The 130,992-nt window shown below is 46.0% G+C and overlaps 2 protein-coding genes across 4 annotated transcripts in view; one reads left to right on the forward strand and one right to left on the reverse strand.

The window, feature by feature from the left end:
* Nucleotides 1–13,855: 13,855 nt before the first annotated feature.
* Nucleotides 13,856–68,579, forward strand: SPOP (speckle type BTB/POZ protein). 3 transcript variants are annotated; one of them, XM_035134910.2, is made up of 10 exons: nucleotides 13,856–13,948; nucleotides 52,456–52,600; nucleotides 53,159–53,280; nucleotides 56,519–56,670; nucleotides 56,811–56,938; nucleotides 60,779–60,956; nucleotides 62,458–62,513; nucleotides 63,960–64,082; nucleotides 66,591–66,733; nucleotides 68,289–68,579. In XM_035134910.2, the coding sequence occupies exons 2-10, from the start codon at nucleotides 52,523–52,525 to the stop codon at nucleotides 68,431–68,433; spliced, it is 1,125 nt and encodes a 374-aa protein (XP_034990801.1). In that variant the 5' UTR covers nucleotides 13,856–13,948; nucleotides 52,456–52,522; the 3' UTR covers nucleotides 68,434–68,579. The 3 variants fall into 3 exon arrangements, with proteins under 3 accessions (XP_034990801.1, XP_034990802.1, XP_034990803.1); XM_035134911.2 differs by lacking the exon at nucleotides 13,856–13,948 and adding an exon at nucleotides 13,992–14,689; XM_035134912.2 differs by lacking the exon at nucleotides 13,856–13,948 and adding an exon at nucleotides 48,449–49,177.
* Nucleotides 68,580–120,687: 52,108 nt separating this feature from the next.
* Nucleotides 120,688–130,992, reverse strand: part of NXPH3 (neurexophilin 3) — a 21,272-nt gene continuing 10,967 nt past the window's right edge. Inside the window, exon 2 of the mRNA XM_035136226.2 lies at nucleotides 120,688–124,108. Within this exon, the coding sequence (XP_034992117.1) occupies nucleotides 123,365–124,108 (744 nt within the window). The 3' untranslated portion in view covers nucleotides 120,688–123,364. The remainder of the gene's footprint in view (nucleotides 124,109–130,992) is intronic.

Here is a 130,992-nt window from a genome sequence, read left to right on the forward strand (position 1 = left end):
GTATGGCCAGCACTGGATACGGCCCGTTTTTTATCATTACTATATTACTACACTTTTATCTCACTTTTCCTCCAAGAGGCTCAAGGTGACATACACGGTACATTGCAGCCTTCATCACCACAGTCCTCCTCTAACCAAGTACTGGGGGAAGTGAACAGAGTGCACTTGCGTGTCATATTTAGATTTATTTATTTTTTTAATCTCCTTTTCCCTGTCGCTGTAGATTCATGCTGTACCCTCCAGCCTACCTAGATGTGCCCAAGCCCTGCATTGCCATAGCTTTTAGGGCTTACTTTGTTTGTTGTTTTCGTCTTGCCTGTGACAATTCAATAGGCAGCCTTTCTGCAGACACGAGACTCTCTTGCAGGGTCATCCTTTACTTCCTTTATAGCTGCATGCGCAAGAGAGAAGGTACCATTGAGCCACCCAGGATGCAGGACCAGCTGAGAATGCATCCGTCGCCACTAACACAGGTGAAGTTCTGCCCTGCCAACTCTTGTGTGGTCCTTCCTGGGCATTTTCTGCGCACAAGGCCTTTTCATAAACACAACCCGGCTTGTATTTTCCTCCCTTCCTGGCACCAGCAAACCGACAGCTGTCTGTCTCTCTCTTGTGTGTGATGCCCACTTTGCTTCCTTCCTCTGTCCTCCCATTAAGGCCTACTTTTTGCTTCGCCTTTCCTTTGCTACCGTTGTTTGTTTGCCGTCACATCTTGCCACTTGTCATACTAGATAGATCACCCGCTTCTTCTGCCGTGCCCTTTGGCCAATTATCCTCCTCTGCCTACCTGCAGATTGGTGGGGGTGGGGGGGGTGGGGAGGGGAGGGGGCTTGGAGAAAACGCAGCAATAAAAAGCCCTTCCCTTCCCTTCATCAAGACAGTTCTCACTTCTCCTTTTGCAAAAGCAGATTGCGGAGATAAAGCCGAAGATTAATTTCTCTTCTGCTGGGGCTGGGGGCATCGGGGTGGTGGGTGGGCGACGTGGGGGGGGGAGGTTTTGGGCGGTAGAAGCAGATCTGAATAACCCAGAGAAGCTTTTGACAATTCCCACCCCCACCCTTCCCCCACCCCCCTCCAGTGCTCGCCAGCTAGGTGGATGCTAGCTGAATTAGTGGCGTCTTTGAGAAAGGGGGAAATAATTTCACACACCATTAGGGCTGTTGGGAAGCAGCAGGATCAGTTTTTAATGAATACAGGATCAAAAGCATCTTCAAGGCAGGCAGCCGCTGAAAACAAGAGACAGGCCTCGCCTGGGAGGAGGAGGAGAGGATGGAGAAGCTCCTAATAAGAAACAAAGAACGGACTCAAAGGCACTAGGGAGCCGGTGCCTCACAACTGAGCATTTTAAAGTATAATTACCTCCTCTCTAAGAAATTAACTTTGATATTCTTCCCCCCTCCCCCCCCCCCAAACAGGTGTATATATAAGAGCATCACACAGACGGCATGCAATTAAAATCCCCAGATCGTATTTAAAGGTGATAAGAAACCAACAAACCAAAGAGCTCTGCGGTTGACTTAACAAGACCAAGTTCCCCTCCTCGCAAGCGATGCAAAAGCTTGAAACTTTTGAATCTCTGCATCTGCGGCGCTAGGGATGGTGAAGATGTTGCCTAGTAGACTAGCCGCAGATGGAAACGCACAGCCTGGGAGCTCCACAACACACTTGCTTAGCGATCTCACCACCCTTTCCCATCAGTGTGTGTGAAACATCCATGCCTTGGCAACGTTAAGCCAACAACTTGCTGCAATCCAATCCTTGGCCTTTCTCTAGTGGGCTTAGAATAGCACCTGAGACCCAGATGTGGCTCAGGACAAGAAAAAGGGGCACAACTAGAGGGTCATTTTGAGTTCACTGCATTTAACATACTTTACATGTGTGTGTTTTTTTAAAATGCCCTGTGCCACTCCCAGCTAGCATTCACTAGTGAAAAGGACCAAGGCAAGAAAACAGACAGGTTGTTAGGTATCGGTTCCTCAAGGATCTCACCCAGTTATTCAAGCCCTACAGACAAAAACTGATGGTACAAACATGGATAAGCAGAACCTAGTGTCCATTTTAATTGTTTCCTGTCTACTTCTATGGCATTGCTATATTTTAGATCCCCATAAGTAGCTCTGAGACTTTTATAAAAACAAAATAATAATAAATGTAACGAATAATAATAATAGGTTCTATCTCAGCAGTAATAAGAGCAGCATAGCAAATCTTGGAATATCAAAAAGCAAATTGTCTAGCTAGTTGCTGTTGAAAATATCAGCATAGGAAGGAGGATCAGGGGGAAAGGGGGCAACGATCTGGAGCTGGCTTAGATCATAGAATCACACAGTTGGAAGAGATCCCAAGGAACATCTAGTCCAACCAATAAGCAACTGTTCCATATGGGGATCGAACCTGCAACCTTGGTGTTAGCAGCACCATGCTCTATCCAACTGAGCTATCCAGGCTTAGTTGTCACTGGTATAGTAAACCTGAAGTGGTACTGTCCAGATATAGGCTTACTGCTTGAGCGAGGTCCAAATTAGACGTGATATTGGGAAATCTCTTACTGGATCTCCCACAGCCTGCTTGAAACAGGGATGAGGGACGTTGCCTTTCAGCTGTTTGGTGAACTTCAACTCCCATCAGCCCCAACCAGCGGAGCCAATGGTCAGGGGTGATGGGAGGTGTAGTCCAGCAAACTCTGGAAGGCTACATGCTTCCCAGCGATCGTTTAGAAAATGAAAGCAGCTGTGTAAGGGGAAGGATCAGGGCTGCAACATTGGTTATCCTCCCTGCAGCATGCATGACATGTACCTATTGTCAACTCGCTTGGTACTGCCATTTTCCACATGGATGAAAGCTTCCCATGGCAGCTTTTACTTTTTTTAAAAAAAAATATCCAGGCGATCTATTTATGTTTTTCCTGACATCAAGCCCAGTTTGGCCACAGCAGACCTAACTAGAAGTTGCATGATGAATGTGCGTAATGCAATGGAAACCTACGCATGTCTACTCAGAAGTAATTCACTGGAACTCATACCCAATGTAAATGAGTATAAGATTGCATATGCTCCAACATTTCTCTGATGAAAATAGGGACATCCTACAGTATAATAATAATAATAATCATCATCATAGTGTTATTTATACCCAACCCATCTGATTGGGTTGCCCCAGTCACTCCGGGTGGCTTCCAACATACAGTACATAAAAACTGTATGTGTACAGGGCTGCCTTCAGATATTTTCTAAAGGTTGTATAGTTACTTATCTCCTTGGCCTGGGGGTTGCTTAACTCCATAACCACCAATTTTTCTCCAAGTAAAATAGGGACATCCTAAGGAAAGCGAGTGGCGCTGTGGGTTAAACCACTGAGCCTAGGGCTTGCCGATCAGAAGGTTGGCGGTTTGAATCCCCACGACGGGGTGAGCTCCTGTTGCTCGGTCCCAGCTCCTGCCAACCTAGCAGTTCGAAAGCACATCAAAATGCAAGTTGATAAACAGCGGGAAGGTAAACAGCGTTTCCGTGTGCTGCTCTGGTTCGCCAGAAGCGGCTTTGTCATGCTGGCCACATGACCTGGAAGCTGTACGCTGGCTCCCTCGGCCAATAATGCAAGATGAATGCCGCAACCCCAGAGTCGGTCACGACTGGACCGAATGGTCAGGGGTCCCTTTACCTTTACCTTTTAAGGGAAAGCGGGATATTCCATGATCAAATCAGAAACTGGGACGGCTTCTGTAAATCCGGGACTGTCCCTGGAATACAGGGACACTTGGTGGGTCTGGGACTGCAGCCAATCTCAGTCTCTCAGAAGATTATTGTTTTAACCAAAAAGCAGCTGGGGGAGAGCAGGATCAGGGTCGAAGCAACAGCAGGTTGACAAATTATGATCTGAAATCAGCCGGAGAGGTTAAGCAGCCCCTTCCCTCATCCGTTCTTCTGCTTGTGATTCCAACTTCCTGCAGCTGCTTTTTATTAAAATAAAATAAAATTATATGCACCTCCCATGTAACATAATGTTTGGCTCCGACATAACTAGGTACATATGGAAACAGGAAAAAGCAAAAGCTAATTGTTGATGGGGTTCACCAGATGATCAGCTGTACAGCATGGGAAGTAATAAGCGTGGTGAGAGCCTCTGGGCACATGCAGAGTGGCTTACAATGCAACTCTCTTTTTAGAAATTAAGCACTTAGGGGTGGGAAAAGGTGGGGGAAAGTAATACATTTTAAAAAATGAAAGCCCTCTGAATGTAGCTCAGCACTTCCTTTGAACACACATAAAAACATTTCTTTTTAGATTACCTTCGGAAAAAAAATCAGTTGCAAAGATTTCCCAGTGGCATAAGGAGAGGTGAATCAAATTGAGCTCCCATTGTCTGCTTTGACTGTTGCATAGATAAAAGTCCTATTAAGTCCCTCCAGTGAACAGTGGCAGGGTTTTGTTTGGAATAGTTTTTTGTTTGTTTTGCTAAGACAAAGATTAGCAAATAAGAAGAAATAATTAAATAACTGGGTTTTTGTACTGTCTTGATCGTCAGGAGCTTATATGAGTTTTTAATTAGTGCTGCATTTTCAATAAGTCTATCTGTACGTGTTACCGATTCTTTCCTGGATAACGGGGAGATAATTACCCGAATCCTGTTTGGGTTTTCTTCTTTTTATAATTTTTTTTTATTCTCTCACTAAAGGAACGGCTGATATATTTAATCATGATGTAGAAATGCTGGCAGCTTTCTCGCAGCCCAGCCTCCCTCTAATTACATTTCTAGGTTTTTAGTAAATTGAAAGGGAAAAAACGGAGGAACAAAATAATTAAAAACCGAAGAGGAAGTGAATTTTTAATATATATATATATATATAAAAGTAGATGCTGTTAAAAATCCGCACACGCAACTGCTTTCAAGGACATCGGCTTAGAAACTTGGGGATAAAAAAGGCTGTCGAAATGCCATCACCAAAGCCATGTCAACGCTCATAAGGTCTGCCGCGGCTTCTCAAAGAGTGGGCGAAATATCCCTAGCCTGTCTCAAAGTGTTCAGATGATCATTAAGAATGTCATGGTAGTAAAGTGGAGGATTCCTGTGGCTCCCCCATGGACCCCAGCATCAAAACTCATACGGCAGTGATGTGTCGTGAGGTTAAGTTCCAAATACAGGGGCACCTTGGTTTTCATACTTAATCCGTTCCGGACGTCCGTTCCAAAACCAAAGCGTTCCAAAACCAAGGCAGCGCTTTCCCATAGAAAGTAATGCCAAAATGGATCAATCCATTCCAGACTTTCGAAAACAACCCCTAAAACAGCAATTGAACATGAATTTTCCTACCTAACGAGACCATTGATCCGTAAAATGAAAGCAGTAAACAATGTACTGCAGTCACACAATCAATCAATCCGTTGCTGAACTGGGTTTCACTCTATCCCAAAAACAAAACGAAAAAGAGACGCAAAAACAAAAAAGCAAAGTAAATACCAAAAACAGACAGACCTCAGCGTAACACTCAAAACGGAAGTGTGGCCCTCAAATCGGAAGCGTAACACTTAAAACGGAGCATGTTCGACTTCGCAAACAGAACACTTACTGTTTGGGTTTGCAGTGTTTGGGTTCCAAGTTGTTTGAGTACCAAGGCGTTTGAAAACCAAAGTACCATTGTACAGTTTTCTGCATGTGGGACTGACCTCCACAATTGTCTTATGACCCAGAATGCCTCTTAATATTTTTTGAAAACATGTCATGGTTCACTTCTATCCTTTCAGCCTCTGAGGGCTATCAGTACTCCCAGATAATGCAGTTTAACACGGCACCTTTGGCCAGTTTTGTTCATTCACTGGTTTTGGGACTTTTATCTCTGCTGACTTTCATCTACACCATGAGATCCATATGAAGATCTCTGTGGTAAGAAAATAAACCGATTCACTGTAAAATGCCATCTGGCTGACTTCAGTGTAGAAGGTGGGACAGACTCATTTGTGGGCATTTTGTTTTCCATACAGATTGCATTTCCTGTATTAGGGTGACACTTGAAATTTTACATACTCAACCATCTTCTGAGCGGACCAAGGCTGAGAAAGAGTGGCTTAACTGGAATTTGAACTCCCATGCCCAGGATCTCCATCCAGCTCTGAAACTACAGGCAACCAGCAGAAGGCCCTTTCGGTAGTCCCACCCACCCTGTGGAATGCCCTCCAGTCCTGCCAGATGTCAAAGAATTAAGCATCTATATAATTTTTTGTAGGCCTCTAAAGTTTCGGGAAGCTTTTTAATGTTGATGCTGTTTCTGCAAATTATATACACAAAGTATCAAATGTGGTGAAAATAATAGTACAACAAAACAAAACAACAACACTACAAACTGGCTACTCAATATAAAACCAAATTTACTGGAATAATAGCTAGACTAGAGATAGGCTAGTAACCATTCAAACAACAAACATACCAAGGTGCCATGTGCAAGTCAAGACCTGGAAATACTGTGAACATGGAATGGATAAAAGTACAACTATATCTAAAGAAATTACATGCACAGTAAACATTATATAGACTGCATTAATGAACCGTTCAACAGGTATCGCGAGTCCAAACACGGAACAGCAACCCCGTGCCGCCACAACAGTGAAGGTAGCTTAAAGGAGAATATGAAAAATGTTCAAAGCCGCTTATCAAAGCTGAACTAGATGGAGTGTTCTTCAATAGGTCTTGAGTTGGAAACACAAAGCCGTGTACATGGATCTATCACGGGAAAGCGAATCAAAGCCACCACCCTGAAAAGAATAACGCAGGTGGGTAAAAGAAGACCTGTTTTCTGGATATATTATAGGTTTCGCTACACGCTTCATCAGTCCAAAGAGCTGCATAGTACAAATAACACTCCAATTACAATATGTGGTAAGCCAAAGAAATTATAAAACATCTATCTCATACTATATCTTACCCAATCGTACAAACAGTTTACTCAGGGTAAAGAAGATATTCACAGGCACAGCTAGTGTTCAAACTCATATCAAGCAGTTAAATAAGAAAAACGCTGTCATTTAAATCTTCCTCCTCTTGTTATTTAAACCTATCACCTGGTTGTTGTTGGTGTTTTTTGTTTTTTTGCAGATTTGCACCAAAACAGGTGATGAAGTCAGCATGCATAAAGTTTCTATGGCTTCTGTTTGTGAAGACAACTGTCCAGGAAGGAGGATTCCTGCTCCAGAGATTCAAAGGAACAGTAGAAAAGTGGCTGTATTCATGGATCAACAGTGTCTAGCGCAATACAGGACAAACTATTGGGGGATATGAATGAGGGAAACAGAAAGGGTTCCATGTACGGTATATTCCAAAGCTGTTAGATGAACTCCCTGCCTCTCCAGTTGCAACACTGGAGCATCTTGTATAGCAGATCTGCGCGAAGAAATCTGCTTCTGCACACGGATTATATTCACTTGATCAGGGTGACCGGAAATGTCTCTATTGCTGACATGTGTAGTATACCCCTCTGCAGTGCCACAAATCCAACCCAATGGGGTAACGTTGGAAAGTGTCGATCACTTCTCCTACCTGGGCAGATATCCTTCCACAAGGGCTGACACTGATGCCAAAATCCAGCATCGCCTGACCTCTGTACGTGCAGCTTTTCTCCCGATTGAAGTGCAGAGTGTTTGAGGACCGGGACATTCTCAGGGAAACCAAAATGCTTGTTTACAAAGCTATTGTACTTACCAACCTTACTGCATGCTTGTGAAACGTGGACTACTTATAAAGGCCATCTCCAACTCCTCGAAAGAGTCCATCAATCAAAATGTCTCCAAATATTTTTACACATCACTTGAGAAGTCGGTCGAACTAATGCCAGTCTTCTGGAAGAAGCAAAGATCACCAGTGTCAAAGCGATGATTCTTCAACATCAACTTCGTTAGACTGGTCATGTTGTGCGGATGCCTTATTATCATCTTCCAAAGCAACTACTCTATTCCGAACTTAAAAATGGAAAGCATAATGCTTAGTATACTGAGACGGGTAAGCTGACAGGCCAGATAAGAGATCAAATGAAACAAAAAAATTAAAAATGATTGGAATAGATTTAAACAGTATTTGAAAGAGTATTATAGAGAAGTACAATTTTTGACTAGTTTAGAATAACTCTTGTAAGGAGAAATATAAAAATGTAGTAGAAAAATACGTTACTAAGTACGGTATACAGATATGTTATGTCAGGCACTCAATTTAGAAAACTAGAGGAACCAAGTTAGAAGGGGAGGGAAGTCAGATGTAAATGGAATATAAATGAATCAAACAATTAATAATATACCTTTGTTTTCCTTGTTATGTTTTAGAATCACATGTTTAATGACAGGGAAATTTGAAATGTTATGATGTGGTTTTATGAATGTGTGTTAAAAGAAACCAATAAAGATGAACTGCCAAAATAATAATAATATGGAAAGCGTAATGCCAATGGTCAACAAAAGAGGTTTAAAGACTCTCTCAAGGCAAATCTTTAAAAATGTAGTATAAACACCAACAACTGGGAAACACTGGCCTGTGAGTGCTCCAATTGGATAACAGCCTTTACCAAAGGTGTCATGGATTTTGAAGATGCTCAAACTCAGGACGAAAGGGAGAAACATGCAAAGAGGAAGGCACATTTGGCAAACCCTCACCATGATCAACTCCCGCCTGTAAACCTATGGCCCCATTGTGGAAGGATGTGTGGATCCAGAATTGACCTCCACAGTCACTTACCGACTCACTGTTAAGATTGTCGAAACAAAATTAAAAAATTCCTTCCAGCAGCACCTTAGAGACCAACTAAGTTTGTCATTGGTATGAGCTTTCATGTGCATGCACACTTCTTCAGATATGTCCTAAAGAAAGACTGTGTTCATGTTGAGGTTTTTTCACTGTGTGATTACGTGCATCTGGTCACATAGCAATTAAGAGCTGGCAACATGCCCAGAAGAGTGATTCAGCAATCTCCAGAGCTGGATAATTTGCCTAGTGATAGAGCCTTAGCAACAGCTTGGTGATTGGTGCAGTAACCCTATTAGACTAAGGGTGAATTTGCGGGGTTTTGTGGAGAGTTGGTGGTGTGTTTCTGATGTGGTTATTGTGTTGTAGAGAGATAGAGAGAAGTACTGATCTATGTACTGTTTGTTGTTTTGTTCTTGTAAATAAAGCTGTATATACAGTACTAGTGGCAGTGAGTTCCTGTGTTCCTGCAACTTGCCTTCATCTTGCAACCAAGAAGTTTCCGCTGTGCCTGCGCTACTCTGCTGAGTTCAACTGATATAGTTGGCATTTACGCCAGGTTCAGCCTTGCCGGTCTTTAACAGTTCATGGAGGACAATCTTACTCGGCTATGGGTGATCGCCAAAGAAGAGAGAAAGAAGAGTATACACGATACAAGTAAAGACCCTCACATTTTTTCTAAAAGGATTTGTAATCTTCACACTCGTACCCACAACTCTCTTAAGCATTTTATGCTCTCTGCCCTTCCTCAGTGAATATTCTCCCACATATGAGAACTGGAGACAGATTGGTGGAATTTCTACTATGGGTTCAAGAACAAGGCAGGGGAGATTTATCCAGTCTCTCAACCTCTGTTTCCTGATCTGTAATATGAGAACAATAATAAGATTGATTCACCTATTTCGTTTTAGGAAGAAAATCAATTGTAATACAGTCATACCTCGGGTTACAGCTGCTTCAGCTTGTGTCTTTTTGGGTTGCGCTCTGCGTCGAACCCAGAAGTACCGGAATGGGCTACTTCCGGGTTTCGACACGCGCACATGCGCAAAAGTGCTAAATTGCGCTTTGTGCATGCGCAGAAGCACCGAACCGTAACCCGCGCATGCGCATACGTGGGTTGCGAACACTGCGGGTTGCGAACGTGCCTCCCACACGGATCACGTTCGCAACCCGAGTGTCCACTGTAATAAGCGCAAGGTGGAGTTAAGAAGCCTGCTATTAAAAAGAAAACCAACCACCTGCAGTACTCTACCTTAGAAGAATTAAATATTGCCTGTGGGCACCTTGAAAGTCTCCATCTTTAACCCCCTCAAAGTTTCATTCTGCGTAGGCAGTACCTTTGTGGTTTAATTTTATACAGGTTGCTCATGAGTCTCAGAGTTTAGAATCAAATGATTCCTTTTGCTCCTAAACCATCTGCTTCATGGATTAAAAGCAGGAATTCATAAACACACCATGTTGCCAGCAGCAACCATACATTTATTTCTAACAAGAGCTGCATGCCCATTGAAAGAGCACAGCTTCCTTCCCTGCAATCACAGTATGAAAAGGCCACTCAATGTTCCACACTTTGGTATGGGGGGTTCTTCTGCACACACAAAGAGGACTCTCCCTCACTGGAGATTTTTAAGCAATGATTGGATGGCCTGGCCATCTGTCATGGATGCTTTAGACGAGATTCCTGCGTTGCAAGGGGCTGTATTAGATGACTCTCAGGGTCCCTTCCAACTCCACAATTCTATGATTCAGAGGAGGATTGGAATTATGGTCTCTCCTTTTGCATCAAGTGTTAAAGGAAGTCAGAAAAAGTGGGGGGGGGGTTTCCTACCCTTTTCTGTTTCTTCAGCTACCATTGGCTCATCTGCTCTGATGTCAGACCATCCAAGTGTCCCTATTTTCCAGGGACAGTCCTGGATTTACAGAAGCCATCCAAGTTTCCGATTTGATCCCGCAATGTCCCACTTTTCTTTAGGACGTCTCTCTTTTTATCGGAGAAACGTTGGAGAAACGTTATGCGACCCCCACCCCCCAGTCAAGGAGATAAGTAACTAAAGTATACAACCTTTAGAAGACATCTGAGGGCAGCCCTGTACAGTATAGGGATTTTTTAATGCTTATTTTTAAAAATGCTTTTATATACATGTTGGAAGCTACCTAGAGTGGCTGGGGCAACCCTGTCGAATGGGCAGGGTGTAATAATAAGAAGAAAATAAAGTCCCTACCGGAGAAGAATGGCAGATTAAGTTAATGGACTATGCCGAAATGGCAAAAATGACCAGAAGAATCAGAAATCAGGAAGACCAAAATTTTAACAAGGAATGGGGAAAAATTATAATTTATCTTTAAAAAAATCATTTTAAACAGTTAGTAGGATTGGAATAACACTTGTAGTTTAATGGTGAATTTTGGATATAATGGAGATGCAAAAGATTTGGATTATTATAAAAGATGCAGGAGGAGATGACTAACAATAGGTCCCACAAAGGGTAGGAAGGAAGTTCAGGAGATTCTTTGGCATCTTCTTTTTATGTTGCATGTTGGATATGTGCCTGTAAAATTTTAATTTGAAAAACCAAACAAATAAAAATTACAGGGGCGTAGCCAGGATCAAAACTAGGGGGGGGCAAGCCATGGTCGTTCAGGGGCGGGGCCAAGGCACAGAAGGGGAGGGGCCACGAAGTGGGCAGGGCTAAAGGGCCAGCGGGCCTGATGATATCGTGGCGGCGGCAGCAGCGGCCACCTTGTGCTTCTGGGGCTGGTAGCGTTGGCGGCTACCCTGCTTGGCTGGAGAGGACGGGAGGGTCAGGCAGGCGAGAGGGGGCGGCAGGGCGGGCGAGGGCGAGGCAAGACACGGCCGCAGCCACGACGGCTCCGAGGCGTTGCTGCATATCAGCATAATATTTCAACCATGGTTCAAGCCCCACCTTAGGAAAAAAATCCTGCATTGCAGGGGGTTGGACTAGATGACCCTTGTGGTCCCTTCCGACTACAATTCTATGATTCTATTGATATATTACCATAGCATATGCATCATTCTGCTTTCTTGAATTGTCCTACTCCTAGGCATAGCATCCAACTCCTAGAGGCCTAGGTGCCCCCCCCCAATTACTGGTAAATACCGAATTTAAAGAGTCATCCCCCCATGTTGATGGGCTTTCTATGTGGGGCTTATCTGCCCCCCCGTATTTTATTAAGGATGGAAGAGGGAGGGAAGGAAGGAAGAATTAGAGAGAGAGATAACTCATATTTGTCGGTGTCTCTGGATGACGCTGTGATGCTAGAACTCTGCAGCAAGAGGACAGGAGAGTCGGGCAGGCGAGAGGGGGTGGAAGGGCGGGCGAGGGCGGGGCAAGGCATGGCCGCAGCCACGACGGCTCCGAGGCGTTGCTGCATATCAGCATAATATTTCAACCATGGTTCAAGCCCCACCTTAGGAAAAAAATCATGCATTGCAGCGGGTTGGACTAGATGACCCTTGTGGTCCCTTCCGACTACAATTCTACGATTCTATTGATATATTACCATACCATATGCATCGTTCTGCTTTCTTGAATTGTCCTACTCCTAGGCATAGCAGCCAACTCCTAGAGGCCTAGGTGCCTCTCCCCCCCCCCAATTACTGGTAAATACCGTATTTGAAAGAGTCATCCCCCCATGTTGATGGGCTTTCTATGTGGGGCTTATCTGCCTCCCCCCGTATTTTATTAAGGATGGAAGAGGGAGGGAAGGAAGGAAGAAATAGAGAGAGGGATAACTCATATTTGTGGGTGCCTCTGGGTGACGCTGTGATGCTGGAACTCTGCATGTACAGGAGCCTTGTAAGCAGCTTTCTCTCTGCTTGATTTACAGCAGGCACGTCCAACAGGTAGATTGTGATCTACCAGTAGATCACTGGATGTCTGTGGTAGATCACTGGTAGGTCACTGGCACCCCTAAAAAAAGCTCACCCAAAATTTTCCTCCTCCCTCAAAAAAGTTGAACTATGACCTGAAGCCCTAAACAAAAATGGGCCTCCCTCCCTCCTAAAAGAAGCTCAACAAGTTTGACCTAAACCCCAAAAAACAGGGCTTCCCTTCCTTTAAAAAAACTCAACAGCTTTGACCTGAACCCCCCAAAAGGGGGTAGATCACCCCCAGTTTTAAACTCTGAGTAGATCAGAGTCTCTTGGGAGGTGGCCACCCCTGATTTACAGTATACAGATGCAGGAGGAGGGGCAGACTGGAACACCAATGCTTTTTATAAACATCACTGTGTCTGTCAAAGCTACAGCCTCCCCCCTTTCTTATTCACTTCTTTTTAGCCTTGCAGAGCCACCTTAGTCAAATTGAATCCTCTGAGTCTGCACCCTCATTAAATCGCCAATAGAACTCTTAATGCTCCTGAATGCTCATTAACAACTCCCACTTAAGAACAATAGGGTGAAATGGTCAGCTATCGAATCTTGCCTGGGGATATATGCTCCATTGTTTTAACTGCTTAACTACTGGTAGCCACTTTGTTTTATTTGATGTGTTTTTGTTACTGCTGTGTCCCCCCCCCCCCCAAGCAAGCGGAGACTTAGCTGCTCTTGCTAAAGCAAAGCCCTTTCCACTTCAGTTTCTGGAGGGGGAAAGTGCTGGTTATGGTCTGTAAAATACATTAATTTTTTTGCTTCTAGGGGGGGGCAGCTGCCCCCTCCTGCCTACGCCCATGAAAAATTATTATTATTAGAAGAAATAGAATAGGACGATCCTATTTTCATCAGAGAAATGATGGAGGGTCTGCACTTAGAGTTGTGCTGTTGACATATGTAACTCGTACACAGTTCCTGTAAGAATCCTGTAAAAACTTAGTTGGTCTTTAAGGTGCTACTGAAGGAATGTTTTTATTTTGCTTCGACTCAGACCATCACGTCTACCTACCTGTAACAATTCCTGTAGTCACTCAGAATAGGAAGCCAAGGGTTTTAAACGCATCTGAGGGACAACTGTGCACCGTCTACCTGCCGCACCCCCCCCCTTTATGCTTCCCCACCCCGTTAATCTAAAATCAGCATTTCGACGAATTGCTGTTTTTCCCGCCGATTTTTCTTTCCAGGGAAGGTCCCTTGCGGCGCATGCGCAATACCTCCCCTCCTCCTGTTGAGTGAATGAAGCGTCGTGGCGACGTCACGGGAGAGTCCCGGATGTGTCAGGTCAGGGCGCTATGAGGAGACCACAAGGGGACGGTCGCAGCTACCGCGTATCGCTATCAGGTGAGGTGGAAAGGGCGACGGATGTGGCTCGCCGTGCCGTAGGGACAAAGGGAGACGTATATTAAAGGCCGCGGGCGATCGGCCGCAAGATAATGAGCTGGGAAGGCCTGACGCAGGGAGAAGGGGCGGGGCAGAGAGAAAGAAGCCTCGGGAAAGAGGTGCGCATGCGCGCGCCGTGTGGTTTCTGTGCCGCTGGACCTGCAGGCGCATGCGCCTCAGGTTCAAACGATTGCCGGGGAACTGCGCAGGCGCCTTACTGTGCACTCGCGTCGCGCGGGTGAAGGCGGCGCAGGTGAGGTCCAGGGCACGCATGCGGCGCTAAAGTTTTGTAGCAACCCGCCCCACTGCGCCTGCGCAAAGGGGAGTGGAAGGGCAGCATCCACATCCTGCAGCTTCCTGGCTTCCCTTCTCTCATCTCCTTCCCTCCCTCCTATCCCTTTCCTGTTGCGCTTGCGCATAATGTTGCTGCAGGGGCCTTGCGGAATAATGATCCTCTGCAGCTGCGCAAGGGGGAAAGAATTGCAAGAGGAGACATGCTGCCAAATAGTGAGCCTCGAGTGCTGTTGCTAAGCTTTCACAAGGGGAAAGGAAGAAGGGGGCCAGGAATGATGGTGAAGTAGAGCGGGAGGGGGTTGCCTTTTTTTGCCTACGTTAATATCCCACTCACCTTACCTGCCTGGCCTACCCCTGAATATTCTGATAGCGAACAAAGTGGCAGAAGTTACTTACTGAGGCCAACAGGTAAGAGCTCCATCCTTCTGATACACCCCCCTCCTTCCTGAATGATGGAAAAAGTGGTTGGGAGAAATAGATCTGTACTTCTTACGTTAATAAAGGAATTGTTAGGTGAGGTGGCGTTTGATCCTTGAAACCTTGACTGGGATCTTGTATGGTCCAATGAGTTTTTGGTTTTGGATTTGGGAGACATGGTGTGAAATCACTGGTAAAACCCTGGACTCGGTGGGGAAGAACAAGACCAGGTAGTCTGTGGGTAAGGGCTTCTACTTCCCACACCTGTTAAAATGGTAATGATAGCATCAAGTTTTTTAAAAAGTTTTTTGTTTTGGTAGGGATAGGATACTTTAGGATCAGAGATCGTGCCAATGAATGGGTGGGTGTGCCCTCTGACAAGTTTACATTAGTTGGCTTTTGAGTTCCCTCTCTTGTTCTAAAATCTCCTCCACTACACAAGCCAGTTGGAGTTGTGGAATGTGTAAGTTTACTTTTGAAAACTTAGAGCCTTTGAGGTGGAGAGGGATAGAAATCAAAATAGAGGCCCTTTTTGTATACTTTGCCGCCCCATTCATTGATCCAGTAAAGAGTGATAATTTTCATGATGAATGTGATGCAGTGAGTTCGATTCTGAAAGGAAGAAAAAGAAGAGAGGCATAATAGTTATTTCGCAGTTTAACTTAGCCATTACTCCCCGAGGTCTGAGAGAGCAGATAAATGGACTAACTAGATCAGGCATAGGCAACCTTGGTTTCAGTTGTTTTGAAACTACAACTTCCATGATCCCTGACCACTGGCCCTGTTAGCTAGGGATAATGGGAGTTGTAGTTCCAAAACATCTGGAGAGCCAAGGTTGCCTTTCCTGTGCCTGAACTAGATCAAGAATCAAAAGTGGCTCGTGTGTTGTGTGGTACTTGCAAATGAGGGAGAATTTTTTTGCAGCTTCAGCAGTCACAGTATTGTAGTAATGGGTAAAGCTGCATCTGCTGAAAGTTTTTCCACTCTGCAGCTGCTGAAGACATAGGAATCTCTTCTCCTGTATTGAAACTGACCATTGTAATGTCTGGACAAACCGTCAAATACAGAAGTGGTCAGCACTTCCAGTCTTTCTTGTTGCTGTGCCTTTTTTTTACTTACAAAAGTGCTGTCTTGCTTATGTTGTCGTAGCACCTGTGTAACTCATCAAAAACTGTTTTCAAACCATCTGGAGGCACAACCAAAATAAGCAACTGAGTGTACTTAATAAAGGGTTGTGTGTAAAGCAAACTGATAATCAAGAGATTTAGACTTTTAAGCCTCCCAGTCCCCAAAAGTTCTGAATGTAGCACAGCATTTAATATTTAAAAGGTGCCATTTGGACATACCCTCCATGAAAAAAATCCAAACTCACACCTGTTAAAAGCACATTCGTTACTCATTCATATGACCACTTGGCTAAACGAAGATCGTCCATCACTTGCTAAGTATTTTGAGACTTAGGCTCTGATGGTACTTCTGGGAAGAGTACCATAACTAAGATGTGAGTGTGAAATCTCTCAGCATGCCTTACCATGGTATTTTGGCATAGTTCTTTGGAGAAAGCTTAGCTCAGTCAGTTATGTTTGGAAGTGGGTGAGAGTAGAGAGAAACCTAGGGGCAAAGTTTTACTGGAACAAGGAGTTGATGGAAGAGAGGATGATATGCTAGCATCACACCAAATCACTCTTGTCAGCATTTCTCACCAAGCTGCGAGGGGATTTATGAGCAAGTTACCAACTGCATGGCATGCAGAGAGGGTGGGAGTGATAAGTTAAAAGCAGGGTTTTTTTAAAAAAAAAATAGCCACTCAACTAACTGGGCACCCATGATGGGTATGAATTGCTTCCCAAGTGATCAGGCAGGGAAGCTTTTGTAAAATGGTTCTTATTTTCTTTTTAACCAAACATCATTAACATTGACATGTGTGGGCAGCAAAGCTAGTGGAAAAAATAGCGTGAACTAGTAATTTGCTAAAGTTATTTGGAGGACTGTCTTAAAAGATCTGGAATAATGGCTGCTGTACAGGAGGAGTAGGTTGCCTGTTCTGCGGACCGCTAATGAGTCAAGCTAAAAGCTTGCAACTACCAAAGCATAATTCAAAAATCTATTCAAAGTGGGAAGCCAGTTGGCCTAGAGAATGTACCGGTAGAATTCCCTTTGGCATTTTAGAAAAAAGAGCAGTGTCGGTTGCCTGAACATTCTGAGGCGTGTAACAGACCAAACGGAAGGTGCCTGACTTGCTGGGTGGCACTTCTCGCCCTTCTCCAAACATACTGTAAGAAAAGGATGGGGTACGGGGTTAAGAGGATCTTGGGATTCGTGTTAGAAACTCCCCAGGCACGTTTTGTGACTGGAGCTGGTCCAGTTGCGACCACGTGGAGATCTCTGGATGCCCGGTTGGCGATTGACATCTCCATCTGGTTGGCCTCTCCAGCTTTCTTAAGCAGAAGACGTCATTTATTGCATTAATATCCTACCTTTTCCTCCAGGGAGTACATGGTTCACCCCTCTCCTCAGTTAATCCCTACCTACAATGACCCTGTGAGGTTCGTTAGGAGGTTATGACTGGCCCAAGGTCACCCAGTGATTTTCATGACTGAGTAGGGATTATCCCAGGTCCTAGTCCAGCCACTATATCACACCGGCTTCCTAGGGTACTTCTGCTATGGGGCAATCAAAATGTCACTTAGAGAAGGATGCGAAATATTTTACCTTGAATCTTGAATTTGTTTTTGCTGGATTGTTTTATTTGATGTGTTAATGTGCTGTATGTAAACTGCTTTGAGATTTTTTTCTTTAAAATATCAAACGGTATAGAAATGAAAAGTAAAGAAGAATAAATTTCATGGGGGGGGGCAAGGGGGCTTAGACATTCTGTTGTGGTGACCGTAACCTAGGTTTAAGGTGCCATTTGGCGATTAGCTTATATATCTGAGTTTCTAACACTGCTTGGAACAGAAACTCCCCTGAAATGCTTTCCTTTTAACATCTGATGCAGAGAGCTATCTATTGTAGAAGTTTCGCATGCTTTATCTGCTTCTGAGCTGTACCATTTGAGACTGTACAGTATGTGGAGTCAAATGTTTGAATACTCTCCCACTAAAAAATAGGCCCTTCCCATTCAATGCAAGCGTGTTAGGGAGAAGACTAGCTTATAATCTCTTCCCTGATGTAATAGTTCTGAATGTGTTGTAGAGTATTTTCTGTGGGGAAGGATTCAGGCATTTAATCCTCATCTGCAGTCTGAAATGATACAGCCCAGCAACATAGACAGGTTAGACACCTGTCCACATGTGTAATCTCTAACAATTGCCCTAGGCAGTTGAACAAGCTGCTTTAATGGAGAATTGGTCATTGAATGCCAGTGATGTAAGTCAGGAGGCATTGGGGAAGAACGTGTCTCCTCTGAGGAAGGTTTGCCTTATACTTTGAGAACCACCACCGTTTCATGTGGTTGTTGAGTCCTGTTTGAGGGAACGGTATAATCCAGATTGTCCCTTCCACTGATCTATTAGACCCTAGCTTGCCAAAATTGACGGGATGATCCTTCCCCGCCAATCCCGAACTTCAGAACAAAATATTTTTGAATGTTTTATGTACCATAGTAACTCAGCCAGCGGCTAAAGGCAAGTGATTGGGCAAGGAAGCGTTTGTGAAATCTAAAACAGTACAGTGGTACCTTGGTTTGCGACCGCAATCCGTTCCGCGGAGGCGGTCGCTCGCCAAAGCGGCCACTCGCCAAAGGCACACTACTGTGCGTGCGCGAAGCGCGATAGAGCACTTCTGTACACACACACGCTGCGCAGATCGCTTCTGTGCATGCAACGCCGTGGAAGCCGGATGTAAACATTTCCGGGTCTGCAGCGGTCGCTCGCCGAGGTAGGCGTAAACCGAGGTTTGACTGTAGTTTATCTAGCCATTGATATGATAGATATAACTAACTTACATATATGAAAAGACAGACTACTAATATATATATTTTTAGGAGCTGCCATCTAATTTGCAGGAACTTATGCTAAGCCATGCGAATACAATTTTGCTAAGATGGTTCTTGTAACTGAAATTCAAGCAAATTTGCCATGAGAGCTACGGTTTTGAAAAATAAGGTCTGCCCTGCTGCTAGTACTTCCTGCTATTTATCAATCTGAGAATGCTTCAAATAATTCAAACTGCTCCATAGCCTTTGCACTTCCAAGAGACCTGGGAGGGGCGGTTGTTGCTGCTTGCCTCTTCTAGATAGGAAATGGAGGTTGAGAGATAAGTGACTTTACTCAAGACCACAAAGTTGCTGTGTTCAGACACAGTGCTAGGCCGCATAGGATGGTTTGTTTAAAATACTATGCACAAGCTGTGTGCTGGTGCCTTCAGCTTGAGCTCCCCACTTTACTCCTCCCTTATCCAAGCAGGGAGCCATACCACAGATCAGCTGGCTTATAGCATTGCATCCAAACCAGCACTTGGAAGTTTCTCTCCAGATAAGCTATGATTGAGAAGCCATAGTTTTCCCCTTGGCTTCCCAGTTGTGGTTTGTTTGGGAGAAACACCTGCTGGTTCAGGTGCAATGCTGAACTATCCGTTCTGTGGTTTGCTTGACTGAAGGAGGTGCAAAACTGGAGCACTCTGACCTGCATGCATCGCCACACAGATTGCGCCCGGTGTGCTTAAGCATATGCCATTTTGTGGCTTAGTATTGCACCCAAATGTAGCTGAGGTGAGCTTTAATCTACAGGTGAAACTCGGAAAATTAGAATATCGTCGAAAAGTGCATTTATTTCAGTAATGCAACTTAAAAGGTGAAACCAATATATGAGATAGATGCATGACATGCAAAGCAAGATATTTCAAGCCTTTATTTGTTGTGATTGTAATTATTTGTCATTAGGCGGGTCAATTATAAATGGAATGAAATCTAATAGCAATGTTTATTTTTGTATTATTGTAACTATTTGTTTTATTACTGTGGAATTTCCAAAAGAAAGCATTTGTAAAAATTAAAAGAAAAATTAAAAATACCGTATATTCCGGCGTATAAGACGACTGGGCTTATAAGACGACCCCCAACTTTTCCAGTTAAAATATTGAGTTTGGGATATACTCGCCGTATAAGAAATATGACCCAGCGTATAAGACGACCTCCGACTTTTGAGAAGATTTTCCTGGGTTAAAAAGTAGTATTATACACAGGAATATACAGTAATAAGTTGCATTACTGAAATAAATGCACTTTTCGACAATATTCTAATTTTCCGAGTTTCACCTGTATATCTGACTGCTTTGTTCACTTGATTATACATCCACCCCCCCCCCACCCTAAATACAATAAATGGATTGGATCAAATCCTATAGTTCTGCTTATGGCTAACTTAACAGATGTGTATAGTTTGGTTCTTTCTGTGTCTGTAATTAGGGCTCCCCTTGGATATACAAGCAGCAAACCATAGTAAGTAGATATGGCATAAATCAAAGATGGGGAAGTGGATTCTGTTGGTGGGCTGGATCCTTATGACCCCTGCTCTCTACTGGCCAAGTTTGACAAGAGGGCAGGGCTGCCCACATGCCAGTCACCTGATGTCACAATGGCATTAGATGACCCGTTTCCCCCAATGCAGTTAGAAGTCAAACCGTGTGTTGGCATAGGCACTGCATTTTGCACACAGTGATAAACAGCTGATTTTCAGGTCTTGCAAAGTGCTGTGCATGGGACTTTGCACAAAACTTTGATAGTGGTGGTGCTACTACCAATCAGTGGTTGCAGACCCCCTTTCGGCCCTTCTGTGTCTATACCTGCCCCATACCTGACAGGTGTTAAATATGTTTGGTCCCCTTGTGGGCCCAGTGGAGAAGCCTGCAGGCCAGAGGTCCTCCGCCCCTGGGTATTTGCTTAGCAAATGGATTTGCTAAGTTACTACGGTAGCAGCAGTTCATGTTTTGGATTTGCTTAGTAACTAGAAGCAGTTCATGTTTTGGATTTGCTAAGTAAGTAGCATCAGTTCATGTTTCAGAGCATGGCTTTGGTGGTGTGACTTGTCTGATGGATCTAAAATAGTACAGTACTGTAGTAAGATCCCATGCCGTCCCTCCGAAGTTCTGCATTTTGTGGCACTGTTCTTAAGGAGTCTGTGCTACAGAAACATCAATAGTGTTTTGTTGCTTGCCTCTTATTGTGAGATCAAGGACTAATTAAATTGCTTTAGGCAGTAGAGTGCTACATTGTGGCCTGCAAATGAGACAACACCAGAGGCTCTTAAAAGTTTGCTAACATTTATTTCCCAAAAAAGCCTTTCATGCTAAACTTCCTTTTCTCCTGCTCATTACTACTGGCCTAACATAATGCTGACTTCTAAGTACTGCCCTCTCTCTGACTACTGTGAGTTATGATGGCAACCCTCACCACTAGTTGCATGCTATTATAGCGCTTACACTGGGTATGAAACATGCATGGGCAGGAATTGTTGGTCAGAGGAAAAATAATGGTGGTTACTAAGGCCTGTTGTAGCGTCCCTGCAGTGAGCTCCGCCTACATGGTGTGATCCCACCCAAACATATTAGCCTGTTGTTGGGGGCTACCATTACCCATAGCTACTCATCCACTGCCTGGGACCAGTAGAGGGATAAGATTGAGGGATAAGTAGCATGACAGATTAAGCACTCAAGCCATGCTGTTTCATACAAGTGGCTGTATTGGCAAGGGGGAGGGAGTGCTTTTCTATACCTTCCAGGACCTCCTTTTTAGAGAAAGACAGGGTGATTTAGACATGCCTGCATTAAAACAAGTAGACAGGTCAAACAAACAAACAACCCCCAAAAGCCCCAACCCTGACTGGGAAGGATTTCTGTCGTGACTCATACATATTTCAGAAAGGCTAGAAAGCTATTTGCCAAGGATGCATTCTTCTTGAGTTTCTACTTGCCTTCTGCACTGCATTTAGATTTGGAAATGCTCCTAGTGGACATGTGCAAATTCTCAAGGAGCATTGCAAGTATTTTCGCTAGTGTAGGATAGGCCTGGGCGATGTGTCAATACATTGCCTGGAACCGGTTTAAGGTTAAAATCGTGAGACCGATTTCGGAATTTCTGATCAGGCAGTGTATCGCGAATCCCCCCCAGCCCTGCTCACATCCAACACCACACACATCAATCAGGCACCCGCCTGCTGCTAACCCACTCCCTCCCTCTGCAGCCCAGCCACCAGCCTCAAAAGTGGGGCTTGTCTGCCAGCCTTCATTTCTTTCACTGGCTGAACAAGCACTGGCAGGCTGCCTCCTCCCTCTGTTCCTCCTTGCGCCTCCAGTAGCCGCTGCTTGAGCAGCGAGACTATCGTAGGAGTGAGCCATGGCTGGCAGTTCTGGGGAGGCTGGTGGCTCCTTGGTGCCATGCCATGCAGTGCCCCAGCTGCTGCACTGGGGCTGCCTGGGGCACCGCAGCCCACCTGGCCTCGCCAGGAAGAGGCAGAAGCTGTTGCATGGTGATGCCAATCATCTCTGACCAGCAACTGCCTTCTTCCTCCCCGCCTCCTTTCTGACGTCGTAATATACCGCCGTACCGCGAAGTTTAGCTAGCAACATACTGTATTGTGATGTTGGAAAGCAGATATCGCCAGCCCTAGTGTAGGGGAAATCTAGTGGTAGCTAACTTGTTTTAGCTTTATAGTCTGGCCCATCGCAAGGCTTTGGGGAAGGGGCAGCTTTTCATACTATTAAACGAGAGTCATGTTCTGGGAGCCCACATTCTAAACGAGGGAAAGCCAAGATATCCAAGTTCTTGTCTGTGGCTCTACTATAAATAACTCACAACTTGTCAGCTCGCCCCAGTTCCAGCCTCCTCCTGCTACAATATAGAAAGAGATAAATGCCCATTTAGTTATCTATTAATTGTGATAACTCTTCTCCCTCTCGCTTCAAATACTTCTGTATTGGGAAGGCAAAGTTGATATAGACCCTCCGCTGGGACCAGTTAGTTCAGCCAGCCAGAACAAACATTATTTAGTTTAGATTAACTTGCCCAGTCGAGAGGGCTCTGTACAGGTATCAGCGCTTGAAATAAAACCAATACATAAAATAAAATTGCCTCCTTGCTTGCCTCCCCTCCTGCTGTCTCTCCTTTTCTCTAGTCAGCCTGAAATGCCTCTGCTAAATCCATCTTTTTCCAATTGCTGTGATCTCAATATCCTTTTCCGTCAGCTCCCTATACTTTGGCTACTCCTCACAGATCTGCTTCAATCCTTCCACGTATCTCCCTGAACCTGGAAGTTCTTGCTGCCAAGTGAATTGTGGCGGGTAACCACCAGCGAGAGGTTGTGAAATAACCTTACCTGGGAGACTTGCCTGGTGTCATGGTCTTTTCTGGGCCAGGTGAAGACCTCTTTGTTCATCCAGACCTTTAAACACCTTAGCCTCAGGTTCTTTTTCAAACACAGTTTTAATTTGGGATGTGTCTGCTGTGCTTTCTGTGTGGTATTTATGTAGTTCCTCCTACTTAATTGTTTTATTTTCCTTTATATTTCTTTACTTGGAATGCCAGTTGATTTTTACTTATTTATTGTAAAGTGCCCAGAGTACTTTTTATGTTATAGAGTGGCATGGCATAGAGAAAGAGGCCTTTCTCCACCTCTTTCGCTTTCTCTACGTAGTCTACTAGTTACTCCAGGGGTTGGCAAGGTTTACCTCACCTGGGCTGGTTCACGCCAGCAGAGATCCCTCCGTGGGCCGGATCGCCCGCCTGCAATTTCCGGTGCTGCGGAAGCGAGTCCCTGCGCGGTGCTGCACTGGTTTAGCGCAGCGGGCATGGACTCGCCGAGCGGGCAGCTTGGTTCGGGGGCGGCTGTGGAGCCATTTAAGCAACCCCCATGGGCCGCTTGTGGCCCATGGTCCTTAGGTTGCCGACCCATGAGTTACTCTTTGCTTTTTCCTCTCTGTTCCTTCTTCCATTCTGTTCCCTATGCCTCCTGCGCCTCCTTCAAGCAACTCCTTCATCTCCCTTCATTGACTGCTCTAGCAAACCTCTTTCTCAATCACAGTTTCTCCATCCGTAACCTCTCCCTTCCACCTCTGTCTTGTCTAACACATAATAAGATTGTAAGGTCTTTTGTCAAGCACAGAAGCACCGACTCTGAATCAATGTGCAGTGGTAGTAATAGGTCATAGCTCTTCTGCAGATGGAAAAGAAGTAGAAATACTCATTTGTAGCTTGCAAAAAGTGAGTCGGCTAAACGCTGCAAAATAAGTTAGCACGGCTTAAGGGAAAGAACTTGTGTCAAAGTCTGAACACAAGTAGGCACTAGAGAGTTGCTGTTCTTAGTTCAGAAGGAGAGCAGCAGGTTGTCCTGAATCAAGACATTTTGGGAAACAGCTGAAATACTGGAGCCTTGCAGGAGAACACTTGGAGTTCTCATCTGAGGGTATAAATTAAATATCCATTAGGCTGCATTCTTTTTTAGTCTGGTTTAATGATGGCTGATGAAAACCCTGCAAAATGGGAGGGCTTGCAAATAATGTTTGATTTCTTAAGCTGGAACAACATGCGGCTGTTATAATATTTTGCTAATTAGTTATAAAAATATACAAAAGAAGAAGGGGGGGGACCTACGCATTGCCGCCAGGTCGTGTTTCCAAGCCCCAGCTGCCTCTATTTCTCGTTTTCAGAGTAATATTGAGAGAGTGTGTGTGATTTGTACAGAAGTAGTTGTAGACAGGAGTGGGAGTGCTTACCCCTTTCCCATGCCCACCACTTTTGCAATTTCCCTGACTCCAGTGATGAGTGTGGGAAGGCTTGAGCCCATCTTTCCCCTTTTATTCCCTGCAAGCTGATCACGACCTGCCAGCATTTTTCAGTGGAGAAGTAGCGCTGACGCTGACAGTTTGGGAAGATGCCGTATTCACATCTAGGTATTGGAGGCAGGTGCCCAATTTCTCCATGCTCACACGTTTTAAAGGGAAAAGCTGTGATTTATATATGCGTGTACCTGTATCTAGCACATGGTATCACCTGCACATCTGAATTGTACATGAGCATCATTAACCAAGTACCAAAACAGTTGCTTAAGAGGAATGCCTCGGATTTTCACCATCTTTGTGAATTCTCTCAAAATGTTCCTGAATTTGGTCCATTGCCTTCTATCTTTACATATGATTAATATTACAAGTCTTTGACATGATTCTTTGTACTTGCTAACAGTGTTCGAAATTTGCCAGGCGCATTTTGCACCTGACTATTGACCACTTGCGACCAAGTGAAGATGCTAGGGTTGCCAGACTCAATAGTGGACAGGACTTCTGTGCCTTTAATTGCCCTGCTCTCTTTATAGTCTGGAAACCTGAAAGAGAAACCAGCAGACCCTTTGTTTAATTTCCAAGCAAAGGGTCTGCTGGTTTCTCTTTAAGGTTTCCAGACTCAAAAGAGAGCAGGGCAATTAAAGGCACAGAAGTCCTGTCCACTATTGAGTCTGGCAACCCTAGTAGATGCCCAGGTACCAGAATGATGCCTGATGTCTCCACCATCTGGAGGTGCATGCCTGGGGATCCTTGGATCCTGACTGCTTTTACATACACTAGCAACACATCCTGTAGAATTCTGTCCATTATATTCTATCTGCACAATCAGAATGAATTTCGGAAACCAAAATGTTGTATTGAAAATAAGACTTTCAAGCTGTCTGACCCCAAAACGGCAACTAGGCATTCTGTTTTGGTGACTGCAACCCTGGTTTAAGGAGCCATTTGGCGCCTAGCTTATATATCTGAGTTCCTAACACTGCTTGCTAAGTTGAGTGGCCAGCTCATACAGGGAACTTTCTTGAATATATGGCTCATTTGGTTTAGACTTAATCTTTTATCTGGAAGCTCTCCTTTTCTAGCTGATTTGAACTACTAGAAACCACTTTGGCAAGTTAATGAGGGGAAGGGAGGGCCCAAGTCCCATTACTCCCCCCCCCCAATTTAAATGCTTAGAAGCCATTTTATCAATCAATCAATCAATCAACATCCTCCTACAAGATTTCAGTGTCACAAATGTTGATCATTCACCTGCCTGATATTGGCAACTGAAAGGACTGTGTGTTAGCTGCCAAGAAATCAGTTGCTAGCATAAAGGTTTAGTTGAGTTTCTATATCACTGAAAGATTAATATAGTTGCCTCCTCATCCTACCCAGTTTTCCCAGTAAGTACTTTAAGAACCTGGTGTAGGCTAGTAATTAAAGGCACACTGTCAAAAATGAGTGCTTCCTAGGAAACTGTTAACTTTGGAACTGATTATCACTGAACTCGCAGATTACTTAAATCAGGGTTTCCCACACTGTGGTCCACGAGTTTTATTCAGGTGGTTTGTGGCTTGTGAAAAAACAATTAAAGATCATATGGCATCTGGAAGTACACCACAATTGCTACAAAAGGCCGAAAAATTATGTGGTCCACCCACACCCTCAGCAATTTTCAAGTGGTTCATGGGAGGAAGGTTTGGGAACCACTGACTTAAATGGTGCACGTGCAGCTGTTATATAGATCTTAATCCCACGTGATTCCCCAACTGTAGCCTGCAACCTCAGCAACTTTTAACTCCAGATACTTGATGTATTGCAACTGAGCAGCTAATTAACACCCTTTTTGTTGGCCAGGTCCTGAGGAATGTGTGTGCACATGCAGCGTCAAATATGTGGATCACTTTATTACCTTCCAAGACAGCTCTGTGATGCTGAAGTTAATGTGGCAATCCCCCCATAAGAGCTTTTCTTATGTTTGCTGGAGCCAGGCCAGCTTCTCGCTCTGAGTCTTGTGTGTTTAATTTTGGACCCTGCAATCTCTTTCTTGCCAGATAGCCGTGTTCCTTAGGGCATTTGAGCACTTGCTGCTTACCGTATGTTTTACTGCCTTTTCTCTTGAACTGCAGCTTGCCCTGATAGAGCCGTCGGGTTTTTATTTCATAATAAGAAATAAGATGGATACTGCAAGTAGTCTTTCTGTGCATCTGTAAAGATCCTTATTGGGTGTGGAATGTTAAAATGATGCACTTCTATGGTCCTACTGGAGGTTTTTGTGTAACTTCACTTTGCCAAAGGGTACGCTTCTGGTAAGAGGCTGTGGAAAGAATAACCTATTTGCTGATGCATTGAAGAGAGGAATGAATGTCTCTCTCCTGCTTTGTTTGAAGGCATCTGCTTCTTTACTCAGTCAGGTAATGAATTCTGAAAACAAAAATACAGTGTTGGGGCACCCTAAAGATGAAGCTGATCTTTAAGGGGCCCTAAGACTTAGTCTGTTGCAGATAACACAACAACAAACAGGACCAGTGTTGGAATTAGCCAAGTACGTTTTGCGACTGGCACAAGTCCAATTGGGAGCATGTGGAGATCTCTGGATGCCAGGCTGGCAACTGGGGAAAGCAAAATGTCAGTTAGAGAAGGATCTGAAATATTTTTCTTGAAGCTGGAATTTGTTTTATTCTAGATTGTTTTATTTGATGTTTCAATGTGTTGTGAACTGCTTTGAGATTTCTTCTATAAAATATAAAGCGGTATGGAAATGATGATAAATAATTCCACTGCAAACAAAAAACGGCACCGAGACATTCCATTGTGGCAATCACAACCTAGGTATAAGGTGCCATTTGGCAATTAGATTATATATCTGAGTTTCTAACAGTAAACATGACTATCATTCCAGAAGTTCAATTGATTGTATTTCTTCCCATTCAAATGACTTAGCTTACAAACCATAAATAACAACAATATAATGGAACATCACTAATATAGCATAAATCATATAATTAACAAATCATCAAAGCAACTGCAATCTATGAAACACTATTAACAAACCAGCAATTAAAAAATAAGCTAAACATCACAATTACAGCCTAAGTCATGTTATATGATTAACAGATAAATAAGGCCTTTACAAATCTAATAAAACGATATTAACAAAATAGCAACTAGAAATAAGTTCATACATGCACACTCCCCCCAATGATTCATAATCTTTTACTCTATTCAGTTTATTCTACTAAATATACACATCCATCATACAGGAGGATCCTGATCTAATAGATATACCCCAGCTGTGTTTCTGCAGGAGACCCCCCTCTGTAAATAGTAGGTGTGGGGCCCCGATCCATTTCAGGGCTGTAGTGAAGCCAAAAAGCGTTGAAAGTTCAAACGCACGCACACATCAAATTCCCAATCCACTTTGGGGAGATCACACTGGAAACTGCTATTGAAAGATGCACAAAGTTCTTTGCATGAAGTCTGAAAATATGTTGGCAAGGCATGCATGTTTAGAGTCAAATGTGCTCCATGCTGTTACCTTCCATCTGTCCTATTGGTTTGGTTCTTTCCCCTTTGCAACTACATTTGGTTGAGCTGTATTCCCTGCTGCTCCAAGAAGGGTGAACCATGTGGGCATCTTTTAGCCATCAAGAGCAGCCAAAAGCATTGCCACCGAACAGCATAGGTTGCTGCTTCCATAGGGATACAGCTAGGTGCCATTTCACCTTTACCTCTTCTCCCCATCCCCTCTCTTTTTGGTGCATTTGTCTCTCATTCTCTTGTAGCAACAGCTTTATACCAAATTATATAGCTCTGGCAACGCTGAAGAACAGCATTAACAGCAATTTTCCTTTCCGGCCTGCTAAGTAATCCTCCTTATAAATGGAGCAGTGTTTATTCTTTGGTTTCTTTTACAGCTTGACGTTCAAACTCCTTTCCCTATTTCATCAGTGTGCATCCGTCTCCTAATTATACATCAAATCTCTTGCTTTTGCCTTACTGGTTCTATTGTGTCTTTCACATTAGTGCCTTTGCACCTTCCCATTATCTATGGAATATGCTACTTCTCATTTTTCTGTGATATTTTTTTTTCCTTCCTGAGTCCCTAACACCTATCTCTTTTATTAAAGGTTTCACATTAAGAGTGATTTCACTGTCTTTGGTGTGGGCGGTCCCCAGATCCATTTGTCTCTGCTAATGTTGTTTGGGTCCAGCCAACCGTGTTCTCTAGATATCAGTTCTTGTTTATTTGTTTCTGCTCCATTTCAAAAGCTTTGTCTAAAAAGCCAGCTCTGAAATGGAAACGGTAACCAATTAAAATCATGCTCTAATGTTTAGGTGGTAATTGCATCTCCTACACCCCCACCATGGTAAATGTATGACATTTAAGTTAGGAGATTTATCATACCTTAGAAAATGAGGGTTTCTTAAACTTGTTCAGAACATGACATACCTGTAGTCATTTTACAAGGGTGAACATTGAGGATGAGAAATGTCCTCTGTATTAAAAATTGTGACTTTCCCACATCAGAAATGAAAATGAAACTCTATTCTAGGGGTGGGGAAACTCTGGCCTTCCAGACATTGTTGGATTATATCTGACCACTGACCATACTGGTGGGAATTGGAGTTTAGCACCACTATCTGGGGAGGCCACAGTTTCCCCATTCCTGCTCTTGCAGAACATATTCTGTTTTGAACTCTGGCAAGCCTCCACAGTGTTAGAAATGGCATTGCCAACTGTGTTTTAAACTTCATAGTTTGGGGAAGGGCCACAGCTCAGTGGTAGTGCATGTGTTTTGCGTGTAGAAGGTCCCATGTTCAATCTCAACCGTGTTTCTCATATTATAAGACATGTCTTATATTTATTTTTTCCTGAAAAAAACACACCATGGCTTATTTTCAAGGGATGTCTTATTTTTTAATTAAGTACCTGTATCTGTACAGACCACAGACCTGCTCCCACCGGGTCTTCGCGCGCGGCAGGCAAAGGCTGCAGCCGGGTCCTGGGGCTGCGCGCGCGGCAAGCAAAGGCTGCAGCCGGGTCCTGGGGCTGCGCGCGCGGCAAGCAAAGGCTGCAGCCGGGTCCTGGGGCTGCGCGCGCGGCAAGCAAAGGCTGCAGCCAGGTCCTGGGGCTGCGCGCGCGGCAAGCAAAGGCTGCAGCCGGGTCCTGGGGGTTAACGCGGCAGCAGCAACCCTTCTTTGCCACAGACCTGCTCCCACCACCCGGCACGGCTTATTTTCGAGGTATGCCTTATATTTTTCCACCTCAGGAAAATCCTGCCATGCCTTATTTTGTAGGGATGCCTTAAAATATGAGAAACACGGAAGGTAAGGCTGGGAGTGTGTTCTGCGTGAAATGCTGAAGAGCATCTGCCAGGTAGTGTAAAAAAAAGGTAAAAGACCCCTGGATGGTACAGTCCAGTCAAAGGCGACTATGGGGTTGTGGCATTCATCTTGCTTTCAGGCCAAGGAAGCTGGCATTTCTCCACAGACAGCTTTCTGGGTCGTGTGGCCAGCGGGACTAAACCGCTTCTGGCACAATGGAGCACCATGACAGAAACCAGAGCGCACGGAAACACCCTTTACCTTCCCGCTGCAGCAGTACCTATTTATCTACTTGCACTGGCATGCTTTCGAACTGCTAGGTTGGCAGGAGCTGGGGATTCGTACCGCTGACCTTCTGATTGGCAAGCCCAAGAGGCTCAGGGGTTTAGACCACAGCGGCACCTGCGTCCCTTGCCAGTAAGTGTAGACAGTACTGAGCTACATGGGCCAACTTTGTTTAAGGCAGTTTTCCATATTCATTTGTAGAAAATATAGCAAATAGTATAGAGCGGCAGAACGATCTCTTTAAAGACTGGTTTTTAGGATCTCTTGGAGAACTTGATTGGCGATAAGTTTAGGAGAACTAAAATATTACTTCCATCAATACATAATAAATCTATGGAAGCAAGCTTAGAAGATACGATGACACATATAAGTGTGGAGTTCACATTGGCCGTCTCCTAAAAATCCAGAATGTGCATCTAACGCCAGGTAAAGATAAAACAGGCTTCTCACCTGGATATAGATTTCAGTAGCTTGGCCCATAAGATGTCCTGTCCTTAGGGGGCAGCAGCCATTGGGGGCAGAGTCTGCTCTGCCATAGTCCCAGTGCTGTAGAATGTGTGCCCAGAAAATTCATTCTGAAGATTCAGGCTTTTAAAGTCCGAGTTGTAATTGTACAGTTTGTTTTAAGCAGCCCCGTTCAGTCAGTACTCACATGATGGGACAACAAGGGCACAAAGGGACTGCTGGGCTTTGCCTTTATTTAGCCCCCTGCCAGCAGCTTCTTCCAGCTTTTGTAAGTCCACTGCAACATGCCCCGCTGCAGACATTTACCCTGAACATTTGGAAGGATTTCTTAAAGGTTTGCTCTGAATTTGTGGGAAGTTGGAAGGCACCACATGACAGCAGATGTGGGGCTAAAAGTGTAGCCCTGCTTGTCTTGCCTGTTTCTGTGAGTAATGACTAAATAGGGCTGCTGGCTCTGCTAGTTTTAGAATTGTGGATTACACTGCTGGTGCTTTTTTTAAGTTTGTAAATAGTTTTGAAGAGGTGTGGGAGCTAAATGTGTCGGAGGAATTAAAACCAGGACTTGGAAAGGTATGCCATTGCTTCTGAGCACCCTGTGTTGAAGGATGACAGACAGTGTTCGAAATTAGCCAGGCGTCAGGTGCGTTTTGCAACTGGCGCAGGTCCAGTTGCGACCATGTGGAGATCTCTGGATGCCAGGTTGGCAACTGGGGAAAGCAAAAACTTAGAGAAGGATCTGAAATACTTTCCTTGAAGCTTGAGTTTGTTTTATTCTGGATTGCTTTATTTCAGGGGTGGCCAACTTCCAAGAGACTGCGATCTACTCACAGTTAAAAACTGGGAGTGATCTCCCCCCTTTTGGTCAGGTTCAGGTCAAAGTTGTTGTGTGTTTTTTTTAGGAAAGAGGAAGGCCCATGTTGGGGGGGGGGGTCATGTAAAAGTTGTTGAGCTTCTTTAGGAAAGAAACATTGAACGTTCTTTTAGGAAGGAAAGCCCTGTTTTTGGTGGTTCAGGTCATTTTAGGGATGCAGGGCAAAGATGTGCTTTTTTAGGGGAGCCAAAGTTTTTTTAGCTTCTTTGGGGGGAGCCACTGATCTACCGGTGATCTACCACAGACGTCCAGTGATCTACCGGTAGATCACGATCTACCTGTTGGACATGCCTGCTTTATTTGATGTTTTAATGTGTGGTACACCTCTTTGAAATTTTGTTCTTTATAATATAAAGCAGTATAGAAATGGAAATAATAACCACCACCACCCAGGGGAAACAGTGCCTAGACATTCATTCCATTGTGGCGACCACAGCCTAGGTTTAAGGTGCCATTTGGTAATTAGATTATAGATCTGAGTTTATAACATCGGTGACAAAGTACTGTAGTTAGCCACAAACTACTGATTACGCTGCAGTTCCAACCCCACTTGATGAGGTTAAGCCGCATTGAATTCATTAGAATTTATTTCTGAATAGACATGGTTAGGATTGTGCTGATAGTCGTCCTCCTTCTAGCATAAACTGTTTTACTTTAGGGGAGAAGGGACTGTGCTGCTGAAATGGCTTCACCCCATCTCTGATATGCCTCGGCAGCGTAGCGAACAGTGCTCTTGGCAATTCAAATGTTGTGTTGCCGCATGTTCTCGAGAGAAAAAATGGAATCTGAGGCATGCAGGAGTAGAGAGAATTGGTTTTATCTGCTCTTTTTCATTTTATTGGTGATTCACTTTTACAGAAATTGTTATTGACTTCAAAAATTGTTTTTTATATTTTTATTACTGAGAGCTGCCTTGAGTGCTATGTGCAGAAAGGCAGGATCTAAATTGAAATAATAAACAACCGCAGGGAGAGGGAGAACTTACCTCTGTCCCAGTCTTCTCTCCCTGCTAGAAGTTGGCCAGAGAAACTTTGACCTCTGCTTAGGATTCATTTGTTGAGGTGTTTTCGTCCCCCTTCTCCTTAGCTATGCTGACATCTACTCTCGGGGAACAAGCTGTAAATTTTGGACAGGGCTTGCAATGCACAGAGGCTTTAAGGCAGGTATTTGATAAACAATTTGGACACCAGATGTTTGTTTAAAAAGAAGAAGAAGAAGCCAGGGGGACAGGCCGGAAGGTATGTGGTTGCCTGCCAAGCCACAGAAGTTAAGAGTAGAAAGTCAAGCTGCCTCACCACCCCCTTGTGTAAGCTGCCTTGTCCCATGTTCTGTCAGTATTCTGGACTCCGAGATGCAAAACAACAGCCCTCGCCTCTGGAGAAATCCAGAGTTGGCTCAGAGTTAAAGCAGAGTCACCAGCACTTTGTGCGCAACTGTCAAACTTGTTTCCCCACCAAATAAAACAGAGTGCTCAGTAAAAACCTGGAGAGAGAACTTGGTGGATCTGGTTGCCCTGCTGGTTCTATCTTAGACATATATTAGCCCCCCTCTCTCTTCCTGAAACCTGTGATTATGACTGTCTAGCCATTAAAAGCCAAGAATAAAAAAGGCCCCATGACTACTGGGGAGCGGGGAAATAAGACAGATACAGTGGTACCTCGGTTTTCGAATGTCTCGGGAGTCAAACGTTTCGGTTTTCGAACGCTGGAAACCCAAAAGTAAATGCTTCAGTTTTCAAACAAGCCTCAGAAGTCAAACATAGTACAGTGGTACCTCGGTTTATGAACACAATTGGTTCCGGAAGTCTGTTCATAAACTGAAGCGTTCATAAACTGAAGCGAACTTTTCCATTGAAAGTAATGGAAAGTGGATTAATCCGTTCCAGAGTACTTAAACTGAAGCGTTCATAAACTGAAGCGAACTTTCCCATTGAAAGTAATGGAAAGTGGATTAATCCGTTCCAGACGGGTCCGCGGAGTACTTAAACTGAAGCGTTCATAAACCGAGGTGTTCATAAACCGAGGTTCCACTGTACGTGGCTTCCGCTGAGTGCAAGATCCAGAGGCCTAGCTGCCAGCTATTGAGGTTTCGGTTTTCGAATGTTTTGGAAGTCGAACAGTCTTCCAGAATGAATTACGTTCGAAAACCGAGGTATCACTGTATTCTGAGACCCATCTAGAATTTAACTCTCTGTTTTTCTTTGTGTACACCACCTCAACATTGTAGTCATACTCTTTGATTTCATTCATTACGTTTTGGTTTTAACTGAGATTTTGTTTACCGCATAGACACACTTACTGTTTTAGTTTTCAGTTTAGAAATGAATAGAATAAAAATGCTCCCTAATCCAGAATTCCAGCCACTCCACCAGTCTTCTGTGGCTACTCAGTACCAAAGAAAAGGTACTCTACACATATTCGTACAAACTCTTATTTTCATCAATCCTGTGTTGCAAAGGAAATAAAAATCCTAGCAAACTGATCTGTCTGTGATCAGACTGATCATTCAGAATGTGACCGGTCTCTCTGTGCTTGAGAATGAAAGCGAAGGATCACATGTTTGTTTTTAACCCCCTTCCCCTCCCCCAAAAAATTGCTCGTGGAAATACAGTACTTCACGGATTGCTCTGATATGTAGATAGGCTTCAGAATAGTAGGATCTGAAAGAAATACGACAAGGAAAACTATTCAGAGAGAAGCATGCTTCCAGCATACAAAACTGCCCATATGAGCTCTAGATAAAATCACTGACACCACCAATTAAAGGATCATGGGTAGGAAGTGGACGAGGAGAGTTTGACTGAGCTTTTAAGGAACAGCTCACAGCAGAACATTCAGGGCAAAATGAAGCATCAAAGTTTGTTTTTCCTGGTGTCGGAGCAGATCACTACTGTATAAATAAACCTAGGAGTACACGGCTAACGCTCGCAACTAGCTTAAGTGTAAGGACATAAAATACTACGCTTCTGGATCTGACCTAAGGATCCCTGTTTCTACGTGCGGCAGCTAGGTGCCCTTAGGAAGTTACCGGTAACAAGCAGGGCATGGTGGACATTACTATGCTTACTCCCATCTCCAGCCTCTGGTTGTTGGATGTATAACGCCTTTGAACATCACAGTTCTATGTAGCTTTCGAGACGCCTGTTGTCTGTTAATCTGTTTTAAAGCCACCTTATCTCGTGGTCATCACTGGATTTTGTGGCACTAAATTCCATACATTAATTCAGGATGAAGTAGGACTTCCATTTATTGTGAACCTTCATTGGAAGGATCCAGAGTTTGGGTATTTTGGAAAAGAGGAATTTCTGTTCTTTATGGTTTTATATACTTCTTTCATGTGCTCCCAGGGTCACGTTTTCTGGATTTAAAAAAACCTCTTTTTTGTACATTTTCTAGTTTCAGGATACTATTTTTATGACTCAGCTGCCAGCATAGTGCACATAATGGACTAATTTGGACAATAATATCTTAATGAGCCAAGATATGAACAAGCATTATGGGGGTGCATGCTTCCTTTCAGAGCTTCCTTTCATTGCGGGGAAGCAAGCAAACCAGGAAACCTTCTGTGATCTGTAGTTTCCCGTTTCATCTAAACTGGGAAACAGTTGAAATAAATAAAAAAAATTGTCCAGTAGCACCTTGGAGACCAACTAAGTTTGTTCTGGGTATAAGCTTTTGTATAAAAAGGGTAAAGGTAAAGGGACCCCTGACCATTAGGTCCAGTCGTGACCAACTCTGGGGTTGCGCGCTCATCTCGCATTATTGGCCGAGGGAGCCAGCATATAGCTTCCAGGTCATGTGGCCAGCATGACAAAGCCACTTCTGGCGAACCAGAGCAGCACATGGAAACGCCGTTTACCTTCCCGCTGTAGCGGTTCCTATTTATCTACTTGCATTTTGACGTGCTTTCGAACTGCTAGGTTGGCAGGAGCTGGGACCAAGCAACGGGAGCTCTCCCCGTCACAGGGATTCGAACCGCCGACCTTCTGATCAGCAAGCCCTAGGCTCAGTGGTTTAACCACAGCACCACCTGCACACAAAAGCTTATACCCAGAACAAACTTAGTTGGTCTCTAAGGTGCTACTGGACAATTTTTTATTTTTTATTTCGACTGCGACAGACCAACACGGCTATCTACCTGAATCTGGGAAACAGTTGTTAGCTGTTGAAGAACAAGCCAGCCTATGAAGGCACAGTTTCAAAGTTGGCTTCATATTCTGGCCATTAACCATCTTTTCCCAGTTTGGATGAACGGCGAAACTATGTATAATGGAAGACTTTCTGGTTTCCTTGCACAAAGAGGGAAGCGAAGGGGCCAACGGCATGGCCAAAAAGCTCGTTCATATCTCCCCTTTATGAGTCAAATAAATGATTGTCTGAATATAGCCCATGGCTCTGTACACACACCTGTTTACTCTGCATGCAGTACGTTTCTGCTGCTGATTTGGGAATTGGTGTGCGCATAACATTAGTTGCAATTCATACCTGCAGTTTCTTATGAAATAATGCATTGTGATGCATTCACCCCCCAACCCAGCTTCAGCCTGAGTTGAGAAAAGGGGACTGTGTACCTATCACTGGTTTAAAAGGCAAGTAGGTGATTCTTTTTTCAATTCGGAACCAAGGTGATTTGTGGGGGAACATCAAAACTCAGTATTTCATAAGAAACAATGAAATAGATACAGGATGGATTGTGGTTAACATCGTGCGGACACTGCTTCGAAACCAACGGTGGGAGCATAATACAGGGTGAGACCTTTAAAAGAGGCCCCGTGGATACAGAGTACACACGTTCTACGGGGCCTCTTTTAAAAGACTCACCCTGTATATGCAAACAGCAGTATGTACACAGCCTAAATATCCTCATCTTCCTTTATTTTTCCCTTTCACACTTTTTCTCATTTAACACTTTTGCTGCCTCTGACTGGTTTCCTGCTTTTCAAGAATTTAAAGGGTTTTTTTGTTTTTGCTTTTTAGTGTTTTATATAGCTTTGCCCCATTTACACCTTCGATAACTTCCTTATTATCAATTCTCATCTGGTTTGCCAGAAGTTCTACTTGAAAAAATTCTTTTAAAAAAATTCTTCATATATACCAGGGGTGGCCAACTCCCAAGAGACTGTGATCTACTCACAAAGTTAAAAACTGGCAGTGATCTACCCCCTTTTGGGGTTCAGGTCAAAGTTGCTGAGTTTTTTCAGGGTGGAGGTAAAATGTTGAGCTTTTTTTAGGGGAGCCACAGTTGTTCAACTTTGGGGGGAGCCAATGATCTACCAGTGATCTACCGCAAACGTCCAGTGATCTACCGGTAGATCATGATCTACCTGTTGGACATGCCTGATATATACAATAAAGCAACCTTCTATCCATTCATCTACGGTACTTAACTGGCATACTTTTGGGCTTGTTTGTGTATTTTCTTTTCTATGCCGTTTAAGTCTTGATTAGGGTTGTTTGTAAATAACCTCTAAGCTTCCTGCAGAGATTCGATCCTCTTAATTATACCTTTCAGCTTCCTTTTACCTTAACACGTCTTCTCCTTGTCGGTTTCTTGACTTTGTTCCAAGGCACGGTTGTTTGTTTTGCCTGGACATTTTTGTGTCTCTTTTCATGATCCAGAATTGCATTTACCCAACTAATTTGAGCGTTGTTGAAGTCCTCCAGTATTATTAATAGTCGTTTCTGTGTTTTATATCGATCAGAGTTTGTCAGTAGGGCAATACTATACCCTTACCTTTTTTACTGTACCCTAAGTATTATATGCTCTCTTTTTTGCTCAGTATAAGGTTTGCATTGAAGGTAGTTTATAAATTGCAGTGAAACAGAAAACCAAAATTTGTGGTTGCTGTCAATTCTGTCTGCCCTTGCTCAGGGGAGGCATGGAGGTTGCTCCCTGCAGTTCTGCTGGCCTTTGAAAGCGTTTGGACCAGCTAGAAATTTTGCTACTTCCAGTTGTCTCTGAAGACCACTGTGAGATTCGAGATGAGCTTCTGCTGCTCATCGCTCAGTTTGCTCTCATCACAGACTTTGTCTCCGCAACAGGTAGGTAGCCGTGTTGGTCTGGGTCGAGGTAAAATAAAAAAAATTCCTTCAGTAGCACCTTAAAGACCAACTAAGTTTTTATTTTGGTATGAGCTTTCGTGTGCATGCACACTTCTTCAGATACAGTGAAATAGAAGTCCCCAGGCACTTATGTAGAGAAGGGGTGGGGAGGGGGTGGGGATGGGGAGGGGAGGGGGGATCACTCAGAAGGGTGGTGGAAGTGGGTGATTGACTGACTGATAGCTGTTGATGACCGAAAACGACTGCAAATGGTTTTGCATGAAAAAGCAAGGGTTGAGATGGCTGAAGATCGCTTATCATGTATAATGAGATAAGAATCCGATATCTCTGTTCAAACCAGGTCCCTCCATGGTTTTGAGCTTGGTGATAAGTTGTAATTCAGCAACTTCTCTTTCCAGTCTATTTCTGAAATTCTTTTGTAGTAAGACAGCTACTTTGAGATCTTGTATAGAATGTCCTGGGAGATTGAAGTGTTCTCCTACTGGTTTTTCTGTCTTCTGGTTCCTGATGTCAGATTTATGTCCATTTATCCTTTGGCGTAGGGTTTGGCCTGTTTGTCCAATATAGAGAGCTGAAGGGCACTGTTGGCATTTGATGGCATACACAATGTTAGAAGATGAGCAATTAAATAGTCCTGAGATGGTATGTTGGATGTTGCTGGGGCCAGTAATGATGTTGTCCGGGTGTATGTGGCAGCAAAGTTGGCATCTGGGTTTATTGCAGGCTCTGGTACCAGTGTCCATGTTAAGTCTGGTGGTTGTATTATTGTGGGTGAGGAGTTGTTTAAGATTGGGTGGCTGTCTGTAGGCAATGAAAGGTCTTCCTCCCAGAGCTTGAGAAAGGGAGCTGTCATTGTCCAGGAGAGGCTGTAGATCTCTGATGATGCGTTGTACTGTTTTAACTTGGGAGCTGTATGTGATGACTAGTGGTGTTCTGTTATTTTCTTTTTGGGGTCTGTCTTGCAGCAGGTTCTCTCTAGGTATCAGTCTGGCTCTGTTGATCTGTTGTTTAACTTCATCAGGTGGATATTTTAGTTCTAAAAAGGTTTGCTGTAGATCTCTTAGGTGAGATTCTCTGTCTGTAGAGTTGGAACAGATGCGGTTGTAACGTAGGGCCTGGCTGTATACGATGGATTGTTTGGTATGTTTGGGATGGTAGCTAGAAGCATGTAGATATGTTTGTCGGTCAGTTGGTCAGTTCTCTCCGCAAGTAAAAGAGATGCTTGCTGCTTACAAGTGCATTTGTGGACCCTGATTAGAAACTGAAAAAATGTATAAGCATTTTTTGGGGTGTGGGTGGAGAAATTCAGCTTTTCCTTTGAATTTTCATTTGTTCAAATTTCTAGGCATTCTAGTGAGCAAGGGCTTTTCTTTCCCTCTGCCTTTGGGAATTTAGGAATCACTTTTAATAAAAAAAATTCTTCTAAGCAATAAAACAACCAGAACCTGAAGCAATAGTCCAAATTCCTGGATGTCAGCAACACATTCTTGGGAACCTAGCGATCAAACATCTCTGTTGTTGTTTTCAGCCTTGCCATATTGCGATCTTCAGCCTGAAATAGGTGACCACGTAATTGAAGAAGGGAAATGAACCACCAGGGGGAAATTCATTGGAGAGCTTCTGTGAAATAGTTAGGATATAAGTCATGGCTGTGATCTGTGTGCAGCACTGAGGGCCGTGTCAGAAATATTAGCAGGAGGCCAGCTCTCAATTTGCAAAGGAAGCAAAGCAAAGCAAACGTCTGCCAGAAGTGTCCACCCACATAGTGCAACAGCAGTTTGGTCGGGATGGTGAAATTCCCCTAGCCACTAGATGCTGGTTGGTGCCCAGGGTTTGGACATATTTTTCCCCCCAGTTCTGCTTACTTGGATAGTGGAGTCAGTCTAATGCTTCCTTCTGCCTGGGAGAGCCACAGTGTCCTCCTAACAAGTGCTTGCACATCTTAATGGAAGCCTGACTTAGACACCTTGAGAATTTCTTTCTCTCTTTTTTACATCATGGGCTTCAGTTAAAAAAGAAACTCCAAAAGCCAGGCAAGTCTTTAATAACATTGCGATCAAATGCAAAAATCTTACAGACTTTTAGATATACCGGTAACTCTCTCTTAGTGGTGGTTGGTTCCAGTTGGGGCTGGTAGGCCAGAAGACAACAGTAAGTGGAGCCAGAACGGATGGCAACAGATCCAACTAATTCATTGGGTTGCCATCCTCTTCCTTGCCAAGTTCTACAAGGCCAGTACTGAAACTAAAGTGGAAGAAGCTTAGGCTGATGGTAAGTAAGCAGACTGGCTGAGAGTAGACTTCCATTTGTCCTAATGGGCCATCTTCCACTGCTCCCTCCTCTGTTCAGATTGTTAGCCTTCTCATACAACCTGTTGCTAGTCCCTAAAACCACATCTCCCTTCCAGCTTCCTAGTGCATCTCACCCACCCAAATTTGACAAAAGTGCTAATGGAACAGATGAGGGGGGCTTATTCCTTCCAGGGTCGTCTCTACTGTACAGTCCTCTAGAGCCATGGTATTCACACTGGCCTGGGAGTGGGAGTGTTCACCACTGACATAATCAGTGCTTTTCCTGAGATCATGCAAAGCAAGCCACGCCATAGCCCCTTCTGTAATCCGGAGGAATTCTGGACATTTGCACGAGATTTTTTTATTATCCTGCTGGCAGCAGGTCTTAATTTGAGTCCCAGAACTAGTTTCAACGTTAGGCTTTGCTTTGTACTTTTGTGTCTGCAATTGTTATCTTATGCAAGTTTAGGGAGTAGCAAGGACCCTGCCAGAAATTTCTGAGAGCAGTCACAATTCCTGTTCTACAGGATCTATCCTTTATGTCAGGCACAGGCAACCTTGGCTCTCCAGATGTTTTGGAACTACAACTCCCATGATCCCTGACCACTGGCCCTGTTAGCTAGGGATCATGGGAGTTGTAGTTCCAAAACATCTGGAGAGCCAAGGTTGCCTATGCCTGATTTATGTATTACATTTGTGTCTCTAGCAAGGAGCTCCAGTTGGCATGCTTAGTTCTCCCTACTCCTGTTTTCTCCTGTTTGGCTGAGAGAGTGTGTGTGTGTGGCCCAAGGCCGCCAAGTGGGCTTCCTAGCCGAGTGGGAATTTGAACCCTTGTCTCCCAGATCCTAGTCTGGCATTCAATCCGCTCCCCAACACCGCTTCTCGATATAATCAAATCCAGGAAGAATCCACCTGCTTTGCATTTTGGCCTCACTCAGGCGAATGTCAGCATCTCAAATTGGCTTTGTGTGTCTACCATAAGTTCACACATTAGTTCTTGGTTGGTCCTGCCTAGCGGGTCGTTAGGAGTTGAAATTGGAGTCCGAATCCCTATTATTGTTGGGACTTGGGGGAAATTTCAGGAGCCTGTAAGCTTGATTTCAGCTGCCCATTTCCAACCCCTGTTGGGTTCTTGCTGCTCTTGCCACCCCCCACCAGGCAGTTAGTGGGAGTGGGAGGTATGCCTGAGCCTGCACAGGCTTCCCTTCCCTCATCTCAGAGTCTCAGCAAGCTTCCATGGATCTTGTGGTGTCCTAAGGGTGTGTAAAAGCCTAGGAAGTTTCTGCTTATGGAGAGTCCTGCACAGCAGGATTCAAATTAATGGCTCATTCCAAGTAGTAATTTGATGCCCTGGCATGGTAGTGTGTGAAATCTTCTTTTCAGAGAGTGAAGCAGCATGGCGGGTAATCTCTCTGTGCCAGGCTAATCTCGATATCTGCTGTGTTTCTGAAAGCTTTGTTGCCTTTTGAAAAATCTATTTAATTTTCTCTTGGTGATTCAGAACTGTGTTGATAATGCTCTTATCAGCTTGCTTTAAGCCAGATGTGTATGGTATGTGCAGATTTTCGGTTTTGTGATGGATTTTTTTTAACACCTTCTGTTGGTTACTTCTTACTTTTCTTTGCACATTGCTGGGATTCACTACCCCCCCCCTTTTCTGTTTTAACAGTGTGGGTGGGTGTCTCTGTGTGGTTTGCAATGGGGGTACGCAGTTGACAATTCTCGGTTTTTAGCAAATCTTTGTTTTATATGATATAATGGAAACTCGTCCTGAGTCTCCTCCTTAGTTTTCCTTCCCCAGACACTCGGGATAGCCCAGCTTCCTCTTTGGGACAAGTATCCTTAGTGTAGGATGTAATTTGGGGCAAGAAGCTGGATTGGTAGATGGAGCAGCAGCTTAGGAAAGAAGATGAGAGTTGGTTAGTTCAGGGTGGTTATATGGAATACAGTTCTACCTTGGAAGTCGAACGGAATCCGTTCTGGAAGTATGTTCGACTTCCAAAACATTTGGAAACCAAAGCACAGCTTCTGATTGGCTGCAGGAAGCTCCTGCTCTTCCCGGCTCGCTTTTATTAGCCAGGATGGGCAAGGGTCAAGGAGACAGGTGGTTGGTTTCACTCGTCCAAGCAGCCTGTCCACATCCTCGGAGGTAACAGATTGAAATTGATCCCATGAAACATGACTAGACAGGGCTCCAGCATTCTCCCGCCCCGGCCCTGCTCCCACAGTGGAGTCTACCTCCCTACGAATCTGAGCGACTTTATCCGTAAAAAACTTTGCAAAACCATTTTGTTGGCTGGGACCCACTCCTAGGCAGCCCTGACCCCTCCCTTTAAAAACAAAATAAAACCTATATATAAAAAAATACAATAAGAAAATACAAACCAAAAACAACAAATTACAAAGTAAAATTAAACAAACCCAAATTAAACACATTCAAACATATAAGACATTTAAAAACATTTCTTGCTGCTGAGAATATATGCAGCAACAGCAGCAGTGTCCCAGGCCTCTCCGCAGGCAGGCAGGCTTTATAGCTGTGATGGTGGGTGCAGGCCCCGCCCCCAGGCCAGGTGGAATTGGCAAGAAGGGAGCGGTCCCCCAGGCACTCACAGGCAGCAGCAGCACTTCAGACTTCCTGACTCAAGCATCTGAATTCCTTGCTCTCAGAATTTCCCATTATTTGCGAAAATGCAGTAAGCCTGCAATTTGCATTGGGGGGGGGGGGTTGTTACATTCTGGGGATTGCCTCTAAAGCCCAAATCGCATATAATCTTGGCTAAGTTGCATATATTAATTTCAGTGGGTCTACTTTGAGTAAAACTTAGTTTAATACTACCAACTGTATTGTTTAGTACTTATTACACTTTATGTTATAAATATGCATCTATAATCGTAGCTGTATTGTGAGTCGCTTTATGAATGCTTTTCTGCTTTAGAAGTGGGGTGTAAAAACTACTAGCAGTAACAAAAAATAATGACATCAAGAGGGATTATTCCCTGTGCATCTTCAGTCTTTACCTGTTGTTGTTGTTTAGTCGTGTCCGACTCTTCGTGACCCCATGGACCATAGCACGCCAGGCACTCCTGTCTTGCACTGCCTCCCGCAGTTTGGTCAAACTCATGTTCGTAGCTCTTTACCTATAGAGCTATTACTACTGCTACTACTACTACTACCCCATTCATCTGGCAGGGTTTCCCCAGCTACTCTGGGGGATATTTGTATAAAATATATACCATTTTTCAACCTTAGCATGTTCTCGGAACAGTTCACACTAATCCAGTCAGATTTATAGGCTAGTGGTGTTACCTTCATAGCCACAGTAGGCACATAACACATGACAAACTTAGTAGCCCTCACTATTAAACATGCAGGCAGATGTATGGAAATGTGGGAGAGACTTCAGAAAGCCACACACTTGAAATCTGAGCCTTCGGCATTCTTTCTATTTCAGCTTTGTCTCTGCACTTCTCTGAGCTGGGATTCCACGTTACATGTAAGCTGGTATTTTTAGGAAACTACAGTGGCCTGGTTTCTAGGCCCTTTTAAAATGTGAAGGTCTTTTTTTTGGAGGGGGGGGAAACATTATTGGGTTGTTGTTTTTATTTTGATTACATATTTTGTGGTTTTATATTTTGATTTTATTCTGTGAACCACCCCGAGACCTCGGGGTATAGGGCGGTATATAAATAATAATGCCAAGGGAAGCCAAACTGTGGATTACCACGAGTAAGCAAGCAAGAGGGGGTTTGCTTGGACAGACACAAGCTGCAGGTTGTGGTTTGCACATAATTAAACCAGGACTTATTTACACAGTTGTTTATTGCACCAACCAGACGTCATTCTCTGCAGGCAAAAGTAACTACTGATAACAACACAAGCAACGTAATAGGCTGTATGTAACTATATAAATTCTTTTTAAATGCAATTCAACATATCGTATCAAAATAGATGGTTCTATAGACCAATTTATCATATTAAAAAACATATTATGAGAAATTAAAAGTCCAGCAGACTGATCAGGAACTACAATCTAGTCAGTTCTTATATTGGCAATATCCACGGTGTGGAATTCTTATATCAATCTTCTAGTGTTCCACGTGAAGATGCTTTTAAGAATTCTAGCATTCCTTGTATGCAGGTATCAGGCGAAAAACTTGGAAGAATGGCACATGCAGAAAATAAGACAAGGATTCCAGGATAATTCCTTGTTTTGCCCAACCGGGCTTTGTCAGCCATGCATACTCTGGATTATATAAACGAACATAATGTGATGTGAAATGCGAAAGTAACTATGGCTTGTTTTGTCATACTCTGCCCACCCTCAGCTGCCTCTCTGCTTTACATCCCTTAGTTCTGTTGTGCTCACCGACTGGCATCGCCTCACAGTGTCACCATTTCCCTTCCTATTAGTTGGCTGTGAGAGCGAGGGTGTGGAAATCTCTGCGATCTTCAGTGCAGCTGCCATTAAGCAGCTGCTCTCCCCTTCCATTCTTCCAATAAACAAATGCCCCTACTCCTTTGTAGCTTTTAGTTTTTCAAACCCCTTTCTTCCCCTGTACAACCATGCTTCCCCCCCCCCTTTCCCCAACCAACAATTGGGTGCCATAAGGAATTTATGCTTTGCACTTAGTAAGCACTCTGCTGCTGAAAGATGCAAACTTTAAGTAGTTTCACCTGTTAGTTGGCTTGAATTTCAGGATCCAAACCTGAGGTTTTGAACCCTACTCCCCCCCCTTACTCAACAGACTCTCTTCTGTACTTTGCTATCAAACCGTAAAGTTGCTGGGAACCTTAAGCTACCTGGGGGAAGTGCATTTGTTTCAAAACAGAAATTCGCCGCCCCTCTGTATCTTAACCCTACGACCCGTACAATTTCTGTTACTGCCTGTTAAAATGCACACCTTTTCCAGCTGCTAAAATGTCTGGTAAAACCCCAACCCTGTTAAGCTGCCCAATTCTGCAGAGGTGTGAACACCGGCCTGTTTGAAGCGCACAAACGCGATGCTCCAAAGGTCTTTTGCGCAAGAACGTTACTTGGAAATCGGATGAGACACATGCGGCTTAAAAAACTTTAGCAGCAGATGTTGTGGGGGGGAGTGCAGGTGTGGTTGTCAAGGGTGTGTGTGTTGCAGAGTTAGCAGCAATGTTGGCTTCAGGGAAAGTGCCAGTGAAGAGGATCTGAGCACGGAGAGAGGCTTTCTTTTCCAGCCACTCTTGCCTAATGTCTCTGTCACTTGGTGTGCTGTTTGGGCAGGGTGATGAAACAGACCACATGCTATGGGTTGAGCCTGTGTTAGCATGTGCTAAGCCAGGGGTCGGCAACCTAAGGCCCATGGGCCACAAGTGACCCATGGGGGTCGTTTAACTGGCCCATGGACCGCCGCCACCCGCTTGGGGACCCCCACCGCCCGCTCAGTCGGCTCCCGTGCGCTGCGCTAAACTGGTGCGGAGCAAAGCGTGGACCACCTTCCACGGATGCTGACCTGCTTCTCATTGGCTGCAGGAAGCCCCTGCAGCCAATGGGAAGCTGCACACTCCTGCTCCATGCTGGAAGGAGCGCCATAAATAGTGTTTGCGCATGCATTCGCGCGCACACACACTTCGGCCCACTACGGCATCTGCGGGACCGTGAACCGGCCCAAGCCACAAAAACTTTGCCAACCCCTGTGCTAAGCCATGTGCTAAGCCGACCCCAAGTTCAGTAAAGCCAGCAACAAATAATAGTTCACAGTGGTACCTCGGGTTACAAACACTTCAGGTTACAAACTCCGCTAACCCAGAAATAGTACCTTAGGTCAATAACTTTGCTTCAGGATGAGAACAGAAATTGTGTTCCAGCGGCGTGGCAGCAGCAGGAGCCCCCATTAGCCCCCTGGTCCTGAATGGGGTCACTATGCCCGTGAAGGACCAGGTGCGCAGCCTGGGAGTCATTTTGGACTCACAGCTGTCCATGGAGGCGCAGGTTAATTCTGTATCCAGGGCAGCTGTTTATCAGCTCCATCTGGTACCCAGGCTGGGACCCTACCTGCCCGCGGACTGTCTCGCCAGAGTGGTGCATGCTCTAGTTATCTCTCGCTTGGATTACTGCAATGCGCTCTATGTGGGCCTACCTTTGAAGGTGACCTGGAAACTAAAACTAATCCAGAATGCGGCAGCTAGACTGGTGACTGGGAGCGGCCGCCGAGACCACATAACACCGGTCCTGAAAAACCTACATTGGCTCCCAGTACGTTTCCAAGCACAATTCAAAGTGTTGGTGCTGACCTTTAAAGCCTTAAACAGCCTCGGTCCAGTATACCTGAAGGAGCGTCTCCACCTCCATCGCTCTGCCCGGACACTGAGGTCCAATGCCGAGGGCCTTCTGGCGGTTCCCTCGCTGTGAGAAGCCAAGTTACAGGGAACCAGGCAGAGGGCTTTCTCGGTGGTGGCACCCGCCCTGTGGAACGCCCTCCCACCAGATGTCAAAAAGAAAAATAACTACAGTACCAGACTTTTAGAGGACATCTGTTTAGGGAAACTTTTAATCTTTAAGAAATTAATGTATTTTAATATTTCTGTTGGAAGCCGCCCAGAGTGGCTGGGAAAACCCAGCCAGATGGGTGGGGTATAAATAATAAAAGGGGGTGTTTCAGGTTAAGAACGGACCTCCGGAATGAATTAAGTTCTTAACCAGAGGTACCACTGTATTTTCCTGAACAAACCGTAGTTAAGGTACTGTGCTGGGTTCAGACATAAGCCTTGGTTAATGTTTATTTAAACCGTGGTTTCATTTCACCTGAGAATCAGGTCATAGGTTGCCTGTCACGCAAGCCCCAGGCATTCCAACTAAGGATGCTTGAGAAATTAGAAATTTGCCTGTTCCAGTATGACCTGACCTGCATCTCTTGGACCAATGTGTTGAACTTAGTTATCCACTGGCGCTTGCAGTTCTCATATGTTCTGAAACAGTTTTTGACTTCTTTTTTTAAAGTATTTTTAAAAGTTTAAAATGTTTATTTGAGAGAAAATTTAGAAATGTGTAGTTTAAATGTATTATTTCGTGGATTTCAAAACATGCAGCTTTACTTTACTTTACTTTACTTTACAAAAAGAAGGGATCCATTTACAATTAAGCACTATAAGACCAGCAGCCTGTTCCCCTGCTTGGAAAAAGAGTTACAGTATTAGGCAGATACATGGCAGGTAGGTCTATGAATAGCTTTTAGGTGTTGCTCTTTAAAAAATGGAAACCTCATGGCCTCCGCTCACCAGATTCTGGAGTAACCATTGCTCCACGTCTTCTAAGACATATGGGGGGAACCATTGGTGTACCACTGTTACTGAACTACAACTCCCATCAACCCCAGCAAGCATGGCCAGTTTTGAGGGATGGTGGGAGTTGTAGTTCAGCAGCTTCTGGAAGGCTACAAGTTTCCCACACTGGTTCCAGAGGCAAATTGAAACTTCAATTTGACCCACCACAGTCATTTCTTAGCAGTGGTTTTTAATAAATAATTTTTTAATTTTTTTTTATTTTGACTGTGTCAGACCAACACGGCTACCTACCTGAATTTTTAATCTTTCATCCTTAGTTCAAGTTGCCTGATTTCTGTGTGTAGGGAGTGCCCACCTGTGGCATTATTGCATTTTTGTCCCACCCTGTCAGCCGGGATAGCTCAGTTGGTAGAGCAGGAGACTCTTAATCAGGCATAGGCAAACTCGGCCCTCCAGATGTTTTGGGACTACAACTCCCACCCCCCCTAGCTAACAGGACCAGTGATCAGGGATGATGGGAGTTGTAGTCCCAAAACATCTGAAGGGCTGAGTTTGCCTGTGCCTGCTCTTAATCTTAGGGTCGTGGGTTTGAGCCCCACGATGGGCGAAAGTTTCCTGCATTGCAGGGGGTTGGGTTGGACTAGATGACCCTCATCGTCCCTTCCAGCGCTCTATGATTCTGCGATTCTTTCATCAGGTTGCTCAGAGTTGTACTTCTCTGCCTACCCCCCCCCCCCATTTTCATCTCATATCAATGCTTTTAGATGAGATGGAAGGGGAAGTGGCGGAGGTTTGAGGGCACCCAGTGAGCCTCGCGGATTATTCTTGAGAGGGGATTTGAACTCGGCTCACCCGAAACCTTGTTCAACACTCCGACCACTGCCCAGCACTGCCCAAACATTGCAGCTAAAGCAACTGCTGCTGACATGAGTGAATAAAAGTGGGGCTCCAGTAGTGCTGGGGCTTGTTGGCATGACTATTGAGAACTACATGGCGGTGGGAAAAGTGCTTGGATTAAAGACCTGCCAGTGGTAGCTCCCAGCAGAAGGGAAAATGACACTCTGATGTTCAGGTTTGCGGGATGGTGTGAACAGATTGTGTGCATGAGGCCTGATACACCCAAACTAGGGTGCTATATCAAAACACTGTTGTTGCAGTAGGAAAACAGGCTTATTCCTTACTTAGCATGAAGATTTTTTGTAGAGGTAGCATTCATCTTATTACCAGCCTTCTGGAGAGTGCAGAGTGTACAGGAAGGCAATTGTCTTGGATAGCTGATGGTTGTACATCTGTTATTTAAGGAGTTTGTGTCAGTTTTTCTACTTAGAATAGATAAAGAATGTGTTTATATCTTGGGAACCCTGGAAGGTAGAAAGCATCTGAAAATTGTATCAGAGCTTGGAACTAACGTGCCAATTTTAAATATATATATATGAGAAAGGTTTGTTGTTTTTGGAACGTGGACAAAAAACAGCAGTTCTGTTCATTTCTCCTCTTTCCTTCCACTGCAAATTCTATGAGAACATCTGTTTTATTTTCTTTAGCTTATCTCTTGCACCTCTGCTGTTTGTGGCAGTTTTGATTGTTTTGGTTGTTGTTGTTGTTTTAATTTTAGATTTTGTCGGGCTGGTGGATACACACATTTTGCCAGCTGTTAGCAGTCAAGTGTGTTAGGGAGCCCCAAGGGATGAGGAGAGAGAGCCTTGTGCTGCTCCCAGAGGACCCAGATTGCTAGCTGTCTTTGGATGGGCAGGTAGCTCATAGTTCTGCAAGTATGAGAAAGGGATGGTGCTGGCTGTAGAGGGAACCAGTAAGTCACAGTGCGCAAAGAAAAGGACCTGTAATTCTTCTTTATGTGAGCTACTCCACCAAAGCATGTGAGCAAGGCTTTGAGGAGCAAATCTAAGGTACAGTGGTACCTCGGTTTTCAAACGTAATCCATTCTGGAAGTCCGTTCGACTTCTGAAACATTCAGAAACCGAAGCATTTACTTATGGAAGCATTTACTTACAGTAAACTCAATACGGAAGCTGCATGGTACGTTCGACTTCCAAAAAGCGTTTGAAAACCGAAGCAGTACTTCTGGGTTTTTCGGCGTTCGAAAACCGAAACGTTCAACTTCCGAGACGTTCGAAAACCGAGGTACCACTGTATAATCTTCCCAACGTAAGCGAGCCACTTACTTATTTATTTATTGACAGTTTTTATGCTAGCCACTTTCATATACCGGTACAATATCTCAAGGCGGTGCACAGCCTAAAAACATAACCTACAACAATCATTCATTCATTCATTCATTCCACTCTTCATCTGTAGATCTCAGGCGGGTTCACAACATAAAATTACAATGCAAACAAACACAAAACACATAACAAAAACCACAAAATGTATAATAAAAATAAAAACAAAAACAAGTCAATAATCCCTCCCCTTCCCACGACACATTTAAAAGGCCATCAGATGTCAATCAGCCAAAGGCCTGTTTGAAGAGGAACGATTTTGCCTGAAGGAGTATAATGAAGGCGCCAGCCAAACCTCTCTGGGTAGAGCATGCCAGAAACGGAGCCACTGCAGAAAAGGCCCATCCTCATGTTGTCACCCTCTGGACCTCTTGTGGAGGAGGCACACGTAGAAGGGCTTCATATTATGATTGCAGGGTCCAGGTCCGTTAATATGGAAAGAGGCAGTCCTCGAAGTATTGCAGTCCTGGACCGTTTAAGGCTTTATAGGCTGTTACCAGCACTTTGAATTGGGCCCGGAAACTAATTGGCAGCCAGTGCAATCAAACCAGGATTGATGTAATATGTTCAAAGCATCTTGCCTCACTGGGCCACCTGGCTGCTGGATTCTGCACTAGCTGAAGTTTCTGAACTATCTTCAGAGGCAGCCCCCCATATAACGCATTGCACTAATCTAACCCAGGGGTCAAAAACATCCGTAAAAGCTGACTGGCAAAGAAAGGCCTGTGTGAATAATGGTTTTCCAAAGACAATTAAAAATGAGCAGCCAGCCTCTCATTTGCAAGAGTTCGCTAATTTTACAGTATTTGTAATTGAACATACCTCTCAACTTGGTTCATAGACTCATATAATTGTACATCACGTCGCAGCTTTTGTTGTTCTTGCCAGTCTCTTCAATCCCCATAATCTGGTGCCTCACATACTGGCAAAATTCAGATTGTAAGCTCCTTGGGGCAAGGACTGCCATCTCTAAAGTAATGTACAGTGTGCCTTTATTTCGAATGTTAATGATGCAAAGTTTGGAGCTAGTGAAGCACCTGTGTTAGCTAGCTAGAGTGAGTCTGAAGAGGGTTTATATTGTTTCAGTGTACAAGTGCTACGAAAGGTGCAGTAGTTGACTTTGGAGGGGAGCCTTGAGAAATACCTTACTTTTAGGTTTAGGGTGTGTGAAAGAATAAGAATGCATCTCATGTCTCCAGGTCTGTATTGTTTGGATGCAGGCCAACACTTCACAGGGCTGCTACTGAAAGTCTTTGAATTCTTTGTGATGGTAGTTTGGCCCCAGGTTCCTATTGTTCAAACACTGCTAAATGTCAGCTTGTGTTTGAAAAAGCGCAAGTAGAGCGTGGGATAAAACAATTATAGTTGTCTATGTATATAGAGTGGTGGAAGACCTTGTACCTGTCCCATGACTCTTACCTTGTTTCTTGCTCGTCCCCTTTTATTCCTGTGGATCAAAAACGAGGTCCATATTTTTCACTAGGCTCGTGATTCTTGTTTGGCTAGGTGGTTCTCTTGAAGTTGCAAACCTATCCTTGGTGCATGATTTGACAGCCACTTTGTTCAACTAGCTAAAAGGTTTGCTTTGATTCAGATCAGATCCCATCTCTGCTTTTGTAATTCCCTATTTCTCAATTTCTCATACATAAAAGAGGAGTCCTGACCTACGCTCAGGAAAACCCCCGCTATATATAAGTCGTAAAAGAAATCGTTATAGCAAGGGGGGGGGAAACCCTATGTAAAATCACATAGAAATGTTTAGTGCTCTATAGCACAATCTGGTGTTGCATGTTTATAATGCATTTAAAACACTCTTATTTGACTAGTGTAGCTGAGTCCCTAGTGACCCACAGTGGGGCATTAAGGTAAATAGTAAATATTGCGAGGCATTATCTTCCTTCTGCAAATTAAACTTGGTGTATATACAAGCCTTACAATATAGTAAGGTAACAGAGCTGGGGAAATTACAGGTGGAGATGAATCAGCGTATTGGGGGGGGGGGGTTCAAAAAGTATCTACATGGTGCCTAGAGAATAAAAGGTAAAGGGACCCCTGACCATTAGGTCCAGTCGTGACCGACTCTGGGGTTGCGGCGCTCATCTTGAGTTATTGGCCGAGGGAGCCGGCGTACAGCTTCCGGTTCATGTGGCCAGCATGACAAAGCTGCTTCTGGCGAACCAGAGCAGCACACGGAAACACTGTTTACCTTCCCGCTGTAGTGGTACCTATTTATCTACTTTCGAACTACAGTGCTTTCGAACTGCTAGGCTGGCAGGAGCTGGGACTCGAACTGCTGGGATCCCCGTCTAGGGGATTTGAACTGCTGACCTGATCGGCAAGCCCTAGGCTCTGTGGTTTAACCCACAGAATAACTTGCACCTAAATATTAGCAAGACAAAGGAGATAGTGTTGGACTTTCAGAGGAAGAGAGGGGAAGTAGCCCCATTGTCTGTTGGGTGTGTGTGTGTGGAGAGAGAGTCTCTTCCTTTAAATTCCTGGGAGTTTACCTTACCTCACTTGGAAAAACAATATAAGTCAGGTGGTTAGGAAGGCCCAAAAGAGACTCCCATTTCCTCAGGGTCTTGCGAAAGGACAATGTTAAACAACAATTTATGACCCCCTCCTACGGGTCCACAATAGAAAGTGTCCTCTCATATTGTATCACAGTGTAGTACGTTGGCTTGACAACCACGGACAGAAAGTCTTTACAGAGGGTGTTGAACACAGCACATGATATCATGGGCTGTCCCCTGAGCCCGCTAGATGACATCGCAAGGGATCGTTGCCTTAGGAGAGCGAGAAAAATTCTCAGGGACGATTCACACCCCGGCCAGCACCTCTTTAATCTTCTACCCTCGGGCAGGAGATATAGATGTATAATCAGTCGTACCAACAGGCTAAAAAACAGTTTCTATCCGTGGGCTGTTAGGGTGCTGAACGGAAAATAATATAGTGCAACTGACTTTCAGGGTTGGTGTGTTGTGCGACAAGCACACAGAGTGCAGTGAGATTGATTGATTGGGGGGGACAATAAAGGTATTATTATTATTATTATTATTATTATTATTATTAATCCGCTGTGCCTAACCTTTTCCAGTAATAAGACGAATTTTTAAAAACGAAGCACTGGAAAACTAGCCAGAACCCATGCTATTCTGAGGGAAGTTTTAACTAACCTTTATATCCCTCTTCCTCTTTAATCAGGGTGAAGTTTGTACACACAGATTTCTTTAACTAACCTGTGGAATCCTGTCTGACCTCCAAACTGGCGATGTCAAGGGTACCGAGTCCTCCTCCTCCGGCAGAGATGTCAAGTGGGCCTGTTGCTGAGAGCTGGTGTTACACTCAAGTAAGTCTGCATTTTGGAATCCTTTCGTTTGCCCCAGGGAGGGGCAAAGAATATCTTAGCGGAAAGCAATACTGGCTGGCATCTTTGGTGCCTTGTTCAAATTGTTCAAATTGTCATGGTCCCGAGCCAGTGTTTTGGGCAGCGTGTGATGCTTTCTAAAATGTAAAAGTCGAGTTCTGCCCACTTTAACAGTGATGAATCTGATGTGTAAAAGCAGGGAATCCCATGACCCGTGTGATGCTAGTGTCAGGTTTCCCAGGAATGGCTGCCCTGCTTTCCATGTTCTGGATACCCTGCTAAGGTCTGCTTGAGCCATCTAATGGTCTAACGCAGGCATCCCCAAACTTCAGCCCTCCAAATGTTTTGGACTACAATTCCCATCTTCCCCGGCCACTGGTCCTGTTAGCTAGGGATCATGGGAGTTGTAGGCCAAAACATCTGGAGGGCCATAGTTTGGAGATGCCTGGTCTAACGTATCATCATTGGGAATAAGGTATGTTGTCTTTCCATCATCTTGCTATTTGTAACTGTGTTTCTGCTGTTCTTTTTCCCCTTCAGATCAAAGTGGTCAAATTTTCCTACATGTGGACCATCAACAACTTCAGCTTTTGCCGGGAGGAAATGGGAGAGGTTATCAAAAGTTCAACATTTTCATCAGGAGCTAATGATAAATTGAAGTGGTAAGGATCATTACACAGTGCACAGTGGGGACCAGCAAGGAACACAGCATTTGGTAGCTTGTGGTGCTTAGAATTGGGTTCAAAACCCCTGCTTAGCTGCACACTCACTGGGAGGCCTTGGGGAGGTTGCTAATGCTTAGCCTCAATTCTACCTTCTGTAAAATGGCACAATAATGACGACGCATGAGATTGTCTTCATAATGACTTAGGCAATGAACTGCCCTGACCTTCAGGGGAAAGGAGAAATGGTATAGAAGCATGTTTCATATCAGTATCCCTGTGGTTTATCCCTGTGACTCTCAATACCATTCATCCATATTGAAAATGCAGCTAAGACCAAGGTGTTAGAAAAGATGGAAGTGGGTAATACCTTCTTAACAGGAATTAGAGCAAACTATATGGAAAAATCCCCCAAAATAATTGTAATTAATAATCTCTCAGATAACTGTAAAATAATGAAAGGCACTAGAGAAGGCTGCCCATTATCCCCACTGTTGTTTATATTGATGCTGGAAGTAATGTTACAGGGTATAAGAAAGAACGGGGAAGTTAAAGGAATTTTGGTGGTACAACAATCCTATAAACTAAAGCCTTTTGCTGGTGATGTGGTATTAACAGTAGAACAGCCACTTGAAAGGGTTCCTAAGGTATTAGAGAATATAAGAAAGTTTGGGAAGGTGGCGGGCCTTAAAATAAATACAGAAAAACTAAGATGTTGGTAAAAACATGGATGACCATTCAAAAAAGAACTGGAAATGGTGAGCGGATTAAGAATATGTAAAAAGGTGAAGTACTTAGGGATATGGCTGACTGTGAGGAATCTCAACTTATTTTAAGATAATTACGTAAAGGTGTGGAAGGAGATTAAAAGAGTTGGAAATATGGGGAAGAATGAAACTTTCCCTACTGGGTAGAATATCAGCCATTAAAATGAATGAATATATTACCTAAAAAGTTTTTATTTCAGTCCATCCCAGTGGTCAACATTTTACGCTGCTTCAAAGAATGGCAAAAGCTATCTCTAGATTTTTCTGGCAGGGGAAGAAACCAAGAATTAAACATAACATGTTGATAGATAGTGAAGAAAGAGGAGGCTTCGCCCTGCCAGATTTAATTGTTTTATGAGGCAGCGTGTCAGTGTTGGCTAAAGGAATGGATTATATTGAAAAAAACACCCATCTATTGCATTTGGAAGGTTGTGATCCTAAATTCGGCTGGCATGCATATCTGTGCTATGGGAAAGCTAAAATACATAAAAGGTTTTCAAACCATGTGGTTAGAAAGAAGGTATATAAAGTTTGGGAGAAGTATGAGAACTTGCTGGAAAGGAAAACACCTTTGTGGTTATCGCCAATAGACGCAATCATTTTGAAGAGCAGTAATATGGATAGACAAGGCGACATAAGAGACTTATTGGATTTTTCAGAAAGGGAACCTAGACTGAAGACTATGGAGGAAATAAGTAGCTAGGTAACAGACTGGTTACAATATTATCAGTTAAATGAGTGATTCAAAATGGATAAGAAAAACAGATTTTCAGACCAAAGCTCACAATTTAAAAGAAATTTATTAGAAAATAATCAAAAGTTATTATCTTGAATGTTTAAGATGTTATTGGAATGGGAAACAAAAGTCAAGTTGTTAAAATCATCAATTATTCATTGGGCAACAGACATAGGGCATAATATAGAATTTGACCACTGGGAGAAATTATGGAAGCAATATTTAAAATTTACTGCATGTTATGCATTGAAACAGAACTGTTTGAAAATGAAACAGTTGGTATCTGAAGAAGTGTGCATGCACACGAAAGCTTAGTTGGTCTCTAAGGTGCTACTGGACAATTTTTTTATTTATTTTGACTGCATCAGACCAACATGGCTACCAACCTGAATCTGTTTGGAAATGGTTAACAATTGGTATTTAACCCCAAGTAGACCAGCTAAGATGTGCAAATCAAAATCAATGTATGTTGGAAATGTAAAGAAGTAAAAGGAACATTCTTCCATACATGATGGACATGCAAAATAGTTAAAGAGTATTGGGAAATGATATACAATGAGATAAAAAAAAAAGTTTGAAACCACCACCACCACCACCCCCCCCAAACCCAGAGGCATTCCTTTTGGGAATGGTACAGACAGAAATACCCAGATGTCAGGGAAACCTATTTATGTATGTCAATACTGCAGCTCTGATTTTGTTGCTGCAGAAATGGAGGGTGAGTGAGGTCCCTAACAGGGAGGATTGGCAACTAAGAATGCTAGAATATGCAGGGCTAGCAGGTTTAACTAGTAGAATAAAAGAGAAAAAGGAGTGGAAATTTTTTGCGGAGTATATGGAAAATAACACTAAATATGGCGTGCTATGGTCCATGGGGTCACGAAGAGTCGGACACGACTAAACAACAACAACATGTGGGAAAAAAATTAGCAGGATTAAGGTAAATCCAACAATATAACATAAATTAAAGGCATAATGAAAGGAAAAGAGAATGAAATGGATATATAAGAATTTGCAGAAATGATGGGGAAATCAAAGAAACCAGAAAAGGGCAAGAAGTCGTAAATGATTGTTTTATTATAAAGTAAGATATGAATGAAGGAAATGTTGATTTCAATGTAAATGTGGTTCTGGAAACTGTAATAATGAAAAATAGAAATAAAATTTATTTTTAAAAAAATGAAAATGCAGCTAAGAAATTTTCTAGAATCATCTGCAAGGGGCCAAAATGTGTTGTCTTACAGATTGCAGCAAGGCAAGACCATGCCATCTAAGCCAGAGGCACACCACAAGATCAATATCTCCAGATGGCTCAAGCAAGTGAGCCAAGCCATACTTGCAACCCATGGGCATTGGCCATGTTTAAACTGGGATCCTTACAAGATAAATCCAACCTAGTGAGGAATCCAAAGGAAGAGCACTTGGGTGCATCTCCATCCTATTTAATATCTAGTTCTGGTTATCCTTGCTCCTCCAGAAGAAAGCTAGGGATGTGGGAGCACAAATCCCACGCAAGGGAGAAAATAATGTCCAAACCATCCTTGTCCTCTTTTGGGATTTCTACGGAGTAACCGCAAGCACCGCCTTATCACAGGTTGTGCCTCCCTTGTCCCCTACATTGCATTTTCTTTTGTGCACCCAGTGCAGACAGATCTGTGTGTGGAAACTTGTTTCTGCCAGCAGGTTAAGACCATACAGTATCAAGAAGATGAAGATTATCTTTCTGCTTCTGCAGGTGTTTGCGCGTGAATCCAAAGGGCTTGGACGAAGAGAGTAAAGATTACCTTTCCCTCTACCTGCTACTGGTCAGCTGTCCAAAGAGCGAAGTCCGAGCCAAATTCAAGTTCTCCATCCTGAACGCAAAAGGAGAAGAAACGAAAGCAATGGGTAGGCATAGTTGGCGGCCGGATCCTTCCGTTTCAGCTGCCGTTTAAGCACAGGCAGCGAGCGCGAATTAGAGCCCTGCTTGTGTGTCTCTTGGCTTTCCTTTTTCAAAAAAGAGCCCCCACTTGTTTATATATTTCCAGAGAGTCAGCGAGCCTACCGGTTTGTGCAAGGCAAAGACTGGGGATTCAAGAAGTTTATTAGAAGAGATTTTCTCTTGGATGAGGCCAACGGACTCCTCCCAGATGACAAGCTCACTCTCTTCTGTGAGGTAAGGAGGGGAAACGACGCGAAACCCTTTGTTTCATTTGGAAGAAAACCACAGAAGGGGCTGCAAAGACGCTTCTCAGCTCCCATCACATGTCCAGTCCCTTTGTCCATCATTCCTTCTGAACTGAGCACAGTAGTTGGAGTTGAATGGTGACCCTGAGTGTTTTGGTTGGCAGAGGGGCATTTTGTAACTCCCTCCATAAGGTGTGGCTTGGCTCGCTTGCTTGAGTTGTCTGGAGCTATTTCTCTGCAAGCACCTTTTCTCGCTTGTGGCATGCTGTCATGTGAATTACGTGGATTAACCTGTGGAGGGGAGGATCAGGAAATGTATAATTCTATAAATTCTGGGGAGGGGGAATAATACCTTTTTTACCTTTATGAAATTTATAAAACGGTCTTGTACATCTTTATTCGGAAGACCCACTCTTGTTTAGTGGAGCTTAGTCCCAGGTAAGCATGCATAGGATTGCAGCCTCAAAAAGTATCAGTGCGTTATAGTGAAATCTAAAACCTTGGCTCCTAGTTTTGTACATGTCCAAAGGGCAGTAGATGCCAGGTTATTAGCTTCTAGTATCTCCACACTGGGTCAAGATTTCCCAGAGGAAAGGAAGTAGCAATTTACAATGGTATCTTGGTTGCCGAATGGCTTGGCTCCCGAACAAATCGGCTCCCGAATGGTGCAAAAGTAAGTGTTCCAGTTTGCAAACATTTTTTGGAAGCTGGGCATCTGGCGCGGCTTCCGATTGAGTGCAGGAAGCTCCTGCAGCCAATCGGAAGCCAATCGGAAGCCGCACCTTGGTTTTCGAGTAAGTTTGACAACCAAGGAACAGATTAAGTTTGACAACCAAGGTACCACTGTACAAGAAAACAAAGGCCCCAAATGGTCCTCTGATGAAGAGGGCAGCCCCTCTAGGAGTTGAAATGCATCTTGGATTTGAGTGTCACATACCTACACTTTTGCCATTATTTAATGGGGTCACGAAGAGTCGGACACGACTAAACGACTAAACAACAATGTTCTTTAGGGAGCCTTAACATCAAAACCTTCATGTTTCACATTTTGAGTGAGTAAAAAACCTTGCCTTAAAAAGCATTTGACTTGTGCCAAAAGAGAAAGCAACTTTTTTATTGGAGTGTTTTCAGTGATCTCCAAAATTTTCAGTTTTTCTGTAGGACAGATTGAGGGGGAAAGGGTTCTAGTAGAGCACAATAGAGAAAATGTGTTTCTTCCAGGCCTTTGCATCTCTCTGTGTGGGGCTTTTTTGTCAATAGACAAGGTGGCCTGTCTTTCCCCACACAGCATGAGATTAATTCTTGGGAAAGTATTAGGCTTTTTGTCAGAGAGAAGCTTTTGAATCTGGGAAGCCAGAAGTTATGCGTAGAAATGAAAACTTGTGCTAGTTTTTGCTGATGCTAGGACGTTTTCCTGCAATTTAGTGCCATATGCTCAGCAAATTCCCCCCCCCCCCCGTTCCTTGCCACAGGTGTTTTCAGCTGTGTTTCTATTTGGCAGGAATGGCGTGTGTGTGTGTGTGTGTGTGTGTGTGTGTGTGTGTGTGTTCCCCTCTGTTGAGGCTCTCTAAGGATTTGATAACATTTGGTGAGCTGGGAGACTGTTGCCAGGGTTTTTATTTAAAACTTGGAATACTGCTGAGGAAGAGGGTTTGTCTGTCTTAAAATTGCTTTAGTTCTGCTGGGTCTTGCCTCTGTCAACGTGCAGCAACATGGCCTGATCACATGAGACACTGGTACACCTGCTCTTGCACAGCCCCTGTTTTTCTGGCTAGTACCTGTGGAGCTAGTACAAGGGATGCGGGTGGCGCTGTAGTCTAAACCACAGAGCCTAGGGCTTGCCGATCAGAAGGTCAGCGGTTCGAATCCCCGCGACGGGGTGAGCTCCCGTTGCTCGGTCCCAGCTCCTGCCAACCTAGCAGTTCAAAAGCACGTCAAGGTGCAAGTAGATAAATAGGTACCGCTCCGGCGGGAAGGTAAATTGCATTTTTGTGCGCTGCTCTGGTTTCACCAGAAGCGGCTTAGTCATGCTGGCCACATGACCCGGAAAAACTGTCTGCGGACAAACACCGGCTCCCTCGGCCAGTAAAGCGAGATGAGCGCCGCAACCCCAGAGTCGTTCGCGACTGGACTTAACTGTCAGGGGTTCTTTACCTTTACCTTACCTGTGGAGCTGCCAGTTAGCTTACATTGAGGTCCTTGCAGCATCCGTTTCCAGTTTGAAGTGGCTGCTGTCTCAAAGAGGCAGGCGCCCGATTCTTTGTTTTCCATGACTGCACTGCCAGATTCAGAGCAACTTGCAGCATTCTCAGGATCTCGGTTTTTGTTCAGTAAAAAGAAACAGGGTTTGTTTTAAATTTAATGGCTTCCATGACTGCAGGGGTACCAGGCACAACCCACCCAACATCTCACAACAATTAAGTCCTGTTAATTGTGATGGGCGAGATGTTAAAGCTTCCATTGAAATTGCTGATTCTTGAACAGTTCACTTTGGCATTGTTTATAAGGGCAAGTAACATTTCAAAAGCAGTAGTTTCAGAGGTGGGGGTTCAGAGCAGGCTTGCAAATTGTATTTTTGATTTTATTTGAACTTTTGCTGCCTGTCTCCCATTGGAAAGCAGCGTCGGCGTGGGGCACACAACATTTTAAATGTGTATATTGTCATCCAACAGGGATGATAACAAACCTCCAATTGGTGCTGGAGTTTTGGGCTGTGGAAATTTTCAGCATGCCCTCAAGGCCCTGTAAGGGCAGGGATGGGGAAGCTACTACTATTTCTGGCTGTTGGCCATGCCAATGAGAGTTGGGAGCCCGTCAACAGAATCAGCTTCCCCATCTTTCCCGTAATGTCCATGTGCTTGAAGTCTTTTAAAAATGGGCAATAGGCTCATTCATGGAGGATAAGTCACTTCAGAGGCAACCAGTCGTGATGGATATATGGTACCTCCATGCTCAGAGTCCAGGGATATTCTTATATCTCTTGATTTTAATTTTTGAAATCACCTCCGAAATATAGCTCCAGGTGAGGAAGTTTGTAAACCTCTGAACTAGTTAACTTGAGCCTTCATTTTTTAAATACTTGGAGCTTGGGTTGTGCTCAGGTTAGGGACTGATAAAACAGATGTTGGTGCAGTCAGGAAGGAATATGGCTAGTGACTCTGACTGAATCGAAATGACTTCATACAGTGGTAATCTGCAGTAGTATGTCTATAATTGCTTGGGAAGCTGGCCTGTGACACTCTGCCAAGCGGTGGTGATAATTTTACTACACCTGCATATACCTGACATGAAATCAGGAGGATCAAGGAGGTTCAGGAACAGTGTACAGAAGACTGGGCTCTCTGGCATTTGTCTGTACCCCATTGTAAATTGCCATATAGTAAGTGTTCATTGGTATTCATCTATAGAGAGGTTTTTGTCGCTTGTGGCCTGATAACTTTGTCTTCTGGAGCCATGTGGAGCTCGGCAGATTTGTTTTCTTTGACATCTCTGCTCCTTGCCTGCGGCACGTAGTGCCTTGGATTGCGTGGACCAGTCTGTAGAAATGGACGACCCTGTCTTTTATCCCAAAGGAAAGAACTTGGATGAACTTCTAATTCCATTAAAATCTGTGGGAATCCTTAGGCAGCCATGCCGTTGGGTGGGTGGGAGCACGGTTTCTTTTCAGTGCATTGCTGTTTCTTTCTTAAACATCGCTACCCAAGAGCATCTGTGGGGGTTTTGGGTTTTGTTTCCCTCCACCCTACCGACCCTCTGTGCTTAAAAAATAATAATAAAATCACTGCTGCTGCTGCTTCTTCTTTTGTTGATCCCCTGTACTTCCTTGCAGGTGAGTGTAGTACAGGACTCTGTCAATATCTCCGGCCAGAACTCCATGAACATGGTGAAGGTACCTGAATGCCGCTTGGCTGATGAGTTGGGAGGCCTCTGGGAAAACTCTCGCTTCACAGACTGCTGCCTGTGTGTAGCAGGCCAGGAGTTCCAGGCTCACAAAGCCATATTAGCAGGTCGGTATCGACATGGGCGCGAGGCTTAGCAGGATGGCGGATGGACTGATCAGGGACAAGCCGACTGCCTTGATGAGTGTTTTGGAGGTTGATTCCCTCCTTTTCCAGAAAGGGGCTCCAAATAGCGGGTCCTATAAGATGGGAACAATTGAATGAATGAGGGGCAATGGGAATGTATCATATCGAAACCTCAGATTAAAAAACCCATTTAATGCTATTGGGAGGGCGGGGAAGGTGCAAATTGTAGAAACTGCTTTGCCAGAGGTCTTCTAGGACTTAGTGTATGCTGTAAATCAGGCATGTCCAACTCCCAAGAAGACTGTGATCTACTCCCACTATTTAAAAAAAACCAAAAAAACTGGCAGCGATCTACCCATTAGATCGACCAAAGTTGTTCAGCTTTTTTTTCTGGGAAGCCAAAATTGTTGGATATGCCTGCTGTATATAATGCAGTTCCGTGGGAGCCCAGGATACACTATTCAGCTTTCTTCCCTCCTTTTAGAAAGGCAAGTTTCGGTGTCTTAGGACTGCAGAGATATACCTTGGTTCTCAAACAGAATGCATTCCGGGAGTCCGTTTGGCTCCCAAAACTGTTCGAAGACCAAAGCGCGGCATCCTGCCGCCAATCAGAAGCCATTGAAGCCACGCCAGATGTACAGCTTCCGAAAATTGTTTGAAAACCGGAACACTCCCTTCCGGTTTTCTATCATTCGGCAGCCAAAACATACAAGTTCCAAGGTGTTCAGCAACCAAGGTACGACTGTACTTGAAAGTGTGGCAGTTCCTGCTGAAATCCCAGACGGATTGCTCAATGCGATTTGCGAGTAGTTTAGGGGTACGCACTCCCGTGTTTTCCCCTCAGCTAGGCCCCTGCGTAGATTTTTCACTTTTGTGCGGCTAGCAAAACCAGAATGAATTGTGGCAAGCTTGTAACATTTGTTCAACTTGCATAATTCATGCGTGTTGCAGAACCTAGCTTTTCTCGGGGCAGAAAGATGTCTGCCTGGGAGCACAACGTTTTTTTGCCCCTTTTGTTAAGCACAGGGTGCACACAGCCCCATATATATTCTGCTCCAAGCCAGTTTAACCACCATGGCTCCTTGGAGGAGAACCCTCCGAACTGTAGTGGGAGGGAATGGAGCCGAGAATGTCTGTGAGTGAGTGGTCTTCACCATCACAAAACTGCAATTTCCAGAGCTGCTCTTGGGTGTGGGTGGGCTGGGCTGATGGAAAAGCTAGTTTTAAGCTGGTCTCCTTTCTCTAATGTGCATATGCCCTTAGGAAGACATTTGATAACATTTCTTTCATGAACGTTTTGTTTATTTTTTACGCCCTGTTATATTGGTACCTTTATTTGCAGGTACTGATTGCATGTGTCAGTTCCTCTCTGGAGAGGAAGGTTATCTCTTCACATAGTTTTAATTGCATTTTGTGGTGTTCTTTTCCCTCCTCCCCAATCTCTCTCTCTCTCATATTCCCCACCCCACCCCTCTGGCCGCAGCACGTTCTCCGGTTTTCAGCGCTATGTTTGAACATGAGATGGAAGAGAGTAAAAAGGTAAGTGAGCAGAGCAGCTTTCTGGTCGTGAGGAAGAGCCATTTGCTGATCTGCAGACTGGGAGAGATAATTCAGGAGCCGGAACAATTCTTGGTTCCTCCCCGCAAGTAGCTGAAAAATACTGCAGACGTCTGACCTCCACTTGCAAAGGTCTTGCTCGGCACAGAGGCTCAAAGCGGAAATAAAATACATTGCTGTCATGTGTTCAGGTTGGCAAGGCCTCTTGCTATGGGAAAGAATACTAGAGAGCTGACATTGTGAACTGTATTTTAGATAGATAGGTCTTGACCAGAGGAATGGCTGGGGAACAAGCGCTGCCAATGGAAACAGAAACCATGTCGGGGGAATACCTTTATTAGGCCAACCAAAATATCACACAATATAATGTGCAAGCTTGCGAGTTCTCCAGAAACCTTCATCAATCTTGCAGCATTTTGCTGGACCTAATAAAGGCATTGCCCTAATACTGTATGTATTTTGGCATTTACTCTTTCCAGTTTTTGCATGAAAAAAGAATCACTGTAGGTCGACATTTGCCTTCCAGTTTTTTATATTTCAAGGAGCCAGAGCTAGAGCCCTGGGTGCAAGTCTGAGGCTTGTTCAGTCGAGAAGCTCACTAGCTGATGCCTTTTGTTCCAAGATACACTGTCCCCACCATTCCTACCTTGCAGCCTTGTTGTGAAATGAAGCTTTGAGAGATGGGCATATTGTAAACCACCAGGAACCTTCAAGGCAGGCCAGAAAAGAAAATTTGGAAAGCACCGTAGGAGGGAGTTAATTCTCTTGCGCTGCCAGCATTTTACAGTTGGGGTGGCATTCATGTAACAGTAAATGCTGACTTCTTGCCGCTGCCTGAGACAGTGGCAGAGCGAAGCTGTAAGGAAAAGTCTCAGCACATTCTCTTCTGATAGTAAAAAGGTAAAGGGACCCCTGACCATTAGGTCCAGTCGTGACCGACTCTGGGGTTGCGCGCTCATCTCGCATTATTGGCCGAGGGAGCCGGCGTATAGCTTCCAGGTCATGTGGCCAGCATGACAAAGCCACTTCTGGCAAACCAGAGCAGCACATGGAAACGCCGTTTACCTTCCCGCTGTAGCGGTTCCTATTTATCTACTTGCATTTTGACGTGCTTTCGAACTGCTAGGTTGGCAGAAGCTGGGACCAAGCAACGGGAGCTCACCCCGTCACAGGGATTCGAACCGCCGACCTTCTGATCAGCAAGCCCTAGGCTCAGTGGTTTAACCACAGCGCCACCTGGGTCCCTTCTTCTGATAGTAGGAAGAGGCAAAAGGAGACTGGAACATTTCTGTTCCTCCTGCACGTGTTCTCTCCAAATAGTTCCACTTTGCCCCCCCCCAAAAAAAGAGAGATCTGGGGGAGGAGACCAACAGTTGGGTCTGTTGCCTGAGTGTCAGAAGAATAACCCTAATTTTCCCCCTGGTGCAGAATCGAGTTGAAATCAACGATGTGGAACCTGAAGTTTTTAAAGAAATGATGTGCTTCATTTACACGGGGAAGGCACCTAACCTCGATAAAATGGCTGACGATTTGCTTGCAGCTGCTGATAAGGTACACAGGATGTTCGGGTGGCTGGCTGGCCGTTGCCTTTTTTTCCCTCTTGCAAAAAGGGAGAGGGGGACTAGCACAGAAATCGCAGCTTCAACATCATTGTGTTTATACTTGATACCTAGGCCTTTGGTTTTGTGGGTTTTTTAAAAACCAGAGTAGTTTTCGTCTCCTGGTGACGAAATTGTGGGGGACTTACTGGCATGAACATGCCATTGGTGTCTTACCAAATTCACTCCTGGGTCTTTGGGCACAGTTCAAAGAGATTTCCTTGGCCCACCTAGCCCATTATGTAAGCTGTGAGTGGCTGTGTATTTAGAATCATAGAATCATAAGAGTTGGAAGAGACCACAAGGGCCATCCAGTCCAACCCCCTGCCAAGCAGGAAACACCATCAAAGCATTCCTGACAGATGTCTGTCAAGCCTCTGCTTAAAGGCTTCCAAAGAAGGAGGCTCCACCACACTCCTTGGCAGCAAGTTCCACTGTCGACCGGCTCTTACTGTCAGGAAGTTCTTCCTAGTGTTTAGGTGGAATCTTCTTTCTTGTAGCTTGAATCCATTGCTCCGTGTCCGCTTCTCTGGAGCAGCAGAAAACAACCCTCTTTGATATGACATCCTTTTATTTTTTTTAAACATGGCTATCATATCACCCCTTAACCTTCTATTCTCCAGGCGGGCCACACCCCACTGCTGTCAAGAGGCTCAGGGCCTGGCCAGCCATGAGGCATTGCTAACCTCTGTCCTCCTAGCAGTCTGTCCCATCCTCGAGGTGTTGACTGCGAGAGGAGAAGCAGGCCCAATAGAGACGAACTCTTGCTTCCTGATCTTTGCAGGAATGCACTGAAAGATGAACAGTCTGCTGTAGAAGCTTCTAGGATGAGACAGCAATCTTTAGGTACACCCCTCATTGCGCAGAGAGAGGGGTGCCCTGCTCTGTTGCGAGCAGCATGTGCCTCTCTTGTACACTGCCATTTAAATCGCCATCACCCCCTGGGCCAGCACGGACTTCATTAAAAGGGATGTGAAATGAGGCATCACTGCCTCAGTGAAAAAGCCTCAGGATCAGCCTCTCACACCTGCAAGAATATGGGGTACCTGCAAGTTAAGGACGCTATGCTGATGCTTCGAGGTCACATCTTACACCACTGAATTGAGAGGTTTTGTGCTGTTCCTTACCTGTGTGTGGCAGGTTGGGGCAAAAGGGCAGAGGTGAAGAAGCTGGGTTTCTTGGAATTGGAATTTCCAAGCCTTGATATTCAAGTCATTAATAGAATAGCAGTGAAAAAGCCCCTGCCGTATGTTTGCAGGGAATAAAAGTAGTATGGCAAATTTAGGGTGGAATATCGCAGTTTTAATTGTGGGTGGGTGGGGTAGAAACCTGTGCCCCCTTCACAAAATCAAAATATACTACCATGCAGCAGATGCCAAGTGAGTCTTGCACACTTGCCTAGCAGAAGCCCATATTGGCCTCTGGGAATGGTTTAGTGGCAAGTTAATTTTCAGCCCTGCCTAGCAACAGCAGTTGCCCAACCCATTGAGCAAACAGTAAGGTTAAGGGGTCTTTAATTGTTGTGACTTTTTATATAGCTCTTCCTCCCCCCCCCCCAAAAAAAACCTCTTCTTGGGTGTCTGTATAAGAACAGAAAGCAAAACCTTTTATGGCAGAACATGAAGCCTCTTAATATTTGCCCGAGAGGCTTGGGAACAGCTTGTTCTGTCTTCCTCCAGTCTCTTGGGGAAAATACGCAATTATACTATAAACAAAACACAGTGCATATCCTAAACCCTGGAGACCTGCCATTGGGCTCTTGGGTGAAGATGCGATTAGAGAGTTAGGCTTTGTCTTTCAGAAGTGTTTATTGAGGAAGATGGGAAAGGATGTTGTTGTACCTAAAGATCCAGACTCCATTGACTTTCCATCCAGCTGCTTGGGCTTGTATGTTCTCTTTGTCCAGCGCTCCAAAGCTCTGCGAGCAGAATTAAGTTATGCAGATAACCTACTACAATTTTGCATAATTCTGCTTCTGCAGTTAGGTTTGGCACTCGTTATGTGTGTTTTTGGCAAAAGAACTTAAGATATCGCCTCATTTCTCTCTCTCTCCAGCCAGAAGGCTTCAGACATTTGTGAGGAATGCTGACAATTGCCCAGAATATGCATCTCTCTTCCTCCTGAATATTGTGCTTCCAAACATTACTATTGAATAATTGGGGGGAAAGTACAGTACACTTTGCATGTATCAGTGCTATGCTATAGTTACAGAAGCACTGCACAAGACTTGGAACGCTTGTTCCAACAAGGAGACGACCGCTAGCACAGAGACTTTATAGGATTAAAGGAAGCGAGGTGCCGCATCTACAAAAGCCATTCAAAATAGCAGTGCTAAAACCCACCTGTAAGGAGTTTGGCCACCACAGCACCACAGCCTCTTTTGGGTCTTCCTCTTTCGGGGCAACCTCATTTCAGTACCTCTCTGTACCTTCCTCCCCCTGCCTTTATGTTTTATTTTTAGTATGCTTTGGAACGCTTGAAGGTGATGTGCGAGGATGCTCTGTGCAGCAACCTGTCCGTAGAAAATGCAGCGGAGATCCTCATCTTGGCTGATCTACACAGCGCTGACCAGCTAAAAACTCAGGCGGTTGACTTCATCAACTAGTAAGCAGGTTTTATCTTTTCTCCCCCTCGCCTCAGAATGTGGGGAAATTGACAAGTAAGAACCCTAGAGAACGAAACCCCATTGCACTTCTTGTACTGCAGTTTTTGTTCAAGCACTCTCATAACCAGCTAAAGTTGGTGCACCAAAAAAACAATTCCACTTCCTCTGTTTTGGTTTCTCTCGCTGGCTCATCCGCAGCTTCTTTTTTATCAAACATAATTCCTTCCCCTTTTGCCCTTGCGCTGGAGAATCAAGTAGTGGCTGTTGCGTGCGGAAGACACTTTTCCGAAAGGACACTCTGCCCCACTGATTTCTGCCAAGGGGGACAGTGGCAGCTGCATTCATATTCTTTCTCTTTTAAGCATCCCAAGAGAAACAAACAAGCAAGTCCTGTAAGAGATTTGCAAATCCTGTAAGAGAAGAGAAGACAGGTGTGTCCTGCGGTGGACAACCAGTGCAAAATACCCTCTCTCTTTCTCTTTCTTGGATGAATTGGATGTTACTTTTAGAACTGCCTATTGCAGGGGTCCCCAGACTTACCGCGCGGCGGGCCGGTGCCCGCCGCGCCGACCGCGCAGTGGGCCGGAGGGCAGGGGAGTGCGCGCGCAGCGGGCCGGAGGGCGGGGGAGTGTGCGCCCGTGCGCATGCGCACACGCACACTCGCAGGGAAAAAATCGCCGAAAATCGCTTGTGCGCATGCGTATGGGCCTCCCCCGACCCGGAAGTGCACCAGAAATGACCTCTTCCGGGTCGGGAGAGGCCCATATGCATGCGCACAAAGGATTTTCGGCGATTTTTTGCCGGTTTTTTAGATCGTCGCTGCGTCGCGCGCCGTGAGAGCGGGCGGCGGCAGCGGGCGGCGGGGGTCGTCGCGGGCCGGATTGGAAGGCCGATTGGGCCGCATCCGGCCCGGGGGCCATAGTTTGGGGACCCCTGGCCTATTGTGTCTGAATGGTGAGTTGCTCAATGCAAAATGGAGTGCAAGTGGGGCCAGCAAACTTTTTCAGCAGGGGGCTGGTCCAATGTCCCTCAGACCTTGTGGGGGGCCGGACTATATTTTGGAGGGGGGGGAAATGAACGAATTCCTATGCCCCCCAAATAACCCAGAGGTGCATTTTAAATAAAAGGACACATTCTACTCATGTAAAAACACCAGGCAGGCCCCACAAATAACCCAGAGGTGCATTTTAAATAAAAGGACACATTCTACTCATGTAAAAACACACTGATTCCTGGACTGTCTGCAGGCTGGATTTAGAAGGCGATTGGGCCGGGTCCGGCTCCCGGGCCTTAGTTTGCCTTCCCATGTTTCAGGCCAAGGTAGTGTCATCTTGCTTACATCGCACCGCAGAGTATCTATAGCAGATGATGATGCATTTAAACAAGACATAAAAAGCAGCTGCTGAAACCCCAAAGTGGAAGTATTGATAGCCTGAGAACTTCCCCTTCCCTTCTGTGTGTTTTGCCTTTCACTGTTAACTTTTGTGTGCGTGCATTCCCCCCCCCCCCAAAGCAACAGCTGGTAACCTTGGCTCCTTCGTTGTTTGTTTCCAGCCACGCTTCCGACGTCATGGAGACTTCAGGATGGAAGTCGATGGTCGTGTCTCACCCCCATTTGGTGGCCGAGGCATATCGCTCGTTGGCCTCTGCGCAGTGCCCTTTTCTGGGACCCCCACGCAAGCGGCTGAAGCAATCCTAAGGCCGGACCCCATCGCACAACCCCGCGTGTGTATGTGTGGCTTTTTAAACAAAGGAAAAAAAATGGAAGTAGCAACAGAAGCAAGTTGCTTTTCCAACCTTGGCCACCAGGTAGACGATGCAACCTGTGGAGCTTTTAACTCTGTTGTGGGGGTGGGTGGGTGGGGGGGGAAAAGACTGCTTTGAGACGTGCAGACTTTTAAAACAAACAAAATCAGCAGCAAGTAAACTTTGGGGCGAATGGGGAGGGGTGGACTTTGGGTTAAAGGGGGACTGTTCAACCTAATATATCCCTGTTGCTGCAATGTCTGTGTGTTTCCCTTTTGACTTGGCCAAGTCAAGAACTTAAAGGAGTTGGCCAGCTGCTGGCCTGACACAACAGATCCCAACAGCGCTAAATGGAATTTAAGGCGAGAGGAAAAGGGACAACGTTATGGCCTCTGCACCTGACCGCACAGAACAAGAAGTCGGGCCTGATCAGAGCAAGGAGTACGCTCTCTTTCCTTCCGGAAATGACAAGAGGGGAATGCGGGGGTGGGGTGGGGAATGATTCTGCCTTGATGAGATGAAGCCCACTCACGGGAGCATCCGTGGGATTTGTATCAGGACTTTTGGGAGAGGGAGAGACTCCCAGCCGCCGTGAAACCCCTGCATCCGCCTTCCAGCCACGAGGCGGCGACGGTCTCTCTCGGCAGCACTTGTGTACATGGACGGCAGAAGCGAAAAGCGAGCCCCTCTACAAACTGGCAACTTTTAAAAAGTGATGAGGGGGCTGGTGTGAGGATACGCTCCCTGGATACGCTCCCTGGACGATTTGGATAGGATGGAGACAGCCATGACCGGCTTTCAGGAACTGTTGGCGATACTCTGGACTTGGAATTGGCTGTCCAAGAACAATGGTTACCTGTTTAGATATTGTGGGAATTCTTGTTCTTTTGGTATCTCTCTTGCCCTGTTTTAGTTTACTTCCCCTTAACTCCTGTGATTTCTTCACATCCTTTTCTGTTTTGTTTGGTTTTTTAAAGAAATTTTATTGTTCATGAACACTGTGTCAAAGGTTTCTTGTCCTGCGTTGCAAAAATGATTCTTATCGAGTGTTTGTACCCAATCCGCTGGTTTGTAGAAGATTCTGGTCCTGCTCCGTTCTAAGCCAGTTTCCTTTTACAGGCAAGAAGTTCCAAAATAACTGGTAAAGCTTTTTTTTCCCCTTTTCTTTTTGAAAATATAATTACTCTTTTGTACTGTGTGTTGTTCTGTCTTGTCTTTATGGCTTTCTTTCACCTTTTTTTATATATATAAAAAAGAGAAAAACCTTTCCCCTCAAGTTCATATTTGGTTTATGTGTGTTATTTACGCTCATGTTATTTGCAGTCCAGGAATTGGCGCAGCTGCCACCGAGATACTTTGTTTTCCTGTTTCAGTAAGAGCTAGTTCTGGGAGCCGACCTGTCCCACCAACGCTCCTGGGCTTAGCAGAGGAGCTCAATGCTTCTGATTGGCTTGTCCCTCTTCGGTTTTGCATAAAGTGATTGGACCAAGCAGAGGTGTACCTACCTAGGCTCCCTTGCATCCTTGCCAAGGAGATGCATTGGCGCCACTGAAGCCATGGGCAAGAATCTCAAAAGTTTACTTTTAGTTGCCTTTTGCGCTGTGCCAATGACTTCCTCCATGGCCACCGGGGTCGGGTCTGCTCTGTTCCACCTCCTCTCCTCCTCCGTCAGTCCGTCCGTCCGTCTGTCTCCTTCCTTCCTGCTTTCCTTTTTCCTCGGAAGAGTGGCCTGGGGAGCACATGGATGGCCAGAGTGGAGACAGGAGATTTTTGCGTCCCCCTCCCTGGGCCTGCTCTGTTGGCAGGGGCCAACTTGGCCAACCATTCAGTACACCCCCTGGGACCAAGAATCAGGGGTCCAGCCTCTTCCAGTCCCTACACGTTGCCTAAAGCAGAAAGCTTTAGGTTGCTAGGTGAGCTCACAACCATCTTCACTTCAGCTTGAGGAGAAGTTCCCTGGAAACAACGGCACAGTATGACCAATATCTCGGTATGAATTATTTGGATAACAGCCGCATTTGTCTCAATTTGCCATTTGAATAAGTAGAAGAACGTAAGTTTAGGCGGGATGGAAAAGATGGCGATGAATGAATTCGGTGGGTGGGTCTCCTCCACCCCAAAGTTTTATGTTGCAGGGCATCCCTGATACCTGCAGAGCATTCTACCCTTCTCCATCCTTTTACCACCAGCGGCAATTTTTAGTTTTTCTTCTCACACCGATAGTCAACGTTCGACAGTGTTTGTTCCTCATAGGGCTGTTTCATGTTTTGAAGATGGCTTTTGCTTTCCCGAACCTTGGAGTTTGGATATGTTTTGACTCTTGGCAATCACTTGTGGTGGAGATTGCTCTCTGTGAAAGATTTCCCTGTAAATAGGTGCCCACATTCTCAATTGAGGTGAGTTGAGAGGAGACCGTAAGAGTTACGCAAGTCCTGAAGCTGTTCTCTTAGTGTTCAGGCCGTGCAGCGTACCTGCTGTCAAATTCAATAAGCTCTTCCTGGGGTTACACTTTTTAGGGGCCTCCACTGTGACACTAGAGCAGAATATCGGGGTCACATGCAGACTGTTTCACACCCTAGTTTCTGTATTTGGGCCCCTTGTGAAGTAAGTTTTCTGCTACTCACTTTCTATAGATGGGGAGCAGAGGCCAGGGACTACAGCATACTTTCTTTTTGAAATGTATATTTGGTGTCTTGCCGTTTCCCTGAAGAATTTTGCTGTCAGACGGCAGTGAGTAATATTATACATACAACAACATTGTGCCAGGTTTGGTGCAAATTCCAAGCAAGTCCATGGCAACAGCTTTATGGTCTTAACAAAACAAGGCACAGTGGAGAGAGGGGAAAGGAATAAGTTGAAACAGGAAATTTAAAAGTGTCATGAACATAAACAAGATTTCTTGCTGATTTCCAGACATACTGGTTGCTTCTAGGAGGGGAAAGGGTCGGTTTTGAGAAAGGTCTTGGGGAAAGGAGAGTATGCCAACAAGACACGAGATGAGGAGAGAGGAAAATCCCAAATGATAAAAAGAAGAAATAATAATAATAATAATAATAATAATAATAATAATTTATTTATACCCCACACATCTGGCTGAGTTTCCCCAGCCACTCTAGGCAGCTTCCAACCGAATATTAAAAACACAATACAGCATCAAACATTAAAAACTTCCCTAAACAGAACCGCCTTCAGATGTCTTTTAAAAGTCAGATAGTTGTTTATTTCCTTGACATCTGATGGGAGGGTGTTCCACAGGGTGGGCACCACCACCAAGAAGGCCCTCTGCCTGGTTCCCTGTAACCTCACTTCTCTCAGGGAGGGAACCACCAGAAGGCCCTCGGAGCTGGACCTCAGTGTCCAGGCTGAACGACGGGGGTGGAGACGCTCCTTCAGGTATACAGGACCGAGGAGGCAAATGAGCAAGAGAAGTAGAAATTAACAAGTAGAACAGTATCAGAAGAACAGAGAGACCAAGCTGGAGAATTTAAAAAAGATCAGAGGAGAAAAGGAGAGGAGAAGCCGGAATAGGTAATTAGATGTAAGAAGCCGCAACTTGTTTTGGGTGTGGGTGGAACAGCTGGCAGCTGATGCAAAGAACTGTAAATTGGGAGTAAGGTAACTGAGTGGGACAGTATAATTGGGAACGATTTGGGCCGCTGCCTCTCTTCTCTCTCTCAGCCTCTTCCCTTCACCATCTCCAGTACACAGATAATACTGACCCACCCTGCAGGGTTGGTGGTAAGGGTTACTGAGCTAATAATGTCATGTTGTTGTTGTTTGTATACCACACTTCAGCCGTAGATCTCAGGGCGGTTCACAGCATAAAGGGCCAAATGTAGCCCCAATGGACTCTTGCCAGGCCATACTCCCTCCTGAGCCACACCCCCTCACTATTCCTGCTTTGCCTCTCCTTGAATGTTTTTCCCTGGCTGACCTGCGTCCTTGAGCTTTGCTGATGCCTTTTTGCACGTGGAACGTTTTGCACAGTCGAAAAACACAGTAAAAAAACACACACGCTAGCAACACGATGTCGTGCTATGCTGCCTTGCAAGAGAAGTTAAAAGAGAGTTGCTTGTGAGGACTTTTAAGATGCTCCTGGGTGAAGCAATGATGATAGCCCTGAAGCAGCCCTGACAGTTCACAACCAGGTAGTCTACAGCCCAGGTAACTTTTTAATCCAGGCTGCATTTGCCAGTGGAAATACAGCGCACTCTGGCTTCCCTCCAAGCACACGTTATTAGAATTGTAGCCTGACTTTCCTCCAGGGATGTCAAGGTGATGTTCGGGACTTTGAACCTGAGTCTTGCCAGTCCTAGTCTTGGCACTCAAACCCCTACCCTGTGCTGTCTCCAGCAGCCTGTTCTCCTGCTTGGAAAAAAAGAGTATTAGGCAGATACATGGCAGGTAGTGTGGCTGTTTACTCCACTTGCACAGAATCCCCAGACGTTTGACAGTCTGTTGGTACCTGCACCAGCAACCGATCAATTACCCGCTGCCACCAACTACTATATGCCTGGTAATCTCTTCATTCACTCCAGTCAGGGATAATGTTGGAACAAACTCTGTTTATTGAAGTTCAGTACATAACAGTTCCTATACCAGCCTGTACCTACAGCTTTTAATCAATCACAGTTCCAAACTATCTCTCCCTTCCTCTTTCCTCACTACCTCTCTCTCACCATAGCTGCCAAGTACCCCGTTTTCCCCGGGAAACCCCCGTTTTTACTTACCTTTTCCCGGTGGTCCCCCGTATCACTTCGTCTCCCGTTTTTCTCCGTTATTTTCTCCTGCCGGCTGCCATTTTTTTTCTTTCCAATTTGCCCTTCTATGGGCACCAAAAATGGCCGCCGCCGGCTTCAAAAGTCGCATCTACGCATGTCCGGAAGTGCATAGACGCGGCTTCCGGTGTCGGCGACGGCCATTTTTGGTGCCCATAGATGGGCGGAGCGACACCGGAAGTTGCGTCGACGCACTTCCTGACATGCGTACAAGCGACTTTCGAAGCCCGCGGTGGTCATTTTTAGTGCCCATAGAAGGGCAAAGCGACGGCGGAAGTTACGTCGACGCAACTTCCGGTGTCACACGGCTGCCGGTCCCGGATTCTGCAGTCCGGGACTTGGAAGGTAAGTCTCTCACCCTCAGGCTCTCTCTCCCCTGCCCCTCTCAGAACTCCCCACCACCCTTCCTCAAACCTCCAAAAATCAACCCACTCCTCTTCCCAGGGTGGGTTTATATAGTCCTCCTAACTCCGCCCCCTAAGGTTCTAACTGACTAATCCCTTTAACTCCTATGCTGTCCCTAAATTTGGGTGATCGTCACAGGTAGGTCTATGAATAGCTTTTAGGTGTCAAAACACTAAAAAAATGGAAACCTCATGGCCTCCACTCACCAGATTCTGGAGTAACCATTGCTCCACATCTTCTAATCTAAGACACATCGGGGAACCGTTGGTGCTCCACATGTTACTGAACTACAACTCCCATCAACCCCAGTGAGCATGGCCAGCGTTGAGGGATGAGGGATGATGGGAGTTGTAGTTCATCAGCTTCTGGAGGGCCACAGGTTTCCCACACCGGTTTCAGAGGCAAAGTGAGACTTCCCTTTGACCCACCACAGTCATTTCTTAGCAGTGGTTTTTAAGTCAGCCCAAAAAAACATGGCGTGTCCTTTGGCAAACTGGTACTCTCTTCCCGCTTCATCCCCCCTCTGCCTCTTCTTAATGCCTTGCTTGGTGTGAATGCAAGACACACCTAGACACAGTCTGAAACAGCGTTTCAAGTGTTTTTCAATAGCAGGAATGTTTTCTCGTGTCGGATCGCGTAGCCTCTCTGTCTCTAGGTATGAGCAAGAAAGCTGGCTACATTTTTCCAAGGGAAGGAGCCGTGTTGTTTACTGAAAGGTTCACTGCTACATGACAGAGACTTCATCCCCATTGGGTTTGCAGGAGCAGCTATAACTGCTCAGGGAGTCTCTCGCCTCGGCTTCTAGCTGCAAGGATGCAAGACACACTTGCAACAAGTTAAACGGGCCTTGACATCACCAGCCTTGCCTTTCCTTCAGGGAGGTGCTTGACTGGAAAGCGAGGCTGGTTTTGGCAATTGCCTTCCCCGGGGAGCCAGAGACACACAGGCAGAAAAGGTAATCTGTTCAGGGACTTGTGTAGCCTTTTCTTGCCTCCGAGGGAAGAAGAGACCCAGAATGGATGTCCTCGGCGCCTTTGGGAGATTTCCCCCAAGCAAGCGGATTGATTGCATTTAGATTTATAGCCTGCTTCATTTCTTAAATGGGACGCGGGTGGCGCTGTGGGTTAAACCACAGAGCCTAGGGCTTGCCGATCAGAAGGTCGGCGGTTCGAATCCCCGCGACGGGGTGAGCTCCCGTTGCTCAGCCCCAGCTCCTGTCAACCTAGCAGTTCAACAGCACGTCAAAGTGCAAGTAGATAAATAGGTACCACTACAGCGGGAAGGTAAATGGCGTTTCTGTGTGCTGCTTTGGTTCGCCACATGCTGGCCACATGACTTGGAAGCTGTACGCTGGCTCCCTCGGCCAATAACGCGAGATGAGCGCCGCAACCCCAGAGTCGGTCACGACTGGACCTAATGGTCAGGGGTCCCTTTACCTTTACCTTTTGTTTCTTAAAAGAGTTAGGAAAGCGAGAACAAAAACCAGTGGCACAGATGGGGCGCTTACGAATGGGAATGTGGGCACAGTTTTAAAGCTGCACACACAGGAAAACCATGCATGCAGGAGCTTTCCCTTTCAGTGGCAGGAAGTGATCTAGCATCTACAGGAGGTCGAGAATGGGCTCTCGATACTGCACCTCTGGGAAGCACCACCTCCTTGTTGACAGACAAGGGATCAAGGAAGATGGGCAGCAATGGGACGGCCTCTTCACACACATACACCTCAGACCAGTTGTTTCTGGTCAGCAAGCAGGTTTCTGGCTTTGCACGCATCCAGTCCACTGCAGCACCATTTGAGTGTTACTTAAGCAGCTGTTTGTTTATTTCTTTTGTGGGGTGGGGAAAAGGGCTCAGTCGGTAGAGCATGAGACTCTCAATCTCAGGGTCATGGCTTCGAGCCCCACGTTGGGCAAAAGGTTCCTGCATTGCAGGGGGTTGGACTCGATGACCCCTGTGGTGCCTTCCAACTCCTAAAGTTCTGTTGATTCTATAGAGGCACCACCTCAAACAGGGACTGGTGAGTGAGGGGGGGGGTCTCCATTCATAGGAGAAAATGGGGTGCATTGAATTCTTGTGGAGTTCTCCCTCAGTGTATGGGAGCTGCTAATTTCACAGCGGTTCATGAACCATAGAAGAGGCAGTTACAGGTAGGTAGCCGTGTTGGTCTGGCGTAGTCAAAAAATATATATCTATTCCAATAGCACCTTAGAGACCAACTAAGTTTGTCATTGGTATGAGCTTTCGTGTGCATGCACACTTCTTCAGATACACTGAAACAGAAGTCCCCAGACCCTTATATATAGTGGGTGGGTGGGGAGGGGTATTCTCAGGAGGGTGGTGGGAATGGGTGTTTGACTGATAGGTGTGGAAACTCGTTGATGACTGTTAACAACTGCAATTTGTCTTACAGGAAACAGCAAGGGGTGAGATGGCTAAAGAAAGCTTTATCATGTATAATGAGATAAGAATCCAATGTCTTTGTTCAGGCCAGGTCTCTCCATGGTTCCAAGTTTGGTAATGAGTCGCAGTTCAGCAACTTCTCTTTCCAGTCTACTTCTGAAATTCTTTTGTAATAAGACAGCTACTTTGAGATCTTGTATAGAATGTCCTGGGAGATTGAAGAGGCAATATAAGTTTAATTACTGGGTGGCTAATGGTCAAGAGAAAAAACCCTCCATTTTGCCCAAGCAGTTTCTTGCTACCCTCTGTCCACAACACACACACACACACATTTCCACAGGCTTCAGGGCTGCTTACTCAAGTCTGAACCTGGCTTTTGTACAGGTGGAATTGACTGTAATTTGTATCCGGGCAGGTTTTTAGTTATGCCACTAATACCCTTTGCTCGGCCAGTAAAATAATTGAAACTATGCTGCTTTTTGGTGTACACAATACACTTTTAAGACTTGGCTTTGTTTACAACTCTGTGAAGCCGAAAGGATAATTGGGATTTGAACCTGTGTTTACCACATCCAACCCTTTCACCTTTCACCTCAAATGTTTTGCTGTCTCCGGGCTTCTTACAGAAGCTCTTTTCTCTCAGATGCTTGAAGGTACAAGCTTAAAAAGCAGTCTTTGTGTTGTTTGAAGGGTCAGGTGTTAATTCTGGGTACATGAAAGGCTGATAGGGCTCTGGGATGTTTTTGTGTGGCGCTTCCCTTCACCAATGCTGGGTAAAGATGCACTTGGGTGGCGTCCGAAGGGAGAAAACAAGATACAGTCTGTTCCAGGTGCGCAGGGCCTTGGTAGTTCATGTTGCGGATATTCATAGAATCATAGAAATGTTGAGTTGGAAGGGACCCTGAGAATCATCTAGCCCACCCCTGCAATGCAGGAATATACAGCTGTCCCTTACGGGGATCGAACCTTGGCATTATGAGCACCACACTAACCAGCTGAGCTATCCAGGCTCCTGCTCAAGCTCACCTGTAAATACTTAGCCACATGTCCTCATATATTTCCTGCCTGTTTCCCTGCAAGTACGAGGCAGCTGATCTCACGGGCGTGGGTTCGAACCCCATGTCGGGTAAAAGATTCCTGCATTGCAGGGGGTTGGACTAGATGACCCTCGTGGACCCTTTCGGCTCTAGGATTTTCAGAATGCAGCGAGGCCTGTCAAATGAACCCAGTGGAAGGAAAGGTGTCAAGTGTTCATTATTTCAAAAGGCATTGCTTCTGCACAGCGCATAGGCCCTTTTAAATGTGTGCCAGGTTTCTCGACCTGTCTCAAAGCCTTAAGGTGCCTAGCCCCTGTCTAAACAAACCGGACACTGAAAGTACTCCCTCATCATCATCCATGTCCACGAAACATCTCTCATTGCTGCTGCCCCATATCTTGGCCTTTTTCAGACTTTTGGTGGACAGTAGGTCCAAGGTTGGTGAACCGGCACTGGAAAAGTCACCCTGGACACCCTCACGTCTGATAGAATGCTGATGTCCTCGACAAACTATAGGGATTGAGATGGAACACAAGGAAGAAGGCAGCTTCTGAATTGTCCCCATACTACGGTAAAGGTAAAGGTAAAGGGACCCCTGACAGTTAAGTCCAGTCTTGAACGACCCTGGGGTTGCAGCGCTAATCTCGCTTTACAGGCTGAGGGAGCCGGCGTTTGTCCGCTCCGCAGTTTTTCCGGGTCATGTGGCCAGCATGACTAAGCCGCTTCTGGCACAGCGGAACACCGACACCAGAGCAGCGCACGGAAACGCCGTTTACCTTTCCATTGCAGCGGTACCTATTTACTTGCACTGGCATGCTTTCGAACTGCTAGGTTGGCAGGAGCTGGGACAGAGCAACAGGAGCTCACCCCGTTGCGGGGATTCGAACCGCCGACCTTTTGATCGGCAAGCCCAAAGCTCAGGGTGGCGCTGTGGTCTAAACCACTGAGCCTCTTGGGCTTGCCGATCGGAAGGTTGGCACTTTGAATCCCTGCGACAGGGTGAGCTCCCGTTGCTCTGTCCCAGCTCCTGCCAACCTGGAATTCAAAAGCACACCAGTGCAAGGAGTTAAATAGGTACCGCTGCGAATAGGTAAACGATGTTTCTGTGCGCTCTGGTTTCCATCAGGGTGTTCCATTGCGCCAGAAGCGGTTTAGTCATGCTGGCCACATGACCTTACCCAGCTGAAAGATAGGGAGTGTCTTACCCAGCTGAAAGATAGGGAGTGGCTGAAGGTCACCCGGTGAGCTTCACGGCAGAGTTGGAAACTGCTCTCCCACGCCCTAGTCTGACACTCTGACCAGTGTCCCCCACGCTGGTTTTCTCCGTCCAAGCTATGCACATTTATTTCATGTATTAATTGCTCACGGCAAAAGGCTCTCTAAGTGACTCACAAACAACAATTGAGGGCATGGTTGCCACCTGTCTTGTATCGTACAAGATTGTCCCTTTTTTCAGTGTAAAATGCTCCGTCCTGTATTGGTACAGTTTAGTCCTGTATTTCAGGTCTTTTCTCTTTCTCTCTCTGCCAAGTTGGGGATGCTCTCCCAATGCATGTATTTGAAAGGGTGTGTGTAAGGTCATGTATTTGAGCTCTGGGTAGCCAAGCACAGACAGATTTACGAATTCATGTGTGCGTCCATGTGTATGTGTGTGAGACAACTTCCAGAGGGGCCATCCTGGATAGGCCGCAGTAGATTGTAATAAAGGCAAAGCTAAATGGCATTTCCGTGTGCTCTGGTTTCCGTCACGGTGTCCCCGTTCGCCAGAAGCGATTTACTCATGCTGACTACGGCCTGGAAAGCTGTCTGTGGACAAACGCCAACTCTCTCGGCCTGAAAGTGAGATGAGCGCCGCAACCCCATAGTGGCCTTTGACTGGACTTAACCGTCCAGGGGTCATTTACCTACTTCGAATTATGTCTAAGGTCATAGAAAGCCGTTGCAAACATCAGCTCTGATCCAGCAAGAGAGATCCATGTCTGGGAGTAGATTCACATCTTCATGTACATCTGCATCATGCTCTTCAGAGGTGGGCAGATGCGCATGGTTTGCATCTTTCTCCTGTTGTTACGTGGGGACTAGTAGAACTCAAGCGGGTTCACTGCAGTGCCGTTTTTTAATGTTTTAAATTTGTTAAAGACCTCGGAGAGGAGCAACCTGTTGTTCTTGCTTCCCTGCAAGCTGATGCTTCATTTATCAATTTTGTGTTATGTGTGGGTTTCTCTTGGCTTCCCCCCCCCTTTTTAATAAACGGTAATTGATACAGCCAGAGTCATCTGGCGATGGTAGGATCAGAGCTGCAGCATGCTGTTCATAAACCTCCCACTAACATCGCTCCCTGCATCTTTCTAGTCTGTGCTGAGCTGCTGCAGAGAGTTTTGAGCCAGATGAGCAGCTGGGAGCGCCAAACTCCACAAGGGAAGGGTATATTTATCTAAACAATATTCCAGATAAACATTATTATTATTTGTTTCGAAAAGCCATTTCTGCTGATGTGCTGTGCAATCTAAACATGGCATTCTCTGTTGTAGGATGTTCCCCTAAGGCATCTCTCCAGCCACAAGCTTCTCTTGTGTATATGGTGCCATAACTTTAATCTGTTACGTTCCGCCCAGAAATGTAGCTCCCGACAAGACAGTTTCGACAACGAGGATGAAAACTTAAGGTTTTCCTCTTTTTTAAAAAAAGTACGGAAGAATTCCAAAACAGCATCCCACCCCCCACCCCCCACCCCCAATTTGTATTTGCAAGGTATGACGAATCAAAAATGTAAAATTTCAGGAGCTATGGAGTGGAGAGAGAGTTCAAATCTGAACATTGACAATTCGGGAACAGATCTGAGTACAGGTGAAACCTGAGTTCCAGTTTTGAGTGGCTGGCTTTGTTTTGTTGCAACAGCTCCTTTCATATTTCCTCTACTGTATTTAAAAGGAATTATATGGGAGCCCTGTTGGTTGAACAGCAGGGTAGTTTCATATAAATAAGCTAGGATTTTATTGTGAACCTGTGCTATGGGTACTGTAGAATTGGGAAAAGGTTCAGGAAAGAGCAATCCTACATGACTCTGCTTTGAGGAAGGTTGTGACATGTGTGGCTTTTAGAGTAGATAAAATGTGAGAAAGAGGTGATTTGACACACGTATACAAAAGTATGCATGGTTTTTTTAAAAAAATGGAAACTTTTGGGTTTTTTGGGCGGGAACACTACAGTATGAAGAATCTGCGAGCAGGTTTTGAACTACGAGCAGCAGAAATAATTAAAGGTGGTTGTGTTACGAAGGTCTTTTTTTAAAAAGGGGGAAGATGGGGTCCAGCAAATTGGGGGATAAGAAAAACATCATGGAAAATGGGATGGGAAGTCGGCAATATAATTTTTTTTATTAGAAAAAAAATGCATTTTAATCTTATGTGGATTTTATTGGGGGGATTTAATAATACTTTAAGAATAAAACTATGCATGGTATGAAGAAAGTTGATAAGAGGAAAGAACTCAGGGGCAGCCAATTATTTAATTAATTGTTTCACAAAATGTATACGCCGCTTGATTGTCAGAAAGAAAAAAAGAAAAGCCCCTCAAAGTGGTTTACAATAATAATAATAATAATAATAATAATAATAATAATAATTAAATGAAATTATCAATAAGGAAGATCGACAGCGAAAATTTAAAACGCTCTAAAAGTTAAAATATCAATAGGCTATAATATAAATAAGGGCACAAGTTCCCTGCTGGATCAGAAGGAAGGTCACTCCTGTTTCAACCAGTGGCCAGCCAGGCAGTGCACAACTGGACCATGAAGGCAACAAGCCTTGTTTGTTACATTTGTATTTTGTCTTCCCCCAAAGTCAATGTACGTGGCTGGCTTACACTTCTCTCACTATCTTCACAACAACCCTGTAGTAATGGTTAGATCCAATAACGAGATTAAGACAAGGCTGAGTTCCAAAAAGACCAACCCCAGGCAAAGCTCGGGGGTCTGTATTTATTAGCAGCAGCTTTGGCAGGTAAACATTAACTCACGATGTAACTTCCAGCCAATCACAGAGCAAACCTCATGCATAAACATGTACAGGTACAGGTCACTTCCTGCCAACACCCCAAACTCTCCGCCATAGAGGAAGTGGTGGACTGCACATCCCTCACATCATGTACCTGTCACATGCCTTGCTCTTTAAACATCCCCCTCCTCTCAATCTTGTGACTTTCCAGTACTTTTCCAAGCACTCTGCCTGTTTCCATTGTTTCTACCTAACCCTAGTTTGACCCATCCTGGTCTTCTCCTGTAAAACCTGTTTCAGCCAGATCTGTCCCAATCTTTCCAGACCCACCAAGCCTCACCCAGTACAGCAGAACCCATACCTTCACTTCCTGACCTGTCACTGTACTGGCTTGCCAGTATTACTCTTCCTAACCTAGAGGATTGGCGGGTATGCCACGCCATGTTTCTAAATCAACCCCACACAACCCTCTGGTGGAAGTCAAGCTGAGGTGTGTTGAGTAGCCAAAGGTCCCCCAGTGTCTGAGTGGGGATTTGAACCTGGATGTCCCTGGGCCTGGCCCAGCACTCTTAAGGCACAATTCCACACTGGCTCCCTGCCCTGTCACTCACCAGCAACCAGTATGAAGAGGCCTTTAGCCTCTGAAACCGGAAGGTTCCATATAGCCACCATGAAGAATAGCAGATCTTCCAAGTGTCCTTGTTTTCCAGGGACAGCCCCAGATTTACAGAAGCCGTCCCGGTTTCTGATTTGATCCTGGAATGTCCCGCTTTTCCTTAGGACGTCCCTGTTTTCATCAGAGAAATGCTGGGGGCACGGAATAACTCTTGATAGACTTTTCCTCTGCAACTTGGTCTAATCCCCCTCGAAGGCTGCCTGAGCTGGGGCCTATTGCCGCCTCTTGCGACTGTGAATTTCATAAATGAATTACGAACTGCGTAAAGTACTTCTATTTCCTCCACCTTGTCCTGAAGAAATCCTTTGCCAGCCCATGTCTTCGGGGGATCCTGAGTTCTAGTGCTACGCGCTAGAGAAAGGGAGAAGAGAGATGACCGGTTTCTTCTTCTGAACCCAGGCACTCATTTTACTTTTTAAAAATCGTACCTACGCAAGTGAATTCCTCACTCGGAGGGTTTTGGTTTTCTGTGTGCTGGTGAAATGAAAAACTCGCCGGTGAATCCATTGTCTCCTCCAGGCAAACAATAAATGCAGACAGCAAACTTCAAGCCCCAGAAGCTTTGCGGAGCGTTTCCAACGATCGGTCTAACGGCGAACCAACCATTATTGGCTAAAGAGATCTTTCACTGCCGGCTCCCTTGGGCTTTAAATTATTATTGGCGGATTCTGCTGAGGTATTTCTCTTGTTTATTGTGAGAGTTTATTTTACTTTCTCCGACCTTCAGTTCTTTCTCCCCTTATGAAAGACAACAGCTTGTCCATTTACCAGAAAAAAAAACATCCAACCAAGCAGAGGGAACGGCTGTGCTTTTGAAAACTCTCTTTAAAGCTTTTGTTCTGCGGTTTAGACAGCCCTCCTTATATGCCTATATGAATCTGAATATGGGAGAAATCTGTTGTCTCCTTTTGTTTCCCTTTTCTTTCAGAAGAGCATTTGTAGTCTTTTTTGACAAAGACTCTCATGCTAAACTAATTACCTTGGCTTTTTTTATATACAAGGAGAAGAAGAAAGGAATGCATTTTGGATACAGCGTTGCATTATTACACAGCTTAGCTCAGTTGGTTAGAGCATGGTGCTGATAATACCAAGGTTGCAGGTTCGATCCCTGTGTGGGATAGTTGTATATTCCTGCATTGCAGAGGGCTGGACTAGATGATCCTCGGGATCCCTTCCAACTCTACAATTCTATGATTCTATGTCTTTCCCCACTAAAAAGGTGACTAGAGGTAAGGTAAAGGACCCCTGGAGGGTTAAAAGGTAAAGGTAAAGGGACCCCTGACCATTAGGTCCAGTCGTGACCGACTCTGGGGTTGCGCGCTCATCTCGCATTATTGGCCGGGTTACGTCCCATCAAAGGCGACTATGGGGTTGCAGCGCTCATCTTGCTTGCAGGCCGAGGGAGCCAGCGTTTGTCCACAGACAGCTTTCCGGGTCATGTAGCCAGCATGACTAAACCACTTCTGGCACAACGGGACACCGTGACGGAAACCAGAGCACACAGAAACACTGTTTACCTTCCCGCTGCAGCAGTACCTATTTATCTACTTGACTGGTGTGCTTTCGAACTGCTAGGTTGGCAGGAGCTGGGACAGAGCAGCAGGAGCTCACCCCATCACGTGGATTTGAACCACCGACCTTCTGATTGGCAAGCCCAAGAGGCTCAGTGGTTTAGACCACAGCGCCACCCGTGTAAATTCTGCACCAGAACTGCTAAATTTAATGACAGTTATTGGATCTTCAACATCACCCGAACCCCAAAGAAGCTTAGAGGAATTCTTCAAATGTAGAATCTCTACTGAACCCTAAAACAAGGCCTCATCTGCACCTTAAATTTAAAGAATATACAGTACTTTAATAGGCATGGCTTCTCCCAAAGAATCCTGGGAGCTGTAGTTTGTTCAGGGTACTGAGAGTATTTGGAGACTCCTTATTTTCACAGAGCTATGATTCCCAGAGCAAAGAGGGACGGGTTATTTAAACCACTTTGAAACTTGTAGCTGTGTGACGGGAATTGGAGTCTCCTAACAACTCTCAGCGCCTTTAACAAATTATAGTTCCTAGGATTCTTTGGGGAAACCGTTACTATTAAAGTGGTATAATACTGCTTTAAATCTACTGTGTGTGTGCACTCTCTCCTCAAATCAAGCATGCACAGATGGGCTCCAAACTGTCTTTCGTCTTTATGTCCAGTTTGGCATAAATCTAAATTCAACCCTTCAGTAGCCCTTCTCAGAGATTTACAGGCCCTGGTATATGACCTGCTGACTCTCTCTCACTGGGCATCAGAGACTGGTGCCAAAGTGATGTGCTGGCTTTGTGCCATTTTGTGCCACAAACCGTGCTTTCTGTGCCGCCGCCCCCCCCCCAAACTGAGTACAGTTGTACCTTGGATCCCGAACGCCTTGCAAGTCTAACGTTTTGGCTCCCGAATGCTGCAAACCTGGAAGTCAGTGTTCCAGTTTCCGAAGGTTCTTTGGAACCCGAACGTCCGATGTTACTTCCGAGGCTTCTGATTGGCTGCAGGAGCTTCCTGGAGCCAATCGAAAGTCGCGCCTTGGTTTCCGAAAGTTTTGGAAGTCAAACGGACTTCCAGAACGGATTCTATTCGACTTTCTGTGGGATAAAACACTGGGGCAGACAAGTCACAACAGTTCCTAGAGTGTCCACTAACAGGAACTTACCTGGAGGGACACCTGATTAAGTTCCTGTTCCTAAAGACATGCAGATGAGATGGACTAGCTGGGACAAAGCCTCTAACCAGCAGCCATTCTCTCTCTTAGCCTTCTATCCTCCGATGGGAACACATCTCCAGAGAATCTCCAGTTAGGATGGTTCTCCATCTTGGCCTGCTGCCAAGAGTGAGACCTAATGGAGCCTTATCTTACTAAGTAGTCTCCACATGTATATATTTGTAACTTTTCTAAGCAAGACTGCCTTTCTGAGATTATGCTGTTAACTCAGGATGAAACTGTAAGTAAACTCTATCTTATTTTATAAACACTGTGTTGTGTATTTCTTTTAAGAGGGACAAAGGGGACTTTGCCAGGAAGTGTAATACTGAAGTATAAAGTATAATATTGTTGTAGAGGTTCTAGCGAACCTAACGCACACGCTTTGCTGCACACAAAAGGGGAATGTCACTCTGCTGATATTGGAAGCTTGCTAACACAAGCTTGGATAGGATCTATCTAATAATATATGCTAATCCACATCCCTAACATTCCCACACTTTCGAGGTACAACTGTAATTGGCACTCAAACTAGGGACACCCCAAAACCCAAGTCATCTGATTGACTCCAAACCAGTGCCAAAGAGGCGTCAGGCTCCCAGAGCCTTCTAAAAAAAGGGGGGGGCATATAGCAATGAATGGAGAGCCCGTTGGGTGCAGCGGTCAAAGTGTCAGACTAGGACTGAGGAAACCCAGTTTTTGAGTTCCGACACCTCTCAGGTGAGCGCCATTGCTATTACAAGAGAACAAGGGAGGTGTTCATGGTGAAAAATAGCACTGGAGGGCTGGGCAGACCAAATGATCTGACAACATATAAGACTATGTTCCTGATGGTTCTGAAACGACATTGAAAGAGGAGGGAGGGCATCTAAATGCCAGGAAAAATATGGCAGAAACAAAGAGGAAGGAAGAACTCTTATTATATTTGGATCCCGCCCTTCATCTATAGCTCTCAGCACGGTTCACATCATAAAAATACAATATAAAAAGACAAAGTGCGTGATAGAAACAAGAACAAAAGAAATACAAACCGATTGGATAGGAAGTTTGAGGCAGCTTCAGAGGGTTTCATGCTGGGCCACAGGTCGCCCGCTTGTGTGCTATGGCATGGCATTGATTTTATTTATTCATTAAATTTGTTGGTCGTCTTCCCTTGCTCAGGGCAACCCAAAGCAACCGACAGCCAAACAAATAGACAAGAATGTGCGAAGCAGGCTCTCCATCCTTCAGCCTAACAGCTCGGAAGTTTATTGGGCCAGTTAAAGCTGAAGGGAACATTGAGCTATGCTGCCTTGAGCTCTATCAGAATGGCAGGATGTAAATGTGTTTTCAAAAACAGAAGTCCTCTTCCTCTAATCAGTAATATGAAATTGCGGTGGGAAGGTTGTGAGGAGCAGAATAGTTTACAAGCAGGTTTGAGACCCCTGGTGTGCCCTAATCTCATGTCATTGCTTCGCTCTGGGGTCTATATAAGGATTTCTGGCCAGTATTGCTGAGGGACGCAATCCAGGCTTCAAATTATTTCTTCCAGACCTCCAGCTGACTTCTGGGAAATTAACCCAGTTACTTCAGATTTGTTTCCAGAGCGGATTACGGCGAAGCCTGCCCTATCCCCAGTTTATTTTTTGTGCCTTCTTTCTCCCCGATCCCCAGATTGGTTGGCCCATTAACAGGATCTGACCCAAGCCCCACGCACACCTCCCGGTAGAATTGCTATGGGCTGCTTCCGCTTTGTCAGGAAACTAAACTAATTTGGCTACAGGTAGAGCAGGCGGCAAATTTCTTATCAGCCCTTTTGATTTTAGCTTGTCTGTTGTGCTGGTTCATTAGAAAGCTGAACTTTGAACGTACTTAGCTCCTGTGCAAGTCAGGTGTGAGATGTTAAACACAGGTGTCCTTGTACGAATAGATTTTCAGTTTCTCGGGTTTGCCAGGGCTGGAAATGGCAGGAGCCCCTATTGTGACTGTTTGGGGAGAGGTGTGGGGTACAGATGAGGCTACTGCCTGCTTCCTATCTGGGCTGCCAAATGTATGCAAACTGATCTGTTTAGCTTCTGGTAAGTCCAGATTCTCTGAATAATCTGGCTGTTTACAAAAAGGCAGCAGAGCTGATGTCAGCTTGGCAGAGAGAATTAGGAAGCATGGATATGGAGAATTTGGAATCATGGATGTGGAGAATTTGGAAACACGGATATCAAAGTGTTTCATCAATCTATGTGTATATATGTCTGTAAGGCACAGAGAGATGTAGTGGAAGGAAGGAAGGAAAGAAAGCTCAGCTGTTTCAGAGGGTGTTTTTCCTGCCCTTTGTCTCTCCCGGGGCAGCTGATAGGGTTGCCAGATAGAGGACAGGACTTCTGTGCCTTTGATTGCCCTGCTCTCTTCTGAGTCTGGAAACCTTAAAGAGAAACCAGCAGACCCTTTGTTTAATTTCCAAGCAAAGGGTCTGCTGGTTTCTCTTTAAGGTTTCCAGACTCAAAGAGAGAGCAGGGCAATTAAAGGCACAGAAGTCCTGTCCTCTGTTGAGTCTGGTAACCCTAGCAGCTGATAATAATAATAATTAATTTTTGCTATAGCTCATGCAGGGGTCTAAACTGCCTCAAAGTCTTGTCTTCCTAATTGCAGATCTGAGATGCGTTTGCAGTGAGACAGTCTTGGTTTGTGGTTTTCCATGGACAAGCGAAATGTGCTCCAACTATCCCCCAGACCTACTCTTTATTTACCCTTTCTTCCTAGGTTTCTGAGTAGATTTATTTATTTATTTGATTGAATGAATGGGGGGTGGTATACTGCCCTTCATACGATCTCAGGGTGGTTCACCAAATAAAATACAGGATAAAAACAAGTAAACAATTAAAAACAAAACAGCAAAACAACATCCCCCCAGACACATTTAAAAAGGCTATAGAATATTAATCAGCCCTAGGCCTGGTCAAAGAGAAACGTTTTTGCCTGGCGCCCAAAATATATATAATTGATGGCGCCAGGTGAACCTCCCAGCAGGGGCGTAGGAAGATAGGGGCGGTAGGGGCGGGCCGCCCCGAGCGGCAGGCTCCAAGGGGCGCCATCGCGGTGCGCCCGCCCTGCTCCCAAAATCCGTGCCCCGCCCCCGGAACGCGTGTCACGCCCCCGGGAGGTGCACCAAGGCCCTACAGGAGGCGTGCCTCACCCCCAGAACGGGCACCAGCTCTGCCCCAATGCCAGAGCATGAAGCTCCGCCACTGCCTCCCTGGGGAGAGCATCCCGCAAATGGGGAGCCACTGCAGAAAAGGCCCCGTTCTCATGTTGCCACTCTCCAGACCTCCTGCAGTGACCCCTTGCTTGTGGAGCCTGGTGCCTTGATTACATATCTTTAGGTGCTGGGCAAAAATATTCCTCTTAGAATCATAGAGTTGGAAGGGGCCACAAGGGCCATCCAGTCCAACCCCCTGCCAAGCAGGAAACACCACCAAAGCATTCTTCTCCGAGGCCTTTGGCTAATTGATGGCCTTTTAACCCATGTGTTTGTGTGGGAGGTTGTTTTTGTTTGTTTTTATTACGGCGTGCGTTTTTGTGTTTTTATATTGTAAACCACCCTGTGATCTTTGAACGAGGGGTTGTATAGAAATGATGATGATGATGATGATGATGATGATGATGATGATGATGATGCAACTGGGCTCGCTTGCTTAAGTTCACCTGAACCTATTGGCTCCTAAAACACCCTCCTGCAATGTATGTCCAGGTTGCCAGCTTAGCAGATAACAGACCATGCACTGGATTGCTGGGTCCCATATGGTGTTTGGAGAGGGGGTGGCAGGGTGGCGGCTGATGGCGACTTTTTGCGGCAGATGGGCCGGTGCTTCTCCCCTGGATGCGCTCCTCAGGCCAGCCTCGAATTGATCCGTTCCCTGAGCGCTTGGTAGCCAGAGAGCACAGGAGAGTAGCCAAAGTTCTATTTGCCGAACGGCTGTGAAAGGCATTGTGCGTGTGTGTGTGTTTGGAACGCCAGCCATTCATTTGTATGCGGCTTGGTATTTCGTACAGTCGCAATCCCCCGGTGGCGGCACAAAGCCCCGGCCATCTGTTGGGCTGCCGAGTGACTTCTGGAAGAACAACTTGGTGGTCTTTGCTGCCGACAGATCTATCTGCATCCCCCTCCCTCCCCGAGAGGATCGCCGCAGCTGCCACTGAGTGTCTCCTTTTGTCGGCGCTTTTCGGGGGGCGCCTTCGCACAAGCACAAGTTGAAATGATTCTTAATAAGCTCTAGCCTGTCGGATTCTGTGGTTTTATGTACAGCTAAAAAAAGCCGCGCTTCTCCAGGACGGAGTCGGCGAGCGAAGCTTTAATTATAGCGAGCTCAAAAACAAAGCGAGCAACTCAGCCATCCTACCCCTGCCTTCCTCACTGCCACCTCTCTCACCGCCCATCCCTGCATGGAGAGAGGACCCCCCTCCCCTTTTCACAGGGGTTCCTAAGGGGCAGGTGCCTGAACTCAACATCCAGTTATCTGATTGCTGGAAGGGAAAATAATTGTGCCTGCTGAGCCATTCTGCAAACCACAGCGTGACACTCAACGGAATGGGTTGTATGCCCCTTCAAACTACCGGGGGGGGGGGGAGATAACCGTCTCTGAGCCTCACTGCTGTTAACATTGGTATCTCGCCTTTCCTCTTAAAGCTCTCGAGGCAGCAATGTGCTGCAATGCTCGAGCCAAGGGGGGACAACCCACCCTGGCACCCGAGGAGACTTCCGGTGTTGCCCTTCAGCAGTTGACCCAGGCTCTGAACTTGCTTTCTTTTTTTTCTTTTTTAAAGTATGGTAGGTCTCTAGTCCTCCTAGAAAGAAAGTTGTGGGGCGAAATGTGCAGGTACCTTCTAAGCCAGGCATACATAGGCAAGCTCGGCCCGCCAGATGTTTTGGGACTACAACTCCCATGACCCCTAGCTAGCAGGACCAGTGGTCAGGGATGATGGGAATTGTAGTCCCAAAAAACATCTGGAGGGCCGAGTTTGCCTATGCCTGTTCTAAGCGATCTTTGTGAAATGAGAGGGGTGTGCAGGGGAGAAACTAGGCTTTATTTCACCCGGGTCAACAACCCAGTTTGGCACACACATGCACACATATTTGTGTGTACACACACACACACACACACACACACACACATCAGGCTGGGAGCCTCAGTGACGCCCCTCTGGAGGTTTCACCCAGGGCAAAAATCCCAGCTGGCTCCCCTGTAGCTACAGTTCGGGGGGGGGGGTGCCTATCTTTTTCTTAAACTAGTTTTTATTGAGGATTTTTTGTGTTACAAAACCAGGTAAACAGGTACACCTATCGTCTCCACTTTCAGTTCTTGGAGTCTTTTACAGTTGGTTTACATTTAGCAAGAGACACTTATGACATCGACATCTTGCTGTTGGGGGAAAGTAGATGGAAGAGAGATGAGGGGGGGGTGTTGTTCTTTCGTTCTGTGGCCTAATGTTAGTGTAGGGGTTTATCTGGCTTGTGTCTTTTTCCTGATGCTGTGGGAGGCTCAGACAGCAACAACACCAGTCCATACCTGCCAAGTTGCTGTCAGAGAAATAAGGGACCTGGCCGGACATAGCAGACCAGAAATAGCGCTGCCGCCATTTTGGAACTGGGCGGAGCATGCTCAGAAGTGACTTTTGATGCTGCTTTGCCCAGTTCCAAAATGGCCGCCGTGCCAGAAGTCGCACTGCAGCCATTTTGGAACTGGGCAGAGCAGCATCAAAAGTCGCTTCTGAGCATGCTCCGCTCAGTTCCAAAATGGCGCCGCGCCAGAATAAACCGGGGGAAAAAAATCATTTTTTCAGCTAGGAACAGCTGGAAAAACGGGGATTTCCCGGGGAAAACGGGAGACTTGGCAGCTATGCACCAGTCAGTATGTGTGTGTGACCTCTATAATCAGGAATACCAGGACTTGGCAGGCTCCCCATGGTAAGCATAGGTTACGGTTGCTGGCTGTGGTTGTGTCTCTGATTTTATGCCACGTCCTCACAGCGGCCAGTGTTCTGTCGTGCTTTCTCCATGGCAGCCATTTTGTGACTGGCATTTCATCCTTCCCCCCAGCACTCTCCCAACATTTGAAATGAGCCCACTATACCAGAAAGGTTGGTGATCCCAACTGTACCTGCAGCATAGGAAGAGGAAGTGAAGCTTTAAATACTCCACTGCTCCACATCAGATCTCTAGGTAGACAGCCAAGGTGCTTGCAGAGCACAAACTCAATCCGCAATCCCCTCTTCTTCATTTCCAAACTGTAGTTCTTCTTCACATGCAGATACAGTGGTCCCTCGACTTACAAACTGAATCCATTCTGAATGCACATTCGTAGGTCAAAAATTTCGTAAGTCGAAAAGCAGATTCCCATAGGAAAAAAATATTCGGAAAAATTTGTAAGTCGAGGAAACCGCATTTAAAAATTTGTAAGTCGAGGAAACCGCATTTAAAACCGCCAACGGTTTCTGTTCAGATGTAGAAAAAATCGTAAGCATGCAGCCATTTGTCCCGTTCGTAAGTCGAAAACTTCAGATGTTGAGTAATTCGTAAATTGAGGGACCACTGTACTTGGATCACATCATTCAGAAATTTTGTAGCCATTCGCCCAATCTTCTTAACAAAGCGAAGGCCACTTGGATTACTCAGTCAATATCCTGGCTCCATTCATCTGTCCAACCTCCAAGCCTAACAATAATCTTGTAGTGGGGCCCTTCCTTTTTAAACATGGTTATCAGAAGCTGTATTTCTCATTTCCTAGCAGACTTCTAAAAGCCATTGGATATCATCATTGGGTGTATGTTTTGAAAAATTTGTTGTGTCTTAAGCTATCGGAAACAAAATTTCCATGACAATTGCTGAGACCAAGGAGCAGGTTTGCATCTCTGTTTGGATCCACAGTTGGACACCATTTTGAAACAAGGTTGAACCTTTCAAAACTGTACTGATCTTAACTACTTGGACTACTGCAATGCACTCTACGTGGGGCTACCTTTGAAGGTGACTGGGAAACTACAACTAAACCAGAATGAGGCAGCCAGACTGGTGACTGGGAGTGGCTGCTGGGACCATATAACACCGGTCCTACAGGATCTACACAGGCTCCCAGTACACTCCAAGCCAATTCAAAGTGTTGGTGCCGACCCTTTAAAGCCCTAAATGGTCTCGGCCCAGTATACCTGAAGGAGCGTTTCCACTCCCATCGTTCAGCCCAGACACTGAAATCCAGTTCTGAGGGCTTTCTGGCAGTTCCCTCACAGTAAGGTTACAGGGAACCAGACAGAGGGCCTTCTCGGTAGTGGCGCCCACCCTGTGGAACGCCATGCCACCAGATGTCAAAGAGAAAAACAACTATCTGACTTTTAGAAGACCCCTGAAGGCAATCCTCTACAGGCAAGTTTGCAATGATTGATGTTTTCTTGTGTTTTTAATATTTTGTTGGTAGCCACCTAGAGTGGCTGGGGCAACCCAGTCAGATGGGTGGAATAATAATAATAATAATAATAACAACAACAACAACAACAACAACAACAACAACAGAGTAAAGATAGGAAAATGGAATGGGTGTGGGGGCTAAATATTTGTACTGAGAGAGCAGGCAAGAAAGAACACTATTATTATTATTATTATTATTATTATTATTATTATTATTATTATTATTATGCAGCACTGATATTTTGGTTTCTTAGAATGGCCAAGCAATGCTGGGAACAAGGTTCTTCTCTGTGGTGGCGCCCGCCCTGTGGAACGCCCTCCCATCAAATGTCAAAGAGAAAAACAGCTACCAGATTTTTAGAAGACATCTGAAGGCAGCCATGTTTAGGGAGGCTTTTAATGTTTAATAGATTATTTTATTTCATTTTTCTGTTGGAAGCCGCCCAGAGTGGGTGGGGAAACCCAGCCAGATGGGCGGGGTATAAATAATAAATAAATTATTTTTATGTGCCACAAGCATAGGACCTCAGGGGGCTGTCTTATATGCACTCAGACCTATTGGGCCATCTACCTCAATATGGCCTATACTCACTGAAGTATGCAGTTGGTGCTGTGGTCTAAACCACTGAGCCTCTTGGGCTTGCTGATCGGAAGGTTGGTGGTTCGAATCCCCACAGCGGGGTGAGCTCCTGTTGCTCTGTCCCAGCTCCTGTTAGCTTAGCAGTTCGAAAGCACATCAGTGCAAGTAGATAAATAGGTACCGCTGCGGTGGGAAGGTAAATGGCGTTTCTGCGCTCTCTGGCTTCAGTCATGGTGTCCTGTTGCGCCAGGAGCAGTTTAGCCATGCTGGCCACATTACTTGGAAAGCTGTCTGTGGACAAACGCCGGCTCCGTCAGCCTGAAAGCGAGATGAGCGCCGCAACCCCATCGTCGCCTTAGTCCAGGGGACCCCATAGTCCAGGGGTCCTTTACCTATACTAACTGACCATGGGTTTTCAGTGGTCTCCGCCAGGCCTACCTGGAGATGCCGGGGTTTGAACCTGGGAAATGCAGGTGCTGAACAACGGCCACTGTCTCAATGCCGTATGTGTTCAGATTCCCTCCTTGTTGCCTTTGCCTCTCCCAATTGTTGGTGCCTCAGGTTGGAATTTAAATGGTAAACCCCGTGGGGGGGGGCAGAAGCCTTCCTTTTGCATAGGTGACTACAATGTGCCGCGAACGGCGCGTTGTTCATAACAACAGGAATGTGTTGCGCAGGTATCCTTCTCACCACAGGCCAACCGTTAAAATTAACAACTGCTTTGCAGCTTATTACTGGCGAGGGCTGTGCTCTTGCTGATAGCCGGTATTCAGGAAGGTGAGGTGGCACGGGGGGGGGGGGAGGGGAGAACTGGACACAGGTGGAGGTCTTATTATCATAGGTAATTAAAGTATACTAATTAAATTAAGACTCCATCTGTCGGAGCTGAGCAAGCCAGCAGAGTCCTTTAATTAAGATACCGTGTTTACCATAATGGAGGCTGGGAGCAGGAGGCTTGACTGCAGAAGGGATAAGCAAAGAACACGCAGCCAATGAGAACATGCCAAGAACAGATCCCTGGAAGCTGCTGAAATGACTTAACAGGGGGGAAAGAACCGGCGGGAAAAGGAGGAAGACTTTGCTCATGAAGGTTCCGGGGGAAGAGTCATCCGCCATGCCTTTTGAAGTTGACTTCATGATGGGGTGGGACTCAGGCCCACCCACCCTTGATATTTTACTCCAGCAGCTTCTGCTAGGACACAACCAAGAGCTGGAGCATTTTTTATTATTATTTCCATTTATAAATTGCTTCTCATAGATATCTCAACACAATTTCTCAAGGAAAACACTGAGAAAACGGTTGCTCAGTTTCATTTATAAAGATGGCCATAGCCGTTAAAAAAAAAGAGGAAGGTTAAATACAATTTTGTATGTAAAAAATAAATAAATTTCTTTTATTTTTGGTAATACAGTCATACCTGAGAAGTCGGACACCTTGTGAGACGAACGTTTTGGCCCCTGAGCACCGCAAACCCGGAAGTGAGTGTTCCGGTTTGCAAACGTTCTTTGGAACCTGAACGTCCAACGCGGCTCCCAATTGGCTGCAGGAGCTTCCTGCAGCGAATTGGAAGCCGCGCCTTGGTTCCTGAATGTTTTGGAAGTCGAACGGACTTCCGGAATGGATTCTGTTTGACTTCTGAGGTACGACTGTAATATTTTATTACTTTCTCCATATAGATGCTTACATTTGTTACTCAACAATTACATTCCAATTCCACAAAACTAGGGACTTCCCACTCAACCCAGCATCAATGTTTATAACTCATATTTCGTTTCCCCCCGGCAGAACTCACCAGAAGACAGTTCTGGTACCTCTTTAGGTGGGTGCCATTGTTGTTCTAAGAGGTGTTCATGGTGAGTTCCAGCACCTCTTTTCCTAGAAAAATAGCACTGAATTTCACCCTCTTTAACACATTTCTTAATATATTCTGCTGTTCCCTTACACTCTGGTCTTTGCTTATGGGAAATATGTAGACTAGAAATGGTTTCTAGTTTTCTTTAAAAGATTGTAAATTGGTATTTTTTATCAGTGCTGTCAATTTTGCCATCTCGTGCATATTCCGAGATTTTCATTAACCATTCTTCCTTTAAGGTGGTTCTCTCCTCCTCCCATTTCTGAGCATAGAGAACCCTTTCTGCTGCAGTCACATACATAAATACTGTACAGTGGTGCCTCGGTTTAAGTACACAATTGGTTCCAGAAGTCTGTACTTAACCTGAAGCATACTTAACCTGAAGCGAACTTTCCCATTGAAAGTAATGGAAAGTGGATTAATCTGTTCCAGACGGGTCTGTGGAGTACTTAAACTGAAAGTACTCAAACCGAAGTGTACTTAAACCGAGGTATGACTGTACGTATGTATGTAAAAAAAAGGGATGGAGTCATGGGAAGAGATATTTCTGTTTCATCTTTCACCAGTCAAAGCATCTAGAATACTGTGTCTGCTCTTAGGTGCTGCGATTGAAGAAGGGGTGTTACCTGGCAGGTGGAGGACCTCAGGGCCGGTTGTCAGGAGTATGGGCAGGAGTCAGACTCTGGGGCCTGTAGTGCTTTGCAGGACTGGGGCCTGCCTCAGCTTGTGCTGGAGAATCAAGGAGTGGCCACTCAGGTGAGACCACTTGATACCTCACTGCACCTGGTGGCAGGAGCTGGGAAGGATAAAAGCTCGGCATTTGCCTTCAGCTCTTTGCCACAGCAACGCTATCCCTGCCTGGTTGCCTCTGGCCTCTTGCTCCTTGCTCCTTGGACCCTTGCCTTGCCGCCTTGTTCCTTGGACCCTCGCCTTGCCGACGCCTTGATCCTCGACCCTTGGACCTCTGCCTTGCCGACGCCTTGCTCCTCGACCCTTGGACCTTTGCCTTGCCGATGCCTTGCTCCTTGACTCCCAGACCTTCGCCTCTGCCTTGCTCCTTGACCCTGCGACTGCCTGCTGCTGGACCCTCAGCCCTGCACCTGCTCCTGCTTCTACACCACCATATTGCCTCTGGTCCTGACGTCCTCAGCCAGGGCTTCAACCGCCCGCCGACCAGACCGTGACACCGGTGGCCAAATGTGACCTCTCTTGTCAGCCTTCGGGATTCTTCCCTGTCCCTGTTCCGTGCCCCCTCTGAGTGTTTTTGTGTAGCTGAAATGTGTCTTTGACCTGTGATGTTGCCTCATTCACCTGGGGTGTAGGAAGGGGGGGCAGTGGGGGTGGACCGCCCCGGGTGCCCTCACTGAAGGGGGTGACATTTGGTGCGTGCCTGCCCGCAACTCCCAAACCTACCCCGAGCCGTCCGGCATTCCCCCCTTCCCCCTTCACTTTGACAGCTTGGGGGAGGTTTGGAAGTCGCGGGAGGGCAGCACGCCGAATGTCGCACCCGAGCGGCTATCCCGCACCTGTGAGGGCGCCCTCCGCACCACACCCCCCTCGGGAGCATTACGCTTCCCATTTTCAACTTCGGAATAGAGTAGTTGCTTTGGAAGACGAGAATCAGGCACCTGCAGCTTCCTATTCTTTCTACGAAGAAGGGTCCAACAGGACCCACTCCGACGATGCTCTGACTTTCCTAAGAAACTTCAGTGAGATGTCTGGCCGAGCTGACCCCAAATCGATCTGGCCGTTGAGGTCAAAGCTAGAAGATGAGCAGGAATGAGAGCAGAAGCTGGAGCAATGGTAAAAAAATGTGTTCCTGGCAACTTGCCCATGGCAGGATGTCTCTGTGCGGATGTAGTTGTATCAGTGGAAACTTTGCCATCGATTTGGAGGATGCAGCAGGGGGGGGGGGAGTGTTGCATGGCTTGGCCCTTTTTTTGATAAAAATAAAAATAAATAAAACTCAGCGATTCAACCTTCATATAAACACCGATGTTGCATATTAAAATCCGCAATCGATATTTACAGCTGCCTGAGTCTTTTCCAGTAATTAATAACTGGTTGCCAATTTTCTTTATTTCTTTCTTGGTTTGTTTTTAAGGCAATAAAAGGTTATCTTCCTCTCTTTGATTCAAACACAAATTCAGCAAGGACAACCAAGTTTGTAAATATTTGCTTTCTTGATTTCTTCCATCTTGGCAGTTTCCTAATCTCTGGTATTGGATAGATAGATAGATAGATAGAGGGGAGGGGATGCAGGGGGGGGCGCATTTTGTGAATCTAACAAGAGAAGAAACTAGCATTTTTTTTATTTAAAATATTCCTTCTCTTCGTCAGTTCCATTGCTACTCCCGATGTCCATTTGCAGTATTTATTTTTCCTGATTTGAACTATAAAATGGTGATTTTCTTGAGTCAAAATGAGAGTCCCCCTAAACATTTTTAAAGAAAAAAAGCACTGGATAGAAAGATAGATAGATAGATAGATAGATAGATAGATAGATAGATAGATAGATAGATAGATAGATGGATTATAGGAAAATTTGCAGTTAAGAGCATCTCTTGATAAGGCCTTGACAAATTATTTATACATGTTAAACAGATAAAGCTTGTTCCTTTTTTGCTTCAGGGCATATGGAGGTGGGCAGGGGAAGCTCTATATACAGGCCTCTCTTTTTTAAAACCCCCGAAAAAACACAACCGTATCCAGGCTTCCTTCCCTCCTCCTTGGTCCCAGGAGAGAGGCAGAAGCTGGTAGCAGAGCAGATGGGTGATCACAGAGAAATCTATCAAGTGGGGAAAGCTCGTCCTTCTCTGCCCGCTGAGGTTTGCAGGTTTATCTTTGGGACACTGTGTTACGAACACAGCACCCCTGTGGGACTGAAGCCTCCCCTCTCCCTTGGCATCGAATGGGACTTTTGGACCAGGTTTAGTCAGTGCAGCATCTGTAGGGGCTGAAAACATTTCAATTGCTGATTTATCTCCTTCTCCCTCTCCTGCTTTTAAGCTTGCTTTGCATTCTCCCTAATTCCTACCCCACCCCCTCCCACAAATTCCCTCACTGTGGCGCTTCCAGACAGTTGTTGCTTTTGGGTGGGATTCAATCACACGCTGGCGAAGCTGAAGTGACGGCAGTGAAGGTCCTGTGTGAGTGCCTGGAGGCGGTTGGAGGATGGATGGCGGCTAACAGATTGAGGTTGAATCCTGACAAGACAGAAGTACAGTTTTGGGAGAACAGGGGATGGGCAGTTGTGGGGGACTCCCTAGTCCTGAATGGGGCAACTGTGCCCCTGAAGGAGCAGATGCGCAGCCTGGGAGTCATTTTGGACTCACAGCTGTCCATAGAGGCGCAGGTCAATTCTGTGTCCAGGGCAGCTGTCTACCAGCTCCATGTGATACAGAGGCTGAGACCCTACCTGCCCACGGTCTGTCTCGCCAGAGTGGTGCATGCTCTGGTTATCTCCCACTTGGACTACTACAATGCGCTATACATGGGGCTACCTTTGAAGGTGACCTGGAAACTGCAACTAGTCCAGAGTGTGGCAACTAGACTGGTGATGGAGTGGCCACTGAGACCATATAACACCAGTCCTGAAAGACCTACATTGGCTCCCAGTACATTTCTGAGCACAATTCAAAGTGTTGGTGCTGACCTTTAAAGCCCTAAGCAGCCTTGGCCCAGTATACCTGAAGGAGCATCTCCACCCCCATCGTTCAGCCCAGACACTGAGGTCCAGCTCTGAGGCGGTTCCCTCACTGCGAGAAGTGAAGCTACAGGGAACCAGGCAGAGGGCCTTCTTGGTTGTGGCGCCCGCCCTGTGGAATGCCCTCCCATTAGATGTCAAGGAAATAAACTACTATTTATTATTTATAGAAATGCTATTTTTCTAGAAAAAGAGGTGCCAGAACTCAGCATGAACGATTACCTTGTTCTCTTATAATGGCAGTGATGCCCATCTGAGAGGTACCGGAACCGAGTATCAACGAGTTGGTTTAAAAAGCCCTGAATATTTCTCTGCCTTTGCCATTGCCCACTTCCACCTTTGATCTTGCCCACCATTGGAATGTGGCCCTCGGAATGTTAACTACATCTGAATTTGGCCCTCAGGCCAAAAGAGGTTCCTCAGTAATGAGTTAGATATAGTAGCAACATCTCTCGGTCGGGAGTCCCTCACTAGAATTCAAAATGGCCGTTCCCCCGTTTAACATGCTGCACGAATTTGTAATATGTTACAAAAGTGCGAGAGAGTAATAAAGAAAGAAAGCAAAAAACAAACAAACCCCACAACCGTCTCTGTCAGAGGGAAAGAAGGATTCTTAGCATTTTATTTGGGGGAATTGACCTTTCAGGGTCAGTTTGCACAAGCCAGAATAGGTGCAGGCAAACTGGCACAAGGTAAGAGACGGCGGCTAACCAATTCCACCCTCTGAGAAGTGAGATTGGTCTCGTCAATTTTGAGGCACGCAGAGGCGGACCCACCAGTGCCCTGTTCTTCCTTGCCCTTTCCGCAGAAATGGGGGAAAAAAAGTTCCAGATGTGGAGGCGGATAATATTTTTCTTCTCCTCTGCAAATGTGACATATCGCTTTGGCAACAGTTTCTTATTCAGGGAGTAGCTCAAACAAGGTTTTTTTTTTTAATTAGATCCAGACTCCATATATTCCAGCGCTGCCTCAGAACAGCGGACAGCCAGATGGCCCTGGATCGCTCACAAGCAGGGCATGATGGGAGAATTATCCCTTGTCTTGCCCCAGTATAATCAAAGATTGGCTTACTCTGAGATGTGCATGTTCCTTTACGTTCCAGCTGTCCCTCTCCCGGGGTGGACAGAAGGTGGCTTGGGATGCCCTGGTAGACCTCCAGACAAATGGCAGTAGCAAAGGCTTTCAACTCCGAATGGTGTAGCAGTAGCACCAACCACAAACAGGAAACCCACCCTTTCCCTCACCTAAATTAGGCTGCTGAAATTAAGAAATGTTGGGGTTAAATAGGAGTGGATTGAGCTTGAGTTCTGGTGCTGAAAACAAGTTCCTGGGCTGAGCATAAGCTTTCAGGCATCATGTTCCGCAATCCGACGTTTGCATTCCTGTTTTGTTCCTGGCTCTGGTTGGGGTCAGTGAAAAACAAAATAGATCCTGCCAACCCAAAGTTTGCCCACCTGTTGCTTTCTGCACCAAGGGCGGTTCCTGCTTTATGCTACCTGCATTTTGGATAATTGTTTTCAAGATTGTGAGTGTGCACTTAGGGATGTAAGAGGCAAGGCTTTCCACCCTGTCCCCTGTTCATCACAACCAGCATTGTTTGCTTTCCACTACAGTTCAGCTTCTGCTAAAACCGACATTGTTCACCTCACTATCGGCTATGGCTGAAATTAATTGTGTGATTCATTTGGCTGCATTTCGATGACAAGGAAGTGTCAAAAACACTCCAGGATCCATTGGAGTGAAGGCCTGGCCTCCCCGAAGGTATTGGACGCTCAGTAGGCCTCGGGCACCTTGGTTTACTAACTTCCGGGTTAGGAGTGTTCGTAAACCGAAAATTCGTAAACCGAGGTGTTCGTAAACTGAGGTACCACTGTATCTGACTTTTAGAAGACATCTGAAGGCAGCCCTGTATAGGGAGGTTTTTAAGTTTGATGTTATCATATTTTTAATACTCTGCTGGAAGCCTCCCAGAGTGGCTGGGGAAACCCAGCCAGATGGGCCGGGTATGTATGAATGAATGAATGAATGAATAAATAAATAAATAAATGAAAAAAATAAATAAATATCCTCTCACTTTTGATGCATCCCTGGTATCAGAAAATCTGGATTGCGGGATGGAGAAAGTGTTTGAAGGCAATGATTTGGAGGAGACCACCATATGGACAGAGGAGAATTAATGGAGGTTCAGGAATCTTACAGTCCATGCTCAACAACAATATGGTTGAGCCCTAAGATGATTAGAACTTGTGAGCTTGAATTGGCTACTACTGATTTATCAACTGAATAAATCAAGCTGTAGTTGATTTATTTATTGGCACAAAATAAAAAAATTCCTTCCAGCAGCACCTTATATATATAAAAAATATATATATATAAAATATATATTCCAATAGCACCTTAGAGACCAACTAAGTTTTTATTTTGGTATGAGCTTTCGTGTGCATGCACACTTCTTCAGATACCAAATGCCATTCTTCAGATAGCATGCACATGAAAGCTCATACCAAAATGAAAACTTAGTTGGTCTTTAAGGTGCTGCTGGAAGGAATTTTTTTTTATTTTGTTTCGACTACATCAGACCAACACGGCTACCTACCTGTATTTATTGGCAGTTAATCACTGGGGATGGTGAATTTAAGATATCATGGGTTATTAGTCCTGGTTAACCAAAAAGAAAGCTTCTTACCACCTGCCAATTGCAGGCTGTGATGTTGCACAGCCCTTATCTTTTTTGGGCGTGTTATAGTAGGAAGGGGGGGGAATTAAAGGTGGCTGTTTTCCTTCTCTCTAGCAGGGAGTGGAAACAATCCTGCTTGTTAAACTTTTGAGTTATCTCTCCCAATTCAGTATCTCATAAATCCACCTATATTAAGTTTTTGGTAACATGCACATCTATTTGCATTTAATTAACTTCAATCAGTTAACAGGAGGAGGATTGATCCGGGGAAAATTGTTTGTTCTGTAGCTCAGAGGTGGAGCATCTGTTTTGCGTTCAAAAGGTCTTAGATTCAATCCCTAACATCTCACCCTTAACGGATCAGTCAACCAGTGATGGGAGAGCAGAGGCGCCGACTTGCACCCAAGATTGAAGGGGTCCAGCATGCATTGCACGTGTGTGACATCATGCAGGCAACGTGTATCACATGTGTGTGATGTCATGCTCCCAGCTTGCACTGTATATGGGACGTTCCATCATCAGGAGGCAGAGCCCAGTGTTACATGGTTTCCTTGACCAGCGTCTCCTCTCTCACACTCAGGAAGAACTGGACATTGGAGCTACATTGTGCCCGGCTCCACACTCGGGCTCCTCCACCCCCTCAATATTGAGGGGGCCCGGTCCCCTCCCAACAGATACCGAGGGGGGTAAAGGCACCTCAGCCACGTAGAGGTAAAAGCTAAAGGACCCCTGGACGGTTAAGTCCAGTCTAAGGCAGCTATGGAATTGGGGCGCTCATCTCGCTTTTAGGCCGAGCGAGTCAGCGTTTGTCCACAGACAGCTTTCCGGGTCATATGGCCAGCATGGCTAAACCGCTTCTGGCACAACAGAGCACCTTGACGGAAGTCAGAGCGCACGGAAACGCTGTTTACCTTCCCGCCGCAGCGGTACCTATTTATCTACTTGCACTGGTGTGCTTTCAAGCTGCTAGGTTGGCAGGAGCTGGGACAGAGCAATGGGAGCTCACTCCGTCGCGGGGATTCAAACCGCCGACCTTCTGATTGGCAAGCCCAAGAGGCTCAGTGGTTTAGACCACAGTGCCACCCGCGTCCCATGCAGGCTCCATAGAACTGATGCCCCTGCCTAAGAGAGCTGCTGCCACTCAGTGCAGAAATCGGGGCTTCCCAAACTATGGTCTGCATTTAAATATCCATGTTGATTTTTTAATTGTGTTTCATTGCTCCCTTTATTTCTTGTAGGGCAACGAAGCACAATGTGCAGGAGATAGAAGGAGCAATACAAATGCAAATAAAGATCATGCAGCATTTAGCACAGTGCATTGCAACTTCTGCAACAGGCAGGGAAACGTCTGAAGTGGTCCAGCAAGATCATTCGTGATTTTTGAGTGGACCATCGGAGTGCGGGAACCACTGGACTAGAGACAGACAAATTGCCTGACTCGGTATAAGGCAGCTTTCTCTGTACTTAATTTTGCATTGCTTTAGTTCTGAGGTCCACGGACATGTGCTTGCAACTGACCCATTGGCATGACTAGCCATTAACTTCAATGCTTCTTCTCCTAAGTCAGTTGAAGGCAACCCACAGTTCACCCCCCAAGTGTGCCAAGGCTCGATGATCCACTCTGAAACTGCTGTTGAACCACCCACTGGCTCTGAGATTTGATTGGACGTGATCTACACGTTCTCGGTCTCCTGTCAGTAGCTATGAGGACTAGTGCCTTCGCTAGCCCCTTTCTTTAAAGGAAGGACAACTGAGCCCTGCACCAGATCCCAAAACATGCCCCACCAGACCACCCCCTTCCTGTGAGTATAGGATATAAGATCTGGTCTAATAGAAATGATTTTTATTTTTTGCATTCGGCGTTAATTATATTTATTTTCCTGCCCACACAAAAAAAGTCATCTGTTGTACACAAGCATCTTTCTCTTTGGTCTCTTGGCTGTTTCTGATTCCTGTTCCTTCTCCTCGTCCTTTATGTGGAGTTCAGCCAGGCAGATGGTTGCAGCGTGGGCAGATGTGCCCGTTCCCTTTCGCTGTTAACAGCTAAGCATGGTAGATTTGACTTGGGTGTTTGTTCTAAGTGGCTGGTTTTCTGGATGTGCGGGAGCAAAGGTTATTGGAGGCTCAAGCTTTTGAGGCTCATTAAATTTAAATTAGAGGAGGAAATCCCCCCCTCTTTTTCCTAGTGAGGCGAGGGAATCTATTTATTAGCAAAACTGGCAAGCATCATATTCTGTAGATGGAAGTAAATTCGCCCCCTGCTTATGGTGTGATCAGAGCAGCAGCAGAGGCAATCAAGCCCTGACATTTTCAATTTTGGAGACCAAATTCTCTTGTCTCTTCTTCTCGCCCCTCTTGGGCAGCAGGTCAGTTTTCTCTCTCTCTCTAATGAGCTGCGAATCCCAAACCCTAATATACCTCTCAGTCTTTGCAATGTGGTTTTTTTTTTGCTGCATTTAGCTTTACTGTTCTTTTTCATCCCGGGAAGGCTGCTGCCTTTGTACTTTGCATCTCACTCTCAGCAACCCTGCAGGCATGACGGTTGTGTCCCGTCCCGCCCTTTTAGAGAAGGCAGCGGTAAGGTGCCAAAAAATAAATAAATGGTTTGCCCCTGTGAGATGCAATTAGGTTTCTATATGTCTAGGACAGGCATCCCCAACCTGCGGCCCTCCAGATGGTTTGGCCTACAACTCCCATGATCCCTAGCTAACAGGACTAGTGGTCAGGGATGATGGGAATTGTGGTCCAAAACATCTGGAGGGCCGAAGGTTGGGGATGCCTGGTCTAGGAGTTGGGGGCATCTATAGTAGGAGCCCTTTATTCCAGATGTGTAAACAAATAACTCTCCTACCCTGTGTCCATCCTGTTTTGTTTTTTGGGTGTTCAGTACAAATGGAAGTTGGTGACACCGTTAAAGGTGACAAGCCATTCTCCTCACAGATGCCTGGTCCAGGGCCGGATTTAGGTTTGATGAGGCCCTAAGCTATTGAAGGTAATGGGGCCCTTTATATGTCCAGCTGTCCTTTGCCAACAACAAATTGCTGCTGTTTGTTTTTTTGTGTGGTGAATATATGCTATATGGTAATTTATGGCCCTAATAGGTATCTAAAGCCATTGGCACATAACAAAATATGTATTGTTGAACTGAAATACAATTAAGAATAAGTGTATTATTAGTCAAATACAATTACAGTGGAACCTCGGTTTACGAACACCTCGGTTTACGAATTTTCGGTTTACGAACGCCGCGGACCTGTCTGGAACGGATTAATTCACTTTCAATTACTTTCAATGGGAAATTTCGCTTCAGTTTATGAACGCTTCAGTTTATGAACAGACTTTCGGAACCAATTGTGTTCATAAACCGAGGTACCACTGTAATTATTAAGCTTAAAATGATTGGGGGCCCATTATTTACATCATAGGAGCCTACACAACACAAAACACTGTTGCTGTATGTAGGTTTTATTTGATTTGTTTTTTATCTTATATTTTGGAAATGTACATCCAGGGTTTTTTCCATTTAATTTTTTTGGGGGGGCCAAGAGAGTGGGGCCCTAAGCTATAGCTTGTTTAGCTTATACATAAATCCGTCACTGGCCCAGTCACATCACCTTGGGGGATTGAATTCTCTAAACGGAACTGCTCTGCTTTTCACGCTGATTGCCTTCCCTAACAGTGGGAGAAATGGGACTCTGTTTGAACAAATGCTAAAATTGTAGAATTACTCACGAGAGCAGCTGTTCAAAGTCCAACCAATAAATCACTCATGTCCTGCCTACGATACGGTAGCAATTTCTGTCCCTTCTTGGTGAACCGCCAGAAGACACTCCAACATCCCTGGGCAACTAGTTCTGTAGGCCAAGTGCTATGTCGGAGGCTAGGTGGCTCTGAATACCAGTTTCTGAGAATTGCAAGTAGAGTAGGCTTGCCATATGTGAAAAAGTGAAAATCCGGACGGAAAAGTTGCTGAGCTTTTTTCAAAAAGACAAAAATTGAAGTCTTTGAGCTATTTTTAAGGGAAATTGCCAAAATGACACCGTGCGACATGGGTTGCCATACGTCCAGATTTTCCCAGACATTTGTTTCCTTTTTTATTATTTTATTTTATTTTATTGCTTGTCACATAACCAAGAAAAATAATACAAAAAACAATACTGAAAAAGAGTATAACTTAAGAGGCGAAGGGGAGAAAAACTTACACAATCTGTTAATAAGATAAAAAGTATGACATAAATTTGTGATTACAATTTCATGTTACAATAAAAATAAAAATCTCATTTTCTTTTTGCATATCTTTTCTGCCATACCAAGATACTATTTTTTGTGTAAATATTTTCACAATTTATAAATATTTATGTTTATATAAGCAAGTGCTAAAAACTGCTGGGATCACTCGAAAGCTGCTACAGATCTTAACATGGTATAATTTAAAAAATTCCTTCAGTAGCACCTTAAAGACCAACTAAGTTTTTATTTTGGTATGAGCTTTCGTGTGCATGCACACTTTGTCAGATAGAAAGCCTGTTTGTCAAACCCTACGCCAAAGGATAAATGGACATAAATCTGGCATCAGGAACCACAAGACAGAAAAACCAGTAGGAGAACACTTCAATCTCCCAGGTAATTCTATACAAGATCTCAAAGCAGCTGTTTTATTACAGAAAAATTTCAGGAACAGACTGGAAAGAGAAGTTGCTGAATTGGAACTCATTACCAAGCTTAAAACCATGGAGCCACCTGGGATGAATAAAGACATCGGATTCTTATCTCATTATGCATGATCAAGCTTTCTTTAGCGCCTCAGCCCTTGCTTTCCCCCCCCAGGACCAATTGCAGTCATCAACAGTCATTAACAGCCATCTACAGGTTTACCACTCCCATCAGCCCATCACCCATTCCCATCACCCCACCCCCACCCTCTGAATATACATAAGGGTTTGGTGGATTCTGTTTCAGTGTATCTGACGAAGTGTGTATGCACACGAAAGCTCATACCAAAATAAAAGCTTAGTTGGTCTTTAAGGTGCTACTGAAGGAATTTTTTTTTTTGCTTCGACTCAGACCAACATGGCTACCTACCTGTAACTAGAACTATGATATAATTTTGTTTAATATATGTTCTGAAGGCCTCCTATTTTGATACAAATTCTGTTCTCGATTTATTTTTTTATTTCTCCCCCCCCCCAATAAATGGTCTAATTCAGCGTATTCAGTCAATTTTTGAATCCACTCTTGTCTAGATTTCCCCAGACATTTCAGCGATTGCCGGCTGTGTCTGGGAAATTCCGGATGCATGGCAACCCTAAAGTTGAGAGACTGCTGGTGCACTTGGGTCCCGCTTTGAAGCTTCCAATATAGGCATCTGCTTAGCACACCTGCCAAGTGTGCTGCCTCTACTAGGGCCAGGGCCTTTTCAGTATTGGCCCCAACTTGGTGGAACGCTCTTTCACAGGAGACCAGGGCCCTGCGGGATTTGACATCTTTCCACAGGGCCTGCAAGACAGAGCTGTTCTGCCTGGCCTTTGGGCTGGACTTAGTCTGACCCCTGTGTTTTCCCTCCCTCATGGTTTGGATTTATGGACTACTTAAAATGAGGCTGCATTTTAAATTTTAATATTGTATTTTAATCTGTATTTCAATTAATTGCTTTTTATGTTTTATTGTAATTTTATTGGTGTTAGCAGCCCTGAGCCTGGTTTTGACAGGGGAGGGCGGGATATAAATAAATTATTATTATTATTGTTATTGTTATTGTTATTATTATTATTAAGTGTCCTGAAAAAAGGACATATGTTCCCCCCATGCGGTGGCCATTTTGGGTGCTGTTAAAGAACCTTTTAATGAGGGTGAAAGAGGAGAGTGCAAAATATTGGTCTGAAGCTCAACATCAAAAAACCCAAGATCATGGCCACTGGTCCCATCACCACCTGGCAAATAGGAGGGGAAGAAATGGAGGCAGTGAGAGATTTTACTTTCTTGGGTTCCATGATCACTGCAGATGGTGACAGCAGTCACAAAATTAAAAGACGCCTGCTTCTTGGGAGAAAAGCAATGACAAACCTAGACAGCATCTTAAAAAGCAGAGACATCACCTTGCCGACAAAGGTCCGTATAGTTAAAGCTATGGTTTTCCCAGTAGTGATGTATGGAAGTGAGAGCTGGACCATAAAGAAGGCTGATCGCCGAAGAATTTATGCTTTTGAATTATGGTGCTGGAGGAGACTCTTGAGAGTCCCATGGACTGCATGAAGATCAAACCTATCCATTCTGAAGGAAATCAGACCTGAGTGCTCACTGGAAGGACAGATCCTGAAGCTGAGGCACCAATTCTTTGGCCACCTCATGAGAAGAGAAGAATCCTTGGAAAAGACCTTGATGTTGGGAAAGATGGAGGGCACTAGGAGAAGAGGACGACAGAGGACGAGATGGTTAGACAGTGTTCTCGAAGCTACGAACATGAGTTTGGCCAAACTGCGGGAGGCAGTGGAAGACAGGAGTGCCTGGCGTGCTATGGTCCATGGAGTCAGACACGACTAAACAACTAAACAACAACAACTCTCACTTTGTGCTGGGTGAGTGTGAAGCATAGGTCATGTGACTCACCTGGGAGCATGTCCCAGTTCGGGGTATGAAAAAAAATTAGACGATATGGGTTAGCTGAAATAGTTGGGCCTCTGGCCTGACCCGGCCTGATATTGGGGGCTGCTCCCAGACTTTGGAACTCCCTCTCTGGAGAATAATAATAATCCAATGGTGTTAACCTTACCCTTTTTATGCTTTTTGCGTTAAGTCTTCTGCATTGCAAAGTTCATTAGATGGCCCAGTTTCTTGTTTTTAGAGAGCGAATGATTTCTCCTGACCCCCCCCCCCCTTGCACTTTTCATGCACCATGATGTAACACAAGGGCCTGCTGTTCCAGGCTCCCCACAACTTGCTTGCAGTGTGTGTGTGTGTGTGTGTGTGTGTACACACACAACAGACTGCATTCAGCAATGGCATAATGCACATCAAATCCGAAAGCGAATACATTTCCCGTGCAGTTGCTTTTGCACAATTGAGAGCTAGCCACGGTGTCCGAGCATCTGTGCAGCCTTCTGCCGCTCTCTGGAATTGGATTGCGACAACGATCTTATAAATCATTGCCTCCCCTCACCAGTTGTCTCCTCCTGCCCACCCCCTTCTGCCATATATATTATGTTTATAAACCGAAATGCCTTGGCGGTATGCAAATCCTTGGACAGCAGCAGACATTCTCCCCTTAAAGGGACTCAAATGCAGGCTTTGCTTCAGGTTTAAGGGTCCCCCCCCCCCGGGCTAACTTTACACTTACGGACCACCTTTGTCCAACCTAAAGAGACTTACCTGATGGCGGAAGGGTTCTGAACCATACTAGCTGGGCTGCGTTTGGCCACCATGTTAATGTCCCAATGGCAGGGTGGATAAAAATCAATGATTTTTTTAAAAATTTAAATCAGATTATTTTTTTCCAATCGGATTTTTTAAATAAAATGCTTTTGGAGGAAAAATCATTCTAAAGATAGTTTTCTATTTAAGTTACATTATAGCCCAAAGGCTATTCATTGGGAAATAAGGATTTGTTTTAAGTTTTTCATGTGTGCTAAAACTCAGTCTAAGTTGTTTGTTTGTTTTTAAATCGTTTAACCACATCAGTTAACAAACATGGATACATATGCTATAATGTTGTTTTAGTTAAATAAACTGTTTAAATTGTTATTAAGGAAATGATTATTTTTCTCCTTCCATTAAAGTACAGCAGAAAAGTTGTCCAAATATAAACAGTTAACTTATTAAACCTCACAGTAATTTCATAATTATCTATGTATTTTGAATAGTATAACCGCATCTTTAATTTTTACTCTGAAAATGTATTATTCCAAAAATGAAACCTTCATCTGGTTGTAAATATGAAGATTATACCATCAAGAATGAGTCTTTCTGTAAAAGAAGATTTAAATCAAGTCTTAATGACTAGTGATTTAAATCATGATTTGAATCGATTTGATTTAAATCAAACCCACCTTGCCCAATGGAAGTGCTGACGGCCACCAACTTAGATGACTTTGAGAGGATTGGACAAATTCGTGGAGAAGTGGGCTAACAATGGTTGCTGACTCCTCAACAGGAGGCAAGAATGCTTCCGAATACCAGTTGCTGGAAGCCACAGCATACCAACGCGGAGAGCCATCTGCTTGGCTGCTGTGAGAACAGGATGCTGGACTAGATGGGCCATTGGCCTGATCCAGCAGGCTCTCCTTATCTTCTCATGTGTCATGGCTAGTAGCTATTGACAGCGATACCCTCCACAAAATGGTCTGATCCTCTTCGGAAGCCATCCAAGTCGGTGGCCAAGAGCAGTGCTATGCTAAAAGGGCGTTGAAGCCCAGCTAGAATTTTTCTTCAGAAGGTAGCCATTGTCAGTGCTTTTTTTCTGGGGGCACGCAGGGGCACGCATACCCCTAAACATTTCGTGAATCTAACGGGAGGAGAAACTAATTTTTTTTTTAAAAAAAATAGTTTCTTCTCTAGCACGGTGAATCGTCAGTTCCGTTGCTACCCCCGAAGGCAGCCTCATTTCCTGTCATGGTGTTTCCTGAGTCTCAGGCGGAAGTGAGCGTTTAATGTGTGAAGCAGTGTGGATTTTTTTTTATATATAGAAAAAAAGCACTGGGCATTGTTAAGCAGGAACAGTAAGCTTGGGTTTCTTTTTAATCTCTGGCTGTTTCCACTCTTGCTCTTTGGACCTTTTGCAAGTTGTAAATGGCTTTTCCTTAATTGCAAAGAAATTATTATTATTATTATTATTACCCTGCCCCAGTGGCGGAGCTTCATGCTCCAGTACTGGGGGGCGGAGAGCAGGCGGCGGCAAGGCAGGCGCGTGTCCCGGAGGCATGGCGTGCCACCCGCAGGGGCGTGATGCGTGTCCTGGGGGCGTGGTGCCCAGTGGTGGGGGGCAGCCGTGATGGCACCCCACCGGGATCGCGTTGCCGGGGGACCGTGCGCTCCCCCCCGCACTCCTTTTCCTCTGCCAGTGCCCTGCCCATCTGGCTGGGTTTCCCACTTGCAATAAGTTTATTTGGTCTGGTTGTTCACCCTTCAGCAAACCCATTTGTCTTTTAATTGGTAAAGGAACTGAACTCGTCAGGATACTCTCTGATCAGCTTCCTCTGAAAACTCTAGGGTCTGAGTTTTAGGAAATATTGGGGAGGAAATACCCATTTCAGAAAGGCTTGGGTTCGATGGATTTGTCCATTTCGGTTTCTTTCAGTTTCATATTTTTCCAATCCTCAGTTTTCCACGTCATTTCACTTTTTAAAAAGCAGTCATGAATATTCATCTGCTGTCTGGGACTGGCTGGACGATGAGGAGTGATGTGAGTCTCCAGCAGGAGAACCCCCTAGGGAAGCCTAAGAAGAGGAAGGCCTTGAGCCCAGGGGACTAGTGGTGGGACACTGAAGACAGGTAAGAGGATGAAGGTGGGGCAGAATGGTTGGATGCAGAACAAGCAACAGGCTTGAATGAGTGAGAGGAAGAAGAGGCAGAAAGCTCTGCAGACTCAGGACAGGCAGCTGAGGATGCAACATATTCACAGGAGTCTGCCTGTCCTTCTGCATTCAGCTCCCCTCCCCCCTTGTCTCCAAGGGCTTGGAGAGTTTTGCATGTAGCATACAAGACTTAGGAGAAAGTGGGGGCCCCAGATCAGTTCTGGCAACTGCTTTACAACTGCCAGTCTCACCATAGTTTTCTGAGTTTATACCGTGGATGCTCGGGTTGCGAAACGTGATCTGTGCAGGAGGCACATTTGCAACCCGCAGCACTGTGTCTGCACACGCACAGGTCGCAATTTGGCACTTCTGTGCATGCGCAAAGTGCCGAAACCCGGAAGTAACCCATTCCAGTACTTCCGGGTTCAGCGCTGTGCACAACCCAAAAACACGCAACCTGAAGTGTCTGTAACTCGAGGTATAACTGTACAGTATTCTGTTTCCTTGAATAAAGAATAAACTTTGCTGCTCGCCTCTTGAGTCTCTGTGCTGACCTGAGGCTGAACCAGCCTTGACATCTGCTAAACTTTCAGTGTGAATTTCCCCTAATAAATGCATGCTTCTTTGCAATTCTGCCTCTTGTGCACATTTTTTTTGGCCAAGCCTTGTATACTAGTACAATTTTGTATGCTGCTTTCACTGATATATGCATTTTTATGTGCACTTTACACCAACGTATGCATTCTTGTACATGTTATTTAGTTGGAGGACTGCACTGGAAAAATCAGAAGTGCAAATTTCAAGGGGGGATTGTGTTTCAGTTCACCTATTGTTTCAGACAGCATGAATGATGTAGATTCACCTCTAAAAGTGAACTGAATCCAATTTCTCCTCCATCCTTACTTCAGACACACCTGAGCCAAACTGAAAGTAAACCAAAGGGAGACGTGTGTGTAAACGATCCTAGCACCTCTTTGTAACCGTCAACCATCATTTTGGGGAGCTTTCAAATGCAGGGGGTGGTAACTGGATTTGCAAGCATGCCTGTCACCAATTCGCCATTGGGATTGTTAATTCATGGAAGCATTTGAGAGGCTGAGTATGTTTTTCCAAGCACAATTGAAAGTGTCGGTGCTGACCTTTAAAGCCCTAAACGGCCTCAGCCCAGTATACCTAAAGGAGCGTCTCCACCCCCAGGGCCGGCTCTACATAGACCCCCGGTGGCGCAGTGCACCACAGCGGGGGGCTGGTAAGCTGGGTGCCGGCTTGGTAAGGAGGGCGTCGTGCGGAAACCAATTGCACCCTGCGAGGGCGGGGCGGGCGGCGGAGCGATCTCCGCCCCTCAGCACCAGGGCGCGCGATCTGCTCAAGACGGCCCTGTCCACCCCCATCGTTCAGCCCAGACACTGAGTTCCAGCTCCGAGGGCCTTCTGGCGGTTCCCTCACTGCAAGGTTACAGGGAACCAGGCAGAGGGCCTCCTCGGTAATGGTGCCCACCCTTTGGAATGCTCTCCCATCTGATGTCAAGGAAATAAACAACTCTCTGATTTTTAGAAGACATCTGACGGTAGCCCTCTTTAGGGAAGTTATTGTGTTATGTACTGAGCTGAATCCTAGAACAATAGGATTCAGAAACAGCGGGAGCTACCCAATCCAACTCCAGGTGGAAGTGAATCCGCAACCTGATTGGCCTGCTGGAGCAGCCAATCAGGCGGCTGGCAGAAGTGAATCTGCTACCTGATTGGCCTGTAGGAGCAGCCAATCAGGCTGCAGGCAGAAGTCAATCCACAATATAATTGGCCCACAGGTGTAGCCCTGAAGTAGCCAATCACGCAAGGCCCATTGTGTAAATAATGTATATAAGCAGATGGTTTTGGGAAAAGAGCCATTCGTCTTCTCTTCTTCTCCTTGATGAATATGAGCTGAATAAAGAGCATGAAATTCACTCTCGACTCCGAGTATATTTCACTGGCGACGAAGGTGGGATTCTGATGAGCTGACCGCCACCACGCACTGCACCGCAGCACCGCCACCTGCTGCACCGCTGCATCGCACCGTGCATCCAGGCTTCAGCTCCAGGACCCAAGGAACCCAGAATGGCAACCGACAGCAGCTTCTTGCCATTCAAACCATCATCAGGAGACTGGGAAGGGTACGCCGCCCGTTTCAACTTCCTCCTGCAAGCGAAAGAAGTCACCAACGATGCCATGAAGAGGGCGACATTCTTCAGCGTCTGTGGAGAGGAGACGTTTGAAATCGCCCGGGCTCTCCTTGCACCTAGAGATGTCGCTACCGTCTCTTACAAAACAATAATGGAACGGCTGAAGGAGCACTTTTCACCACAGCCCTCGGTGGTAGCTTGCCGAAATGCCTTCTACGCAAAGCGGCAAGCCCCGGGGGAAACCATAACTGGGTTTGTGACCTCCCTCCGCCAAGCCGCCCGGTTATGCAACTTCTCAGAGTTGGAGAACATGCTTCGTGACCGCCTCGTCGGTGGCCTGAGGGACGAGATGTTGCAACGACGCCTCTACGCCAAAAAAGACCTCACGTTCCAGATTGCTCTGGAGGAAGCCCTGGCAACCGAAGCCGCCGAGAGGTCAACGCAAGAGGCACGACCGGCCCCGCCATCCCAACCGAGGGTCTACCACGAAGACCTCACCGACGAATCCGAATCTGACAGGGAGGAAGTACACCGAGTACAGCGGCGCACTCAAGCAGCACACACACCACAGCAGCCTCGACGAGAAGGAGGGAACTGTGCAAGCTGCGGGGAGAACCACGAGAGGAGGACCTGTCGTTTCCGCAACGCAGAGTGCAGGCAGTGCAGAAAATTGGGACACATCGCCCGGGTGTGTCGGGCTCGACTCACCCGTCGACAAGCACCAGATGACCGACCCAGGAGCCCCAGGTCACACGGCACCATGCACCAAGGCAACTCGACGGAGATCACGGACTACCAGGTATTCCAGTTGCCCCATCCCAGCACAGAGAAAATTTATATAGAGGTACAGATAGAGGGAGCCCCATGCCGCATGGAGCTGGACACGGGTTCAACTCTATCCATAATCTCGGCCCGAACATTAAGGGAACTGTGCCCTAATGGGGGTCCCAAACTAAGGCCGGCCCCATTCACCCTCCGGGACTTCCAGAAACGTAAGGTCCCTACAATGGGGGTGGGGACCTTCAGGGAGCAATATCGAGGGCGAAAGCAACAATTGGACTTGCTGGTAGTTAAGGGCCCCTACGTTAGCTTACTGGGACTGGCATGGTTTGGACCTCTGGGGCTAGCCGTTACCGGGGTGAACCGCACTAGCTTACAAGTGGACGTGGACGCCATATGCAAAGAGTTTCCAGGGGTTTTCGATGGGGCATTGGGACGATATACAGGACCCCCCATTGCCCTACAGCTAGACCCCGCTGTACGACCCGCCGGGTCCCGTTCGCCCTGAAACCCCGCATAGACGAGGAATTGGACCGGCTCGTGGAGCAAGGAGTGCTGGAGCCGGTGCCCAACGCCCCCTGGGAAACTCCAATTGTCACACCCGTCAAGCCTAACGGTTCGGTCCGCATCTGTGCAGACTACAAATGCACCATAAACAAGGCTCTCACGGCTCATGCATACCCAGTGCCAGTGGTCAGCCATGTCCTCGCCACCCTGGCTGGGTCAAAAATCTTTGGCAAACTGGACTTGGCCCAAGCGTATCAACAGTTGCCTGTGGACGAAGCCACAGCAGAGGCTCAGACGATTGTGACGCACAGAGGGGCATTCAGAGTAAAGCGGCTGCAATTTGGCGTTAGCGTGGCACCAGGCATATTCCAGAATCTAATGGACTCTCTCCTTAAAGGGATTCCTGGCGTCACCCCCTTCTTCGATGATGTACTGATCGCCGGGCCCACACGAGAGGAATTTGAGGACCGCCTCCGCTCCGTCCTGCACCGTTTCCAGACGGCGGGCCTCAAGGTGAAGCGGGAAAAGTGTTTACTGGGAGTGCCGCAGGTGGACTTTCTGGGATTTAAGGTGGACGCAGAAGGGGTCCATCCAACTGGTGACAAGGTACGGGCCATTTGTGAGGCCCCAGCGCCCAAGAGCAAGCCCGAACTTCAGTCATTCTTGGGACTATTGAACTTTTACCATGCCTTCCTTCCCCATAAGGCAGCGGTAGCGGAGCCCCTACACAGACTCCTAGATAAAAGGGCCCCTTGGGTGTGGGGCCAGCGACAAAGGGCCGCATTCCAGGCAGTCAAGGACTTGCTCGTCTCGAACTCGGTCTTGGCACACTTCGACGAGAGGCTGCCAGTGGTGCTGGCATGCAACGCCTCTCCCTATGGCATCGGCGCTGTCCTGGGACACCAACTCCCGGATGGAAGAGAGGTGCCGGTGGCATACTTCTCCCAGACGCTTGCTGCAGCCGAACGAAACTACTCACAGATTGACAAGGAGGGTCTGGCAATCGTGAAGGGCGTAAAAAAATTCCATGATTTCTTGTACGGGCGGCCCTTTACCATAGTGACTGACCACAAGCCGTTGCTTGGCCTGTTTGCCCCCGAGAAGCAGACCCCCCAAGTGTTGTCTCCACGTGTCCTCAGGTGGTCAATTTTCCTTGCCGGCTACCAGTATGCACTAATCCACCGCCCTGGGAAGGCGATGGGCCACGCAGACGCACTCAGCAGGCTACCACTACCAGAAACAGGCCCCGACCCAGCGCCTGCGCAAGAGGTTATGACCCTGGAGCTGCTTCCCGACCAACCCATTCAGGCACAAGAAGTTGCGCACCATTCCACAAAAGATAGGGTCATCTCCCGGGTCCTGGACTGGGTGTGGCGAGGATGGCCCAGCAGCAGCCCCGGGCCAGAATTCGCTGGCTACACAAACCGCAAACATGAACTGTTGGCCCACAAGGGGTGCCTGTTATGGGGAAGCAGGGTTGTTGTTCCCCAGCCCCTCCGCAAAAGGGTCCTCACAGCCCTACACGAGACACACCCAGGGGTAGTGAGGATGAAGGCCCTTGCCAGGAGTTATGTGTGGTGGCCGGGGATTGACAGAGAGATAGAGGCCTGGGTCCAACACTGCCAGACCTGCCAAGAATCCCGCCCGGATCCCCCAAGGGCCCCAGTCCAGCCCTGGGAGTCCGCCCGACATCCATGGTCACGCTTGCACGTGGACTTCGCTGGCCCCTTCCAGGGAAAAACATTCTTCATAGTGGTGGATTCCTACACCAAATGGCTGGAGGTCGCACTGGTACCGTCCACTTCTACGGCGGCAGCCATCCGGGTACTACGTAAGCTGTTTGCAACCCACGGGCTCCCTGACACCCTCGTCTCGGACAATGGAACCGCATTCACGTCAGAGGAGTTCCAGACCTTCACAGCGCAGAACGCCATCCGCCACATCCGCTCAGCACCATTCCACCCTGCCACCAATGGCCAAGCGGAGCGCATGGTGCGGACCACCAAGGACAGCCTCCGCCGCATAACACAAGGGGACTGGGAATACCGTCTTGCCGCATTTCTTCTAGCACAGCACAGCACCCCAAGCACAACGACGGGCCGGAGCCCAGCTGAACTACTCATGGGCCGGCGCCTTGCAACTAGACTGGACCGACTTCACCCCGACAGAGCTCAGGATGAGGTAGTGGTGGGGAAAGGCAGGAACCCCCGGACATTTGTGGCCCAGGACCCAGTGTATGCAAAGAATTTTGGGGCAGGCCCAGCATGGGTACCCGCCACAGTCACCAAGGTGACCGGTCCCGTGTCGTACGAGGTACTAACGGAAGGGGGGCAATGTTGGCGCCGCCACTGCGACCAGCTACGGCGACGATTCCCAGGAGGAACCCGGGAGGAGAGCGGGACAGAGGGGTCCCAAGGGGACAGCAGGGCAGTGAGGCCTGTAGAGCGAGAGGGGTGGGCAGGGGAAGCAGAAGCAGTAGGCACAGAGGGGCGCCCCGAGGCTGGAAGGACACCGGAACCAGAGTCACAACCTAGTGGTTCAGTGGCGCCAGACCAGACAGCCCCGGCACAGCCAGCAGCCTCGGAACACGAGCCAGAACCAGAACCCCTGACCAAGGAACACCCCAGGCCACAACGCACACGGAGGCGGCCAGCAGACCTTGGGGACTACGAATGCAACTTCCCGGGCAGGACTGGAACTTAGAGGGGAGGGGTGTTATGTACTGAGCTGAATCCTAGAACAATAGGGTTCAGAATCAGCGGGAGCTACCCAATCCAACTCCAGGTGGAAGTGAATCCGCAACCTGATTGGCCTGCTGGAGCAGCCAATCAGGCGGCTGGCAGAAGTGAATCTGCTACCTGATTGGCCTGTAGGAGCAGCCAATCAGGCTGCAGGCAGAAGTCAATCCACAATATAATTGGCCCACAGGTGTAGCCCTGAAGTAGCCAATCACGCAAGGCCCATTGTGTAAATAATGTATATAAGCAGATGGTTTTGGGAAAAGAGCCATTCGTCTTCTCTTCTTCTCCTTGATGAATATGAGCTGAATAAAGAGCATGAAATTCACTCTCGACTCCGAGTATATTTCATATTGTGTTTTTAATATTCTGTTGGGAGCCACTCAGAGTGGCTGGGGAGACCCAGCCAGATGGGTGGGGTGTAAAGATAGAAATATTGTTGTTATCGACACTCCTCCCATTCAAGAGTTATTAGTGGAGAGGAAAAAGACATTCTTCTGAAATCTAACAACAAAATCAGAAGCCACTCAGCATTCTGCCCCTCCACAATGCAGAGGGATTCTTTATTCTCCATTTCAAGGACAGTATTAAAAATAAATACATGATGCAAAGAGACGTGGCAATCCTTGAATCCGAAAGAGGAAAGTGTGGAGCAAAGTGGAGGCAGTAGAGAGAGATAAGAGATCTGGCACAAGAGAAAGCAAAAGGTGGTGAGGCAACGAGACAAGCAGAGAAACTTGGGAAAGGCGGGAGAGAAGGAACCCTTGTGAAACATTTATATACTATATATCTATAGCACCGAATGCTTTATAATCCTTCTCTCATCCATCATCACAACAATCCTCTGAGGTAGGTCCTTAATGTTTGCAGGGGAGAGGGTGAATTGCTTGTAGCAACCCAGTGGGTTCGGAGAGGGAAGCTAGGATTTAAACCCTGCTTTTCTGCATTGAAGTCCATTGTTCCAATCCTGAAACCACAAAACCCATCTGGCTTCCATGTGAGGATCTGCTGTGCTGTGTATGGACTTCCCACTCATCCAGCATGTGTGAATGACAGAGAACCACAACCAACATTCTGGTAATGCGCACACAACTCCCTGTAGGGACCCTCATGCGCTCAGATTCCAGGGCACAACAGTGACATCAGTGAATGTCAGGAGAGCGTCACAATGCTGGCTAAAAAATGTCAACCAATTTTTTTTGGCAACTTTCCCCCAATGTGTGTTTCAAATTTTAAATTATTTGAGGAGCAGAAACACTTCTCTTTTTGGATTGGCTGGAACCCTGACTCTTGCCACGGAATGTGAGCCGGTGCTATCCAAAGTAGGAATCCACATAAGAATTTACCCAGCCGAACTTCCAGCACAGGCATTCACACTTGAAATTTCATATTCCCCCCCTCTCTTACAAATTTCACATTCAGCGTAAACAGCTGGTTTTGGACTGCAATTCCCATCACGCCTGGCCACTGGTCCTGCTAGCTAGGGATGATGGGAGTTGTAGTCCAAAAACAGCTGGAGGTCCCAGGTTTGGGAAACCCTGCTCTAGATTGACCAAAGAGCCACTTCCTGGCAGAGCCATCGGGGCAAGTCCTTCCCCCTCACCTCCCTTTTTTTCTCCATGTTGGTTGCAGCTACTGGCAGGTAAATGAATCTGGCAACCCACAAAGCAGCCTTGCTAGCTTCCAAAGATGCCTAAATGAGTGGCTGACCCACCGGTGGTTGCTTACGGTGGCCTGGACAGAGCAATTCAAAAGAGAAAGCTGCTACTGGAAATAATGGGAGAGGGTCCTCGGTACGTCATGTTCCATTGAGCTTCCTTTGGACTACAAATTTTAGAGACTTCGGTGATCGTCCTGGGCAGACACTGTGCTGCACCCATTGCCTGCGATCCGGTTCAGTCGTGGAGTGCCTGCTTCCCTTGTGGTCCCTCCCAATCCGTCCGCAAGAAAGAGGAGGTGCTCTTAGGGGATGCTCTGAGCCAAGTCTAAGAGCATGCAGAGGAGCCCATTCGTAGGGGTTGTGCTGCCACTTCCTTCTGCCAGGGACTTCACCAAATCTTTGAGCCTGAGCTACCCGGTCGCGCTCAAAGGCAACGGTGTTTGGGTTTTGCTGGCATTAAATCAAGTTGATCTAACTCTCGGGTGTTGAGATCACAGAGAAGGCCCTCTTGCTTCCTCTGCCCTTAAAGACTCGGAGTGTTGAGCTTTTCTTGGGGAGTCAGACCCAAAGTTGTTGAGCTTTTTTTGGGGGGGGGGAGTAAATCCATCACTATCACACGATTGACCAGGAACGCCCCGTGATCAACCGTTGGACATCCCTGATCTACAGCAACCCCTAAGTGGTGGAGCTCCCTCTTGCCCCACAGAGGTGCATCTGTTGCCTTCATAGAATCATAGAATCGTAGAGTTGGAAGAGACCACAAGGGCCATCCAGTCCAACCCCCTGCCGAGCAGGAAACACCATCAAAGCATTCTTGACATATGCCTGTCAAGCCTCTGCTTAAAGACCTCCAAAGAAGGAGACTCCATCACACTCCTTGGTAGCAAATTCCACTGCCGAACAGCTCTTACTGTCAGGAAGTTCTTCCTAATGTTTAGGTGGAATCTTCTTTCTTGTAGTTTGAATCCATTGCTCCGTGTCCGCTTCTCTGGAGCAGCAGAAAACAACCTTTCTCCCTCCTCTATATGACATCCTTTCATATATTTGAACATGGCTATCATATCACCCCTTAACCTTCTCTTCTCCAGGCTAAACATACCCAGCTCCCTAAGGCCTTTGACCATTTTCGTTGCCCTCTTCTGGACATGTTCCAGCTTGTCAGTATCCTTCTTGAACTGTGGTGCCCAGAACTGGACACAGTACTACAGGTGAGGTCTGACCAGAGCAGAATACAGTGGTACTATTACTTCCCTTGATCTAGATGCTATACTCCTATTGATGCAGCCCAGAATTGCATTGGCTTTTTTAGCTGCTGCATCACACTGCTGACTCATGTCAAGTTTGTGGTCTACCAAGACTCCTAGATCCTTTTCACATGTACTGCTCTCAAGCCAGGTCATTATACAGCTTTCAGAGAATGCTGAAGACGTACCTCTTTCTCCTGGCTTTTAACACTTGAGGCGTATCTTTGTAGGGCCCACCTTCTTTTTATGGTTCTAAGTTGTTTCTGATATTGTTTTTAATGCTGTAACCCACCCTGGGACCTTAGGGTGAAGGATGAGTAATAATAATAATAATAATAATAATAATAATAATAATAATAATAGGTCTTTTATAGAGCTGTGGCACCCAGTCCGTTAATTATTTTAATAGAATCAGGGCGGTTTTAAAATTAAATACATGTAGTTAAAAGATGAGGGCAGCAGACAGTGTGAGCTCCCGTGGGTTGGCATGGCATCTTCAGTTTGCCTTCCTAACCTGGTAGAGTTGAGTTGTGCAAACCGAGTTCTTGTAGGCAGCTGCTCTTTTGAATACTCTGTGTCAGCTAGAAATGGTAGCACTGTGAGGGCGGAGGGCCTTCTGCTTGTCTTTGGGGAGGGGGTATCAAACATACAACAAGAACCCAGGTGACGAATGGCAAATTCAGAAATGCAACAGCGTAACCAGCCGATATTCTCAGCCACCAATTTATAGACACCTAACACCAAATGACAAAATCATACACACAAGAATATGTAACATTCAAACATTATAGGAAAACGTATGACAAGATTCAGTCCAAATATCAGTCCAAAAAGTATCAAGTCTTAAATACATCTCATATAGGGCATCCGTACGGCATGTGAAAAGGTTCCAAGATCTTTTCAAGTAGTAGATGAATGAGGATCTAGGTAACAACGGAGCATCCAAATGTGGTAACAAATGACGGTGGCAATGGAGTATCCAAACGAAAATGAGAAGCAACAATGGAGGGTGACAAAAAAGATGAGACAAGGTTACCCAGGTTATATACCTTGTTTTGCCGGAAGTGGCTTCTTCAGTGAGTAGAATGTTAACACTTGGAGTCAACACTTGGAGTTCCAGTTAGTATCTTATCTATGAATGCGATACATTATTATTACCTAGATCCTCATTCATCTTCTTGAAAGCATCTTGGAACCTTTTCACATGCCCTATATGAGATGTATTTAAGACGTGATACTTTTTGGACTGATATTTGGACTGAACCTTGTCATACGTTTTTCTATAATGTTTGAATGTTACATATTCTTGTGTGTATGATTTTGTCATTTGGGGTTAGATGTCTATAAATTGGTGGCTGAGAATATCGGCCGGTTACACTGTTGTATTTCTGTCTTGGGGGGTGGGGCTGGCAAATGCCCCACCTTGCCACTTTTTCTGGAGGCAACCCTGACTCCAGGCACCACATTAGAAGAGGAAGACCGAAGCATTTCCTCATTTCTTCTCCGAGAAGGAGGGACGCCTCTTCGAATACAGCTGCCTCGTGCCTTACACCAGGAATGGGGTCCCTGTGGCACCTCCAGCTGTTGACCATGGGCTATTGCTGACTGGGGCCAATGGGAATTGCAGTCCCTCAACATCTGGAGAGCCACAGGTGATCCCCTGCTTTTGGATGGTGTTTAAAGGTAAAGGACCCCTGGATGGCTAAGTCTGACCTAAATTTGAACCGCCGACCTTCGGATCAGCAAGCCCAAGAGGCTCAGTGGTTTAGACCACAGCGCCACCCGCGCCCCTCTTTCCCTCCAATGTGGGTGGCACTGTGGTCTAAACCACTGAGCCTCTTTGAATCCCGATGGGGTGAGCTCCCGTTGCTCCATCCCAGCTCCTGCCAACCTAGCAGTTCGAAACCACGCCAGTGCAAGTAGATAAATAGGTACCGCTGCGGCGGGAAGTTAAACAGCATTTTTGTGCACTCTGGTTTCCGTCACCGTGTTATGTTGTGCCAGAAGCGGTTTAGTCATGCTGGCCACATGACCCAGAAAGCTGTCTGTGGACAAACGCCGGCTCCCTCGTTGCTGCAACCCCATAGTCGCCTTTAACTGGACTTAACCGTCCAGGGGTCCTTTACATTTACCCTTTACCATAGATGGTGTTTGCTGTGGTCTGTGGAACATCACCCAGAAGCAATGGAGGAGGGTGGCAAAATCTTGAAAAGGCATACTCTCTGGTAGGCATAAGAGAGGAGGAAGCATATGCTTTCCTTTAAGTGGAAATTGCGAACTTGCCGGCACAGCATGAGGGTGCAGAACTAGGAGCTGCCTTCTTCCTTGCTTTTTTCCTCATCACAACAGAAATTAGATTTGGGGTTTTCTGGGCCCCCGGGGGTGATAGATCTGAGTTGGAGCGCTGAGATCCCTGCCCCACCTCTCAATGCCTCTGTCCCACTTGGCTTTATGCAGGTGCCGACCATTTGTTTTAAGTTCTGTGTACTAAACAAACTGAGATTTCTTCTAAATGGAGTGACAGCGCTACTAATTTATTTGGGTCGCATTTGTTTCCTGTGCTGCTCCTTGCCCCCAAGCTCTTGGTTGCTTGATGGATATTCTCTGGAAGCAGATAAATTATATTCAGAGGCCTCTGCTAGGAAACCTTGCCTGCCAAGGTGGCTAAGACTTGGCCATAACAAGGTCAGGGAGAGGGGAGGAATTAGGGACAATTGAATGGGGAAAGAAGGAAGCCAGGCTCTCCCATCTATATACCAGGGAACCGAATGGGCAGTGTATGATTCAGCAAGGGCCCTTTTGGAACCCGAAATGTTCTAGTAATTCAATCCACTTTTCCTGTTTCCAATCCAGTGGGTGGAGGGACATGAAGCCCGAAGTGAGGTCTTTTGGGAGCCGTTATGGTCAGCAGACTAGGAAACTAAGTGATCTGACCCATCCTTTATTCCAGGGGTGATGAACCTCTGACCGTAAGGGCCAATTGTGGCTCACCGGGAATCCCAATTTGGCCTGCAAGTCCATTCCCCTTGAAACCACGCCCATCCACCCTGCATCTGATATCATATGTGATTTCAGGTGTGGGGTGGATTAATCTTTGAAGGAGCTTAAAGTGAGTTCCTACGTGTCCCCTTTGCTGGAGCTGGGCGTCCTCCCACTGACCAGTATCCTGGGCCAGGAGCCAGCTTCACCTGCTGAACGGCAGCCTGAAGGGGGAGAAGGCAGAGTGACTCCACCTGCAGCTGACCAGCCTTCCAGGACACAGGAGAAGGCGCTGACGAGAACCAGCGGGTTTCAGCCTTCTTCAGCAGAGCTTCCAGCAGCAGTCATATGCCGGAAACAAGGCTTGTAGTTCCTGGCCTTTCCTTGCTGCTCATCTTGTCCCTTGATCATTGGGTTCCCTGATCCCTGGACTGTCTGACCACATGGATTGCTGTTCCCCCAACCCTAGGACTGGACCTGACTTTGGACGCTGACTCTGCCTCCTGGCAAATTCCCCCTAAGAGACTCTTCTGGTTGGCTCGTCTCCCACTCCCCTAAGCTCTGCACAAGACCACAACACCCATCGGCTGAGGAACGGAGAGGCTATGCTTTACTCTGGGGCCAGGGAGCGGTTTCCTCCTGCGCAAGCCCCATTTGAGGCTCGCACAGCAGAATCCCTTGCTGGGAGGAAATATCCCACTTGTTAAACAGCAGGGACAGGGGCAGGAGCGCAACTTGAGTTTTCCACTTGGAGCACTTGCATGTTTTGGGCTAGCCCTGAATGCATGAAAGCTGGCAGACAAGTGAGCGGGTGGGAAAGGTGTTTCCAGGATGGTATGCTTGCTTGGGTGCTCTCAAACTCCCCCCCCCAAAACTCCCCTGCCTTTCAGCAGAAGCTGGGTCCTTGCCACAGTGTCTGATGCTGCAGAGGTCCTCCTCCCTGCTTGCAGCCCCACCCCCTTCCTTCCTTGCCCAACCCCAAATCAAAGTTGTACTTGGGATACAGGACGCTTCTGAGATGGGAAAGGTGCGTGGTCACCCGGAGGGGTAATAAGGAACATTGTGGTGGTAGTTGTAGTCGGGACACACTTTCTGCACGAGCCTGTAGTCTATGCTGTAGAAGGTGATATAGATACAGATGACCTTGAAGGGCTTGGAGCAAACCCAGGAGACCTGGCTCTGCGTGTGGTTCAGGAAGCAGGTTTTGGAAGGGTCATAAGTGCACAGGGTGGTCTTCTTGGCTTTGTCCACTTTCTCGTACTCCACCCGGCAGTTGAAGATCTTGGATTCTTTGGCCTCGATGAAGATCTGCTGTTCGAGGTCAAACTCCACAGCTTTGTTGGGGGGCACCAGGCTGACGGAGATGTTCCCCTGCCCGGTAGAGTTGTGCCGGAAGAAGACGTTGACCGTGCCGTTCCCGTGGTCGACCACTTTCCCTGTGATCAAGAGGTTCAGCTTTACCGTCTTAATGTTGGAGTAGAAATCACCCCAGCCAAATATTTTCTTGAGCCGGCCTGGGTTGCCAACGGAGTCCCTCCGCCCGCGGGGTTGCACACCCTGGCTGTGCTTGGACAAGCTCTCTAAGACGTCCCAAAACTCTTCTGCGTTGTTGGAGGCCAACTCCAGGAGACTGGTGTTCTGGAAGTGAGATTGGGCTGCAGAAGGTTTTAAGGAGAGCTGGCCTTTTTTCTTTTGTACCCGGGATCTTGGTTGCTCTTTGGGCGACTTCCCACTTTCCTCCTCCTCTTCCTCTGTTGCCTCGTCTTGGCCACAAATCACCTGCATGGAACAAGATGAGATCATGATCTCCCAAAGCACTGCATTTTCTTCTGGTTGTTGTTGTTTTACTTACCCCCCCTCCTCTGCCTTCCTTTATAGGCTCGTGGGCACCTTTGGCTATTTGAAAATCTGTTGTGGGCATCACCGCAATCTGCTGCAGGGGCCTGGCTAGTTGCTGTGGGATGTAACATCACTGAAGAAGCAGTCAAGTACAACATTTCCTGTTTGCCCAGAGTGGACACGCAGAGGAAGGTTGCTCCAGCCAGGAGGACTTCCTGTCACACCTGGTCTGGAACATCCTCCCCCTGCGTGTGACCAGGTAGATGGGCGTGACCCTGGAAGACCCTATAAAAGGGGCTAGTCACACAGCCCTCTCCCTCTTGACTCTCTTGACTCTCTTGATGCCTTTTGCTGTCTGCTGGCTCTCAGCCAGCAGCACATGGGCTCATCCCTCACAGAAGATGATCCTACACTTGTCTCTGAAACTGTTACTACAAGCTAAAGCCTGCCTTCAGGACCATACTGTGAACCGGATGTAAGTAACATTCATTACTTTTAAAAGAAGGCTGTTGTGTCGTTCTTGTTTTTAAGAGGGAACTAAAGGGGATTTACTATGACAAGCCAGGCTGGATTGCTTAACTCAAATGATTCTCACGGATCCATCCACTAGCTTCCTGCAATGTACAAGGGAATGTGCTCTGCTACAAGCTCACTAGGGTGAGTGAGGAAGGATAACATTTAATCAATATATCCTCTCCTCCTATCCACAACATTCCCACAGTTGCAAAACACTTGCCTGAGTACAAAGAGGCCTGCGGTCTCATTTGAAGTGACAATTTTCTGTCCACCAGAACACCCAGAAGGCAAAAATTAATTTCTCCAAATCAGCTCTAAGTAAATTCACTCCCCTGGTTTCTCTCTCTCAATTGGCTAGAATGACCCTCAGAATACTTGTGCACTCTCTGGCACATGCTCATGCTTTCACATGCACCCCCACACCTGTCCAATCACAAGTATGCACCCAAAATATCCAACAAATAACGCGACCCTCTTTCCTGCTCCTCCTTCCTCCCACTGCCCCACCCACTGTCTTTTCGCTCCCCAAAATCCCCACTCACCCTGTTCTCTGCTCTCCTCCCATGACTTCACTCTTTCCCTCTCCGCCATGTTGCTTTCACATCCACCCTGCACCACCCACCCAGTTTCGGCCCCTCCTTGCTCCAGAATTCCCACCTTCCCTCTTCCAATCCACAAACACGCAGCCACAACCAGCCTTCTCTCTCTCTGCCCTCCAGCCAGTCAAAAGGTCTGCTACTGTCCAGTCAGAATGGAAGTGAGCATGATGTGCAACAGAAACCTTTGAGCAGCCCAAGGAAACCGTCGTGCATGGCATTTCCCTTGGTTATCTGATGTGGAGGGGAGCAGGTGGCCAAGTGGGCATTACGGCAGCCCTCTGGGGTAAAAGCTGGTTCTCATGGGCACTTCCTTGGGGAATGCAGATACAGTCATACCTTGGTTTAAGTATGCCTCGGTTTGAGTACTTTCAGTTTAAGTACTCCGCGGACCTGTCTGGAACGGATTAATCCACTTTCCATAGCTTTCAATGGGAAAGTTCGCTTCAGGTTGAGTATGCTTCAGGTTAAGTATGGACTTCCAGAACCAATTACACTCATACCTCGGGTTAAGTACGCTTCAGGTTGAGTACTCCGTGGACCCGTCTGGAACGGATTAATTCACTTTCCATTACTTTCAATGGGAAAGTTCGCTTCATGTTAAGTACGCTTCAGGTTAAGTACAGACTTCCGGAACCAATTGTGTACTTAAACCGAGGTACCACTGTAATGGGTTATCTAGAACAGGCATCCCCAACCTTCAGCCCTCCAGATGTTTTGGACTATAATTCCCATCATCCCTGACCACTGGTCCTGTTAGCTAGGGATCATGGGAGTTGTAGTCCAAAACATCTGGGGGGCCGCTGGTTGGGGATGCCTGATCTAGAGGATTTGCCTCATTGAGCTGCAGTGGGCTTTTGCTTTCCAGCTGTATATGGAAACTTTCTTGAATGGCCTTTTTACACGTGTAGAAAGATGTTGAGCAACTGACAGTGAAAGTTTGGGCTGTACCCTGTGAGCGATAGGTGTACTGTATATTAATGAATCGGCAAGTTTAAACTCCTAAGTTCAGGAATGCTGAAGGACCTGCAGTTATACCGGCTATATATATATATATATATATATATATATATATATATATATATATATATATACAGTGTGTGTGTGTGTGTGTGTATAGGCAGACAGGTCTCTGCCTCAAGAGACTTACAAAAGGGAGAGCTAAAGGACATAGACTTCACTATGGATGGGGGATGGAAGACTGAGCTAAACGCTGCAAAAATGCATTTGGAAAGAGACATTAGGATAAAGTATGGTTTATTGTGTTGGGAATGAGCCTAGTCTTGCTAAAAGCTTCTATGCACTTCCCTCCCCCCCCGTCACTGTTTCCAATTAACCACAGTTTAGCCTAACCCAGGCAACCCCAAACTGCGGCCCCCCAGATGTTTTGGCCTACAACTCCCATGATCCCTAGCTAACAGGACCAGTTGTCGGGGAAGATGGGAATTGTAGTCCCAAAACATCTGGAGGGCCGAAGTTTGGGGATGCCTGGCCTAACCCACCTCACAGGGTTGTTGTGGAGATTAATTGCGGCTGAGAGGCGGTGACTGACCCAAAGTTACCTGGTGAGTTTCATGGCTGAGTGGGGGGCTTGAACCCTGGTGTCTTTCAGGGTGAGATAACTGTGACCTCTTTTCAAGCAGTAATAAAATATTATTCTTATTCTTATTTTATTAGTCCCCCACCCATCTGATTGGGTTTCCCCCAGCCACTCTGGGTGGTGCTTTGCTGATGCTCAGCAAGACACTTGGAAGATGCTTAGTGAAGCAATAAGCAGCAACCTCCCTTTAAAAAATAAAAAGTAAAGCTTAGATACTCCTCTCTATAGATATGTATCTCTGCTTTATCTTTTCAAGCTGCTCCTTTGGCTTTGACATAACACTGCAGTCAGATTTAACCCACCCTCCACGCTGGAAAGGGAAAGGAAGTAAGAGCTCCTTCTGACGGCAGGATCGCGACTTTTGTTTATTGAATTGTCACAGTTAAGAGAAACGTCCTCTTTCCTCAGACAGGCGCACCACTGAGCTTTTGCCACAGGCGCTCTAACATTTATTCAATTAATCAGTAAAAGGCCAGGCAGTTAATTGATTGAAAGACCTCTAATAGCTTGACGGCTCTCGTGAATGGCTTGAAAGCTGAGAAGCGACAGAAATAATGGGTCGTGCTGTGTGTCATAAACCGCTGCTGGTGGCCACAGTCATGGCCAGACATTTAAAACAGTGCCACAGCCATGGCTTGCCCCAAAGAATTCTGGGAGCTGTGGTTTGTTAAGGGGGCCAAGAGTTGTTCGGAGACCCCCGTTCCCCTCACAGAAATAACAATTCGCAGAGTGGCTTAGCAATCAACTCTTTTCCCACGGGGAATTCCGTGAACTGTAGCTCTGTGAGGGGAACAGGGGGGGTCTCCTAACAGCTCTGAGCACCGTTAACAACATACGAATCTCATAAATCTTTGGGAGGAGAAGTGGCTCTTTAAATTGCTTATCGTAGTGCTTTAAATGTGGCTCTGCTTTGCTGATTCATATTCCTTTTTGCACTTGAAGTAGGTGTCTCATTAGGCTAGAGAGTCCAACCTCGGCGCTTGGGGGTTCCTGGTTCAACTCCTAGAGTTTTAGCGGGTTCTGCTGTTTTAGGTCATTTTACTCCCAGTGCCCAGATATCTTTGGGGCGAGCCATGACTGTTTAAAGTGGCATGATACCGCTTTAAATGTACGATGTGAATGTTGCTCATGGAATGGCAATCGCCATCATCCTCGGGGTTCAGGGGTGTGTTTTCTGAAGAGCAAACTGGAGGGCAAGAGGACACACACATCCTAGATAATGGTGCCGTTGAAATCCTTTCAAATTTGCTTTGGGAATGGCCATTGGAACTCATTAAAGCCAGAGTGGTTCCTTGCTTGTGTAAGGGATTATATCCAACACCATTCTACCCAGAGCAGAGCTGTTGAAATCCGTGGCCCTAAAGCTCGTCAGCAAAATGGGTCTACTCTGACTAGAACTAACATTGGATACAACCCATTGAACTTAATAAAGACGACTAGTTTAGGTCAATTCATCTCAATGGGCCTACACCAGGCATCCCCAAACTGCGGCCCTCCAGATGTTTTGGCCTACAACTCCCATGATCCCTAGCTAACAGGACCAGTGGTTGGGGAAGATGGGAATGGTAGTCCAAAACATCTGGAGGGCCGAAGTTTGGGGATGCCTGGCCTACACTGAATAGAACCCAATGGATGTGGGACAACAGCCTCCCCAAGACATTTTGCTGCCCAAACAGCTGAATTTGCCTTCTTACGTCAATAGAATAATAATAATAATAATTTACAGTGGAACCTTGGGTTGCGGACATAATCCGTGATGGAGGCACGTCCACAGCCTGCAGCGTCTGCGCTGGTACGATTTGGCGCTTCTGCGCATGCACAAACGGTGAAACCCGGAAGTAACCCGTTCCGGTGCTTCTGGGTTTCCCGCCGTCCGCAACCCGAAAATACATAACCTGAAGCGGCCATAACATGCGGTATGACTGTACTGGATTTCTTACTTGCCCTTCACCATAAGGTATTGAAGTATAATACTAAAAACAGTTAAAACAATTTGCAAACAGATGAATAGGGTGAGTCCCTATGAACACACACACACACACACACACACACACACACACAGAGAGAGAGAGAGAGAGAGAGAGAGAGAGAGAGAGAGAGAGAGAGAATATTTCTATGTATATATGCACCCAAGGCTACATGAATTACTTCAATGCCTGAGGTGGAGAAGCCCACAAGTGCCTCTCCTCAGGAGTAAAAAATATCGTCATAATAAATTAAACGACTATCAATTTGCTGCCTTTTCATGATGACTAAAATTATCTGCCAGAGACAGTTGTCTTGCTGTGAATGGTTTAGTTGTTAGGAACTGTCCACAAATAGCCCCTCCCCACAAAAAAAAAAGTATGACGTATTTTGAATGGCCATCCAACTGCATCAAGGTGGGTTGAGTATCCAACCCACAAATAAATCCACAGGATTTAATAAACAAAACAAAACAACTTGCCTAGCCCCCACTCCATATAAGCATCCAACCACACTCTGTTTAACATGTTCCAATGGCTATTTTTGAAATTCAATAAGGCTACCCTAAAGGAACCACTCTTTCCTGTTCATTTTAGTATGTCCCAAGAAGGGGTGTTCTGCATGTGATTGTGAATCTTCTTCTGAACAGGGCTCAATGTGAGCAGCTTCAGGGTGTGTTCAGCGTCAGTCTCTCATCCCTAAAACTTCAGTATCACTTATCAGCCACAACATGCACACCTCCAAATTATTTATGTGCAAGACCCAGGTATCTTCAAGGTCCTCTACCTCCATTGCTGTATAATCCTGGTAGAAAATGGTTCTGTCTATGATTCTGTATCCATATGATCTTTTTAAAAATTATTTTATTACTAGAACCAGCCAATTCAGGATCAATACTAGGGTGAAGGGAAACGTTCAATTTCGTTTGCGTTTTAATGAAAAACTGCCAAATTCACATGCTCAAACCAATACGTGAACCAAAACAGCAATCCTTTCACAAATTCACACTTCTCCGAATTTTGCAATGCGGTTCTTCAGCCAAGCAAAGTGTACATAATGCATACAGTTAAAGAAAAGTGTACATAGAAGTGCGTGTATTCACGAAAGCAATTTCCAAAAATGTATTCTATTAAATTGCTTGCAAAAAAAGGTGCATCTCGGGGGGAGGGGGGAGCAGTAGTATGCTTATAAATTATCATGAGGATTTTACCAAACAAATTGTGGAAGAAATATGAACTGCATTTAAGCATGGAACAACGGGAAACTGAAAGAAACCAAAATGGATAGATTCATCCATTCCCATAACTGAACTAAAATGAATGAAATCATGGGATCTTTAGAAACCTGGAAGTTCAGTTCCATATGCACTGAGAAATAAGAGTGCATTTAGCTCCTTCTGGGATTTTACAAAATGCACCTGAGTGTAGAGAGTATTTAACTTAGTCACTGCACTGTATTTGCTCTGTCAAGCTGGAAAAGGCATTGCGGTCTCTGGTGTTTTGCCCTTGCAGCAGGTCTGGCGGGCATAACCTCTTAGGGTCTATTCCCCCACCAGCTTCGGTTTCAGGGACATACCCCCCCCCACCCCCCACCCCAAGAGAGCTGGTGTAGTGGCTAAGAGATTGAGCTGGGGATCTGGAAGCTCCTGGTTTGAATCTTGCCTTTTCCATGAACTCACCAGGGTTGTCTTCTGCAATCTCCCCTCCCTCCCTCACAGTCTCAGTCCTACCTTCTGCAACTGGGGGGGGGGGCAGGGAGGATAATAATACAGTCTCACCTTACAGTAGAGACGGACCACATGCTTCACCTATTCCCCACTGTGGACCACATTTATTGGGCGAAGGGAAGACCAATACCAACTGGAGGGCTACAAATTCTCCACCCCACCCACCCTCCTAGCATGGATGCTGTAAGATTACAATTTGAATACCAGAAATGGCTATACAAGTGCTAAGTATTATTGTAGGGAGGTTCTGCACAAGAAAGGAAGGTTGGTAGACTGACTGCCTTGGGCCCCAAACCCTCTTTTCTCCAGGGCTGCAGATAAACCACACACATAAACCACATTCAAAGCGCGTAGGGTTGCCAGACTCAAAAGGCACTTCTGTGGCTTTAATGGCCCTGCTCTCTTTTGAGTCTGGCAACCC

This window comes from Zootoca vivipara, chromosome 13 (assembly GCF_963506605.1).
Source record: "Zootoca vivipara chromosome 13, rZooViv1.1, whole genome shotgun sequence".
In the NCBI taxonomy this organism is placed as follows: Eukaryota; Metazoa; Chordata; class Lepidosauria; order Squamata; family Lacertidae; genus Zootoca; species Zootoca vivipara.

Excerpts from the sequence above, each read along its gene's own strand:
- SPOP (XM_035134910.2), top strand. The coding sequence starts at position 52,523 with ATGTCAAGGGTACCGAGTCCTCCTCCTCCGGCAGAGATGTCAAGTGGG. Across the intron at positions 53,281-56,518 it reads GCTAATGATAAATTGAAGTG|GTGTTTGCGCGTGAATCCAA; the intron begins GTAAGGATCATT and ends CTGCTTCTGCAG. Across the intron at positions 60,957-62,457 it reads TCACAAAGCCATATTAGCAG|CACGTTCTCCGGTTTTCAGC; the intron begins GTCGGTATCGAC and ends CTCTGGCCGCAG.